General features: G+C 44.5%; 2 protein-coding genes across 3 annotated transcripts in view; one reads left to right on the forward strand and one right to left on the reverse strand.

Annotated features, from left to right (window-relative positions):
* The first annotated feature begins 26,648 nt into the window (after nt 1-26,648).
* LOC144269920 (H(+)/Cl(-) exchange transporter 5) lies at nt 26,649-118,728 on the forward strand. 2 transcript variants are annotated; one of them, XM_077825988.1, is made up of 13 exons: nt 26,649-26,769; nt 66,985-67,137; nt 94,530-94,681; nt 97,034-97,133; nt 99,816-100,003; nt 101,207-101,329; nt 101,904-102,110; nt 103,465-103,545; nt 105,067-105,609; nt 108,414-108,600; nt 110,502-110,900; nt 113,389-113,605; nt 114,314-118,728. In XM_077825988.1, exons 2-13 carry the CDS (start codon nt 67,002-67,004, stop codon nt 114,402-114,404), a joined length of 2,424 nt encoding a protein of 807 aa, XP_077682114.1. In that variant the 5' UTR covers nt 26,649-26,769; nt 66,985-67,001; the 3' UTR covers nt 114,405-118,728. The 2 variants fall into 2 exon arrangements, with proteins under 2 accessions (XP_077682114.1, XP_077682113.1); XM_077825987.1 differs by having other exon boundaries at nt 26,657-26,838.
* A 17,491-nt stretch (nt 118,729-136,219) lies between these two features.
* The window catches only part of LOC144270666 (tumor necrosis factor ligand superfamily member 10-like), a 14,412-nt gene continuing 6,452 nt past the window's right edge, over nt 136,220-144,179 (reverse strand). The window contains exons 2-5 of the mRNA XM_077827301.1: nt 141,305-141,451; nt 140,386-140,422; nt 137,642-137,749; nt 136,220-136,662 (exon numbers count right to left, since the gene is read on the reverse strand). Of these exons, the coding sequence (XP_077683427.1) occupies nt 136,220-136,662; nt 137,642-137,749; nt 140,386-140,422; nt 141,305-141,451 (735 nt within the window). The remainder of the gene's footprint in view (nt 136,663-137,641; nt 137,750-140,385; nt 140,423-141,304; nt 141,452-144,179) is intronic.

Raw genomic sequence — 144,179 nt, forward strand, 5'->3', positions numbered from 1 at the left:
ATTTTTTGGGAAAAGTCTTTTTTTTGCCATTTGTCCCAACCAACTGGTTGACGTTTTTCAAATTTGGATGAAAATTCTCCTTGAAATTTCAGAGAAAACAGCCAAAACTTCAAATAAAATAAAAGAAAAAGCCAATGAACCAGCTCTCCCTTCCTTTAGCATCTCTAACATAAGGTGTTAAGACCTGCGCTGTCCTTCCAATGTAGGGCACCAGCAGCAGGTATGACATCCTCTTTGCTATTGGGTCCTTTGCACTCTCTTTCTTTAGGGCATGGTCCAATGTCTTGTCTACTGAAGTCAACAGAACGACTCTCATTTCTTAACTTCAATAGGGTTTGGACAGGCGTTTATTGCCTACAATTTAGGCCCTGATCCAGCAAAGCCCAGAAGCACATGCTTAACTTTCAGCTACCGAGCAGACCCATTGATCTCCGAGATATGCAACACCTGCTGTGTGGAAAGGATGCCCCTTATCCTGCAAGAATTCTTCACCCGTGGTAAGTGAAGAGCTGTGGAGGAGCAGGGTGTACCCAAGCATGATGATAGCTTCCATTTAATTTCACAGGCCAGAGAAAATGTGGTTTTGAATATGCAGAATGGAGAGTGAGAAAAGAGTATCCCTCTCACATGTCTGTGGTGGACGTGGTGCAAAGTTTATCAGCCCTGATTGCATCCGCTTGAAAGCAGCATGTGACAGGCTGGGTGTTTGCTACTCCCTGCAAGCAACATAGTTTCCCTCACCAACCTGGTTCTTTGCTGGAGGGTGGGGGACAGCTTGTGGGACACTCCCAACAACCAAACAGCTCTGCAGAGAGAACAGAGCTATTCAGACTTTGTTTAAAACTCCACAAGGCCTCTGAGATCTCAGTTTTGACCCCAACCTGCCCCTGGATCTCAATTCCTGAACCACCTTTGGCCAAGATCTAACCCTACACCTACCTGTGACCCACGCTCCAACCACTAGGCCTGATTATCAGAGGCAGTGCCAGACATCAACGGCTTCAAAAACTATAGATTAAAATGTTCTAGATGGGCTAGGTATTGTTACTAGCCGGCTGCTGATGCCAACGGTGCACTAAGATCACTTTTAATTTCACTTCTTCTTTGGAATTAGGAGTCTTTCCTAACCGTCTCATGACCCTTGTGATCAAAATCCCCATTACCCCTTTGTGAACAAGCCAGGGAAGAAATCCCCACAGCTGTGGTTCTCTTTTTCCACATTAAGAAAAGGAGTACTTGTGGCACCTTAGAGACTAACCAATTTATTTAGTCTCTAAGGTGCCACAAGTACTCCTTTTCTTTTTGCGAATACAGACTAACACGGCTGTTACTCTGAAACCTGTCTTTTTCCACATTGCGAGGTGGGAGGAGGTAGTTACCCACTGTCCTGCTCAGACATTTCACAAAGAGACAGAGCTGTTTCCTAGCACTTTGAAATGCTGCCGTGCAGCAGGGTGTGTTGTCTTGCACACCTTCCTGCAGAAGAGGGTGAAGCAAAGGTCGTCTTCTGTAAAGCACTAAAAGGGAAGGAGCTTCCTGCTCCCTTCCGTTCCTCAAAATATCCTTGGACCAGCTCATCGTGATGTAGGGGAGTTACACCAGGGATCAGCCTGGCCCCACAGATCAACAGCCCTTGCTTGGTTCCACTCTTGTCTCTGAGCCTGAATGTTCCAGCTCCCAGGTCTACACAAGCACTCGTGCAGTGGGGTGGGGGTGCCATGCTGCAGGTGACATCACTTGGGTCTCTATATCTGTTCTTCCTGGGATGGCTGAATGGACATAAGTTGAAGTTCCCCTGGAAACCCCAATGACCTGAGCAACACCCGCTCTTGTTTAGGTCCAGGGCACAAGGGGCTAGGTATGATCTGCTGTTCAGGGCAGGGCGATTGTTGATCCAGGGTGTTTCTATCTTGTCCTGAGATCTTCAGTCTGGAGGGTCTCTGGTCCTATCCTCGAGTATTCACAATATTAGAAACTTGTGTCATTTCATCACTAGGGGGCCAGGTCAAATCCAGCCCAGTATGGTGTCCCTTGGGATAGAGAAGAGTAAAGATGCAGTAAGATGCAGTAAACCCACCAGGTATCCTGTAGTTGGGGGTGTTGCACCCACACACAGCCCCCCTGGCTCCCTGCCTGTCCCCTTGCAGACTAGGGCACACAGCTTTGTTGGGCAGTGTCGCCCCCTGGGGCCTCATCTGGATCCTGCGGTCATGAGGATTGCTGACCACAGGCTGCAATGCCCCCATATCCCTATCACCCCAGTCAGTTTCCTAAGTGATAGGGATATGGGGGCATTGCAGCCTGTGGTCAGCAATCCTCTCCGTGACCGCAGGATCCGGTCAGTTTGCAGGAGCTCATTCCCTTCTCTGGACTCTAGCGAAGAACCACCCACCTGTAGCAGTTGGTCGGCAGTCTCAGCAGAGAGGCTGAGGATTGAACAGGGCACAGAGACCTTCTGATGCCATGGAGGGCCCTCTGAGTGAGAACGGAGGGGCACAGACACATCCTTGGCAGGGCATGCTGAGTGGCGGTAGTATCGCCCTGGACCCACCGGCTCTGCAGAGACCTTTACTCCCCAGGGCTGTCAGCCCAGCGCCTCCCACCAGTGCTGAATGGGCCGTTTGACGGTAACGGACAACAGGACAGGTTGCTTGTAGCCCCGTGAGCTCCTGCAGAGGAGACAGAAGTGATGGAAACCACCTGTCAGACCAGAGCAGGCACGTGGGACTCATGAGTAGGGTGACCAGATGTCCCATTTTTAAAGGGACAGTCCCGTTTTTGAGGACTTTTTCTTACATAGGCACCTATTACCCCCCCACCCCTTGTCCCCTTTTTTCACAGTTGCTATCTGGTCACCCTACTCATGAGTCCCCTGGCACGCCTTTGAGGCTGCCTGTTTCTTTACACCACAGGGCAGGTTGCCTAGCAACTCTTGTAGTCTTGCTGCCATCTGCTTTTCTTATAAGCCATACGTCACACACGGGGCTGCCTTGAGGCAGGAAGTGGCTAACCAAGAGCCTGGCAGCAAATCACACCGACCCAGAACAACACCTGCCTTGGGAGCTCCGCTGTAAACCTGTGCTCATTACAGAGAGCTGCCCCATCTGCACCCTGCCGGGAGCCAGGGTCTGTAATATCATTTATGACCATAGGGGATCTGCTCTGCCACTGCCCACGGGCCCTGGGGAACTGACACCATGAGCCAGATCCCCTGCTTGTCCAATAGACAAGTCTCCATGTTGGGAATTGGGTGAGGTTCAGCCCCAGTCCCCATTGGTAGCACAGTTCCAGCTGGCCAGATCTGCTGAGCTCATATGTACCACAAATGTCTGAGTTTTTTTCAGGCCAGAGCTCCTGTGGTCACATTGACCAAACGTTTCCTCCTATGCAGGAGCACAGGTGCAATGCTCCGTTGGTGCTGGCGGCCTCTCTTAAGAGGTGTGAGGAAAGCATTCCCACTAAGACATAGGGACTGACCTCCTCCCTCACATTTCAGAATCTCCCCAGTCCACACCCACATAGGAAACTCCCGTGACATTGCTATTGGGCACAGCACTGAGGTCTGTCAGAACCCTTGAGAGATGGAATTCGTGGCCCGGTGAAGTAGCAGCTTCAGCAGCAGCTGGGTCGCCCCTCCCCCATAAAACACCCACAGCGCACAGTCATCCTTTGCGATAAGGGTGCTGCTACTCACAGTGTGAATGCTTTGGCCACTAAGCGAAAGCACCATGGCAAAGGCAGTGCCCTGGGGAAAGGCGCGCCCAAAGCGCATGATGCTTACAAAGCCGTGAAGCTGTTAACCACAGATCTCCAGAGACTGGGGCCATATTCCCTCACGCTTATCCTGCTCTTCATTTAAATGGAACTAGTGGGCTGTAGCTCATGAAAGCTTATGCTCAAATAAATTGGTTAGTCTCTAAGGTGCCACAAGTCCTCCTCTTCTTTTTATGTGCTCTAAGGGACTGTTCCTTGTCCTGGTGTTGCTAGCAGGGGGCTCCACTGACTCCAGTAGCATTGGAGCCTAAATTTGCCACATCACTCAGGCTCCCATTTATATTTAGACTTCTAGCTGTTGTAGAAGGAAACGCTTTTTGGACGATTAACCTAGTTCTCTTCTAAAACTTCCCCCCCGGCATGTGGTGTTGTAGCCATGTAGGTCCCAAGATATTAGTGAGACAAGGTGGGGGATGTAATATATGTTATAGGGCCAATTTCTGATGGTGAGAGAGACGAGCTTTCAAGCTTACACAGAGCTCTTCCTCAGGTCTGGTCTACTCTACAGACTTACATCGGTATCACTACATCACCCAGGGGTATGAAAAATCCACACTCCTGAGCGACATAGTTATACCAACCTAAACCCTAGGGTAGACAGTGCGAAGTTGGTGTGAGAGCTTTTCCTGTCAGCATAGACAGCACCTCTCATGATTAACTGCGCTGACAGGAGAGCTCTCTCCTGTACACATAGAGCATCTTCATTAAAGTGCTTCAGCAGTGCAGCTGTTTAGCTGCCCTCTGAGAGTCACAGCTACATTCAAGGTACAACAGATTGTTTAGCATAAGTAGTTAATGCATACTTCAAGGGACTATTCAAAGTGAAGTGGCCCATTAACTTTCCTCTAGTTATATGGGGGGAAAGGAAGTGTGTGTGTGTGGCAGGGAAGCAGCTGGGGGGGGGAGGGGGAGAGATTGTTAGTGGGTTTCAGATTGCTGTAATAAGCCATAAATCCAGTGTCTCTGTTCAGTCCATGATTTTTAGTTTCCAGCAAAGTTATGAATTTAAACTCCCAGGCTCATCTTTTGAAATTGTTGTACAGGTTTCCTTCGAGGATAAGTACCGAGAGGTCAGATATAGAGTGATCACTTTGTGAAAAGTGTTCACCCACAGGTGATGTGGTGTTTTTGTCTTTTATCGTTTTCCTATGTGAGCTCATTTGAGAGTGCAGTGATTGCCTGGTTTCACCCACATAGTTGTTATTGGGGCATTTAGCGCACTGGATGAGGTATACCACTTATTGTGATAGGTATGCGTAGGACCCATGGATCTTGAAAAGTTTGTTGTGGAGGGTGTTGATCATTGTAGGAATGGAGATATGTCTGCGGGTTTTGCATCTGTTGTTCTGGCAGGGTCTGGTGCTGCTTTGAGTTGATGGGTTCTGGTCTGTGGGGATCTTGCTTCTCATGATGCCATTGGAGAGGTTGGAGGGTTGTTTGAAGCGCAGAAGAGGGGGTTCAGGAAAGATTTCTTTCAGGGTGGGCTCCCCATCGAGTATTTGTTGTAGCTGTTGATACCTTGTATGTGTCCCAGTGTGGGAGGGTGGGTGACTGCTAAGAGTGTGTAATCAGAGGGGATTTTACTTCTGTATTGAAGCAAGTTATCTCAGGGTATTTGGGTGCCAATTCCATGATGTGATCTACTTCTCTGGTGGAGTCTCTTTGTTTGGTGAAGGCAGTTTTGAGTGTGTTAATGTGTATATCCTGGACGTTCTCCTTGGAGCATATTCTGTGGTATCTGAGCGCCTGGCTATAGAAAACAGATTTCTTGGTGGTTACTGGATCTGTGAAGGTAGGTGTGATCCGTGGGTTTCCTGTATATAGTTGTCTGCTGGGTTCCATTGTTGAAGCTGATCCTGGTGTCCAGGAAGTTGATGCTGATGTGGCAGTGTTCCAGAGAGAGTTTAATGGATCAGTGGTGGTTGTTGAAGTAGTGGTGGAAATCTCACTGACTCAGATGTGGATATAGGGGCAGCTTCAGGCCACCAGAGGCAGGCTAAGGATATGATTGCTACCCTCAGCCCGCAAAGAAACTGTGGGATCATCAGCTGCATTTCCATACTTCAGACCTTCATTGAGTCTGGTGGACCCTTGGAGTTGAGCTCCTGAAGAGCAGGTGAGCAGGAGTCATCCTCTCTGACGCTGAGGCAAAGCAGTTGGTTTCCTTGCTGGATGTGAATTAATCAGGGCAGAAGAGATTCATTATCTAATCAAGAGCGCATAGAAAGGGTGGGAAGAGAAAGGTTCTGAGAGAGACAGCCTGACCAGGATTTATCCCTGGTCCTTATGTACCCCATACTAAAGCACTGTGGTTCTTTGTCTCCCTTTAGTGGTTGGAACAAGAATAGAGGTTGATGAGTCTACTGTTGCATCCAAGATGAGGAGCTTTGCCTTTAGTTCAGGCAGGAGAGGCTCATATCTTCAGAGCCAAAAGTCCCGGGTTCAATCCTCTAGCAGGGATGTTATTACACATACAATTGCACAACCATGTAGCTTCTGTATTAACTGTTTGCTGGGCACCCAGAAGCTGAGGGTGACCATAGGAATGGAAGATGCTGATGTTATTTGAGTGGAACCACAGCAGTGAATGTGTCCCCTGCCTCTGCAGAAAGTTTGTTTTCCTGTGTGAGAAACGCTCCCATGTGGTTTGTGGGGGAAGTTCCAGGGTTAATGGGGGCTGCAGAGGAGGCACTAGCCTCTGTGCACTACTTTGTTTCTATTTGAAGAGCATGTTTTCTAGAACGTACTCTGGCAGAGAGTGAGGAAGCGTTTGAGTGCAGGGAGTGGATCGATTTGTACTGCATTTATTCCCCCCCCACACACACATGCCCCAAAGAGTGTTGAATCTGTTCCTACCTCTCAAGATCCAATTCTATCTGGAGATGGTTTTGTTACTTTGGTCCCAGTTTCATTTGGTTCCATGGTTAAGCTGAACAGTTTAAGGGCAGGGTGGCACGCAGACAGCAGACCTGTTCTGTGGAGTCTAGGGCAGCCAGAGATTCTTAGATAGTGAGACCTCTATGATCATTTAGTCTGATCTCCTGTGTAACACAGGCCAGTGATTTCACCCAGCGATTCCCTGGACAGCTCCCTCCAAACACTAGTGTTATTAAATGTCTAGTAATGCAGAACAAGCCCCGTAGACATCGAAATAGTTTAATTCTTGATGAGTTGGAGAATTTAAGTCAAAGTGTCCCTGAAAGATTTAGCAGAAGCACCAGGGCAGATTGGAAACCAGTCCTGCATTCTTGACACAGGGAACAGGGCCAGAATAAAACAGGAGCTGAGGTACAGAGCCTATCTCCTCTAGATCATTGGTCCCACTGCAGGTAGATGGTAACTGAAAGCTGGCTGTTTGGGAGCCTTTGTGAAGTGCAGTGTTGGGTGTCAGGCTAGTTTCTAGAGACTGGTCTCCACAATCTATTCAGCCCTTGACCTCCCTGCTGAGAGAATCGGTTATGGTGGGGTTTTGGGGGTGTGAACACCAAACGGCGCTCTCACCCCGAGGGGTGGTCCCTTCATTGGTAGGCCAGGGTAGTGGACTTTTGTACTACCATGGCCAGTGCAGCACTTGTTCTAGGGACTTGAGTCTCCAGCATTATCGATCTGGCACCTTTCATCAGTGCTGCATGCACCAACACCTACGCTAGAGTGTATGGGCTCAAGGAAAGCGTCTTTGTTGCGCCTCAAGAGAGTCTCACTTGGCATGCAGTGAGAGAAATGAGAACATGCTGGAGACTGGAGTGGGTACTTCATCCTGAAACTACCCAGTGTGAGTAATTTCCTGTGTGGAGCTGGGAAAGCAAAGTGCTCGTATGGCCACACGTCCTCCAGCTCTGTGCTTTCACTATGTCACCATCACAGCTTTCCTCGGTGGAAGTGGCAGACCTCAGCAGCATCCAGGGAAGAATCATAGACTCATAGACTACCAGGGTTGGAAGGGACCTTGGGAGGTCATCTAGTCCAACCCCCTGCTCAAATCCCCAATTTTTGCCCTAGATCCCTAAATGGCCACCTCAAGGATTGAACTCACAACCCTGGGTTTAGCAGGCCAATGCTCAAACCACTGAGCTATCCCTCCCCCCCCAACGGGAAGGGAAGGGAAGCCCCTGCGGGAATGAGCTTTCAGGGGTGTTGAGATTTTATATGGAAAGTAGTACACAGTATGATTTGTCCTATTAAGCATGCAGCAGTCTGGGTGATCTTGTAATTCACATGGGGAGACAGCATTCACTGAGAATCAACTATACATACAATATAATGAGGGCTAATTTAGCTACAGCTAATCAGGAGAAAGATCTTGGAGCGATCGTGGATAGTTCTCTGCAGACGTCTGTCCACGCAGTGTGCAGCGGCAGTCAAAAAAGCAAACGGGATGTTAGGAATCATTAAAAAAGGGATAGAGAATAAGAAGGAAAATATCTTATTGCCCTTATATAAATCCATGGTACGCCCACATCTTGAATACTGCATACAGATGTGGTCCCCTCATCTCAAAAAAGATCTACTGGCATTACAAAAGGTTCAGAAAAGGGCGACTAAAATGATTAGGGGTTTGGAACGGGTCCCATATGAGGGGAGATTAAAGAGGCTAGGACTTTTCAGCTTGGAAAAGAGGAGACTAAGGGGGGATATGGTAGAGGTATATAAAATCATGAGTGGTGTGGAGAAAGTGAACAAGGAAAAGTTATTTACTTGTTCCCATAATATAAGAACTAGGGGCCACCAAATGAAATGAATGGGTAGCAGGTTTAAAACAAAGAAAAGGAAGTTCTTCTTCACTCAGCGCACAGTGAACCTGTGGAACTCCTTGCCTGAGGAGGTTGTGAAAGCTAGGACTATAACAGGGTTTAAAAGAGAACTGGATAAATTCATGGAGGTTAAGTCCATTAATGGCTATTAGCCAGGATGGGTAAGGAATGGTGTCCCTAGCCTCTGTTTGTCAGAGGGTGGAGATGGATGGCAGGAGAGAGATCACTAGATCATTACCTGTTAAGTTCTCTTCCTCTGGAGCACCTGGCATTGGCCACTGTTGGTAGACAGGATACTTGGCTGGATGGACCTTTAGTCTGACCCAGTATAGCCATTCTTATGTTCTTATGTTCTGATGCTGGCATGTCTGAGACTGGCTAGACAGTGCATAGATTCAGCCATTAGGGCATGGCTTGTCAGGGAAGGGGGCCCTCAGGGGCCACTTGTGAATGGCGCAGATCTTCAGAGGGTGTCATTCTAGCAGGGCCTGGGGTCAGGCTTCTTGGGTGGGGCTGCATGGAAATCTGCTCTAGCCAGAGGCGAGCAGCAGTGGGAGAAGGGGACGGAGAGAGACACTTGGACACTAAGGCCAAAAGAGAGGACAGCAAAGAGAGAGGAAAAGGCAATGTGATTTGAAGGCTGCATATGGAACAGCGACCTGGAACCATGGAGCTGGGTGATAACGGTCCCTATCTATAGGGCTGTGATGCCTCGTTCTCTGGAACACTGAGTTCAGTTCTGGATTCCTCAGGACCGGAAAGATGTCACAAAAAATGGAAGCAATTCAGAGAAGAACAAAAGTAATGAACATAAGAATGGTTATTCTGGGTCAGACCAATGGTCCATCTAGCCCAATATCCTGTCTTCCGACAGTGGCCAGGGCCAGATGCTTCAGAGGGAATGAACAGAACAAGGCAATTTATCAAATGATCCATCCCCTAACATCTAGTCCCAGCTTCTGGCAGTCAGAGGCTAGGGACACCCAGAGCAGGGGTTGCATTCCTTGACCATCTTAACTAGTAGCCATGGATGGACCTATCCTCCATGAACTTATCTAATTCTTTTTTGAACCCTGTTATTGTCTTGGCCTTCACAACATCCCCTGGCAATGAGTTCCACTGGTCAACTGTGTGTTGTGTAAGAAGTACTTCCTTATGTTTGGTTTCAGAGTAACAGCCGTGTTAGTCTGTATTCGCAAAAAGAAAAGGAGTACTTGTGGCACCTTAGAGACTAACCAATTTATTTGAGCATAAGCTTTCGTGAGCTACAGCTCACTTCATCGGATGCATACTGTGGAAAGTATAGAAGATCTTTTTATACACACAAAGCATGAAAAAATGGGTGTTTACCACGACAAAAGGTTTTCTCTCCCCCACTCCACTCTCCTGCTGGTAATAGCTTATCTAAAGTGATCGCTCTCCTTACAATGTGTATGATAATCAAGTTGGGCCATTTCCAGCACAAATCCAGGTTTTCTTCTCCCCCCTCCACCCCCCCCGCACAAACCCACTCTCCTGTTGGTAATAGCTTATCTAAAGTGATCACTCTCCTTGCAATGTGTATGATAATCCAGGATTTGTGCTGGAAATGGCCCACCTTGATTATCACATACATTGCAAGGAGAGTGATCACTTTAGATAAGCTATTACCAGCAGGAGAGTGGGGTGGGGGGAGAGAAAACCTTTTGTCGTGGTAAACACCCATTTTTTTCATGCTTTGTTTGTATAAAAAGATCTTCTATACTTTCCACAGTATGCATCCAATGAAGTGAGCTGTAGCTCACGAAAACTTATGCTCAAATAAATTGGTTAGTCTCTAAGGTGCCACAAGTACTCCTTTTCTTTTTCCTTATGTTTGTTTTAATTCTGCTGCCTATTAATTTCACTGGGTGACCTCTGGTTCGTGTGCTATGTGAAGGGGTAAATAACACTTCCTTGTTCACTTTCTCCAGACCAGTCATGATTTTATAGACCTCCATCGTATTCCCTCCTTAGTCGTCTCTTTTCCAAGCTGAACAGTCCCAGGCTTTTTAATCTCTCCTATGGAAGCTGTTTTGTGCCCCTCATCATTTTTCCTGCCCTTCTCTGCACCTTTTCCAATGCTAACATATCCCTTTGAAGCTGGGGAGAGCAGATCTGCACCGAGTGTTCAAGGTGTGGGCGTACCATGGAAGAAGAGGGCAGGAAAGCATGAGTTTCATGAGGAAGGGTCACATGGACTGAACAGCTGATTCGGGACCGCAGTGATGAGTCAGGCCCTAGACATGTGCAGTTTGGCTGGGGATGTGCTAACCATCCACAAGCATCTGAAGAGGGTGACCCTTCACGGCTGGAGCTGGATTGTTTAGGGCGGTCCAGGGAGTGAGGGTAACTGGGAGCAATGGGATGAAACTGAGCAGAGGAAACCTCTGTGGAATCATCTGCCAAGGGAAATGACGGCAGCCCCATTGCTTGGGACGTTTCGGCCTGGCATATTAGTTGGGGATATACCGAAGGGAACAATTCTGCAGTGCCCAGGAGGGAAGTGGCAGGCTGGATGGTTTCTCCTCATGGCATCCCATGGGAGTTGTGATCACCAGGCACTCGAGCTAACAGTGCTGGGACCGCCAGGAGGGACTGAAACCTGGGACCTCTCTGCATCTGCACCAGCTCCATCCCCAAACTGAGCAGGTACCCAGAACAACCTTGCCCTTTGGTGTGAGGCTGTGCCCGAGACAGCCCGGCCTGTGGGAGCTTCAATGCGGCTGTGCAGGGACTGGTTATAAATTACAGCAGGGGCTCTGAAGCTTGCGGTAGCCCCACAGTGCGTGGGAGTGTTTGGGACTGGAACCAAGACTGTATGGTGCAGCACCCAGAAGGAGAGCACTGGAAAGGGCGTGAGTGGGTGTGAGCTATACTCTGCTCCAGAAAGAGAAGTGGTCACGGCCACTTGCTCCACCCTGGCTCTGTCCCACGGCAGTTCCTTTGGCTGTCCCGAATGTGCCACACTCTCCTGCAATGTGTCTCAGTGTCCTGATCCCCCAGATGATCCTGTGACAGTCACTGCTGCTGCTGACTCACTTGCCATAGCCTCCTCCCTGGCGCTCTCTCCAGCCGGAGGGGGTTTGGACGGAGCCGTGCTCTCCCCACAGCTTGGCTGTGACCCTGCCGTGCTGAGCAGTCCCCTGATCAGGAGAGAGGAGGAACATTGCTCAGCCAGGCGAGTCACAGCTGTCACTTGGACTCAATGTTTCTATTGCTAATGGGGAGAGATGAGTTGTAAGCTGGGTGTGGCCACCCCTTCTCCCCACTTTCCGGCGCTTACAGCGAGCCACTTTAACAGAGGAGGGGTTGGGGCAGAGGATGTAAAGAGAGGTTGCTGCGGGGTGGGGTGGAGATGGTTACATCTCACACGTACACATCCCAGCTGCTAATCTACCCCTCCTATCCCATCCCTTCCCCAAAGCCACGCCCTTCAGTCACATAACAGCATCTTCCTCTGGCATCTCACCCCTTCTCCTCGGTGCCAGTCCCCAGGCACCCTCTTTCCTTTCTGGAGAGATGTGATGCCAACAGCCTGGATTTGGGCTCAGCTATGGCACGGCAGCTGGTTTACACAGCCTAGAGATAAACAATGCCTTAAATAGTAGGGAAGATGCTGAACACTGGGCCACTGGTATCACAGACCGACTCCCACAGTCCAGGTATTGCTGCTGTGTTACGTCACGCACGCTGATTTCAGTCACCAGGCCCTAAGGTAAAAGTAGATGCAGCCCTATCTCCCCATCCCATGCCATCCTCCGGAGAGCCTAGGATTGCAATAGGAAGGGGTCTATAGTAAGCCTCGGTGTACTAGAGGAAGAGGATGAAGGGTTTTCAAAGGGTACTTCAGGCAAATGGCCTCTGAGCAGAGTGGGTTTGATATGCAGCTGCCCTGCCTGGCCAGGAGGATCCACATTTCACACCATTCCTCTGAGCTCCCAGGTGGGGCTGGGAGTTCTCCCAAACAGGTGTGGTATTGCGCCTTCATCGCATCCCACCAAAAAGACACAGGAACACATGTGCTGACTTTTATTTTCCTTGGTGGGCGCTCTACCCCTGCTTCTTCCCAAGGCCCCGCCCTCACTCTGTCTCTTCCCGCCCCCGCTCTGCCCCTTCCCCCAAGCGCCTCCCGCCAGATGCTAAACAGCTGTGGCTGGTGGGTGCTGAGCACCCACTCTTTTTTCCCGGTGGGTGCTCCAGTCCCAGAGCTTCTCAAGTGACAGGAGTTTGCTCAGTGCACAGGGCTAACCCAATCACCACCGCTCAGGGGCGAATGCATTTCCCACTGGGGTGTGCTGGAGTGGATTGTGGGCAGGGGGAGAGGATTACTTGATTTTGGAGCACGGGGCATGGATCATCCGTTAGGGGGAGTATCCTATATAAATGATTTCCCATGATCACAGCAGAGGAAGGGGTATTTGTGGCCCTTGATCCTTCCGGCCTTCTCCCTTCCCCCTTCAGCTCCCCTCTTACTAGCAAGGCTGGAGTCTGACTTCATCCGTGAGGAATCCAAAGGCACAATGCAGCCTGCGGTGCTGCTGAGCGGTATCCTGTCCCCTCTCCTTGCTGGGTCATTTCCACAGATTGTTTTACTTTGATTCTGCGGGGCCCGGATGTCGTGAGTCCCCCCTGGGAACTGTGGTGATGCGTGATGCACACTGCATGGTATGACGGTAGTTCACTCAGACTCGGCGCGCACTGCTTACCCCGGAGCCTAGGACAATAGAGTGGAAAGGCCGTTCAGCCACTCCTGGTCTCTTTCCCACCTGGCTTTCCGCTGCCACTTTTACTCCTACCTTTTCCTGCTTAAAGGGACCTTAGGCCCAGATCCTCCAAGGTGTGCAGGTGCCTAACTCGCACTGATTTAGGAGCCTAAATCCCACTGAGGTTGTAGTGCTGGTGAAAGCTGCTGGCTTGGCCACCCTGGGACTGGACTTCTGCAGTCACAGCAGGCGGGCAGAAAGGGCAGCAGTGGTGCAAGCGGCCCTCACAGGGAGGGAGGTCAATTCCCATTCCGCCCTGGGCCTCTCTGCTGAGACTGCCTTGAAGGGACCAGTCGGTGCCAGTTTGGATGATGTGCGCTGGGAGCCCAGCTCATTTCCTATTGGCCACTGAACAGCCATGAGCTAGGAACAGCTTTTGTCCTCTGCTGATCTAGGCTGGACTGAGATCAGTGACGGAGAGGTTGACACTGCACTACTGCAGCGATAGGTGCTGTATGAAAGCGTAAGGTAGATAAAGAGGCAGTAGGTTCTACATCCTCTTTGCTGCCCTGTTCTCGGGCTCCCATGCTCATCCAGGAGAAAAGAAGAAGAACTGCTCCTGTGACGCTAATGAACGTGAGCTCTTCTTTGACTGTCCAACGCCCTCTTAGATTGGACCCAAACTCAGCTCTGCTTTACTACTTCTTGTACATTCCTAGGTACACATCAGAGCTCTCTGTCATGGTGCTGGGTATAAGAGGCCAGGGGAGGCTAAGCCTCCCTAAACAGCTGGCCCACTACGTTTGGTGCGCACTGCTGCTGAAAGGGTGCCAGGGCCATGGCCCTGCCCACGCTCCGCCCCAAGGCCCCACTCCCGCTCGGCCTCTTCCCTCAGAGGCCCTGCCCTTGCTTCACCTCTCCTGGTCCCTGCTCTTCCCACATGGGAGTCTTGGGGAGGGGGTGAAGAGGCATGTGTAAGCAGTGAGGGGCCGGCTGGCTGGCTGGCTGCCCAGTCAGCAGGCAGGCGGGTGGGGTGGAGGGCCTCGGGGGAAGAGGTGTGAGAGGCAGGTGAGGGGAACCTCAGGGAAAAGGGCAGTTGGGGGGTCGGAGTGGGGGCTGGCCTTGGGGCGGGGCCACAGCCTGCAAAAGGAGGAGTCACGTGCCACCCATACTTTCTGTCCATAAATAGTGACCTTGTGGAGCACAGGGGACTGGTTATTTCTTTTTCCAGGGTCCTCCACGGAGAATATTCCAGTTTACCCTCCCCCCAGCACACACTTAAACTTCCCATCAAGGTTGTGAATCACAGGGAATTCCCTTCGGCCAGACAGGGGGCTGGATCGGCAATGCCAACCTATACCAGCCAGCAGCAACAGGAGGCTCTCCATTGCCTATAGCTCAGGGTGCTGTTTCATCAGTCCCAACCTCTGCTGGCGGATTAGTGATTTAGATTCTTGACTCAGATTTGGCTCAGAATGGAGGGGAGTAGCCGCAGAGCCCCCAGCACCATGGATGGACAACTCAGCTGGGCAGAATGTTCTACAGTGCAAACGCCATGGGGGAGGGGAGATTTGCAGGGTTTTTGACAAGTTTGCAAAGCGGTGACATCAGTGTGACAAGGCCAAGCGCTTACTATGAGTGCGTGGGGCTGGGTCTGTAATCAATGGGCACAGCGCTCCAGCATCCACAGTAGCTCTTCTCTCTGCACACCAGCATCGAGCCGCACACTTCCGGTCTCCTGCTATTTCAGTGCTTCCCTTTTACAATAAGCGGTTTCCTAGCACACTGGAGGCAGAAGGGGTGGCAGTCGGGCAGAGGTTGCCGTCACATGATTTAGTTCTATCTTTAATGTTGAGCCAAGGGAATTTTTCTCTTAAAACAATGCCCAGTCCTTGGATAGGAAAATGCAGTGAGAAAGTTGCCTTTGACTTCCCATCCTCAATACAGCCTCACTGTCCACAGACCACAGAGATGAGGCAAGGAGACCCAGGGCTTCTGTTAAAGCTCCCACATGTAGCTGTATAAGACCTTTGGTGAAATGTATATCTCATCCGAGTAGGGAGGGATGGAACTAGTGTAATTCCTGGAGCTGTTTGGAAAATGGCAGTTTTTTCCTCCCAGGGAAAATTTCAATGAAAATGAAACTTTTTTGTGTGGTTTCATTGAAGTTTTGGACATTTTGTTGGAAAACTGAAAACCCAACAATCCAAAATGTTTGGCTGCAATTTCAAACATTTCCGGTTGCCAGGTTTGGGGTTTTCAATGAAATCCAAATTTTGGGGGGCAATCAGGCACTTTCCACACATTTCCATTTAAAAAACAAATTAGCAGCAAATGTCCAGCCAGCCCCAACAATTCCAGCTCCCCCCACCATGCACACAGAACACAATTGCATGACAAATATTGACACTGATCATTGTCCATTTCTATGCCTTTTTCTCTGGGTGCCTATTGTTCTTGAAAAGCAAATGACGAAGAGCTGCCCCCTGTTTAAGGGTGAACGGTATTAATGCTCACACACACTGCCGGTTATTTGCTTCAGATGATCTGACCACTGCCCCAACAGCTTTTGGGAGTGGATGCCTGTCACAGCATGGCCTTGCCCTTTAAGGGAAGTTGGGCTCATCCTCACCTGTGCCTAGGTGTCTGCCTCCCAGGTGATGGGTTTGGGACTGGGCTGGGGGTTGGGTCAGGTGACCAGGCATCATGTGATGGTAGCCCCAAAGTGGGGCTTCCTATATGAGGAGAAGAAAAGGGGAGATCCAACACTAGGGAAGGTCTAGCTTGAGAGTCTTCTGGTGGAGCTGGTAGAATGCATCTGCTTAGATCTGAGAGTGAGACGGGACCTGATTCAAGGGTAAAGAGGGGAGAGACCTAGAGGAGATGCAAGTTCAAATTATCCCAGGGCAGAAACTCTTCTTATCACAGAAAGGTAAAGGCTAGGCTAGAGCTACCTGGAGGGAGGGGTTGGAGGAAATCCCTTAAGAGGGCATTAGGAGACTGGTGAGCCTGGAGAAGAAGACTGGGCATGTCTACTGAGTTAAACTTTTTGCATGTTAGTAAATTAGTCCCCAGAAGGGGAGAGTAATGACAAAGTACCAGCTGTGGTGGTTTTGTTTGGCTCTGACAGTGAGGCAACTGAGGCAGCAGCAGGGCGTTACCTCTGATGAGGTAAGGCCTTGTCATGCTGCCACTTGTGAATGTGTTATTCAGGGCGTTGGTGAATGCAAAGCTAATTTTGTGTGCTATGGAGGTGGGTGGAGGCCAGGACTGACCTCTGACATATTGCCTTTCGCTGGAGATTAGGAATGTTGTGGTGGTGATACGGTCTTGAGCTAGGAAACTCTGGCTCCTGTAACATTCTCCACTGGCATGTCCACGCTGGCTGCAATGATGACTTCAGTATTCTAGGAAGATCCTCTCCATGTTCCTGATGAAGACTTCAAAACCATCAAATAGAAATGTGTCCCAAACAATTGCAGGAAACCCAGCGTATGCTGCACCATTGAGGATGTCTATTCTAGGCAGACTCCAGAGGAGCTGGATGGATTCAGTAGAGCTGCCAGATCTCAGAAGTGAATGCTGGGTGTGGGCTGTCAGCAACAGAGCTGTGCAGACAAAGGTATTTCCGGTTTGTGGAGGATTTAGATATTTTGACATTGGTTTCAGAAGAAATTCAAAATTTTCCACCAGAGGGACAGCCCACGGGTCCCAGACTCAGTGGCAGTCTACATGGAGGAGCTTCCTTGGGGTCCGCAGCCCACTCCATATGGCTTGCTCCAAACCCTGGAAAATCAGGACTGGTGAAGGGCCGGGCAAGCTGGCAGGAAACCAGGCAGGTTTTGAAAGCTGCCTGACAGGCAGGGTTCCACTGGTTCCCTGTCTGGTTTCTGGAGGAATGTTGTCAAAATCAAACCCTCCCTGCAGAACCTTTCAATTCCAACAAAACCGTTTCATTGGAATTTTTCCAACCAGTTCGGGGGGCAGCGTTGCTCACTGCACCCTCCAAGGTAACGGCAAATCCCCCCCGGTAGCTGCTGGGGCAAGAGACGAAAGACCTCTCAAAAGGCAACTTTATTTTAGCATTGCATTTTAAGAGTGGGGCCTGATATGAGGGACACAGGAGACAATGGGAGTTGAGGATGCTCACTGTATGGCAGGATCAGGCCCTTAGAACAGAGGGCTGGCACGTTGATATAGGCTGCATGATGCCATCTTACACCTCATTTCTCCCCAGTGATATCCCTACTCCCTCTTCTACTGCAACAGTACACTACTATGTCTATTTCCTCCTTCTCCAGTGGTGAACCTGGTGAAAGCTGATGGGCTGACTCACCCACCAGTGCAAGAGATAAAGCTCCCAAAGGAGGCTGAACTTCAATCTCTTTCTTCAGGGATGGGTTTATTTCTCAGACACCACAACAGCTCCTTTCCCGGGATCCAGGGACTCCTGAAGGCCTGTCTCAATGGGGTTGCTTTTTGGCCTTTCATCTAAGAACCAGGACCTAGGTCCTCAAAGGTATTTAGGTGCTTCACTTCCATTGAAATCAAAGGCTTTGACTGATCCCTGGCCTCCCAGGTGGGACAAGGCTCTTAAAGGGCTAGTGGCCCTGTAACAGGAAGCTTGTTAAAGTCAGTTTGGGGGAGAGAATGGATCTGAAAAGTAACCCCCTCCCACCACCCACTGTCCAGATCCCTCACCCCAGCGATAGCTCGCCAATCATTTCTGTACAGCAAAAGTAAGTTTTGAAGGGAGGGTGTTGACACTGAGTCCCTTAAGCTCATGGTTCAGAAGTGGGCTGGGATCCAAAGTGTTATTCAGGCCAGAACTAACCAAGCAGCTTCTGAGGATCACATTGTTATGAAGTAATCCAGTTCTGCCCCCAGTGCCTGGGAGAAGTCACCTGCTTCCCTGTAATGAGTGTCAGCGGCATCAGGGCTGCACTGTGGGAAGTTACAAAACAGGATCTCAGCAGAAGTCTGCAGCGTGTCTCACTTCTCTACATGTTCCTCCCACAAAGCGCCTGGAATTTCCACTGAGGGGAGACAACAACTAGGGTAAGTAAAGAAACTGAATGGGCCTGCGGGTCACTTGGTTACTGAAATGGAAACCAGAGCAGAAGAGACCCACTGATTCTAACCAGGGCTTGATTGTTTGGGCCAAATTCATCGTGGGTGTGAATTCCTTGGTGTTCTTTGTCCCCCACAGATCCTGGGATACCTGTCTCTCCTGCAGCCAAGCTGTATGCACCACATTTTGGGAGGGTCTTTAAGCCATCCTTCTGTGCTCTTGAGTCTTTGGTCCTGCAGGGCAAGCCGGAGGGCTACTCTAACTTGTGCCAGTTGCCAACAGCCTGGAGGGACCATGATGGCAGATGGGAATAACCAGGGTGGCCCATTTAACCCAGTATCCTGTCTCTGACAGTGGCCAGCACTGAAGGTTTTAGCAGAAGGTGTAAGAATGCTATGACAGGTAGATATGGGATCATCTGCTCCTGCATTAGTTCACCTCCTAATCTCTGATTGCCGGAGGTTGGTTTAAGCCCCGCAGCATGAGGTTTAGTATCCCTTCCAAAATGGTTGTTGGCAAGAACTATTATAATTTTGCATATTGCATGTGCATAAGTGTTCAATTCCATCTTGAATTTTGCCAGGTGTTTTGCCTCGACAATTTCCTGTGGCCATAAACTCCAGAGTTGAATTAAGTGTTGTGTGAAAAAGTGGTGCTCTACTCACAAGTTCAAGCTCTCAGCAAATTCCAGAAAAACTGAATGTTTCTGCTAAAATCATTGGCAGTCAAATAGCTCACAAGTATTTAAATGATCATCATTAGGTTTCAGGGTTAACACTCCACTCCAGGGATTGGGGCAGTTTACATCTCTGAGCTATTGTTTCAGGCAGGGTTGCAGGGAGGTTAGTTGTCAGTCCTTCTAGGTCAGGAATTAGCCCTAATGAGTTGAAGACAGGGATTTCCTAGACAGAAGAATGGCCCTTTTGTGACAGTACAAGGTTACAGAAACAGTCCATGTTAGCCTCCTCACCCAGCATTCCTCATACTCCCAGGTCCCTAGCTGGGTACCTGTGCAACTTGAAAGGAATTCCTGGCTAGCACAAAACAGGGACTGCTAGGATAGATGGCATGGAAACCAGTTGTACACGGGGCCTGGGAAGGGCTATGGAACCTTTCTAGGGTTGCCACCTTTCTAATTGCTGGTAACTGGACCCCTAAGACCCTGTCCCTGCTCCGCCTCTTTCCGAGAGGCCCCACCCTTGCTCTGCCTCTTCCCTCAAGGTGCTGCTCCCTGTCATTCATTCCTCTCCCTCCTTCTGCCTGTCACTTGCTGGATTATCTCAAGGAGCCTGCCTGCAGATAGGAGGTGGCCCTGCTTAGGCAGGGGTTGTACGGGTTAAAGACCTGGCGCCTCCCCACACCCTGTGGTAATGAGACTTTTGGTTTGGGTGCCATTTAGGGTTGCCAGGTCCCCTTTTCAACCAGACTTTCTGGTTTAAAAAAAAAAAAAAAAAGAGGCACCTGGCAACCCTATGGCACCTGGACACAGAAGCCAAAAACCGGACTATCAGGGTAAAATCTGGACAGATGCAACCCTAAATCTTTCACCCTTAAGGCACCAGATCAAACCCAGCTCAGTTTAGTAGGCCCAGTTGTTATCAGCTGACTGCCTGGCAGTCTCTGTGAAATGAGTGGGGTGAGTGTGCATGTCTGTCTATTTCCTGGTGGATAGGTGTCCCCATTACAAACATCACCGTTCCAGCTGAGTATCATTGATAGCAGCACGCAGGCCAAGGGCTGAATGGGTTATGGTGGCTACTGAGTCCTCTCTCCCTCTTAAGCGTGGGCCTTCTAGCTCAGGGCTGAGCGTGCCTTGCTGCTGTTTAGGGGGTAGCTGTTGTGGAGATGACTCACCCCCATCAGTCTGCCAGGGCTATCAGTCCGGCATCTCTTGCCCACACAGATTCACTGTCAATCAGTTTTGCCGGAATGACTGCGTTAGTACGTAGCATCTATCTGGGGGGAATTCACACCAGAAGTGGAATCAGCTCAACAGAGAGAGATCAGAACAGGGGGTTGTACACTCTGTTGCATTATTACATGGCAGCCCAAGATCATGCAGGGGGGAATGCAAGTAATGTGCACTGGAAACCAGCAAGTTGGTGTCAGGCTGGCTGTTTCTAAGAAAAGTGTTCTGGAGTGGAAGCAAAGAACAGGTGTTGTTTATTTCCTGACACTCACCATTCACCACTCCTCCCCATTCAGGGGAATCCAGCTAGGGAATGAACTTCCAGTGGAGAAGAGGCAAATCCAGAGTGTGACTATATTTAGTAAATGTGGCAAAACTCTCCTCTTTGAAAAGGCCTTTCCACAGCATTGACACCCCCTTCTGCCCCCAAATCCCAACCACCTAAACCCTAGCACAAGCAGAGTTCTGACCCTCTAAAGAGAACTGAGCCAGAGACTCCATGAAATCCACTAGGGACTTATTGCTATTTATCATACATGAAAGGTGCTCAGATGCTATGGTAATGAGCAGTAGGTTAAGACCCTTACATTCTGAACCTTGGGGCTTTTCAAAGTCACATGGCATTGGAGCAGAAACCGTTGAACCCTAGGACCAGCATGTCATTCTCTCGCAGGAGCAATTATGCTATTGAGGTGACCTGGGGGACCAATGCGGGTCTCCAAAAAGACTGCAGCAAGCTGGGTCTGATTGCACAGAGAGAAAAGAAAGCAGCAGATAAGATAGGTGCCCTGACCCAATTCTGTCTCAGTCAACGCACACAACCACGGCACCATGCACACACAAGTTATCCCTGTAGGGAGAAACACAGCTTTAAGAGAAAAAGACCTGACTTTTTTCCAGTTCATGCTAGGGATGTAAATACCGTTTCAAAAGTTAACCATTTAAACAATTAAAAAATATTTTGTTTAAACAGTTAACAGGCTGGGGCTGATCCGGATGACTGGTGTTGCTGGGGCCGCTCTGGCTGGTGCGGGGCCGGCCAGACGGCCTGGGGGGTTAACAGTTAACAGTTAAGGCGGGTTAACCGGTTAACATTTTACATCCCTAGCTCATGGTTCGTCAACTGACTGAATTCTAATTGCTTATTTTTATTATGACTGATGCTGTAAAGGGCAGAACCCACTGGATTTTCAGTCCCCAGGAAGAGTAAGAAAAAACTCTTTGACTTGTAAATAAAAATCATTTCCTCTGGAATCACTGAGGGGGGAGGATAAAGACTGAGCCCCTTGATGACCTATATACAGAGTCATTTTTTTGACTGTCCTTTACCACTCCTGCTTAGTTATACAACATGCTGTGACCTCTGCAGCTGGTAGGCAGCCAGAGTTTAAAGGTATTTTCCTCTGATCTCTCTCTGGGGACAAGCTGTAAGTTCAGACAAGTGCTAGCTCCAATAAAAGGGAAACTGTCCAAGCCTCAACTGCAGCAAACCAGATCTTGTGTTGAAAGCCGTGTTGCTCACCAGACTGCCCCAGAGAGAGCTTTGTATCTGTGAAAAGAAAAGGAGGACTTGTGGCACCTTATAGACTAACCAATTTATTTGAGCATAAGCTTTTGTGAGCCACAGCTCACTTCATCGGATGCATAATTGGTTAGTCTCTAAGGTGCCACAAGTCCTCCTTTTCTTTTTGCGAATACAGACTAACATGGCTGTTACTCTGAAACCTTTGTATCGGTGTTACAGCTGCCCTCTAGTGCCAGGAAAATATATTTGGGTTAGTGCTGCCCTCTCCTGCCAGGAGATTTGGAGGATGAGCTGTGCCGATTGGGAACTCCTACAAATGCGCTTCCCATCATGCCCACAATAAAAGTCTGCTGGAGCCCAAAGCTTGGCAGCAAGAAGCATCTGAACTGTATTATGATGAAAAAATAATGAGGAGTCCTTGTGGCACCTTAGAGACTAACACTTTTATTTGGGCATAAGTATACAAATACAGGGAAATTTAATAGCAATCGAACCAGCACAGGATAAATTGTGGATAAATTGGAGAGAGTCCAGCGAAGGGCAACAAAAATGATTAGGGGTCCAGAACACATGACTTATGAGGAGAGGCTGAGGGAGCTGGGATTGTTTAGCCTGCAGAAGAGAAGAATGAGGGGGGATTTGATAGCTGCTTTCAACTACCTGAAAGGGGGTTCCAAAGAGGATGGCTCTAGACTGTTCTCAGTGGTACCAGATGACAGAACGAGGAGTAATGGTCTCAAGTTGCAGTGGGGGAGGTTTAGATTGGATATTAGGAAAAACTTTTTCACTAAGAGGGTGGTGAAACACTGGAATGCGTTACCTAGGGAGGTGGTAGAATCTCCTTCCTTAGAGGTTTTTAAGGTCAGGCTTGACAAAGCCCTGGCTGGGATGATTTAACTGGGAATTGGTCCTGCTTCGAGCAGGGGGTTGGACTAGATGACCTTCAGGGGTCCCTTCCAACCCTGATATTCTATGAGGAGCTACTGTGCTGCTTGTGGATTCATTTATTGGGGGGGAAGGGGGAGGGATAGCTCAGTGGTTTGAGCATTGGCCTGCTAAACCCAGGTTGTGAGTTCAATCCTTGAGGGGGCCATTTAGAAATCTGGGCAAAAATTGGGAATTGGTCCTGCTTTGGGAAGGGGGTTGGACTAGATGACCTCCTGAGGTCCCTTCCAACCCTGATATTCTATGATTCTATGATTGCCCTGTCCATACAAACCTTCACTGGCTTCTGTAAAGCTCCTGCAGGATTTCCAGTCTGTTGTGCTAGAGAAATCACAGAGCTTGCTACAGAATTTAGATCCAGCTTGCTAAATAGTCCACAAGGCCCTGGATCTAAGGGTCCTGCAGAAAGCACCTGGGAGGGCTACTGCTTCATGGCATTCCAGTCACTGAGACTAACTTAATAATTATAAGGAAAAGAACACCAGCAACACAGATGGGAAGAGGATATTTGGGAAAGTCATGGAGGCCGGAGAATGTACTGTGCTGCTTGGAAACCCACCTCCTCAGCCACCGACCTGGAGAAGCTGAGGAACTGGAGAGAAATTTCTCGAAATCAGAGGAAATGAAGAGAAATCCACCTGCTTCTGTTGCTTCCAGTATGAAGTCCTGTAACTGCAGCTCATTCAACTCATTCACACAAGGCCTGTGTAGACCAGGCAGCTGGGAGCTTCCATTCAGTTCCTGCTGGAAAGAGGAACTCGCCATCAGAGTTGATCACCATGTTTCATCATCACAGAGACAAAAAATTTCAAAGCTATTCAACCAAGTGTGGAGTCACTCTCTAGTGGCTAAATGCTACTATGCACATTATAGTACAGTCCTGCTCCCGTGTGTGTGTGTGTGTGTGTGAACTTTAATACATGACACCCAATTTTCTGACAATCTGGCCCTATGAAAGCTGAAGTTAATTACATATTAGCCTCTGCATAACCCTCTTTGTTGCCTTTACCTCACTGTATTGACAACTATCCATTCCATTCCAATAGCCTCTCCACATTCAGTGTCATTGAGTTAAAGAGAAAATCTGTGTAGCTTGTATGTGCTGCAACATTATTTAATCACAAACACATCTGTCCAAATCAGGGTTCCAGTTTTAAAGTCTTCTATTATCAGACACCCCAACATCTCCTAGCAGCCCGTTACAAGAAGAAACATGCACTAATTTGCAGCACTTTACAGGGGCTTATTGTATACCCTAAGCTTACTATAAAGCATCTGACTGGTTGCTCTAAGTTGCCTGCTTATTCTCAGACAGTATAGTAATTCTGACCCAAATCCACATTCAGTGATGTTAGGAAAAACCTGACCCAGAAGATTATTATATTTCCCTCCTCCTTTCTTTACAATATTTTTTTCTTTGATCCTTTCACCTGCCTCCCAATGTGCTCATAAAACGGAGAAACAGCATTTGAAAGAAACAGGTAAGCTCTTTGCAAGTCACCATGCACAGTTCTGCCAGTTTCCCTCCATTGTGTTCTGCAGCCGTCCTCTGCTATTCCAGCTTGGGGTTCCCCACACACTGTTCTCCTGATACCCCTCAAACTCAAACTGTAGCCCACCCTGCTATCCAGCCCTTAGCTTCTCCCCTAACCCACAGCTCTGCCAGTGCACCTCAGTCCTGACCTGATGCATCTCCTGCTATTCCAAGAACACGTTTGGTCTTCCAGGACAAATCTTCAAAAGGCAACACCCGATGCAGAGTACACAATGGCTGATCACTCTGTGAACAGTCCCAGTACTTGAAGAATTTCACATCTGGCAAATGCTTTAGGATGTCAGAAATATGAAAGGTAATTCTGTTCTATTCTGTGGGACAAACAAGACCATTTGGAACCTTCCATTGGATCAGTATATAAATTTTAATGCGTATACCAATATTTTGCTCTTCTCTAGCATCTTTCCTACAGGCATCTCAGAACACTGTACATGCATTAATTAATTTACTCCCACTCCCTCTTGGGTATTATAATCCCCATTTAACAGATTGGGAAACTGAGGCACAGAATGGGTACCCACATTCTTATAGCAAGCCAGAGTTAGGGATGGAATCTAGCTTTCATGACTCCTAGGCCTGTGCCTTAAACATAAGATCATCCTTCTTCCATTTAAATTTTCTGGCCCAAACTAAGCAGTGTGATCTAGTGAATAAGGCACTAGACAGGTGGACGCAAGTAGAGCCTGACAAAATTTTTGCACTGTAACTTTTCTCGCGTGAAAATAGCATATTTGGTGCCCCCAAAACATTTAGCAAATTTGGGTCAATTTCACCAAATTGTTTCATTTAAAAATTAAAAAAAGCTCCTAATACAAAAAGCTCCACGAAATCAGTGTTTCATTTTGACACTTTCAAAATGAAATGTTTTGATTTTTTTAATTTGAGATGACTTTTTGTTGCAAAATTTCCTTTACTTTTATTCTTTGTAATATGAAAACATGCTCAAAATGGAAATGAAATGTTTTCTTTCACCCCAAGCAAATTTTTTAGCTTTTTGATATGCCAAATACTTTGAAAAAGATGGTTTTCAAGTTTGACCCATTTCCCCCCCAATTTTTTGAAATTGCTAGTAAACCAAAAAATCTATTATTTGCCCAGCTGTAGTCAGGGCACCTAAGCATGCAGGCCAGAGCCATAAGCTGCTTCTAGCTGGGCAAAGGAAGCTCAGATAGAGGGTCCACAGAGAAGGCATAGGATGGGAACTGTGAGAATATGTGCAAATTTATATTATTATAGTGACACCTAGAGGCCTCCGCTGAGATCAGGGCCTCATTGTGCTGGGCGCTTGCACACATGTAGTACTAGGCAGTCCTTGCCCGCAACAGCTTGCTGCCAGAGACAGTAACATCTGCAGTGGGGCTTAGGTCTACCTAACTACTGTCCACGGAGTATGAATAGTTGCCTGACAAGTTGTGACAGGTGTTGGTCTGGCACACCTGCTCACTGTGTAATGAGCATGGCAGGGCAGTGCACCAAGCATGCAAAGGAGGATGGGTGGCAGTGAATCTCAGAGGCCTGGTGAGTAGTTATTACAATGCCAGAGCACTCTGAGTGATGTAAAGAAACTCTGAGAGAGTTCAGGTGTCTGGGAAGAAGCTCTGGAGACAGTGGGACTTCTCTGGAAACGGGTGAATGCATAAGTGCTGGAACTAGCGGTGCTGGGGTGCTGCCGCACCCTCTGCTTGAAGTAGTTTCCATTATATACAGGGTACATAGTTTATAGTTTGGTTCATTGGCTCTCAGAACCCCCACTTTACAAATTGTTGCAGCACCCCTGGGTGTATGGTCTCTACCTCTGACAGAGTGACTGATTTTTAACCATTCCAGGGCAGGGTGAGGCTGGGGATATATGGACAAGTGGGACTGTGGGCGAGCTGTACAGTGTCTCATTTAAGCTGGAGACGGATCCATGCTGCATCAGCAGAATGCAGATGCTGGGGGGGTGAGAATCTGGATTTGGCTCTTTATAAAGCTAGAATCCAGCTGTGAAATTTGGCAGAGATGTGGCTTCCACCCATCCCGCCCTGTGCTAGGCCTGATGAGAGACAGTTTGGTCCCTGAGAGCTCATGTAAGCTGCTCCCCCCGCCATTTCACTTTATTTTCACACATTATGTTTGGGGAGCACCCTGAGCTCGGGCCCCAGTACAATTATCCCCCCTTTGCCTGTGCCCATAACACCCACAAACTCCTGTCCGCCTAACCCTCTCTACCCCATGATTGAGGAGAGGATGGGATGAGAGATCAGACGCTGATTCCTCTGCTATACACCAGGCAGGCTGCAGAAGGTGCCTGAGCATGGTGCCTCCCTGCCAACACCAAAGATGGCGGAACAGCGGCTTCACGGGGCGCACTGCTGCTGCGCCAGCGCGCCTCCCTTCCCCAGCCGGGAGCTGGCGGCAGCGCGCTGGTTTCCTGAGAAGGGAAGGTGGGTGGTAGCGCCCGGGATGGAAGCGCCTGCGACGGTCACTTGAGCCGCTTCCCACCCCCGCCGCGAATGGAGTCTCCCTCCTGCAGGTACAGCGCTGCGGGGAGCCGGGCGGCCCGCTGAGACACGCCTTCCCGGGGCCGCTGGCCCCCCGAGAGGTGAGCGACCCGCTGCGCCCGGCCTCCGAGCAGCCCCTGGGGAGACCCCCAGCCGGCCGCTGGCCCGGGCAGGGTGCTGGGCATTGCGGAAAGGAGGGGGAGGGGCCCCGGGGCAGGCGATTGCGGGCGGGGGGAAGCTGGAGGGGCCCCGGGGCAGGCGATTGCGGGCGGGGGGAAGCTGGAGGGGCCCCGGGGCAGGCGATTGCGGGCGGGGGGAAGCTGGAGGGGCCCCGGGGCAGGCGATTGCGGGCGGGGGGAAGCTGGAGGGGCCCCGGGGCAGGCGATTGCGGGCGGGGGGAAGCTGGAGGGGCCCCGGGGCAGGCGATTGCGGGCGGGGGGAAGCTGGAGGGGCCCCGGGGCAGGCGATTGCGGGCGGGGGGAAGCTGGAGGGGCCCCGGGGCAGGCGATTGCGGGCGGGGGGAAGCTGGAGGGGCCCCGGGGCAGGCGATTGCGGGCGGGGGGAAGCTGGAGGGGGCCTGAGGTATTGGAGACCCCCTTCCCCTCTGGCCAGTGCCGCCTCTTCAGTGACCGTGCTGGCATGCGGGGTGTCAGCGGTGCAGGTTCCCTTCTCCCTAGCAGAGGGCAGCAGGGTCCAGGCGTGTGCTGGGCAGGTTAGGCGGCAGTACGCTCTTCGAGCTGCGCGTTATCTTGAAGCTAGCCAAATCCCTCTGCAGATGCTGTCTCAGCAGCGAGCCCCTGTCCCTGATAAACGGCCCAGGTCGATCACCTGGTATCGTGTCCTTCCAGATGTGTCACAGAGCTGGACTGGGATCTTCAGTGGTGCTTTGTGCAGGGGGGTGGCTTAGGCTGCTGCAGGTGGGGTGCTTGGGGCAAAACCAGAGTGGCCTGTTGAAAATTGTCTTGTCACATGGTGCTGGCTGTTTATTTGACACCCTTTCATGAACAGCTATGGATGCATCACTCCCCTGATGTTCTTTTCCAGTGTAAGCAGCCATTGTAGTTGCCACAGTGTTGTCATGGGATCGCATATGGGCAAGTAGGTTATTTTGCAGACCAGCTACCTGCTTATTCACAATCATATTGGCAATCCCTTAAAGTGGTCCCCATCACTGAAAAGTTTGGGGCCCATTTGCTTTATACATACTTTGAAGTCCTCTTAAAAATATAAGACCTGCAGCAGCTTTCTGGTTTGCCTGGTCATAGGGAACATTTTGCATTTACAGTTCAGACTCCATATAGTGTGTCAGAAAGGGTGTGGCTCTTGTGTGAATTCTTACAGGAACCAAGTAACTGCTTCTAGGATGGAAAGTTTTAGCTGTAAATGGGACTCTGGAGTCTTGTGATAGGTTCCTAAGTTCCTTGGTCAGGTGTTGAGCAAAGCGGCAAAAAGGTCATTTATGAAACCTTTTTTCATTTATCTCAAGGTGTAATATAGTATCTTTCATTTAACATATGCCTAGACCTATATGGTAGGGATATGTACTGCCTACTCTTGTAATAACTGTGTACTTGCTATATGAAACTGATCATCAGTAGTGAACATCCTTGTAAAATTCATGGGTACTTTGCCTCACCGTGTTCTCAGGACACACAAAGCTCAGTTTGTGGTGGGCTGTACTTTTTAAAAAAAAAAAAAAAAAAAAGTTATGACAGTTATGAATGTTGTGGTGGTGGAGAGCTTTACCAAATAGGAAACACTGCAAAACCTTCCTAAAGGTAGTCAGACTCATTTAATCTCCTCTGGAAGCTCATTTCACAACTGAATCCCTTCAGCTGAGTTCTTTGTCCCCAGCTGCCTCAAGATGCTTTCAAGGCTTTGTGGTCTGCAACTATCTGGTTCATATATGGAACTGTGGTCTCTAACAGGGTCCCAATACATTAATTTCTTTGAAGGTTAGCACTGAGGCTGTAGACTAGCATCAGAGGCAGGGTGGGAGCCCTGTGGAGGCACTGAGGCACAGGCTTGAGGTGTTTACAGCCTAAATCCTGGAGAAGGCTGACAGCTGCAATTTGCACGAGCTTGAGCCTTCACACTGTTTTCATGTTCAGATTCAGATGTGGTGAATTGCAATAATTCAATTTAGAGATGACACATACATATGTAGCTGTGACTGGTTCCTCATCTGGAAGGAAAGGGCAGAGTTCGCTAGCAAACTAAAAGAACGTTTTCGTCACTTATGCTGCCTGGTTGTCCAACTTTTATAAAAGAAGAACTCTAAACCAGTGATATGCTTCAGGAAGTCTTTGGTAATCAATAGCTGCAACTCTGAAAACTCAGGGGTTCAACGTCTCGTAGTGATGCTTGCACTTGGAAGTGCTGTGAACTGGTATTTGCAAGTGCTGCTGCTGCTGCTACATCAAAGAAGCGTGGTTTGCTAATACAAGTGAAAGCATCACTATTACTTACACGTGCAACTATCACCAAGGGACAGCTCTTATAGCCTCTGGCAAATCGTTCATGGAATTTAAGTGGAGTTATACTTTAAGCACTGTGGTATTGGATCCGGAGTGAGTTTGAAGTACAGTGTGTTGAGATTCAATTAAGATTTATTGAGAGCTAAATATGTAGCCACATTTTTTGTTCTCATTTTGACAAGGTAGATTTGCTTGTATGGTAAGCAAAAGTTTACACTGAATGTAAATTAGTTCATAAATATAATGAAGATGCAGTGATGTTTAACAATAGCTTCTTTAACAATGTTTCTTTCAAAACAATGTGATGAATTTGTAACCTAGACACAAGTTACATTCGTCTATGCATCTTTAACTCCGGGAAAATAAAACAACCAGTCAGTGTAATTAGGTAACCGAGAGGCAGTGGTAGAGAAGACTACCATATTCCTTGGTGCTTAGAACAATGATAGCAATACAGCAGGAGATCCTGGGTTTTGTATGAAACATTGGAAACAGCTTTTCAATTGATGCTTCTTTTTAAAGCAATCCAATTTCCTTATTTTTCTGCACCCCGAAGAGTGTGTAAGTCTTCTGCAGAGGTGGCATTATCAGAGGAAACTGAAGTGACTTAGGTAAGGAATATCATAAAGACTTTACGTTTATGTATGGCTGGCAGCAGAATGTACTCTTATTGCTATGAAAATGCAATTTGAGCCGTTAAACCCTTCATGGGTTTACAAATGAGTTTCTAGGTCACACTTTTCCTTTGCAATTAAATATTTCACCATTTGCCTCTCCTGGGCTGTGGGATGACAGATTGTAGCAAGAAAGGATTTAAAACTTTCTCCTTTTAGCTTCTTGTCTAAGCATTGGCTTCACAATAAGTGGTGTGAAAATTGCATATTTCCTTTCCTTCACCCCCAGACAAGTACGTAAAGTTATTGTAGAACTTTAGGTAGTGAAGCTGTTTCTAGGCCAGGCTTTATTTAGGGAGTGAGGTCTAATAAAGACTTCATCGTACATAACAGAGTGAAGAGCTAAGTTTAAACTAAACAATAATATGTTGACTCATCAGTTAAAGTTTTGACAGAGCTTCCCTTAAAAGATTTTTTTAAACACATACACTCCTCTTTGGGACAGGTCACTTTCTGTATAGAAATTCTCACATTCAGTCTTTTCCCAGAAGAAATTTTGTTAAAAAAAAAAAGGGGGGGGGGTGAGGAAAATCTGGATTTGTGCTGGAAATGGCCCACCTTGATTATCATACACATTGTAAAGAGAGTGGTCACTTTGGATGGGCTATTACCAGCAGGAGAGTGAGTTTGTGTGGGGGGGGGGCAGAGGGTGAGAAAACCTGGATTTGTGCTGGAAATGGCCCACCTTGATTATCATACACATTGTAAAGAGAGTGGTCACTTTGGATGGGCTGTTACCAGCAGGAGAGTGAGTTTGTGTGGGGGGGGGGGGGGCAGAGGGTGAGAAAACCTGGATTTGTGCTGGAAATGGCCCACCTTGATTGTCATACACATTGTAAAGAGAGTGATCACTTTAGATAGCTGTTACCAGCAGGAGAGTGGGGTGGGAGGAGGTATTGTTTCATGGTCTCTGTGTATATAATGTCTTCTGCAGTTTCCACAGTATGCATCCGATGAAGTGAGCTGTAGCTCACGAAAGCCTATGCTCAAATAAATTGGTTAGTCTCTAAGGTGCCACAAGTACTCCTTTTCTTTTTGCAAATACAGACTAACACGGCTGTTACTCTGAAACCTGTTAAAAGTTGGTCAATCAGATCAGGAGTCTGTTATGGGACTTTGAATAAGTATGTGTTGTATTCTATAAGTTTAAAAACCTCTTGTCCTCTGATAATTCAGGCTGCTTGATATCAACACTTCACACTTGCTTTATGCACTTTACCACAATTGGAACTAACAAACAGGATATTTTTTGCCCTGTTGAAATATGAACCGTTTTAATTTATTACAAGTTGACTTTTCTATAGTCTCCACATTTTAAATTTCAGTTGGAAGCCTGGCAAATATCACCCACTTAGGGCTTATCTACATGGTGGGGGAGTGCATACTATGGGGTGTGATTTCTAAAGCACACTAACCTTTTTACATAGACCAATTAATAGACCTTTCTGGTGTGCATTACAGGTTCCCTAGTGCACTTTCACATAGCGCTGTTTGAAATGCATCTGATGAAGTGAGCTGTAGCTCACGAAAGCTCATGCTCAAATAAATTGGTTAGTCTCTAAGGTGCCACAAGTACTCCTTTTCTTTTTGCGAATACAGACTAACACGGCTGTTACTCTGAAACTTGTGCTATGTGAAAGTGCACTCTGGAACCTTTAGTGCACACCAGAATGGTCTACGTGAACCAATTAGAATCATAGAATATCAGGGTTGGAAGGGACCTCGGGAGGTCATCTAGTCCAACCCCCTGCTCAAAGCAGGACCAATCCCCAACTAAATCATCCCAGCCAGGGCTTTATCAAGCCTGACCTTGAAAACTTCTAAGGAAGGAGATTCCACCACCTCCCTAGGTAACACATTCCAGTGCTTCACCACCCTCCTAGTGAAAAAGTTTTTCCTAATATTCAACCTAAACCTCCCCCACTGCAACTTGAGACCATTACTCCTCGTTCTGTCATCTGCCACCACTAATAACAGTCTAGATCCATCCTCTTTGGAACCCCCTTTCAGGTAGTTGAAAGCAGCTATCAAATCCCCCCTCATTCTTCTCTTCTGCAGACTAAACAATCCCAGTTCCCTCAACCTCTCCTCATAAGTCATGTGCTCCAGCACCCTAATCATTTTTGTTGCCCTCCGCTGGACATTTTCCAATTTATCCACATCCTTCTTGTAGTGTGGGGCCCAAAACTGGACACAGTACTCCAGATGAGGCCTCAACAATGTCAAATAGAGGGGAATGATCACGTCCCTCGATCTGCTGGCAGTGCCCCTATTTATACAGCTCAAAATGCTGTTAGTCTTCTTGGCAGTAAGGGCACACTGTTAACTCATATCCAGCTTATTGTCCACTGTAACCCCTAAGTCCTTTTCTGCAGAACTGCTGCCTAGCCATTCGGTCCCTAGTCTGTAGCGGTGCATGGGGATTCTTCCGTCCTAAGTACAGGACTCTGCACCTGTCCTTGTTGAACTTCATCAGATTTCTTTTGGCCCAATCCTCTAATTTGTCTAGGTCCATCTGTATCCTATCGCTACCCTCCAGCGTATTTACCACTCCTCCTAGTTTAGTGTCATTTGCAAACTTGCTGAGGGTGCAGTTCATGCCATCTTCCAGATCATTAATGAAGATATTGAACAAAACCGGCCCCAGGACCAACCTGTGGGGCTCTCCGCTTGATATCGGCTGTCAACTAGACATTTAATAATTAACAGGCAAAATGTCAGTATGCTTTAGAATTCACACCTTTGCAGTGCATACCCCCCACAGAGGAATTACCCCATTGTATAGCCTGACTCTTAATCTCAGTGTTAAGTGTCAGTACCTCTACATGATGAAATAGTTTTCAAAATATAAACTGATCGTTAGGTTTGGACCATAAACCTGACGGTGATTTTTTTTCCCCCTCTCCCAGAGAATATACACTGATTAATCTTGCTTATTTTTCCTAAAATAAAATCAATCACCTCCAGAACTGTGGTTTCAGTGTCAGAATCTTCACTGCCCTACCTGGGGAAAAATGGTGACCAAAGAGCTTAAGGGAAAAACATAGCATCATAGTATTCCCTGAATACCAGGACAAGCAGCTGTCTTTTGAGCTACTGCCACACTGTGTTGTCATCTCTCCTGCCCCACATTGTGCATCATGTCTGACTTGGAGGGGCCATATGTGGGGATGACCTTACCAGCAATGTAGCAAATTTTGATGTAGAGTCTTGGCCTAAGGCTGGTTCCTGAGTGATATCAAGTCATTCACAAAGATGATCAACCAGCCTTCAAAAGGTAATGATTTTCACTTAATGACTTGGGTTGTATTTCATGTAGTGACCTAGAGGTGATAGACTTTGTATCCCATAACTAGGGCTTTTGTTTTTCAGGGTATATTTAATTTTGTGGGGCAAGGGTGGTTATTTTTAGCAATTTTTGAGTTCTAGGTAGATGTCCAAAACTTTGGTGTTTTTTTTTTGTGGGAGGTGGGCTTTCTCTTTGTATATTCTGTAATGAGTAACTGCTTTAATTTGCCTGATTGCTCTTTAATGTAGTTCTGTTTCATCATCAGGGTCTGTGTGGAACAGTTAATATGCAAAATGTTGGTGCAGTCAGAAATCACACCCCATAGTGCGCATTACTGTCGGTGTAGACAAGCCCTTAGATACAAGTAACCATTTCTGATGTTTTTCCTGGCATTTATTAGATAAATGTCAGTTTCTTTTTTTGTATTGTGGGTCTTTTATTGGTGTTACCGGTTAAAACCAAAAAACAGATGCCTTACCCAAAACCCATCCCTGAAGCTGTTCAGTTTCCCTTGTTCTCTTCTAAGCAAGTTCACTTTTATTTTTATGCTACACTGATAGCATAAGAATGAAAGGAGAATTCACTGAACCTGTGGAGGGGAATCTGAAGCAAATGAAGTATGGTAAATGCCCCCCTTTTAACACATTAACCTCTCTTCAGTATAAATGTTCCAGGTGAACACTGGCTATCAGACTAGAAAACTTGGAGTAACAATTAGATCAAACAGCCCCCTGTAATGTGGACTTTCAGAGTAAACATACATCTGATCCTGCACTGCAAATCAGTGTCAGAGTGCATCTCAGCAGCAGAGAAGAACATTCTGTTCTCAGTTTCTCTGATCCTGTTGGATGTGCAATAATGGTAGTGCTGGTGGTCTTGTAAGATCAGCTGTCTGAAGAGAAAATCCCTCTGAAAAGGGAGCACGTAGGTTTACTTAGCAATATTTGGGGTATGGGTGAGTAAGGTTCACCCATTAAACTTTGGATATTGTCACTGTCCCATTAAAGGCTATAACACTTCTTTCATGGCAGACTGACTAATCTCAAAGCACATAATTCAAGTCTCTCAAGTTTACTTCTGTTGCAAGCACTCAGGGACAAAATTCAAATGCTCTGGGACCAAGTACCAAAAAATCAGGGGTAATCTCTTGTGTGGGGACTGGGGACACTCTAAAAGCCCTTAAGTGTGCTTATTTAAGGAGGTCGTTTTAAAAGGAAGTGAAACTGATACTGTATTTTGTGCTGTTGAAGTTCCTATCTTTAAAACCTTCCTTAATGTGATGTTGACCCAAGAATTATTTTTGCAAGATCAGGGACTTTCCTGACATCTCTTTTTAGCGAACAGTAAATTACAATTGTAATTTAATATGTGAAGTAGAAAATCAGATTTCTTGGATTTTATCAGGACTGTTGCTATATCAAATGAATAAAGCATTTCACCTAATACTCTAATGCAAAATATGATCACCAAGCTGTGCTCCAAAATTGTAATACAGGTAGCACCTACAATACAGTTGATTGTCTGTCTATTCTTTTGTATAGCTCCCAATGTCCAAGGAAAAGCAGGGAATAGATATCAACAGGGAATCTTAATGTACCCAGTGTGGTGATGCACTATTTTGGAACCCAGAAAACTATCTTTTAAGAGGGCTACAAAGAAATTGGCCCATCTGTAAATACCAGGCCAGGTTTCTAATTACACAATTTTCCACTGAGTTTTCTCTTTGTAGTTTATTTGTGTTTCTGTACGTAACTTATTGTCTGTAACAGCATCATATGTCTTCACCTACATATGGAAGAAATGCTTGTGGGTATAACAGGTTTCAGAGTTTTCCTGAGTCTGCACACAGCTCTGGTGCTGCTGCTCCTCATAGATTTGCCAAGTAGAGTGAAATTAACAAAACTCCAGTCTATTTTACTGTTACTTCTCAGAACCTTTTTGGCAGAAGTGAAACATCCTGCTGATTCTGGTTCTCTTTGAGAAACCTCTGAACAACAGCATCAGAAGGAGGTGCTGGAATTATTCACAGTAGAAAGAGGACCCAAAACCAGACTAGGATGGGGTAGCGTAGCAGAGACCTCTTTTCCTCCCACTTTCATCCTTGCAGCAACCATTCTTTGCAGATGAGACGGCTTTATCTGTAACTGGCCCATGCCTGAAACGTTCACCTGGAAGTTATTAGAATCACCACAAATCTCACCACCTTTTGAAATATAAACTGTATATCTTTGACCTTACCGTCACAAAGTAGCAAAATAAACTGATCTGGGAGTAGAGGATGAAGAGTAGACTGATCCTTTTGTTTACTGACGGAATGTGTACATGCATTTAGGTGAGAGTGGTAGAAGTTTGTGGCTAGGACCTTCCCTTCAAAGTGGGTAGGGGCTCTTGGTGGGGTGAAAGAGGCACAAAGCTCTTTCTCCTTTTCAGTACTGAAAGAGGGGTGAAACTTCAATCTGATAAATGTCTACTAGCTAGATGCTGCTACAGCTCCCAAGCAGATCTCGGGTTATCTCTGCACTAGAATTCCCAGCAGCTGTTGTCAAGGTGCCTGTACCTCACTGTAGCATGGCCCTTTCCCTAATCTTCTGTATCTGCATTTGGGCTAGTAGGTCCTTTTTCTAGGAAGTGCCTGGCAAATTTTTCAAGCCATGGTTATAACATTGTCCTGCACTATTGCCGGGTAGGTTGGGCATAAAATTACTGTGCTTTCTGTGGCCACTTAACTTAGTGAAGTGAGCACTGAAAGTAAAGTTTACGTATCTTCTGTTTGTAAATAAATGTAATAAATATTCTTATTGCTTGAACAATAGTTGAGTTAAAAAATAATCACTATATCTTAGCCACCACATCACACTCATGATGAATTGCTTATCCACTGTGACCCTAAGTCCACTTCATAATCTCAGCTTTCCAAAACACTCTCCACTAAGTGTGACCTATGTTCCTGGCTTCTAGCTGTACAACGTACATCTGGATGTGTTGAAACATGGTGTTCAGAAGAGTCCAGTTTTCCAAGCAATTTTGATTGCTCCGTAGAACTGTATCACTTGCAAACTTCAGCAGCAATGATTTTGTAGTTTTATTTCCAGATAATTGATAGAGCTGGAATAGCACTGAACCAAGAACAGTTCTCTGGGCAGCTTTAATAATAAAAACACTTACTGGGTGATGTAGTTGTAAATGGGGAATTTTTCCCCCCATGCCACTGAGTGGTGTGCTTATTTCCTATAACAAAAAGTAGTGGAATTAAAAAAGTTAGTAAACGACCATTGTCTCTCCATTACCAAACTTGATTTCTGTTGTCTCATATTGGAAGTACTACTTGTAGCAAGTTATTGGGAGGTTGTACTTCACTGTCATGCTGGGTTTTTCCTTTTTCCTTACATAACAGCGTTGGTTATTCCTTCTATTAAAATAGAAGTTATTTTGCTAACTCAACTGCATTTCAAAACCGGAGTCATTACATTTTTGGCTCAAATTATGAGGCAGTGTTTTTGATCTAAATAAATACCTTGAGTAATTCCCTAGCCTCACTCTCCCTGATTCAGATTTGATTCAGTTTTATTGATTTGTGCAAAAAATAAGGTTGTGTATAGCTAAGGGGCAAGGCTGCAGCCCTGGTATTTCAGAAAGTGGTAGTGCTTTCTGGTAGTATAGCTATAATACTGACATGTCACTGGCTTTGATCTTTGCTAGCATTTTCAGCTGTGAGGCACTCCTGCAGTTGTTGCATTGCAACCTACAGTTAGGAAATTGGGTCTCTCTCTTACTGGATAAACAGTTGCTGTTCATGTACAACTTGTTTAAATACAATGAATGGAATGCATTTATTTGCAAGATTTAAAGATGGGGAGGAGGGTCTAAAACATTGGTTGATCAGATTGCATAACTGAAAAGATTTTTTTTTTAAACACTTGGTAGCTAACCTTTCATTTACTGGACTAACAGTTGAGGTTAAGGACTCCAGGAGCTTGATGTCAGATGGGTCATCGCCTTTGTCTGGCTTTTCCATTGTTGTACCTGAAGTGTTAGCAGTGGGCATCACCCAAGGGGCATAGTTGAAATACCGATACCTAGTCAATATTCCTTACTTCAGATACAGAAATGATACATGCATACAAATTGGATAATCACATTCAGTAAATTATAATCTTTTCAATGATATTTTACAAGACCTCGCTTGCATAAAGTACATCTGTTACGTCATATTCATATCATAAGCATATTTTAATAAAGAATAAGGAGTGAAACATCACAACGTACCGTATTAAGGCTGTAGAACAGGGATACAATTAATATGCGTAACTTAATATATACACATCCCATATACCCAGCTGCCCCTCTACCGAGCCATTACTATTTGGGCAGCTTCTTGCGGGTGTCTTGGAAGAAGTGAGTCTTGAAGGAATGGGTAAAGTAAATTCTAACTTTTCATTTAAAAATCCATCTTTGCAAGAGGCTGTGTTCTCTCGTTATGCTTTTCTTTGTATGTATTCAGTCTGGAATGCAAGCAAAAGTTTTATAGCAGCTGATGTTCCCATCAGGCTGGTTTTAAAACTAATCCAGCTGGTTTCTTTCTCCCTCAAAACCACCAATAAACCAGGTGCCAGACTACAGCAGAAGCCAAACTTTTTAGCTCCAGCTAGCAGTCTTGCTTATTCCCAAACATCATATGCCAAACCACCCACTCTTCTTAATACCTCTTTGTAATCTCCTATTTTGCATTCAGCAATGTCTGAGATGTGGGTCAATGTATGGGAGTGTGACGGAGACAGCAAGAATTTATATTTGCAAGGTCAGAGTGGCAGTACATTGGATTAAGTAGTAACAGGCCACTGGTAGAGTAGAAGGTGGCACCTTTGGGGACAGACTTATCAACAGTTGGTAGTTAGATTTCAGTGTCTAATGGCAAGTCTTGGGATGGGATACACAAAGTGTGTATAATAAGTATTTTGCATCATGCTCTTAATTATTCACATTTGAAATGTTGATTGGCACACCTTTCATAATGCAGAGTGGGTTCATATGCACAGCTATTGCAACTGTGCTTCTAAAGTACTACAAATCCTGGTTTTGGAAGATTAGATTTTGAATGTCTCTCCTGAGGATGGGACTACAGGCGGTTTTTCAATTTCTCAAATGTAGTTTGGAAAGTGATCAAAGACAAAACAGATGAGGCAGTTCCTAGAAAGACCCCTGTGAGTATACTACTTGATACAAACTAATCACAATAAGGTAAACTTGGGCATTTGGCATGTAAGGTTAATACAGGGAATTGGAAATCTCATAATCTGTTTTACTCAAATATATTATGGGCCCATTATTATCACGGTGCAGAAGTTTGTACAGTTCTTAAACAGTTCTGTAGGCAAAACCTCTTACAAGTGTCAAACAGAACTAAAACAAATTAAGATCTTAAGCATTAATACTACTCGGTGTTTGCTGTAGTGGGGTTGGCAGTACCTAAACACCATCAATCATCGCAAGTAATTTGAGATTTTTCTTTGAAATGTCTGGTTTGATTTTGAACACCTGGTTATTTGTGACATTGGGGTGTGTGTGTGGAAACAGAAGGGTCTTAATGATCTTCATAGCTTCTTGCCTCCCACCCTTAAACCTTCAAAGATCCATATCAGTGGTGGGTAACCTGCAGCCCATCAGGGTAATCTGATTGCGGGCCGCGAGACATTTTGCTGACGTTGACTGTCTGCAGGCATGGCCCCCCGCAGCTCCCAGTGGCTGTGGTTCACCGTTCCTGGCCAATGGGAGCTGTGGGAAGCGGCGGCCAGCACATCCCTGCAGTCAACGTCAGCAAAATGTCTCATGGCCCACAATCAGATTACCTGATGGACCACATGCGGCCCATGGGCTCCATATAGCAGCCTCTGGTCTTCTGACCAAGGACTGGATGCCTCTGTATTTGGCTTTAGGGAGGGAGGTGTACTAAAGAGCAAGATGAAGCAATGCCTTCCTTTCTTCCCCAAGGCTTCCACAGCATTTCTGCTTTTAATACTTTGTATCCTTGTTCTATAGAGCTTACTTTGTCAGTGCCAGAAGTCCAGTTTTAGAAGCCAATTGACAAGATTTAATTCACTTGCACAAGAGTGGCACAGTATTTCCATTGCAGTCAAAAGAAGGGTGCCATCGATTGCACCCACATACTATAGCGATGGGAGCCATTTGGGGTACATCTACACTGCAGTGGAGAGCGAGATTCCCAGCCTGGGTAGCACTCATGCTAGCTTAGCTTGAGCTAGTGCGGTAAAAATAGTCATGTTGATGTTGCCATCTGGGCAGCTGCTGGGGCTCTGAAGTCCACCTGACTGAGTCTCCACCAGAGCCGCAATGTCCACACTGCTATGTTTAGCATGCTAGCTGGAGCCCTGCTTGTGCAGGTCTATGTACCTGGACTGAGAGGCTCACTCCCTGCTGCAGTGTAAAGATACCCTTACATACCTAGATCTACATCTGGGTGGTTGGAAATAGGCAACTTCCTGTATTGCTACATTTGAAGGGTTTTATTCAGTCCATGTTCCTTGATTCAGGTTCTTACTACAGCTGTGTTTAGTCCAGTTTTCTCTTTATTGGTTTCTTAAGCTTTAGTAGCAAGCTCTTTAAGAGAAGTAAGCATAGTAAATGAATCACATGCAGTGTTCACAGCTTAGTCCTATGGTGCGAAAAATGGGCAAGTCTTTTCTGGATTAATGCAGCGCTTTGGGCAGTTTCAGGCAGCCTAGAACTGCATCCAGAAATACCTGTTTACAGTAGATTTCAGATGAGGTGAGACTGTTGGTGGGGTCAATAGATCAATAGGCTTTTCTGTGACAGAAAAGGGTGAGAATGTGATGTTGGTGAAGGGAAAATCCTTTGTTTGTTTGTTTGTTTGTTTTTAAACAGCATTATGGTCTGTGTAGTGCTTTTTAGTCAAAAAGGACTGTTCCCCACCCCACCCCACCGAGCTTGCATTTAAACTGGACATAATTCAGTGAGGAACAACAGATAAGGATTACCATAGCGCAGCAGTGAAACATTATGAAATGTGATTTCTACTGAGTATGCATCTTATTGATCCCCTTTTAAGATTTGGAATTACTTTTAATACAGTGGAACCACATTTATCCAATTTAATTGGGACTGGGGTCAAATCAAAATGATTAAAAATCTGGATGATCTGGAGAATGGGCAAAGAGCTTCAGCCCTGGGTGGTGGGGCTTGGGCTGCCTGCCGCAGGCAGCAAGGGCTCAGGGTTCAGCTGAAACTGGAGCCCTGCTGTCCAGGGCTGTCTGCCGGAGCCCCGGTTCGGTTAATATGGAGAGCTGGATAATGGAGGCTGTGATGGTATGGACCCCTTGGGAAGTCACCTGATGTACTGAGATACCACTGAGTCTATCTGTTCTGCCTGTGATGACCCCGTTTAACCTGTCTTGCTGAGCCAGGCTCTTGAAACCTCCTCTAACACAGTGGTTTTCAAACTGAGGGTGGCGACCCAGTGCTGGGTCGCGGAATGGAAGGCACTGGGTCGTAGCGGCTCTGGTCAGCGCCACCAACTGGGTCGTTAAAAGTGCCATGGACGGTGCTGCACAGCTAAGACAGGCTAGTTCCTACGTGTTCCAGCACCGTGTTGCACCCCAAAAGCGGCCAGCAGCAGGTCTGGCTCCTAGGTGGGGGGATCACGCGGCTCCTCATGCTGCTCCCACCCTGAGCACCAGCTCCGCACTCCCATTGGCTGGTTCAGATTGTGCATCTAAAAATCTATGCAAGGCTTTTTTTAGAGATGTGATTTTTATAATCTTCAGCAACATACTAATAAAATATTTTTAAAGCAAATTTTAAACTAAGGTCCTGTAGACTAACATGTTCTGAGTAAATATTACAGTAATGCACTCCTGTTTTTGTCACTAAAGTCAGAAACTGACGGTATATACCTAGGGGTTGGAAAATGCCTGTGAAATGGCTTCATTACCACTTAAATGGCTCTTTAACAGTTTCAATCTTATGCTAATAGGTCTGGCAGGCTAGAAGGCTTTTTCACTTTTAAAAAGAAAAGGAGTACTTGTGGCACCTTAGAGACTAACAAATTTATTAGAGCATAAGCTTTCGTGAGCTTCAGCTCACTTCATCGGATGCATACGGAGGAAGATATAGTGGGGAGATTTTATATACACAGAGAACATGAAACAATGTTACTAGATTCCCTCCAGAGGAAGACTCACTAGGCTGCAGCAGCTAGCTGTGGGAGCCTGCAGGAAGGGTCAGAACAGGGATAGGAAGAGGCGGTAGGGTGGACGCTAAGACGCCAGGTACCCCAAATTTTCGGGTGCCCTGTGCAGCCGCGTATGCCTAAGGATGGCCCTGCCTGTGGGCGAGAGCTGCGCAGAGCCGCCTGTGCTCCATTTCTGGGGTGCAGCGTATTCCGCGGTGCCAGGACAGACTGGAAGCCTGACTCTGCACCCCGGCTGCACTGCTGACCAGGAGCTGCCAGAGGTAAGCTCGCATTCTAACCCCACGCCCCAAACGCCTACCTCATCCCTGAGCCCCACTCAAATCCAGAGCCCCCTTCTGCACCCCAAACCCCCCAGCCCAGAGCCCCCCCTGAACCTCTCATTCCTAGCCCCAGCCCACACCCCAGACTCCTCGTCCCCAACTCCATTGGGTCACGGGCATCAACAATTTTCTTCAACTGGGTCGCCAGAAAAAGTTTGAAAACCACTCCTTAACAAAGTGGTTCCCAAACTAGGGGCATCACTTGTTCAGGGAAAGCCCCTGGCAGGCCGGGCCGGTTTGTTTACCTGCCGCGTCCGCAGGTTCGGCTGTGGTTCGCTTTTCTCGGCCAATGGGGGCTGCGGGAAGTGGCATGGGCCGCTAGCCGCCTTTCCCGCATCCCCCACTGGCCTGGAGCGGTGAACTGCAGCCAGTGGGAGGTGCGATCGGCTGAACCTGCGGATGCGGCAGGTAAACAAACTGTTCCGGCCTGCCAGGGGCTTTCCCTGAACAAGTGATGCTCCTAGTTTGGGAACCACTGCTCTAACACACACACAGGCAGGGCCACACCCAGCTGCAGATCAGCTCTGGGAAGACTCAGTTTAAGGGACTTGCTCCAGCACTCAGATGTCCACCTCCCTTGGAGTATAGACCCAAAGAGATATTATATTCACCTCTTTCCTCAGTGTGGAAGAGGGTATGCACAATTTCTTACTCCCCCACAGTTAGAAATCACATAAACTGGGTTATGTCATAAACCAGAAATAAATTTATTAACTATAACAGGTGTATTTTAAGTAGTTAAGGAGGTAGCAGCCAGAACAAAGCAGATTACTAAGAAAATAAAACAGAGCATGCAAACTAAGTTTAATACACGAAAACAACTGGTTACATGTGAGTTCTCACCCTAAATATGGTTCTAATAATCTTTTTCACAGGCCAGATGCCCTTCCAGTCTGGGCCCAGTTTTTTCCCCTCCTGTTCAGTCTTAGCTGTTTCCAGTAGTCATCTTGGATGGGGGTAGCAGGAGAGAGCTGATGACCTGGATTACCTCAGTCCCCACCTTAAATAGGATTTGCATAAGGCAGGAGTCCTTTGTTTCCTAGTTTGATCCCTCTTCCCTTACAGTGGAAAGTTACAAGAAGTCCCAGGTAATGTTTTAGTATCAGGTGACAAGACCACCTGATTCTGTAAGGCCCTTGTAGCCGTTCTTCACAGGCTGACCCACACGTTGACAGGAAGACTAAGGGCACGTCTTCACTGGCAACGTTAAGCGCTGCCGTGGGGTAAAGCGTGGCTTGTGTAGTTGTGGCATAGCGCTGGGAGAGAGCTCTCCCAGCCTGCTAAAAAACCCACTTCCACGAGGCAAATAGCTCCCGGCGCTGGTGCACTGTCTAGACTGGCACTTTGTAACGCTGAAACTTGCAGTGCTTGGGAGTGTTTTTTCACACCCCTGAACGAGAAAGTTGCAGCGCTGTAAAGCGCCAGTGTAGAGAAGCCCTGAGCTCTTTTACAATCCATTGTCCTTGTGGATGGGCCATCCACCCTGTCTGGCTTTTCTGTTGTGGTACCTGAAGTGTTAGCAATGGGCATCACCCAAAGTAGCATAGTTGAAAAACAGATACATAGTCAATATTCCTAATTTCAGGTACAGAAATGATACGTGCATACAAACAGGATAATCGCATTCAGTGAATCATAACCTTTCCAGTGATCTCACATGAGCCATCTTGCATAAAGTATATCTCGGTTATGTCCTATTCATATCATAAGCATATTTTCATAAAGAATATGGAATGACATGTCATACCTCTCCTCTGAGATTACTGCCAGAGGGTTGGTCACTGACCAATACAGAGGCAGTAGGCCTAAAATCCCTTTTTGGCTTTGGATATACAACCTCCAAGTGTTACCAAACATTGTAATGTCATTCACAGGTGTTCTTGCAAAGTTCTGGGTATCTGTTCCCAGGGTGCCAGAAAACATTGTGGTGCTTAGCATTGTGTACATAATGTAGATGTCACTATCTTTTAAAGTGTAGGTGTCTTGGCATTTAGCTACAATGTCATGAGGTGGTGTGCCTCAGTTTCCCCTTCCCACAGCATTCTAGATTGGTTATGCTTTCTCTGCTCTGCCAAGCTTTAAGGATTTTCTTGTTACCGCTCCTAAACTATACCAAAGATTTTTCCAAAAATCATGCATGTTACCACTAGTATCAAATTCTTTGTCTTAACCCACAGTGTGTGTAGTAAGAGACATAAAGTTACCAGCAAATTCATGACAGAGAGGCACTTTGAATCATGATTAGACCCATTAAATTGACATCCTCTGCATCAGTTGCAGCAGCATCAGTCTCCCAGTAGTGAAGACAAGCCCTTAGTCTCTTACTGCACTATACCCCTTCCCCTTCCTCGCTGCTCCCTTACCATAGCATGCTCTTCCATTTCTGGTCTGCTGAACCACTGTCCTCTTCTCATTCAAATTCCTCTTAAAACTCTCTTCTTGTCCTGTAATAATGGTTAAGGATGGTTCGTGGGCGCAGATGAAACAGACATGCTTCCTAGGGGTACCCAGGGTTATGAGACACTATGCTACTCCCTGCCCTTAGCATGAGGCATCCTTGTCTGTGCCTGCTGGGGTCACTTCCCAACTCCAGTGGCTACAGGCAATGCAAGCCCGCCCCGCCAGACCTCACAGGCCCTGCTGTCATTCTACAGGTGAACGATAGGCACACTCTGACCCTTAGGTCCTCCTTCCATCCTTTGTTTCCAAACTAGGAAACAAAGGACTCCCGCCTTACGCAAATGCCCAACCCCTGCTCACTGGACAGTTGCAGTATTCGTGGAGCCACCGCTTCCAAAGAAGCGGAATACCCCAGTTGACCCGTTTCATCTCAGAGCACTGCTCTGCCAAACTCATAGCGCTTAGATTGACTTAGTGTGAAATCAGAAGTTTATTTAACAAATTACAGAGATTCAAGTAGCTGCAAGTACACATATTGGAAACAAATGATTACATATAAAATAAAATCATAACATACATTCTTGAGCCTACACTAATTAACAAGATACTCTCATGTCTAATACTCTCAAAATCCCTGCAGCACTTTACAGCCAGGCAGGTTGTGAACCCTTCTTTCATGAGAGAAGCATGCTGTTACTTTGCCTCCTAGGTGAAGGATTCAGTCTGTTTGCACTCCAAGATCTGCCAGACCATTTTGCAATTTCTCAATACACATCTGGCTCAGTATCAAATAAACATACAGTGTGAGGTGTATAATACACCATACCCAAATGGACAGACAAGGAGATGGGTGTCCATTACCTTCTGCTCAAAAGGAACATCTCTGAGGTATGTCACCTCCTGGTGACCTGTCCTAACTCCAGGATCTTAAGAGCATAATTTTCAGTATAGACACAAAACTCCTTAAATATTGTCTATACAGACATTTCACAGTGATTATGGTGACCAGTGGGCTACTGGCTGTTCGCAGAGACCTCCCGTGCCATCCTTTGAATTATTATGCAGCTGTCCAACCCAGAGGATTCATGTACGACCATATGCATCCCCTGTGCCATTTCCCAGTTGGCATCAAGGGGTCCCTGGGTCACAGTCTAGACATGTTAAGCCAAGTGAATGACTCAAAAGACATACAGCGGGCACAGCATGACAGACTGCAGTACAGGTTTCTCTAGGCACATGAAGGTGCATAACTGGATGTGTGTAAAGAAGAGAGCTTGGTTAGAGGATAAAACAGGCACATCTAAGTAACCTGAAAAGTATAATTGGTACAAGTGAATGAAGAGAGGATGATATCTATGTACTAGAATACAGAAAGTCGGTCTCAGATACCTGGTCTGGGATAACAGGTGGTGGAGAATGTGTGCTTTAAGGGTGTAAGATGTAGACTGGTCAGATTGCAGAGTTTAAAACTGTGTTACCTTTACAGCATGTTTTGATTTAATCGTCTCACTATTCTTAATCTCGTTTGCATACAAAGTGTTCTTTCCCATAATATATGCTCTGGTGAGGGCTGGAGACCTCTGGTTGCATGGGAAACCCCTAATGTCTGTGGGCAAGAACAGTGTTTATGATGTGCTCTGGAAGTAACCTATTTGTGAGGAGGCAGTGCAGAGCTGAATGTTTTAATTTTGTGGGAGAAAAGTATCTTCTACCATGAAATCCGCTGGTTTGCTGAAGGTGTGACTGATCTGACGTATTTCAGGATGCCTTTAGCAAACCAAGTAGTCCCAAATGGATTTCAGAGTGAGGAAAACATTTTAATTAGGGCTGTCAATAGCCGTTAACTCACGCGATTAACTCAAAAAAATTAGTTGTGATTAAAAAAATTTATCACAATTAATCGTACTGTTAAACAATAGAATACCAATGGAAATTTATTAAATATTTTTGAATGTTTTTCTACATTTTCAAATATATCAATTTCAGTTACATCACAGAATACAAAGTGTACAGTGCTCACTTAATTATTTTTTATTACAAATATTTGCACTGTTAAAATGATAAAAAGAAATAGTATTTTTCAATTCACCTCATACAAGTACTGTTGTGCAATCTCTTTATCATGAAAGTGCAATTTACAAATGTAATTTTTGTTTTGTTACATAACTGCACTCAAAACAAAGTAAAACTTTAGCGCATACAAGTCCACTCAGTCCTACTTCTTGTTCAGCCAATCGCAAAGAGAAACAAGTTTGTTTACATTTACGGGAGGTAATGCTGCCCACTTCTTATTTACAGTGTCACCGGAAAGTGAGAACAGGCGTTCGCATGACACTGTTTTAGCTGGCGTCACAAGATATTTACATGCCAGTTGCCCTAAAGATTCGTATGCCTCTTCGTGCTTCGGTCATCATTCCAGAGGACATGCTTCCATGCTGATGGCACTCATTAAATAACGCGTTAATTAAATTTGTGACTGAACTTCTTGGGGGAGAATTGTATGTCTCCTGCTCTGTTTTACCATCATTCTGCCATATATTTCATGTTATAGTAGTCTCGGCTGATGACCAGCGCATGTTGTTTGTTTTAAGAGCATGTTCACTGCAGATTTCACAAAACGCAAGAAGATACCAATGTGAAATTTCTAAAGATAGCTACAGCACTTGACCCAAGATTTAAGAATCTGAAGTGCCTTCCAAAAATCTAAGAGGGACAAGGTGTAGAGCATGCTTTCAGAAGTCTTAAAAGACTTCAACACTCCAATGCGGAAACTACAGAACACTAACCACCAAAAAAGAAAATCAACCTTCTGCAGGTAACATCTGATTCAGATTCTGAAAATGAACGTGAGTTGGATGGTTATCGAGCAGAACCCGTCATCAGCATGGACTATGTCCTCTGGAATGGTGGTTGAATGGAATGGTCCTCTGGAATGGTGGTTGAAGCATTAAGGGACATAATCTTTAGCGCATCTGGCATGTAAATATCTTGCGGCGCCGGCTACAACTGTGCCATGCAAATGTCTATGCTCACTTTCAGGTGATGCTGTAAACAAGAGGCAGGCAGCATTATCTTCTGCAAATGTAAACAAAACTGTTTGTCTGAGCGATTGGCTGAACAAGAAATAGGACTGAGTGGACTTGCAGGCTCTAAATTTTGACATTGTAGAAAACATCCAAAAATTTAAATAAATGGTATTCTATTATTATTTAATAGCACGATTAATTGCGATAAACTTTTTTAATCGCTGACATCCCTAATTTTAATGTTGTATTTTGCAGAGAACACTCCCAGAGCCTGGTTAGTTAGCAACTTTCAGCAAAAATCTGTATTTAATTTTCATTTCACCTTGGCAGTTTTCCTTAAAATAGTTAGTCACCCCATCCGTGTGAGAGAAATTCTATTAATACTCACTGGTTCTTGCCAACCATCTGGAAATCTCCCCCTTCAACGATATTTCTAATTGCAAAAGAACAAATTGGAATTCAGCACCCGGTTCCTATTGACAATTCTATGGGAATTGGATGCCTAATTTCCCTTTGTGCCTTTGAAAATCTCTCTTAAATTCTCTCCCAGCCCATATTGCATTAACAAGTGCTTGCTGACTGCAAGCCAAAGGGCATGTTTACAGTCTTCTAAGGGTTAAAAGGCCTCATTGAGCCTGCTGTATATGTTGTCTGTGATCATTATGAATTTCAAAATATGCTGGTCATGTGAAGAATCCAGAGGATGATCTTAATGGTTATTTTACTGGAGCAGATAGTTCACCCAGAGCTAGATAAATACATAAAATGATTTGCCTACAGGCTGATATTTTGTACGAAATTAAGACCAGGTGGTATTTTATGGTACTGACCTAAACTTCTAAGATATTCATGGAAGTCCTGGAAACTCTCAGCTCCAGCAGGCCAAGTGTACCTGCCCCTTTCCACTGCCAACAGAATAATTTAATGCAGCAAATTTAATGCAACCAATTTAATGCAACATTTAAGATATTTAATTATGCAACCTTAAGTCAGATAATTCAAAAGTTAAGGTTCCTGCAGCAGTTAACTCTGTCTCGTTGCACTTCCAGTATATTTTGTGGTATACTTCTTTACTAACCGGAAGAGAGTCAGAATCGCATCTGAACAGAGAAATATACATGTGCAATACATCTGAGTTAACATGGCTGTAGTAGCTTTGCATTTCTTGACTTTAAAGCTTTGACTATGGAATCATAATTATTTTAATCTCCTTGTTTTTGAAGAGGGAAAAATGTTGTCTCTTAGGCTTGCAAGTCATCCTTCATCTTTGGGGCACGGACCCTAACATATAACTTTTTACAGTTTACGGTACAATGGAGCTCCATCCCAATCCTGATTGGAGTTCATGGGAGATGCTGTAAAACAAATATTCAAGTAGTAATCTTCAACCTTGCTGCTCCTAGTGCTTGGCTGGAAACAGTTCTCTTCAAGACTGAATTTGCAAAGCAGCAGCATGTCAATTTACAGTGCAGTGATGTATTTTGGAAATGGGAAACCTTCTATAACTAGAATCCCAAGGTTCTTTAAATTTAAGAAGAGGTTTTTTAAAAGTATGTTTATTTAAACATACATAGTGAGCCTTGAAACCTGAACCCTGAAGCTTAGATTTCAACAGAGCTAATAAAAATACTTAAAGGGCATTTTCAGACAGCAGTAAACCTGAAAAAAAATAACTTGTACGGAAAGCGTACTTGACCAATATTGTTTTTCTTCGTTTTTGCTGCTTGAAGACTGTTCAGTTTTAAGAGCTTCCTCTCCTGCATCCCAAGATTCCTTCTATTTATAGAAAACCCATCATCACCTGTTTATAATCTCAGTATGCTGTGATAGACATTATTGTGACAAACCCCTGCTGGGACGTCAGAGTTGAATGTATCAAGTGAAAGTGGGTTGTGGAGGAGGGAGTAAGCTTTGATTTTAAAATGCACATTGCTATGATAATTAGTGAACCTGGTAGTGGTTTTATGGTAAAATGGAATGAATATTTTTGAGCAATTAAATAAAACAGGAACATTTTTATTCTCATTGATTTATTTCATAGTGACTCATCTGTTTAATGCAATACACAGGAGTGGCATGTTAATTTCAGTTCGGGCCAAATTGACTGCAGAGTTGCAAACTCCTGAAATTTAGTTGTCATAGACACACTGATATAACCTTAGCTGTTCAACCTTGACTACAGCGTCGTTGTGGAGCCGTGATACTTTACTATGTGCCATTCTGATAGAGAAAGCAACTTACTTCCAAGAAATATTATCTTGGTCTGTAGGGTTCTCTTGGTTCCTTGAGCTCTTCTACTAGGGCATTTAAGTAATGCATCCACTAGTGCAATTTCAGTTCAGAGCTACTTTAATAAACTTTGCCTTCAGAAGTAGAAAGAGGCAATTTTGAGGCCTTCTTCCAAGACTTTGATGTTGTAAAGATGAATAAGTTTGTCTCTGATCTTGTCTTAGTATATCAATGCTGATGCAATTATTTTAATGAAAAATGACTTTTTTTTTTTCTGGCATGTGAACTGGAGGGAAATAACCAGTCTTCAGAAACTATTACTCCTTTTGCATAGGAGTTAAATGAACAGCAGGATAAATTCAAGGAAATATGGTCTCATCTTCCCTGGAAACTTGATAAACAAACTACTAATCTTGCTGTATTGTGGAGTTTTGAGGTATCATTGGTAAAGTTGTTTCAAAACTGTTAGCTTCTTCTGCATGTGAACATTATAAACAGTCGTAGTGATTGTCAGGAGTGACTTTCATGATTGTTATCACTGCCTCCGTGAGGGAGGGAGGCTATTGGTTGTGTCCTTTAGAATGGAAATTTCATTACAAACAAGAGGATTTAGCCAGAAAAATACAAAAACTATCAAGGCTTGTAAAAATTTGTTTCAGATTAAAGTATTTGGCAGCCAGTTACTCCATTAGAATCATTTTTGGAATTGTCCAGCAAACTGGATTTTTTATTTTATTTTTTTATTTTTTTTTTTTGCATGTCATTAGCAGCCTAGAAGGTGGGTTTGAAGTGGGAGTAAAAGCATTTAGACATGGGAGACAGATATTGTCAGTGTAGCAATGAAGTTGTAGGGCCAGGAAAGAGTTGAGTGGGATGCTGCCCCAGACTGATTACATTTTTTTTTTTGGTTTGGCAGACTTATTCAGTTTCAACCATACAAATTTTCTAGCTCCAGCCATCTACTTCCTGGCCTAGCTTAAAAAAATAGTTAGTTTTTATATATATATCATTCTCATAAGAGACCAGAGTCTCTTATGTTACTTAGCTTTGTCGGCTGGGAACAAAGTAATCAGTGTCTTCCTTCCAAAAACGCCCACAAAACTGAGTTGCTCTGGCCTCACAAGATTGGCTAATTCACTCAAGATCAGGTGCCAGATCTTAAGGTCTTCAGTGTATGTTGCATGTGGGAGAAGTATTTTCAGTTTGGGTGGTGGGTGGAAGGAAGCTATGTGGGAGAGTCTGCCTGTGGTCACCTCGGGACTGTCTTAGGGGCCATTGTCTTTCAGTGCCTGCTTTCAGTGTATTTTTCAGCTTGATGAGGAATGCCATTCACATCCTATCAGTCTGTGCTGATGACATTCAGTTCATGGAAAATAATCTGTTAATTTTTTGCTGTGACCCAGTTTGAGCAGCGTAGGTGCCTGCCCGTCACTGAAGACAAAAAGTTGATGTCTTCAAATGGAGAGTGTGACTATGAGTAACAGCTCTGAAAAACACTTGAGAAATCTCATTGATTTCTACCGTGTTTGACTATAGAGGAGGAGGAGCCAGTTCATCAGTCCACATTGCTGGAACCAGGTCACAAGAATTATATTTTGGCTGCCTGGGGCTATTGGACAAGAGAACCTCCCCTAGGCGGTGAGGAATGCTCCAGGTCAGGAGTGGCCAACCTGTGGCTCCGGAGCCACATGTGGCTCTTTGTAGAGGCACCGACTCCAGGGCTGGAGCTAGAGGCACCAACTTTCCAATGTGCCGGGGGGTGCTCACTGCTCAACCCCTGGCTCTACCACAGGCCCTGCCCCCACTCCACCCCTCCCCACCCCCTCCCCTGAGCCTGCCGTGCCCTATTTCCTCCCTCCCCCAGAGCCTCCTACACACCATGAAACAGCTGATCAGGAGGTGTGGGGAGGTAGGGGAGGCACGGGGCTGCCGGTGCAGTGCGTGGGAGGCGTGGGGAGGGGTGAGGGAGCTGATGGGTGGGGCTGCTGATGTATTACTGCGGCTCTTTGGCAATGTACATTGGTAAATTCTGGCTCCTTCTCAGGCTCAGGTTGGTCACCCCGGCTCCAGGTGAATGTTTGAAGCTGGAAGTTTCACTTAAATCAATACTATTGTGGCCAAATGAATCCCAGGTGTGAGTGGCAATGTTTAAGAAATGTCACCTAGCAACTCTGTTCTACCTTGTTAGGTGTGAGGCCTGAAATAAGTTACATTGGATCTTTATTGTTTAGACTAGTAAAGGCTGGCATTTTGAAACTCCTGTAGGTCCTTGTCACTTGGTCTTTAATGTCAGTGATTTACTTGGGTTGGTGAAATAAAACTTTGACACACCAAAAGCACATTGGCAACTCATCAGGAAACTGATGTCAGATCTAATCTGCATATGCATCTGCTAAATACAAATAAATCTTGCCAAATGACGTTGGCTATTAGTGCAAAGAAGGTGAATCTCCAGGAAAAAACTTTGTGGTGGTATGTTTGAAATTTTAGGTGCAGAAAATATTTTAATGCTCAGAGACCGACTTAAATTCACAGTGGAAATTTCACTATTAAACTCGCTTTACCTTTTCTCCTCCTTTCCCATTGACCTTAGCTCTTGCAAGAGGTCTGATTTGTACATGTACCTTATGAGCTGCAATACTTGATCAGACAGGGGTTGCAGAGCCTGTGCTCTCAAACAATCCCAAAATGTTTTGCAAACTACTTATTTACAACAGCCGTGTAATGCTCTAGGCTTGTAGCTAACCTGGATGTGTGAGCAAAATATTAATTCTTTCATCATCACTGTGGTGAGCAAATTTTGTGCCTGCACTTGCCAATATTCATGATTTTAGAAGGCTGTTGAATGGTATGATGTAATAAATATGGAGGGCAGTATCCAGCTACAATGCAGAACAATGCACAGTGTTGCAGGCAGAAGAAACTTTAGCTGGATCACTGGGACAAAATCCTCTATAACGGGATCTTTTTTGACCATGAGAACAAACAGGACCTCCGCTTTTAAATTTCATAAAATGGGGGAGGGGAGTATTTAAATTGATTTTAAGATACGGTAACTTCCAGTTATCCAGTGTTCTCAATTACAGTATTAGCAGAGAAGCTTGGTCATTGTTTACACAATACTTGCTAACGAAACAAAAGGTCCATTGATCATAGTTCTGCCTGGCAGTAAGGGAAGTGACAAAAGAAAATTAAACATGAAGGGGGAAAAAAAGAAATGACATGTTTTGTAGATTTCAGAGTAATGAAGTCTATTACATCCGATGAAGTGAGCTGTAGCTCAGGAAAGCTTATGCTCAGATAAATTGGTTATGTTTGGTAGAGTAGACTCTTGCTTAATATTAAATATTTACTTCAGCTTGAAACTTAACATCTAAACATTAAATCCAGCAAACTTTCTGTGACATGATAGAGAAAATGTGGGTCAGGATTCAGATCAGGGCTGGGGAAAGCAGTTGTAATCTACCAAGCGCTTCCAGTAAACCAAACATTAGTGATTTGAAATGGCCCTCCCAGTAGATTCTGCAGACCATCACAATATGGTCATCCCTCTTCTTATTTGGTATGTGCTTCAGGCAGTGATATCAGCTAACTGTTGTGTCTCTGCCTTTTGTGTTTTGGTCAGCAGTGAAATAGTTAATGATGTTGGCAAGTAAATCATTAGGCTTCAGAATTAACAACCAAATGAGATGAACAGAGGTGTTTTCCATCTTTGTACTCTTTTAGGCTGGCTGGCTGGCTATGGAGTTGAATATCAGTTTGCAATCTGTTCCTAATTTGAAGGTTCTCTTCACAGCCATGGATTTGTCTAGTTCTTGGTTGTATTGCAGCTCCACTGAATTAAAATTCAAGTTACAGCAAGACTAAAACCTGTAGTTTAGATGAATCCCATAAGAGTTATGGATTTAACTTTTTTTTTTTTTTTTTTTACAGTGAATGCTCAGATTCTAGAGCTCAGGGTGGTAGCCCCCCCCCCCCCCCCCCCCAGAAATTCAAACCAAACAGCAACAAAAAAACATGTTCAGAGCCAGCAGAAACCAGCATAATTTGACCCCTGATCTGGCTAAGTCAAGAAGCAAATACAGTCTTCTGTTTATCACAGTCTGATGATGTGTCTGCTGTAGCCAGGAAGCTTTCTTCTATGTGGATATAAAGCAAAACATGATCAACTATTAATCCCCAATAGGGCCAGCCCACAACATTTTGGCACCTGAGGCGGGGAGCTCAAATGATGCCCCCTTGCTTGGGCCAAAACTTTAAAACTCTGGATCCGAGTGGCAGCCCCCGCCCCCATAGTCTGGCACCTGAGGCAGCCGCCTCAGTTCACCTCATGGTAAGACCAGCCCTGGTCCCCAAAGATTCATTAGAGTAGGTTTTCTGCCTTTCTGAAGTAAGAGTTACAGAACTTGCCAGGGAGGTTGGTGAACTAGAAAGCTTCCTTGATTTTTAATTGGCTAGAAAAGTATATTTCCAAGTTCCAATCAGTAAACAGGAAGTGGCCTAAGAAAATCATCTACAAGATCCTATCTTTCTCAGAGGTTACTAAACATGAGAGAAAGTGGATAGTGAGGAAAAAATGAAAGCATTGTGAAATGTTCCTAAGTACAGTAAAAGCTTTAGGCTCTCTCTGTGCCAGCACCCTGAATCAATGTTGTTATGGCTAATGTTTCTGCAGTTTGTTTTATTAGCCAGACTAGGAATTCATAGTACAAGTTCTGTTTGTTCATCTTCTTGAGGATTTTTTTTTGTAGGAGGTACTTAAGAGTGATTTGGAGGAGAAAAAGATATAACCTAGAGCCTATAACTTCTAACTTCAGTTAAAAATAGTGTATACACAATCTCTTTCAAACAAAAAGATTAAATTCAAAATATGGGCAGCTAAATCTAGCCATTTGAAAATTGGGCCACTTTTATTTAGAGGGGTTTAGCACCCAGCATCTCAGTGGGTGCTCTGCACCTCTACAAAGTAGAACATTTTTATATGGATGAGGAGTACTTGTGGCACCTTAGAGACTAACAAATTTATTTGAGCATAAGCTTTTGTGAGCTACAGCCTAACTGTTAGCTACAGACTAACACGGCTGCTACTCTGAAACCTGTTTATATGGATGCTTAGCTTTAAGAACCAAAGAGTAAAAAAATTTGAACTAAATTTCCAACAGATACACAAATTGTAAGTAAAGTGGGTATAAATGTACACCGCAAAAAAGGATTGCTATGAATGTTGGTAGTTCACAGCTCTCAATTTGATGTTTCACGTGTTGTATGTTTGCGTATCAACATGTAGCTGTAAGAACCTTTGCTTTTTAACTTGTAAGAATTGGAGCTATTGGCATAGTAGTTAGAAAGATGCCATCAATTTGAACTCTAGTCAATGTAAAAAAAAAAAAAAAAAAAGTTATTTTAGGGACTGCCTTTCCTTGAATCTCCCTTTCAGTTTTTGTGCTTTTTTTTTAAAAAATTCCTACTTGGGGTGTGTTTTCCCCATGCATATATGAAAGGCCCACCTAGAGCTCACCTTTGCAAGAAAATTCGATCCTGTTGGAATACAACACAGTCAGGAGGAGTCACCTTAACTAACATGATGTTAAACATGACATTGCAGCCAGTGAAAATTGGGACCATTGTTTAACAATTTGCCAGTAGAATTGACCCATATTCTGGTCATGTGTTAAACATGATAGTCCCTGTCTTCATTGACTGCAATTCATATTTAATATTGTTTTAACACACCTTCTTAAAATCAGGCTCCAATGTGACTTTTCTTTCTAGTGAAGGTAAAATGCAGGGCAGGAGGATGAGTGACTGTATAGGGGAAATGATGTAACTGACTAGGCACAAAGTAAATAAAATGGGTGGTGGTGGGGAGGAAAGATGGGTATTCTAATCTCAGGTGTACTAATGGTTTTAATCTGAAGAATAATAGGTACATTTTAGACAAAACGTGACTAAGCTGAATATTCCTTTTAGCCATTCACTTCTAGAGGGGTCAGCTCAGATCCTTAATGAGATCAGAAGCTCAATGACCTTTGCCTCATTTCTGTGTCTAGAGATTACTTGTATATATTGCAAAATTTCGTTGCTTGTCAGAATTATTACTTTTAGAGCCTTGCTTGTGGTGCGAACCTATCCCAGTGTAGAAATCCTCCCCAGTTCCTGGAGGGGGAGTGCAGCTACAGCAAACGGGTGTGGAAAGCACTCTGATTTAACACGGAATACCCGAATTGGTGAAACAATTCATTTTAGTATGGTCAGGATGGTCTCTTTAATACCAATGTGTAGTTTAAAAACAACTCGTCCTTGGCACTTGTGTGTGAAGCAATAAGCATTTATCCCCATTTTATCCATGGAGAAACTGAGATGGAGAAATTATTAATTGCCCAAAGCCACAAAAGGAGTAATTTTCACAGCTAGGAATAGAATTCTAGAGTGCTGGCTTCTAGTGCCAAATTGTCTACACTCTGCTGACAGTGCTGCCTTAATTTTCCTAATCTTTCTGTTCTACTGTAGATCCTGAATGAGGTAATGGCACATTTCACACAATAGCAAATGTCTTTGCTTTCATTACAACTTTAATGTGGGAGTATACAAGAGAGACTAGTAACAAGTTTTTTGAAGTGCCTCTTTCATAGAAACAACTCTAGTCCCTGATGATAAATTTTCCTGAAAACTCTGATCCTGCTAGAATCCACAGGGCTCCAGGTGAATCTTGATTTGCTTTTAACTGTGGTCGGTGGGTAAAGGATCTCCATAAGATAATCACTTCTTGGTGTATTTTTAGGGGAACCATCAAGCACTGATATTTATTTGTCCTTTCCCCTCATTCTTCCATCTGAAAAACAGATGTTTCTGTGATCCCCAACCCTTTCTGTTCTCTCTGTTTGTTTTTCTTTAAGCACTCGATTTCTGTGTAAATGTGCTCATACTTGGGGATTAAAAGCAGCCCACGTAAAGTAGCTGTGGTTGGGAAAATTGCCAGAACTTTTCTTAAAGGTATTGGATAGCTTACTAAACTGATATTCTTATCATTGAGGCAAAAACTGCAGCTGGTGGATTGTTGGAAAACTGCTTGTGTGTGTTGTCCACATTTAAAAAAAAAAAAAAGTCCAGTAATGTGGTGTGTATGTTAGGTGGGGTTGGGGATGTCAGTTTTTGAGAGAGGTGCAGTGGAGCAACTCCCGCACTACTTAGAGTCCTCAGATTTCCCCAACCCACTCTAGGTAATTGTTTTTGGCTCGTGTACAAGACTGCAACTACTTTCGTCAGTGTCTGATCGTCTAGGAACTTGGGGCCCTGGTCCCTTGTAGGCACTATGCTAATACAGATAATAGGTAGGTGTCTATATAGATGTAAAAATGATCAGTCAGCAGCTTTTGATACCACTGACTTGTGAGGTTTAGTGTGGATATAAAGAAAAGGAGTACTTGTGGCACCTTAGAGACTAACCAATTTATTTGAGCATGAGATGAGATACATCTGATGAAGTGAGCTGTAGCTCACGAAAGCTCATGCTCAAATAAATTGGTTAGTCTCTAAGGTGCCACAAGTACTCCTTTTCTTTTTGCGAATACAGACTAACACGGCTGTTACTCTGAAACCTGTCAGTGTGGATATAGTTAATGTGGAGTGTAGTTGCTGTGGAGTGGCTCTACTCTTTATGAGAAGCAGATTTTGGGCAACTGCTCTTCTTCTTTTCTCCTTCTCCCTGTTTCCTCCAGACTAGAGTGCTCTCCTGCAAAGTAGCTTAAGGTCTATTTTGGCCCTTCAATGTATCTTCTAATTACCTCTTTTAGTCATTGAACTGTATGGGTGACATGAGTTGTGGAAATTCCTGGCAGGGCAGTTGGATTTTCTCTCTCCCCCCCTCCCGCCCCCATTTCTGTGTGTTTTTACTCTGTACTGCACCTGGGGAATTGGTATGGTGTCTTATTAAATTACAATTAAAAAAAAGACACCCAGATGTGTTGCTGCCAAAGATCCACTCTTCTGTCCTATTTAATGAGTAACAAATACCTGATAAAACAAAGGGGATTTATTCAAAAATACAAATAATAGGCTGAAGCCAGGCATTGTTAAACAAGAGTGAGGCTGAAAACCGCTCTCATGGCAATAGTTTCTCAAGTGTGCTACTACAGGGGCTGAATGGCACAAGGCTGTGAGAAGCAGTGACGAATTATTCGAGAAGAGCTGAAACTAGTATGCAAATAGAGAAATGACTGTCCATCACATGTGCAGTAGAATTTGTCCTATTTATTAATGTCCCTGGGATGATGCATACTCAAGTATCCGATCATTATATAGTACGTAATTAAAATCTTGCACATTAGGTTAGCCACGCAGAGGTAAAGCTGTCCCAAATGCCGTAGAACCAAGGGGATCAGCCGTCTTGCATACACACGTATCACTTTGTAGCATTGATCAGGAAAGCACAGAGGGGTGTGTTGTCTTGATGGGACAAAGCCACATCTCACAACATGACCTGGGGTATCCCAGTGTAATTACAGTTAATCTTTGCATATGTTTGAAAGTGCAACAGTTTGTAATGATTTGCACTGAACCTGTTCAAATGCAAAACAAAATTGAATTTTTTACCTTCATTTTGGTTACATAACTGATACTTGCCTTTTGTAGCCATTTCTCCACTATCTGTCTGACCGCTCTGGGCAGCCCCCAGGGTTGCTAAATCAGCTGCCTTGTGGAAAGTGCACTACAACGCTTGAAGGCACTTGGAGATGTAGATTGGTGGCCTCACATTTCAGACTTGACTTACCCACCATTCGGAGCCCTGTCAGTCAGGTCTTCATAGTATCTGAGCCCAGGCCGAGAGCTTCCTTTCCCCCCATTGACAGAGCTGAACCAGGAGAGGCCATCAAACTCCATTTCGCTCGTCTGAATTTGAAAGTAAGCAACCTTAATTTCCCAACAGAGAGAAGGAAGGGATGAGATGGACAGACTTGTTACAGTAGTAGATGAAGGGGTGTTTCTGCTTTCTGGAACAGGAAAAGCTGGGTGGCTAATGGGTGGCAGGTTAAATGCCTCTTGTAATTATGAACTTAAAATACAATAGAAGAGAAACATGTATGGTGCCAATGTTGAACAAACCACTAAACCGCCATGGTCAATTAGTTTATTCTGAAAGAAACTGAATCCGTTGCAACACATTTTATGTATTAAAGGAGCAGTTTTGTTTTAAAAATCACTTCAGATTTTTTTGCTTATACTATAATTAGAAGTAACCTGTCTCTTTTCAGTTTCTTTCTGTCCAGCAACCTTCCCTGTTCCCTCTGTATAGTCAGTTTCCTCTATGTTCAGAGCAGTGGTGGGGAGGTGAAAAAAACACTTTCCAGCTCTGGATAATGTGATTATAAAACCATGAAGGTCTAGTATTTGAAATGACTTTTACTTGTACTTTGAAACTGGTTAGATTTCAAGTTGACAGGGTCCCTTTAAGAATTTTTCATACTATGTTATCCCTCTAGTATACAGTATCTTCATGTTTTTGCTACACCAGAAGATATTTGTAGTACAATTCCTCTTGGCTGAGGAGGTGTATGTCTGAGGGTGGTAGATAAGCTTCACAAAGAGTAGTCTTATTTCTGGGAAACTCGGGTGTCTATCCTGTCACAAGAATTTGCTGTTGCGATCTGTTCTACTTTTCTAATGATCAGAGTAGTAGCAAAAGAGAGCACTTGTCCCAGTCCAACGGCTAAGAGCCTTTTATTTGACTTGGCAGTGATACAGTACATAAAGCTCTTTAGTCTGAATCTTGTTACAAAACTAGTCTGGCAGTGTCTATATGCTGCAGGGTGTAACCCACATTATTTTAAGACACTCAACTAGATCAGTATCTGTTGAAATTATATTTGTACTCGGTGCTTTAATTTAGATAGTATCAATTAAATTACAGTGAGGCACTGTTCTCCGGTTACTGCTTGATGCAACCTGTATGTACAGGGTTTAATTGATTAGTGCTTTGGGAAGAGTTAACTATATATCAAGTAAAGGGATCATGAAGTAGTTTAGGAGTAATTTAGGGTGCTTTAAGAATTTTTTAAAACGTGTCACTGAATTTGAAGAAATCCATCTTTTTGCCTGTTGTCATTCCCCTCAGCATGGTTGCCAATATACATAGAACAGCTTCATCCTATTCAGAACCAGGGAGCGAATCAGCCTATAAACAGAACGGGCCTCATCCAGCGCCCACTTATGCCAGCGGGAAGGCTCCCATTGAATTGTATAAGCTTTGGATTGGCCCCAATATAAGTGACTAGTCTAGATTCACTGTCCAAACTGAGCCAATGTATCATAATCAGTGACAACTATGTAGAGCTACCAGGTTGCTGTGATCACAGGTATGGCTAATTTATTTTAATTTTTTTTATATCTACCTTTAAATTTTGTTGTGGGTCATTACTTCTTTGTCAAATTTCATTTTTTAAATCAAAAGCAATATCTAAACTAAGGTTGCATATAAGGATCTGAAACTAATGTGCGGTTTTTCTCCCCTGTTATATGAGAGTCCAAAATAACTTACTTTGATGAACTAGCTCATTCTTTGGGGTCCTTTTGTAACGAGTTAAGTTTTCGGCTCCGAAAATAAGCATTTTATGTTTGAAATCACAGCACAAGTGTAAGTAGCAGTGTGACTGTGTTGCTATAAATCTTTGCTCTGCTGGCTTCAGGCCGGGGACTGTAAGTACTGGCACAACAATCCAGTGATGGTATTGTACTTTTTTCTAACTGTTTGCAGTTAGAACAGATTTCTGTATTGTTGATATTTTCCTTCTTAGTGTTTGCACAGGGTTTTCAAGTAATTTTCCCAACTATTTGTGGTACAATATACATATCCACTTTAAGAGGCGGTGTGAGCTTTGAGATGAGGGAGCAAGAGGAGAACACAGGATTCAGGGATGAGCCAAACTGAGGGGTGTAGGGGGGGGCGAATCAGGAATTCCTTGTTAGGTGCTCTGATGGCTGATTGGTTTGGAAACTTACATTTGAATTGTCTTGGACTATAAGAAAAGTACTGTCTCTCTAATTATCCGGATTTTCAAGTGAAGAGAACCGCAGGTGGTGAACTGTCACTCCTTTCCCCACCAGAAGAATGTCTCATGAAAGCAGCTGATCAGGATTAGAATTGTTCAGTTCTCTTGAAAAACATTTATCTTCTCTGGCATAATTTCTGTGTACTAGCTCTGGAGCCAAAGTCAAACCTTCTATCAGATGGAGGAAATGTGTGTTGGGAGCTGCGTTTGAAATGTTCGTAGTCAGTAGAACTGTTTCAACATATTCCTTTGTTTAGAGCATTGGCCCTTTAAGGTTGGCTTTACAGAAGTGGATTGACCGGTGTGAGCTTGAATTGGCAGTTACTTCACTCAACCATATCAAACAGCTCTGTTGGGATTCTGGTACAGAAATAAAAGGAGTACCAGTCCTCAGACTGAGGTGGCAGCTGGAGTAAAACAGTTGAGTAGGGATGGGAAACAAATTCATTTCAGCGCTTGGCACATGACTAAGTATGAAATGGGAAGGAGAAAGAGATTGGGAGCCCCGGGAATTGTTTTTGATTTAACCACGTCCCTTTGAGTACTTTTAACATCACAATGAAGACAGAAAAGGACTAGAACATCATTCTGGAAGTGCAAATTCCTATTGGGCAGTACTCAGTCTAGCTTTGTTATTATGGTTCCTATCTTCTGAGTCACTTCCAGCCACCAGAAGGGCGGATCTGCTTGGGTTTTTAATCCAGAGCTTCAGTACTGTGGTTGATCGAGATGGAGAAAATGGCATCTGGTGGCTGAAAGAGGTGGAAGAGGCTGATTGGAGAGTCTCTAGGAAGATGGCTTCTCCTTGGCTAGGCCAGCAATCTTTTGGTATGTATGTCCACCATGGGGCATGAGGGAAAGCCAAGTTGTATCTCTTCCAGTGATTTTTTTCTACCTTCTGCCATAAAGGAGCTATAACTTTTATGTTTGGGGTGTATGGATTTGTGGAGGGGGGAAGGAGGAGCAGCTCTCATGTCTGGTCACAAGGTCATTATGTAGGGACAAAGCATATGAACACACTTCTTTTGTGCACAGTAGGGCCCAGGAAGCTTAGTTTGGAAACTTAGGGTTTGTCTACACTGCAATTAAAAACCCACAGCTGGCCCCTGCCAGATGACTTGGGCTAAGAGGCTGTTTAATTGCGGTGTCGATGTTCAGGTTTGGGCTTCAGCCTGAGCTCTAGGGCCCTGCGAGGGGGGAGAGTCCCAGAGCTTGGGCTGCAGCCCAGGCCCAAATATCTACAACATAATTAAACAGCCCCTTAGCCCGAGCCTGAGTCAGCTGGCACGGGTCAGCTGTGGGTGTCTTTTGCAGTGTAGACATAGCCTTATTGCTCACCTGTGAGGGAGTAGTCTCTCAAAATAAGGCAAAAAACAAGCATGGTTGTTTAGTTTCAACAACCTTCTGCTGTATTTTCTGTAACTGGGGACTTGAAGATCCATCACTGAAAGAAGAGTTCAATTGTATTTTATAGTAAATGTTAAGTCAGCTGCTTGCTTCTATACAGAACTGCTGAGCACGCACAGTGGCTGTTGCGCAGCATTTATTATTGGACTATCAGGAAGTTTTCTTATGCAGTGTCAGTGAATGGGAGCAATTCAGCTATGAGCCACATGTACACATCTAAAGACAGGATAGTTCATATCCAAGTCTCTTATAGCATGAGTTCAATAGCTGTTCAAAAGGTACGAGTAAGTTCTTGTGGCTCCAGGGATTGATGTTCGACAGCTAAAATTCTAAATAACAAGAATGATGATAGAGAAGAGGAGCAATCCATAGGCTGCAGCCGTTGGTTGAAAGATCGGTACCAGTCCACTCAAAGCTATTCTCAGAGCTATCAGAAGAACAAGGAGTGTACATTTTCTAGTGTAATATTCTGGGAGGTGTATTTAATTAGCATAAATTACATGGTCTGAATTTCAGACAAAATTGTCGAACAATAGGAATTTTTGTGTGTTATGTGGTGGAACACAGAAACATACATGGCTGCTCTTGGAGGCATCTGGCCTTTTGATTTCATCCTTAGACACAGGGCGAGTTGCTTTGTGTTCGGGAAGCACAAGGCTTTCTGTAAACATTGAGATTACATTTGATAGCTAGAAGCTTGGGATAGAGTCATAGAAGTGTAGGACTGGAAGAGACCTCAGTAGGTCTTCTAGTCCAGTCCCCTGCACTCAAGGCAGGACTATGTAATAACTAGACCATTCCTGATGTTTGTCTGGTGTTTGTCTAAACTGTTCTTAAAAACCTCCAATGACAGATTGCACAACCTCCCTAGACAATTTGTTCAAGTGCTTAACCACCTTGACAGTTAAGAAATTTTTCCTACTGTCCAACCTAAACGTCCCTTGCTGCAGTTTAAGCCCATTCCTTCTTGTCCTATCCTTAGAGGTTAAGGAGAACAATTTTCCACCCTTCTCCTTGTAACAAACAACCTTCTATGTACTTGAAAACTGTTATCATGTACACCCCCCCCCCGTCTTCTCCAGATTTAAACAAACCCAGTTTTTTTCAATCTTCCCTCACAGGTCATGTTTTTTAGACCTTTATTCCTTTCTGTTGCTTCATCTGGACTTTCTCCACTTTGTCCGCATCTTTCCTAAAATGTAGCACCCAGAGCTGGGGACACTCCTCCAGTTCAGGCCTTAGCAGTGCAGAATAGAGTGGAAGAATTATTTCTTGTGTCTTGCTTACAACACTTCTGCCTTCTAAAGCACTTGCAACCCTTTCCAGCTTGGTATCATCCGCAAACTTAAGTGTATTTTTTATGCCATTGTCTAAATCATTGATGCAGATATTGAATAGAACTGGACCCAGGACTGATCCCTGCAGAACCCCTCTCAATATGTCCTTCCAGCTTGACTGTGAACCACTGATAACTAAGCTCTGGGAACAATTTTACAACCATTTGGGATACTCATTTTTCATACTTATAAGTCACTTAACAGAAGTTAAAAATAATACTTCTCCAAAAAACATATGTACAAGAAATGAAAATCTCATTAAATGGGGACCTGGATAGTTAGAAGAATGAGTCTTTGACCTCAAGGTTATTTGGCTGTCTCCCAGGGCAGTTGATAGACATTTCTCTATCTCAGCTGTCAGATGGCCTGTTTGAAACAAGTTGATATTTCATAGTCCATTTCATGGTGGCTAGATAGCCACATAATACAGCCATCACTAGAGTTGTCCCCTTGCCAGCAGGCTTATTAGAGACCTATGCAGACTGCAATGTTCTCCCCACGGGGTGGTTCCTGCAGATCAGAAATGAATCTCACTGGCAGAGATTAGTGTCGGGACATCTACGCTCCAGTCTGTGCTGTACCTTTTCTTTGAGTACATAGGACCTCAGCTTTCAGAAGGCTATTAGTTCAGCACCTTTACCACCAAGAAATTAATGTCTTTTTTTTTTTATAAAGTTCTTCACATTTACATCATCCTAGTTGAGGCTCTTGATGTCTTGCTTCTAAGAAGTAAGGGACATACATACAGGGTTTGCTTCGCTTATCCCATGTATGCAGCCTCTACTGGCTTCAAACATGTCAGCTCTTAAAGAACAACAACAGTGCAGATCCTATTTGGTCAGGAAATAGAGTTCCGTATCTGTTGGAAAATAATATATCCAAAAAGTATTTCTGAAGTAAACACTGTGCCACAAGAGGATTCCACTTGATTAACATTAGACTTTATTTTACTGTGTTGTAAATCTTTTGGCCAGAGGGAATACGCAACAGGCCACAAATCTTCAACAAGTAACTTTCAGTTACTTAGATAAAATAAACCTTAAAGCCAACCTCCACTATGCGCTTATATAAAGTACTGGAAGTTGTTCCATCTGAGGGCTTTCAGAGGGCTATGAATATGAAGGCACTCTGTGCATTAGGTTAGGGTTAGAGTACAGCTGCTTACTTTCTGTACTGAACATTGGGTTCAGCTAAAGTGAATGTACCCATAGCATTTTCTTTTCTCTTTTGCACTCTGCATCAGCTTAATGTGTTTAAAGTTTAAACACAGTTTAAAGGCTAACCAATGTACTGTGTTTTTAGGGGTATTTTTCTGAGAGAAGTTGTTTGTCATCTTATTGTGCAACGCCAGGATTGTTTTCCTTAATGGTAGGAAATTATTTTGCAGAACATAATTCATGCTGTTTGGGAGTGCTGTTTTTCTAAAACAAGGCTGAGCTGCATATCTGGTGATGTGGCCGACAGGCCTCGGGGACAGGCGAACTCAACATAGGGGTGCAGTAGTGCCATTCTGCCAGCATTTGCAATGGGAATCGCCTTCTAGTATGTACTCCCTTGGGAGCCATTTCTGCTGGGCTTACAGCACCTTTATGCAGTTGGAGCAGCATGAAGGATTCACAATGGAAGAAAGAATCCAGCTTTGTAAATGCAAACTCTGGAGAGAAGAAAAGCCCAACATCTATTTTTCATGTTAGAGCGGTTAATGAGCAACATGTTGCATTGTTCTCCTTTTACAAAAAGATTACCATCTAGGGAGGTGAAGGTAGAGTTTATTCAGGAAAATTACTGGCAAATGAGTTATTTTGCTGTCTTCCCTGTCCGGAAATACCAGGCTGAGGAACCCACTATCTTTCACCTGCTGATAACAGTACTGGTTTGTTAACCCCTCTTTGCGTGGGAATGTTCAGCAGCCATGTGCGGCTTCTGAGTTACAGTGCAAATGTTCCTTGTTATCCTAGCCAGAACTTTGAAAATGAAATACACTGTGTATTAACTTCTCCTGCTGAGCTTTCTGATTCAGACGAAGTGATGGGTTTAGGATTCTGTAAATGATTATGGGCAATACAGAAATTCTAGAGCTAGTTCAAAGACATTTGGCTGTTTCAAAAAATTTTTTTTGCCGTATATCAGCTCTGTAGCCTTGATTAAAAACCTTTCTGACATGACTGCTTACCAGGCTTTTTAAAATCCTTTTCTGATCTGTTGTGTACTTCATGCATTACCTTTTAAATCCCACTACATGACTATATGTGGATTTTAACCCCACCTACTTCAGGATTTGAACTCATGATTTTAGGGGAATTTAATATTTAATTTTGATATGTAGAGCGCTGGGTGGCTGCAGTTTCTTGAATTAGGTGGATGTGTGTAATATCTTGATTTTTGTTGTTGAAGTTGGTTCCCTCTGAGTTTGGAGAGGGGGTGTGATGTTTTCAAAATCAATTTTAAAAACATGAGCATTTTAGTATTACACTTTCATGGCATCTCTACAAGTAACCAGGGTGGATTGATTTAAATTAGCAATTGATTTTAATCTTGTTTTGCATTTGTGCTATTTTGTTGGTTTTCGAAAGAGAGGCTTAGTCTCTTTGGTTAAAACATGTTGACATATAAGCAAATATAGACTTTACACTAAATTTGGTTCTTTTTCCTAACTAGGAGGGTATATGATATCTATGCACATTTATTTAAAGCTGTATAATAGCTTAACATACATTTATTCAGATTCTTAATTTCTTCATTTTTTGGTTAGAAAATGAATGATGCATCACAACATTACTAAATGATTTTTTTTACTCATCATTTGTCATGCTACATTTGGATGGTAACTGAAATTCAATTCAAAATGCATAATAACAGCATTTTCAAACTGTTTTTAATAGCTAAAATAAAACTACCTCAAATGTACTGGATACAGAAACATGTTTCTATCAACATGTTTTGTATTTAAAACCGATTGATTAAACACAAGTATTAATGGTTAGTGAATTGAACTGATTGTTTATAGACACTGTGTCCTTTAAAATTTTAGAATGAGTAGGTCTCATCTATTCGCATCTCATTTTTCTTTGTAGGGTGGAAAAGGAAAACAAGCTTTTCTGCTTTTTCAGTTCCCAGTCTGTTTCTCAACTTTGAGAACCAGTCATTGGACTGAACGAGTGAAACTAAAATGAAGAGAATATTGTCTCTGCACCTGCACAAAGGGCTATTGCTGTTGAGAGTTGGTTTAGCACTTTACAAAACTCTGGTTCATAGCCAGTGACTTCCACCAGTTCAGTGATTTGACTTTCTTTTGAACTTTGGCAGCAGACTTGTAGTGCTTGAATATTGCTTTTAATTTAATTTATTTAACAGATGATAGTAAGTTTAGGCTTTAATAGGTTGTTATAATTTCAAATTTTATATTAAATAATTCATTTGTAAAGAGATTTAAATCCACTGATTTTTATGCACCTTGCAGATAACTCTTTGAAATGCTGTCCTCTTATTTTATGTAACTAAATCACTGTTTATGGCCCATATGATAGCATGGAATATATCACAGGAACAACAGCTTGTAAATGTGGAAAATCCAGTCAGGTCCCTGGGCTAGAACAAGGAGCTGTCATACTTCATGTAGGCTTGCCATACTGAAAAAATAAATCTGTTACCTCCCTTCCTGTGTGTAGGATACTAGGTCTACCATTTTATTCCATTCAGCTAGTCAGACTGGATTAGCACATAGTCAAACATCAATTACTGTGGCATGTAGGTGTACACATTGGTGTCTTCAACCTTATACTATAGAAACTATCTTTGTTTTCCCTTCCATTCTAGGTTCAGAGGCTGTAGCCATGAATAATAAAGGCTTTCGGCGAGGGAGTTTCCAGAGCAGCACCAGTGATGAAGACATGGTGGAGATAGCAGGAGGAGCTCTGGATTTCTCCATCACAGATGATGATCCCCCGCTGGATAGAGAGATGTTGGGAGGTAATGCTCATGTTGCCATCTCCATTAAATTCTTCATCACTACAATCTTTATGTAGATTTCAGGTTAATGTGTACTACTTCGTTTGACTGTCGCAAGAGCCGGTTTCTTGATGGAGTGGCCAGGTTGTTGTGTAAGGGCCATATGCTTTGCTGTCACACTCCTATTGTGACCTCAGCACAATTCTCTACACTGCAGTATTTTCATCTGGGTGGCTTTCTGTACAGGCTGCTGGAGTACCATATAGCAGCCAAGTGTGCACTCACCTGCTTCCATTGGCTTCTGTCACTATAAGTAAACAGTGATTGAATTAGGACTTAGGTGCAGCACAAAGTAGAAGTAGCCGAGTGTTTCTTTAAAAGAGAAGGTAAGATAGACTACAGAAGGTAGACTAGTGACTATTTGTGGGAAAGAAGCCAGGGCATCTCCCCATCACAGTAAATGATCTAATCCTGGCTGTGCACATGTAGTAAATTGTCATACAGGGGAAAGGTTTCAGAGTAACAGCCGTGTTAGTCTGTATTTGCAAAAAGAAAAGGAGTCCTTGTGGCACCTTAGAGTGGATGCATCCGATGAAGTGAGCTGTAGCTCACGAAAGCTTATGCTCAAATAAATTGGTTAGTCACTAAGGTGCCACAAGTCCTCCTTTTCTTTTTGCGAATACAGCGGAAAGTATTTTCTCTTCTCAATATATTTTTCTGTTTGCATGATTGTTTCGTATATACAATAAATTAGCCTGCACTCTTTTTCTGTGTCTTCAAGGACTTGTTGCCTCCCCACAGTCCTTTATAGGCACTTCGCATGTTACCAGGGCAAGCAAGCAATTAATCGGTGGCTTGAGGCAGCCTGGTGTATGAATAAAAGCAAACATGATCCTTGGGACAGTTATGGCCCGGAAGCTCTATTACTCATAATTGTTCAGCCCCCATTCAAAGATCTTGGCAGCCCTTCTTTAAAATGCAGCTAATATTTGAGGCACTCTTCAATATCAGCAAAGCCATCTGCTTTGGTTTACTGTTCTGTATATGTTGAAAATTGGGAAGTTCCCATCTATCTTGTTCAACTGATAAGTACAATGTACCTTTCACCCAAGGTGAAGTGACTCTTTGAAAGAGTTTGCATGTAGTCTGCATTGCTACAGTGCAGCCACTTCTGTAAATAGATAAAGGTGTTTTGAGGTTCATCGATTTATAGAATGTGGAATAATGATCAAGGAGAAGAGGGATCCTGTCTATAGGGGACTTGTTAGAGAGAGCACTTAAAATCCTCTTGGGACCTCCATACCAAAAAGATGTGCACAAATTAGAGGGGAATTAGAGAAGAGCCACAAAAATGATAAAGTGGATGAAGAGACTTGAAAGATCAAATTCAATATATCTTGACTGATCAAAAGCTAAAGGAAATGGGGTATAATGGCCTATAAGTATTTAAAGGGGCAAAATGGTAGGGAGGGAGAGGAATTGTTAAGGATAGTTGACTGGGATGTAAGTAAGAGTAGGGAGCCTGAGCCAAGGAAAATTTAAGTTCTTCAGAAAATATCTGAACAGGGAAATCTATTAGCTTGTACAATCCCCGTTCCTGATATCTTTTAAAACTGGGCTGAACAAAGGACTCGAATACAACTGTAGGGACCATACTGATACTGACTAGAGGGATTGTCTAGATCAGTGACTTCCAAACTTTTCCAGTCATGTCTTCCTTTTAGACCATAAATATTTTCCATTACCTCCTTCCACGGGGACATAAGATTGGCCATACTAGATTAGATCCAGGGACTGTCTAGCCAGTACCTTATGTCCGACAGTGGCCAGCATCAGATGTTTCAGGGGAAGGTTTAAAAATCCCACAGTAGGCAGATGTAGCGTAATCTGCCCTATGAAGATTTCAAAATCATTCCTAACACACTTAAACTCTGAAGCATGAGATGTTACATTCCTTCCAAAACTTGTATTATCTATAACTCTGGATACTCTTGTTTCCCATGTAAATATTTAGTCCATCTTTTAATCTTGCTAAATTCTTTGTCTCTAACACACAGTGGCAATGAGTTCTATAGTCCATGCATTGTGTGAAAAAGTATTCCATTTTATGTTTTGAATTTGCCACCTTTAATTTAATTGAATGGCCCCTTCATTTTTGTTGCAAGACTGGAAGAATAGAAAGTGTTTGATGCACCACCTCTGTACCGTCCATTATTTTATTTACTTTTATCATGGCTCCTCTTATCTCCTTACTAAGGTAAACAATGCCATTTCTTTCAAGCACTCTTCATATAAATATTTCAATGTCTCTAATCATTCTTGTCACTTCTCTGAATCTTTCCTAATTCTGCCATATCCTTGGAATTATCAGAATAGAATTCCAGGAGAAGGTGTACTATTAATTTATATGATGGCATTATATTTTCCATATTCTCAATCTTGTTCTGTAATCTTCAATCCCCAGTTCCTTACCCCACAAATAAATACCTAGCTCTTATATCACACTCTTCATCAGTAGATCTCAGTGTTTTACAGTGGTTCCTTCTGATCTTAGGGTTTGTCTACATTACCTGCTGGATCGATGGGCAGCGATAAATCCAGCGGGGGTTGATTTATTGCATATAGTCTACACCTGATAAATTGAGCGCTCTCCCATCGACTCCGGTACTCCACCGGGGTGAGAGGCGCAGGCAGAGTCGACAGGAGAGCGTCAGCTGTCGACTTACCGCAGTGAAGTAACAGCATGTTACTGTCCTTCAAGGTGGATATGCACATTTATCATGCAGCATAGACTTCATCTCACCCACTGGTGTAGAACTATAATATCTCACTATACAGTAACTTTGTCTTTTATTTTTGAGAGTCAGACTACCAGACATGTCAGTTTTCAAAAGCATCAAAAATGACGTGGAATAAAAACTCAGGCTATCAAATTTGCTTTAAGGACTATATTAGATGCACTTTTGGTAATGTGTACAGAATTTTAAAATATAAAATTTTCTACCAAGGTTGGCTGTGGATTTATAGGTACCTTTAACTGATTACTAACATTTACAGACCAGCATATTTTGCCAATGGACTTGTAAACACTGCTTCTTTCTTATATCTGGGGTGCTGTTCCATCTATGGCAATACTTGGATTTCAGCAGATTTCAAAAATGAGTAACTCTTTTTAACTACCTCTTGAAGAGCTAATTGAATGCCTCTCAATTATATTCTGTCCAGTTAGGTCCAATTCAGAAAAAAGAAGGTAGCAGGAATAAAAATATTTTAATGCTTGAGATGCATTAATATTCTGAGCGGCTTTTTTCCCCTTTGCTTTCCTGCACACAGACAGAGATGGTCAGCTGTAACTACTGGTTTTTTTTTTTTTTTCCCACTTAAAGGAGTTGGCTTTTACACAAACCACAACTGGGTGGAAAACCACACAAGAGATCCATAGATGGTTAATGGAAACACTTTAAAGAGGGTGTCACTGAGATGTACATTTGCTTAGAGCTTGGGATTAACTTTAAAATGTCCTTTAATGTTCCCAAAATGTTTTTCTTAGCGAGCCTTTTCCTCTCCTTCCATGTGTCCCAGATTGAGCAGTATCTGGTGTTTTCGCTGTGTGCTGATACTTTCCTCAACTCATTTTGTCCGTTGTGCATCTCCCATGTACCAATGTATGGCAGCACAGGGGGAAGTGGATAAATTGTGTTCTCTTCTTCGATCTCTTAATAAATAAACAAAAACAAAAAAAACCAAAGAAAGCCAGTTCATGGAGCAGCTGTCTGGGTACCCAAACAGCAGTATGGCCAAATTCCTTGGGATTTTTCCTGGCTAATGTCCCTTCTAGAACTGGGCAGGAAACCACATTAAAGTATGCTATGAAACTTTTAATGCAAGACAGAATGGTCCATGTGGACACTTAGTGCATGGCAGGCTAATGTGAGGTGGATTTAAATCCTGGCCTGCTGCAAACTAAGTGGTGTTGTTTTTGTGTAGACAGGTCCAAAGGGTGTGGTGAGAAATCTTATGATATTTTGATAACCGTACATAAAAGTAAACTGCATAGTAGATACAGGAAAGATATTTAGTAACAGGGCCATCTTCAGGCAGCAGCAGAAGTACCTCCCCTTGTTCTGCTTTTTGTTACATCTGTCAGATAATCTAGACCTTGATTTCCTCACTCTTCCCACTGTCGGGCACTTCTTCCCTATTAAATAAATAAGCATTTTTTTAATTCATGGAATCCAGTCTGCACTGACCTCATGTTTGATGGTAGCCAAATTCTTCAGAATGATAAAATTGTATTGTTGTTAACTCTTACCATTTTACTGAGAGTCTTATAATTGGAAGAACATAAGAGCTGCCATATTGGACCAGATCATATATTCTTGCCCGGTATCCTGTCTCTGGCAGTGACTGGTACCAGAGCTTCATGGGGAGTGTGCTGAATAGGGCAAGTCTAGAATGATCCACCTGTGTCTTCCCTTCCCAGCTTCTGGTAGAGAGGTTTAGGGTCTCCCCATGAGTGGGGTTGCGTCCCTGACCATCTTGGCTAATAGCCATTGATGGATCTATCCTCCATGAACTTCTGTAGTTCTTTTTTGAACCCAGTTATGCTTTTGGCCTTCACAACATCCCGTGGCAATGAGTTCCACAGGTTAGTTGTACGTAGTGTTGTTCATCTTCATCTTGTTCGTATTAAATCTGCTGCCTATTGATTTCATTGGGTGACCCCTGGTTTTTGTATTGTGTGAAAGGGTAAATAGCACTTCCCTATCACTTTTTCCACACCATTCATTATTCTAGACCTCTCATATCTGCCTTTAATCAACTGCTTTCAGATGAACAGCCCTCATCTTTTTAGTCTCTCCTTCTTTGATAGTCCTTGTTGCCCTTCTCTGAACCTTTTGTATTTCTTCTACATTTTTTTTGAGCTGGGGCGACCAGATCTGGCCACAGTATTCAAGATGTGAGTGTACCATGGATTTATATAGTGGAATTACAATATTTTCTGTCTCAATTGCTATCCCTTTCCTAATAGTTGCTAACATCCTGTTAGCCTTTTAGAATGCTGCCGCCCGTTGAGCAGTTGTTTTCAGAGAACTATCTGTGCTGATTCCCAAGATCTCTTTCTTGCGTGATTACTGCTAATTTAAACCCTTTGTATATGTATAGTTGGGATTGTTTTTCCTGTTTGCATTTCTTTGCACTTATCAATGTTGAATTTCATCTGCCAGTTTTGTTGCTCATTGAGGAGGAGTTGTAGCCATGTCAGTCCCAGGATATTAGAGAGACAAGGTGGGTGAGGCAGTATCTTTGATTGAACCACCTTCTGCTGGTGAGAGAGACAAGCTTTCGAGCTCCTCGGAGCTCTTCTTCAGGTCTGGGAAAGGTACTCAGAGTGTCGCAGCTAAATACAAGATTGAACAGATAGTTTAGCATAAGTAGTTAAGGGACCATTCAAGGTGAAGTGGCCAGTTAACACACCCTAGTCATAGCACAAAAAGGGGGGTTTGTGGGTTAAAGATCGTTGTAATAACCCATAAATCCAGTGTCTTTATTAAGACCATGATTTTTAGTGTCTAACAAAGTTATAGCCTTGTGTCTCATTTTGTTGCCCAGTCACCTGGTTCTGTGAGATCCCTCTGTAGGTCCCTCAGTCTCCTTTGGACTTAACTGTCTTTAATTATTTCGTATGGTGACAAGTATTGGGGGTAGCTGTGTTAGCCTGTATCCACAAAAACAACAAGGAGTCTGGTGGCACCTTAAAGACTAACAGATTTATTTGAGCATAAGCTTTTGTGCATCTGAAGAAGTGGGGTTTTTACCCATGAAAGCTTATGCTTAAATAAATCTGTTAGTCTTTAAGGTGCCACCAGAATCCTTAGAAAGAAAAGGAGTACTTGTGGCACCTTAGAGACTAAGCAATTTATTTGAGCATAAGCTTTCGTGAGCTACAGCTCACTTCATCGGATGCATACTGTGGAAACTGCAGAAGACATTATATACACAGAGACCATGAAACAATACCTCCTTCCACCCCACTCTCCTGCTGGTAATAGCTTATCTAAAGTGATCACTCTCCTTACAATGTGTATGATAATCAAGGTGGGCCATTTCCAACACAAATCCAGGTTTTCTCACCCCCCCGCCCCTTCCAAAAACCACACACACAAACTCACTCTCCTGCTGGTAATAGCTTATCCAAAGTGACCACTCTCCCTACAATGTGCATGATAATCAAGGTGGGCCATTTCCAGCAGAAATCCAGGTCTTCTCACCCCCCCCCTCCCCCCCCCACACACAAACTCACTCTCCTGCTGGTAATAGCTCATCCAAACTGACCACTCTCCTTACAATGTGTATGATAATCAAGGTGGGCCATTTCTAGCATAAATCCAAGTTTAACCAGAACGTCTGTGGGGGGGGGGGGGTAGGAAAAAACAAGGGGAAATAGGCTACCTTGCGTAATGACTTAGCCACTTCCAGTCTCTATTTAAGCCTAAATTAATAGTATCCAATTTGCAAATGAATTCCAATTCAGCAGTTTCTCGCTGGAGTCTAGATTTGAAGTTTTTTTGTTGTAAGATAGTGATCTTCATGTCTGTAATTGCGTGACCTGAGTGATTGAAGTGTTCTCTGACTGGTTTATGAATGTTATAATTCTTGACATCTGATTTGTGTCCATTTATTCTTTTACGTAGAGACTGTCCAGTTTGACCAATGTACATGGCAGAGGGGCATTGCTGGCACATGATGACATATATCACATTGGTGGATGTGCAGGTGAACGAGCCTCTGATAGTGTAGCTGATGTTATTAGGCCCTGTGATGGTGTCCCCTGAATAGATATGTGGGCACAGTTGGCAACGGGCTTTGTTGCAAGGATAAGTTCCTGGGTTAGTGGTTCTGTTGTGTGGTATGTGGTTGTTGGTGAGTATTTGCTTCAGGTTGGGGGGCTGTCTGTAGGCAAGGACTGGCCTGTCTCCCAAGATTTGTGAGAGTGTTGGGTCATCCTTCAGGATAGGTTGTAGATCCTTAATAATGCGTTGGAGGGTTTTAGTTGGGGGCTGAAGGTGACAGCTAGTGGCGTTCTGTTGTTTTAATTATTTTGTATTACCTGCAAACTTTGCCACTTCACTGTTCACTCCCTCTTTCAGATCATTAATAATTACGTTGAACAGTACTGATCTCTGTGGGGGCTTTGCTGTTCACTTCTCTCCATTGTGAAAACTGATAATTTATTCCTACCTTTTGTTTTCTATCTTTCAATCGGTTACTGATCCATGAGAGGAACTTCCCTCTTATCCCAGGGCTACGTAATTTTCTTAAGAGCTTTTGATGAGGGACCTTGTCGAAGGCTTTCTGAAAATCCAAGTACACTATATTGACTGGATCACTCTCATCCACATGCTTATTGACTCCCTCAAAGAATTGTAATAGACTGATGTGGCATGACTTCCTTTACAAAAGCTGTGTTGACTCTTCCTGGACATAAAGAAGAGGAGTACTTGTGGCACCTTAGAGACTAACCAATTTATTTGAGCATAAGCTTTCGTGAGCTACAGATCACTTCATTGGATACATTCAGTGGAAAATACTTCTGTTCTTTACAATAGTTTCTTCCAGTTTGTCTGGTACTGAAGTTAAGCTTATCGGCCTGTAGTTTCCAGGATCGCCTGTGGAGCCCTTTTTAAAAATTAGCATTACATTAACTACCTTTCAGTCATCTAGTACAGAGACTGTTTTCAGTAACATAGGTTACATGCCACAGTTAGTAGTTATGCAGTTTCGAATATGAGTTTCTTCAGAACTCTTGGGTGAATAGCATCTGGTCCTGGTGAGCTGTTATTGTTCAGTTTAATCAGTTGTTCTAAAACCCTCTTCTTATTGACACATATATTTGGGACAGTACTTCGGATTTGTCGCCTAAATAGAATAGCTCTGATGTGGCATGCTCTGCACTGAAGATCAATGTGAAGAGCTCAGTTAGCTTCTTTGCAATGGCCTTGTCTTCCTTGAGTGTTGCTTTAGCACCTTTTGTCAGTTAGTGGCTTCTCTTTCACCAGCAGAAGTTGGTCCAATAAAAAGATATTACATCACCCACCTTGTTTCTCTAATATTCTGGGACCAACACAGGTATGATGACGCTGCAAACAACAATGAAACAGAACAGAAAGGCAGTTACGTTGCTGTGAAAAGGCAGAACTGAAATGGAATGTTTCTTTCCCACAGGTTTCAAAGGGAGGAAACATTCAATACTGAGTTGTTTCTGCAGCAAGATTCAGCAAGTATTTAATATTTATGGAGGAGAAAGTGGGTAAATGCAGTTTTGTTCTCAGTTGGTCCTTGTACGGAGTTAATGGGGATGGTAAAAGTAATTGTCTAAGTTTATGCAAATATTTGCAATTTGCCTGGAAGGGTACTCAGTTGTCCTCTTCCCTATTTAATTAATAAGAAAATTTACTTTCCATCTGTTTCATCGTTTTATGGGAACATGGCTGCTTCTATGAGGAAAGCTCAATGGGATCAATCACTTACAGTGAAATATTGAAGCTTCCATAGGTATATCTTTAATATTAGTTTTGGATGTGTATATATAACATGAAAATATAGGACACTTAATGTGGTATAAATGCGGTGTTAGCACTCATTTGGCATGACCTGACTGGAGCATTGAATGACTTTTAACTGCTTATTTTCTAGCATTTTGTAGCTTGTGTAGATGGAATGAGGAGTTTAGCAACTTTAACTCTAGGCCAGGATAGCACATACAATACATCTGTGCATAGAAACTATGTGCATTTATTTATATATTCCACCAATAATATATCAATATAATTATTTGGGGAAACATATAACTAATAAATGCATGTGGTTTTCATGAAACTACCTAGGTTCTTGTATAACCATTGCTACAGGAAATCAGGTGCTAAGATACCAATAAGAATTCTTAAATATGGACTGTGTTGTTAACATGGAAAGAAATAAAGCAGTCACCAAGAGGGGATTTTAAATATTTTGGTGATTGTTAACCTTACTAGCTTGTCCACTGAATTCAGGATTTTTTTTGTTTGGGAATACAGTAAGATGTTTGGGCACCAGGTATATAACCTACCCTCTAAAACTGCAACAGCAGCACATACCTCTGTGAGCTAGGAGTCTTAATAATTGAAACTCTCTCTTAGCAAACAACCACTTGCAGATCGTGGAGAATGCGGCAACGTGCTCGGAATCGAGCAGTGGTGATTATAATATACTTACCCTGAACTCTGTGCTGGCTGCCTGTAAAGCGATGAACTGTTGTGTTTTAAAGCTTCTTAATTTAGAATCTAACTGGTGTATCTTCTCTGATACTACATGTCTTTTTAGGGGTCTACTATTGCAAATTACATTGGCAAGTAATGAGATTTTTTGCTATGGCAGTTCCTATGGTGAAGAACTTATCCCAAATATCTGCTTTAGGTCATCCTTCCCCTTTCTTTTATACATATAAAAACACTGGAATCACCTTTCTCTCTCCCCCCCACCCCCCCGAGGCGTTTTAGTTATATGTAGGACCTACACTAAGTATCACATTTATTATTTAATTTGCAATACTGAATTGGAACAAGGCATTTCTAGCAGTTTTTAAAGGCAAGTTTACATCTGAGGCCTAAACATCTTGATGAAAAAAACAAAACAACTTGAGTTCAAAATGTTTCAGAAGTAGAATACTGTTATGAGCTGGTCAAAACCTTGTTATGGGTTGCGTTAAACCTCTTTAAGCAGATGTGTGAATGAGACCTCCATTTAAATCCATCGTAAGAGGCAGGGGCCACACCTAAAACAAAGTCTAATAATCTGCCCCAAACTAGCACCAGGTGGGCAAACTGTTTGCCTGGGTATAGTGACCAGATGGGTAGGTGTGAGAGAACACACACACACTGAGAACAGGCTGGGAGAGAGAGCCTGGAGGAACAGCTGAAAGCATGTGGCTGCTCTGGAAGAAACTGAGGGAGTTTTTTGGGTTGGGATGTAGGCTGAAAAGACATAAGGCTGCTTATGTCGACTTAATTATGTCAGTGTCTACACTACAGCCTTCCTCCCGCGGATGTAAGTGCCCTACTACACCGACATAATAACTACTTCTCCACGAGAAGTGTAAGGCTTATCTTAGTGTAGTTAGGGCAACACAGTGTCTGTGTAGACCCTGCATCCCTTACCTTGGCTTTTAGCTGTCTTGTCCATTTCACAGCAGGAGCTGCTGTGAAATTGACAAGAAAGCCTGGCTGCTAGAGAACCAGCTCCCCTGGAGAGCTGGGCGGCTGGACCCCTCTCCCTGGTGGCTTCCCCCAGCAGCCCTGCCTGGGAGCTGGGGCCAGAAGCCCCAGCCCCTTCAGTGAACTGTGAAATTGACAAGGCTGCCCAGCTCCCAGCAGGGAGCGGGCGCTGGGGCTGAGAAGCAGGGGCAGCTGGACCCTAATCCCCAGGGGTGAGAAGCTTTGGGTGGCTTCCCTTGGCTCCTGGTGGGGAGCAGGGGTGGGGGCAGCCAAATGGGAGCCCCAGAGCCTGTGTGGCAGCCGGGCTCCCAGCAGGGAGTTGCCAGTGGAGCTGAGAGACCAGGCTCTCCGCTCCCCCACATGGCCCTTCTTAGGTCGGTGGAAGCGCTCCTGGTGAGGACGCGTACCACTGATCCAAGGAGGAGAGCATGGACCTGCACCACTGCAGTAATTACTGCGGTGGCTGCAAGTCGACTTAATGTAGGTCTACTTACATTTCTAGTGTCAACATACCCAAAGCTGTTTCCTGCTCCTAAGTTCCATCTGTGTTCAGAGAGTCAGGACTTTGCATGTTCTTTTGTAAACAAGCAAAACTGCATCAGCGAAATACCTGGCAATCACCAATTTCCACTCCCACCCACAAAGCCCCAAACTTTGACTAACCACTCAGGTTGCAAAAGGGCAGAAAATCTGTTACTTTGTCCTATTTAAGGTTTCTAATGCTGCACTAGCTATGTCACCAAGAAGTGATTCAGTGATTATATATTTACTCTGACTGCAGTTCTGTGACCTGAGTGAATCCTGTAACTTCCAATTTGGACTTTTGCCCAGGACTAAAGAGAAATGAGCCACATTCTCCTTGATTACCCACTCTGACAGTGAAGTTATGCCTGAACTGTAACTTCTACATTTGTTCTTCAGAAGAACCCACAGACACATTCATCCAGTTGTGCCAAATTCTAACAGCGTTTCTCACACCATGTGGCAAGTCTAATTAATCTAAGCTGTTGTTCGCACCCTGGCAGCTGTGCTAACCTGGCATGGAGAGGGTTAGATTTGGAATGCTACATATTTCTGTCTGCCTCTAATACTCCATTCGTCTTGCCTCCCTAAGTGCTGGATGAATCCAGAAGACAGCAACGTGGATTTTAATCTTAACCCTTTGGCTAATGGTGATTGTTGCAGCCTCCTGGGACAGGGCAGTAGAATGCAGCTTTTCTTTGATGTCTTCCAAGGGGATGCACTGACAGTGTTATGCTCTGTTTATCGGTACATGAGTCAGCATGAGGTTGCCCATGCCAGATGTGAAACTAGATCTAGTAGCTTTGGTTTGATTCATTAGTTTGCATGTGAAACGCCAGCAGCTCTCTGTCGCTGTACACTAGTCTATTGGCTCTGTTCTCATAAGCTTGTTGGAATAGTGATTCAATCATGCTGTGTTTGAGTAGGAAATCTGAGGATGTGACATGAGTGCACTTGGGACACAGACATGCCTGTTCACTTAAAAAAACAAAAACAAATAAACAAAAAACCCTACTGCCTTGATGGTCTGTATTAGGTTGCTGAGGAGGAAAGGTGGGATTTTTCCATGGTTTGTAGGGTTGCTCGCTTTTCAGTGGGAGAAAATTGGTCTTTAAGGTGGGCTGCTGTTAAATTTTGAGCCCCCCAAGAGTTTCGGAGAGATGCTTATATGGATAACAAGAATTTCCAGAATGATAATAGCAAGGAATTCTGAAAGGGATATAAGTCCTGCTGCAGGTAATAAGTTCCAAATACTAATGGGGGTTAGGAAGAAATTTCCCCTGCAAGCAGATTATTTCATCAATGGCCTTTCGCAAGTCTTCTTGCACTTTCCTCTGAAGCAACTGGTGCTAGCTGTTGCTGGAAACAGGGCACTGGACTAGATGGATCTCTGGTCTGATTCAGTATCTAAGGGTGAAATCCTGACCCCTTAGACATCAGTGGCAAAACTCCCATCGACTACAGTAGGGCCAGGATTTCACCCTGAGTTTCTTCAGTGGTTTGGGGAATATAACTACAGTACCTTCCTGAAATAGAATGTATCCAACTGTGTGCAGATATGGTCGCCCCATCTCAAAAAAGATATATTAGAATTGGAAAAGGTTCAGAAAAGGGCAACAAAAATGATTAGGGACATGGAACAGCTTCCGTATTAGGAGAGAGACTGGGACTTTTTAGCTTGGAAAAGAGATGACTAAGGGTATGTCTACACTACGAAATTAGGTCGAATTTATAGAAGTCAGTTTTTTAGAAATTGTTTTTAAATAGTCGATTGTGTGTGTCCCCACACAAAATGCTCTAAGTGGATTAAGTGCATTAACTCGGCGGAGTGCTTCCACAGTACCGAGGCTAGCGTCGACTTCCGGAGTGTTGCACTGTGGGTAGCTATCCCACAGTTCCCGCAGTCTCCGCTGCCCATTGGAATTCTGGGTTGAGATCCCAATGCCTGATGGGGCAAAAAACTTTGTCGCGGGTGGTTCTGGGTACATGTCAGCAGGCCCCCGTTCCTTCCCTCCCTCCCTCTGTGAAAGCAAGGGCAGACAATCGTTTCGCGCCTTTTTTCCTGAGTTACCTGTGCAGACGCCATGCCACGGCAAGCATGGAGCCCGCTCAGCTCACTGTCACCGTATGTCTCCTGGGTGCTGGCAGACATGGTACTGCATTGCTACACGGCAGCAGCAACCCATTGCCTTGTGGCAGCAGACGGTGCAATAGGACTGGTAGCCGTCACCGTCATGTCCAAGGTGCTCCTGGCCGCGTTGGTCAGGAGCGCCTGGGCAGACATGGGTGCAGGGGCTACATTAGGAGTGACTCGACCAGGTCACTCTCTTTAGTCCTGCAGGGAGTCCTATTGTACCATCTTCTGCCGAGCAGCCAGGAGATGAGGATGGCTAGCAGTCCTTCTGCCCTGTCTGCTGCCAGCCAAAGATCTAAAAGATAGATGGAGTGGATCAAAACAAGAAATAGACCAGATTTGTTTTGTATTCATTTGCTCCCCCCTCCCTCCCTCTCTCCGTGAAGTCCTGCCTGAAATGCGAGAGGGAGGGATAGCTTAGTGGGTTGAGCATTGGCCTGCTAAACCTAGGGTTTTGAGTTCAGTCCTTGAGGAGGCCATTCTGTGTGACAGTTGTTTTTGTTTCTCCTTGATGTAAAGACACCCCCTTTGTTGATTTTAATTCCCTGTAAGCCAACCCTGTAAGCCATGTCGTCAGTCGCCCCTCCCTCCGTCAGGGCAACGGTAGACAATCGTTCCACGCCTTTTTTCTGTGCAGACGCCATACCACGGCAAGCATGGAGCCCGCTCAGATCACTTTGGCAATTAGGAGCACATTAAACACCACACGCATTATCCAGTAGTATATGCAGCACCAGAACCTGGCAAAGCGAAACCGGGCGAGTAGGCGACGTCAGCGCAGTGATGAGAGTGATGAAGACATGGACACAGACGTCTCTCAAAGCACGGGCCCTGGCAATGTGGGCATCATGGTGCTAATGGGGCAAGTTCATGCCGTGGAACGCAGATTCTGGGCCCGGGAAACAAACACGGAGTGGTGGGACCGCATAGTGTTGCACGTCTGGGACGATTCCCAGTGGCTGTGAAACTTTCTCATGCGTAAGGGCACTTTCATGGAACTTCGTGACTTGCTTTCCCCTGCCCTGAAGCGCATGAATATCAAGATGAGAGCAGCCCTCGCAGTTGAGAAGCAAGTGGCAATAGCCCTGTGGAAGCTTGCAACGCCAGACAGCTACCGGTCAGTCGGGAATCAATTTGGAGTGGGCAAATCTACTGTGGGGGCTGCTGTGATGCAAGTAGCCCATGCAATCAAAGATCTGCTGATATCAAGGGTAGTGACCCTGGGAAATGTGCAGGTCATAGTGGATGGCTTTGCTGCCGTGGGATTCCCTAAGTGGGGTGGGGCCATAGATGGAACCCATATCTCTATCTTGGCACCCGAGCACCAAGCCAGCGAGTACATAAACCGCAAGGGGTACTTTTCAATAGTGCTGCCAAGCACTGATGGATCACAAAGGACGTTTCACCAGCATCAACGTGGGATGGCCGGGAAAGGTACATGACACTCGCATCTTCAGGAGCTCTGGTCTGTTTCAAAAGCTGCAGGAAGGGACTTTATTCCCAGACCAGAAAATAACTTTTGGGGATGTTGAAATGCCTATAGTTACTCTTGGGGACCCAGCCTACCCCTTAATGTCATGGCTCATGAAGCCATACACAGGCAGCCTGGACAGTAGTCAGGAGCTGTTCAACTACAGGCTGAGCAAGTGCAGAATGGTGGTAGAATGTGCATTTGGACATTTAGCATCAAAAAGGGTACCATTAGGTTACAGGATCATAAGGCCATACTTTCTGTGTCAGTGGACTGATTGTCTGTTGGTACACCATTACATCTCTGAATGTGAGTATAACTGCAGTACCTGTGTAAATGGTAACTGTGTGTTTGCTTAACTAATCATCTTTCTTTTAAATAAAGTTTGGTTCTATCATTTGAAGAATTATCCAGGGTCATCTGCTAAACTAAATAGTCTGTAACCTACGTAGAGGTTTGGCCCTGAGAACTAAGTTTGGTTTATTGCACTCTTAGTTTTAATGATTTAATGCTGATTGGGAACATTTAAAAGTCCAGGTTACAGTGTACAGATACTATGTCAGGAGTTATGTATACTGAAAATGTTAACTTTTGTATCTCATTTGAGGTGGGGAAACAGACAAGATATTTATTCATCTGTCTTTGTTGAGGTGTTAATTAAGCATTGTAAGCTAATGAAATGGATGTCAATGTACATATTAGGTCAACAGGGGGATGTGAAGTCAACAGGGAATAGTTCACAGGAGAAAAAGCCTTGGGAGTTTCTGAATACAGATGCACAAGTAACTTTGGGGACATTAAGAGAAGTCACCCCCTATTCCTGCATCTAGGAAATAAACAGGCAGTGTGTTTACATTCCTGAAAACGGGATCTGAGTCCTCTTTGATTGAAGATGCTGCAGAAAAGGTTTTATTTGAGAGAAGGTTTGTTAGTTAAGTTTATTCTGTAGAAAACATGTTATGATTTTGTTTTATATGTAACCTTTTGTTTCCAATGTTCTTATTCACTATCACTTAAATCTTGAATCTTTTGATAAGTTTATTGTTTTTCACTATGAATATATCTCAGTGCTGTGGTATTAAGCAAGGTGCTGATCCTGGGTTGAACCATACAAGCTGGTGTGTGCACTGTTGCCTTGGGGACAGCAGACTTGGTATTTCTGGGAGTGTTCAGTGGATAAGGGGCTGGATGCTACAGCGAGAGGCTTAAAAGGGACTGGCATGCACCTACTGTTAACCAGCAGGGCAAAGTAAGGACTGGAACGGCACAGAGGTGGCTGACAGGCTGGTGGTGTCAGAGAGCTGACACCCAGTTAAGCACAAAGAAGTCTCCTTCACACCGGAGGCTGGGGATAATGGAGTGACTCGCAGTCCTGGATACCCCAAGAACCATCACAGGCCTCCACTCATTGCAGATTTTAAGTGCAGCAGAAAACTACAGGCTTGGCTTCATTCCTGGCTAAATACCAATCTTTGTTTGACCAGGCATCACAATCAGTTATGTCACTGTATGGCAATGGATTTTGGTTAGCCTGACATCTTGTCAAACCCTGCTGTTTGCAAAGCATGCTTTTTTAGTTTGGGGTCAGTGAGAACAGGGTGCCCCACAGAGCCTGGAACCAGCATGGTATCACACAAGACCAAAGTTTATATTCACCAGGGTGTAATGGTTCAGTGCCATAGAGCAAGGCTGAAATGACACAGGTTATCACTAGCATCTCGGAGCTAGAGAAACGTTATTACTTTCTGTGCATATCTTATGGCAAGCTAAGATCACCCATGAGGTTCTGCAAAGAGGTTGCAAAAAGAATTGAAGCAATGCTTATAGTAGTGCAGCTTTACTGGGCTGGGTACTGTCTCTGTGTGGAATGTCAGGTACCCAAGGAGTGTTGCCTTAACTCTCTTAATGGGCAAAACATCAACTGGTAGACAGGAAAAGAGAGAGGTCCTGAAAAGCATGTAATTGTGAAATAGATATTAACCTGTGGGAAAACTTCAGTGGCAAACAAATCCCGTTCGCTAAGCCAAAGTTAGCCATGGTACAGACAGCTTAAAAGCAAGGTATGTTGGTCAAGAAGAGGATACTTCGTAAGCCAGCATAGTAGGAATGAGATGCAACTACCCTGCTGTGTCTAACATGTGGAAAGGCCTGTAAATTAGATAATGGACTCCTTAGCAGTCAGTACTTCAGTATAAGCTCTTGTTAAAATGGCCATCTCTGACCCAAAGGATAATGGATGATGACATTAATTGGAAGAGGGGTGTGGATTCCTAGGACTGGAATAGCAGGGATGTTGGGAATTAGAATTAAGGGGCACAGAAGTGTAGGAAGTTTGCCTTAAGTATGCAGCGTGTACTTGGCACTAGCTGCCACAATTAATCAATCGTTTTCATAAGCATGAGCTTGCTCTCAGTTTAAAACCAACGAACAGTCTCTTCAGCTGTTTGGGAGATGGGGTTGACAGTGAAATGTGCAGGCAGGCTTTTTAGTAATGGAAGATCTAATGTCTAGAGGAAAGGAATGAAATCACCTGCTAGCTCTTCTGTGCCCCCGTTCTTCTCCCCTAAAACAAAGTTTTGTTTCTACTGTAGCTTTATAAAGAGAAGGAGTACTTGTGGCACCTTAGAGACTGAGAAGTTTATTAGAGCATAAGCTTTCGTGAGCTACAGCTCACTTCATCATGAAAGCGTATGCTCTAATAAACTTCTTAGTCTCTAAGGTGCCACAAGTACTCCTTTTCTTTTTACGGATACAGACTAACACGGCTGCTACTCTGAAACCTTACTGTAGCTTTAGTTGCAGCTTCCTTCTGGAGGCTGTTTCCAATGACTGGAAGTTAAATTCTCTAGATGCCAGCTTCGTTTTGTCATTCCTAGTTTGCCCATCGTGAAGGAAGGAATACTGCATCTTTAACCTTCTTCTGTTCAGCTAAAATCCTCCCTCTTCAAAGGAGGTCCAAGAGTCCGCTCATGTGACTGTCAGCTGGTGACGACATGCTCAGTGCAGAGAGCCCAGCAGTGCTGGAAAGGGAGGAGAATGCAGCAAGTGCCACTGTAAAGGAAGTTACCCCACAGTTCTTTTTACCAGTCTCCTGGAGCCAAATGGCCATGAGACAGGCTTCAAAAGGTGTTTCTGTGGAGAGGAAAAAATCCAGTGAGGGTAAGGAGGCTGTTGAAGGGAGTGCATGTCTTGGCTAATTGTATCAACACACTGCAGCAGCTGTTAGGGAGCAATGGGTAAACTGCTGGTCATCGTGCTAAAGCTGCAGGTCTGATTTCTCTGCTCCTAAGAAAGGAGGGTGTTTGCAAAGGGCTGAGTGAATATTGGATTTCTGACCTCTAATGGTGTCATACAAATTGCTGTAAACAAGTGATTCCTTTCCTTTATGCAAAGCAGTTCTATTACCAGATTCCCTCTAACAGAGGAAGGTTGGGGCATTCTGGAGAGAATTGTCCCTCCCAAGTGCTGTAACCTTTTTATTGCCACATTAATCGTGCTGTGGACACTGAATGATGCACTGTGTAGGTGCACATGCTGCTTTATTTTAAATTAGACTTGTCAGTATTGTTCACAGATTGTCTGAAAGAGATTTTAAACCAAGGAAAATCTAAAACTGGAGCACTGACCTATTTTTTGGCGGGTGGGGAGAGGGGGAAAACATGCTAAAATATCTCTTAAAATGCCTAACTTCTGGCTATAGGGAGTCTTCCTGTTCTCATGTCAGCTGGTGTATTTGGCTGCAGTCTCAAGTACTAATTGCTGATCTAACTGTGCAAATTAGAGAAAGGGAAAACGTATTCGGTCAACTGTGCTCCTCCAGTCTTATGGCCTCTCCTTTCTTTTTGGGATCTGTCTGTAATTAGCGTAGTGTTTTGATCTGTGAGGAACAGGGACAGGAAATGCAGCCCTGGTAAATATTTATTACTACCAGCCATCTTATAGTTCAATATTGCTATTGGAAATGTAAGGATGTTTCTTTTTTATATTGTGTTTAAAGGTGAATGTGTCCATTTTCATGTTCTTGCTGTGCTTTGTCAGGACTCTTGGATCCTATTTTCCAATGCAAAAATTATTTAATTCTCTTAAAGATGCTCGAGTGATGCTCTGGTGAATGAAATTTTCTATCCGTGAAACAGGTGCTGCCTGGAGAGCCGTGCTATGCGCCCGCATCCCTGACCCGGACAGGCTAGTTCTAGGGGTCCAGATGCAATGGACTATGAAGAGTGAATTTCCTGCTTGGCCTTTTAACTGAGACTTCCAACACCCATTGTGGTGGTGGTGATAGTGCCTGTGATACACAAGATATCTGCTTGTCTACACAGCAAGTTACTGTGTTGCACGCCGAGGTGTGAATCTCCAGCACGCCAGCTTGCTGCGTAATGACACCCTGTGTGCACGTTGCTACAGCACATGTGGCTTAGTACGCTAGGCCGTGCTCCTGGATTTTCACTGCAGAGTAGCAGCATCCACGTGGAATGTTACTGTGCAGAGAGCTGGTGCCTTGTAGGGTCCCACCCCGGCTTGCTGCACAGTAACTTGCCCTGTAGGCGAAACCTTTATAACTTACCCATGATGCATAGGTATCCCAGGAGTCTCCAAAGAGCAGATGACTTAATCATAACTGAAGTATGCTTACCTAAGGTTTCCTGCAGTGCGTTCAGGCTGCATATCATGCTCTGCTGTGTGTGTTCTTTGTGCTATTGTATTCTGGCTGCTTTGCGGTGATCCTCAGCTGGGAGAAGATTCCGTGGCAGTTAGGAGCTGGGGCATATCGCAGGAGAGTGAATCTGATTGTGTCTTGGAGGGATGTAGGCTGAACAATAATAGCATTTTATAGATCCTTTTCAGTCACCCTTCGGCACTGGGAAGGGCTTTATGTTAAGTCAAAATACTGTGGTTTAATAGATGAGCTTTCCCAAGGGCCATTGCACTGCTTTTGAAACTGTGGCTCACTTTTATTGAGCAAGAATTAATCCTTTACTTGCAGTCTTAAATTTTAATTAGCAGAGTTTCCATGAGATTTTAATTTATCTGACTCTCTGGTATCCCCCTAGGATGGCATAGTTAGTTCTCTGTTCACTATTGCTGAACATAGTGACCCCATAAAACTCATACCAAAGTGTGTACATCAGGGCGCTTCCTAGCACCTACCTAAATCTATCTCATTGCTTTGCTCTTAAAACTGTGATCTGAAGCTGTTTCATTCTTTGAGTCAATAATAGAGCAAAATAACTGCTTACTCCATTACCTGGGGGACATAGCAAGAACAGTTTTCTGGTGCTCCACAGATGGTGTCTAGTCACATAGGGTATGTCTACACTGAGATGAAAAAACCTATGGCACTGAATCACAGAGCCTAGCTCAGCTGACTGAGGCTGCAGAGCTACAAATACCAGTGTATACATTTGGGCTTGGGCTGGAGCCAGGGCTCTGAGACTCTTCCCCCTCATGGGATCTCAAAGTCCAGGCTCCAGCCTGAGTCTGAACATCTACACTACAATATTATAGCTCCAGGAGCTTGAGTCAGCTGACCCGGGACAGCTGCAGCTGTGCTGCGGGTCTTTTATTGCAGTGTAGACATACCCTTAGTTCAGGTTGTCCTCTGTTCTAGTAGTTAAATAGTATTTAAAGCTAGTAATACATTTTCCTAACATTACTTTTCCAGCAAAGCAATTGCTGTAGTTGCCAGAGGGATATTACGCAGTTACATGAGGGGAGATTGTCTCCTTGAGACAGTCTTTCTATTAAGATTTAGCCCATGCTATTAAAATTTGGGAAACCTTGAACTCGAATATTTAAGAGCTTGCACTAGTTTTATTCCTTGTTGTTTTGAAGCTGCTACTGTGACTGGAAGGATAGCCATTTGCATCAGTCACCTAAGTTGCATTATTTTACCTTTTTTGCTTCCTCCGTGTTTGTTTTAGTGCCCTGAGAGGGACGAGGGAGAAGTACTCTTTGGCATATATTATAGGTGGGATTTCTTTTTTGTGGTATAAGTATACTTGGGTCATACCGACTGCAGGTAGCTGCATACTTATTGAATGTTATCTGAAGGTTATGGCCTGTAGCAGTTGTGTATCAGCTCCAAATGTTAACAGTTTTTGTCCTTTATTTTCCAGGAGAGGGTAGTGCTTGGGATTTTTGTGGGGGTTATTTAAACAGCAAAGGCTATGAAGGCTGAAACCAGTTTACCCACTCTATTTTTAAGCGGCTGTCTGTCAAGTGTAAAGACACTGTCACAGATCACAGACAAAGCTAAATCTTTCTTGAATGCTTCCAGTGGAAACCAGGTGTGCTCAGCACCTTTGCAGATTGGGCACAGGGGTTTCACAGCGAGCTTACAAAATCTGTGAACATTTCCGGAAAATCTGGCTTTAAAATAGTCAATTTTGTATCAAATGAAAGGAACCAAACGTGTTTGATAAACACGCTATTCTGCCGTGTGCTGGACAGGCATGCTACAAGACTCACCTGGTGGTCTTTTTACTGGGGAGGAGGATAGTGATTGTGGGGCTGTCTTGAGAACTTATGGAAAGTGTGTTTGGGAAAATACTGTAGGTTAGTCTGGTTTGCGGATCATGCTTTTCCTTAAAGTACTCTGTGTAAACAGCCATGCAGTCTGATAAGTACAGTAAACGCATTTGAATGCTTATTTCAACTGTTGTAATTATCTCCCTCTTTTCCTCTCCTTCCCGCTCCCCTAAGTTTAAAAAAAAATCTGATTTATGATTGTCCAGGAAAAGTGGCTGAACTGACTTCTGAAACCATGGCTTGGTCTATTGATGCACACACATTGATGGAAGATTGAGTGAATTTTCTCCTACTGCTACCCTTGCTGAACAGAATTAACCAAGGAAAGGAAGGACAAAAAGAGAAGAAATTCTTTAATTGCCTATACTCTAATGCTCAGGGTAACAGACAAGAGGAATTGAAATTGCTCATTTATGAACATAAATTCTATCTAGCTGGTATTACTGAAACCTGGTGGGATGATTCGCGTGATTGGAATGTTAAAATCAATGGTTATATAACCCATTGAAGAAGGATCGAGTGGTGGTGGGAGATGGGGAGGGTAATGGCACTCTGTCAAAAACGGCATTACTTGTTTCCGAGTTACTGATAACTTTGAAGAAAGTTATCCTGAATGCTTATGGATCAATGTCATAACAGATAAAAGCACAGTGTTGGCTACAGACCCCACTAGGGAATAGGACGACCACCTCCTTATGCACCTATCTGTAATGTGTAAGGAAAAAACCTTTATGATCGTGGGGGACTTCAATTTGAGTGACATGCTGGAGGTCTCATGCCATCAGTACTGAAACATCCTTGGAATTTCTAAACCTCCTCGATGATGATTTCCTAACTTAAAAGGTGTTGCAGCCAACATGGGAATTCTGAATTCTGGAACTGATCACAGAACTAAAAGTAATCGTAGCTTAGGTACAAGTGATCATGACTCGATCAGTTATAATGTGCAGGAAGAATAAAGTCCAGAACAGTGAGATAGATATAGATCGATATACTTGGTGCTTTAATAGGGCCAATTTCACAAAGCTGAAAACAATTCTGAGCCAAATTAGCTGGGAGGAAGAATTTAATAAGAAAAATGTGAATGATGATAATTGGGAATAATTTGAGAACACGTTACTAGGTGCCCCAAAAGCCCCAATCTGAGGAAGAAGGCTGTGCTGGTTAAAAAAACAACTTGCTTTAGGGAAAAAGTGAAGGTTGCTGTAAAATATAAAAGTAAAATAACAAATGGAAGAAAGGGGAAGTTGATAGTAACAAATATTAATCAGAAGTTAGGAATTGTAGAAAATTGATAAGGGAAATGTAGGGACGCAAGAAGAAATTGATGACCAGCAGAGTTAAGGACAATAAGGAGTTTTTAAAATATGTTAGAAACAGAAAGAATCTTGACAATGGCACTGGTCCATTACTAGATAGAAATGGTAGAATTAGAAATAACGTAGAAAAGGCAGATGTGTTCAATAAATATTTCTGTTCAGTATTTGGGGAAAAAGCAGATGATTTAGTTTTCTCATATGATGACGATATATTTTTCCATTCCACTAGTATCTCTAGAAGATGTTAAACAAAAGCTACTAAAGTTAAACATTTTAAAATCAGCCGGTCCGGATAACTTGCATCCAAGAGTTTTGAAAGAGTTGGCTGACAAACTTGTTGGAGCATTAATGCTGATTTTCAATAAGTCTTAGATCACTGGGGAAATTCCAGAAGACCGGATGATAGCTAATGTGCCAGTTTTTACAAAGGTTAAACGGGATGACTTGGGTAATTATAGGCCTATCAGCTTAATATTGATGCTGGGGAAGATAATGGAGTGGCTGAAACAGGACTCAATAAATAAAAAATTAAAGGAGGGTAATGTAATAGAAATCAACATGAGTTCATGGGAAAATACATCCTGTCAGACTAACTTGTTACCTATTTTTGATGAGATTACAAGTTTGGTTGATAAAGGTAATAGTGTTGATGTAATATGCTTTAAACTTCTGTAAGGCTTTTGACCTGGTACCACGTGACATTTTGATAAACTCGAATGATATAAAATTAATATAGCACACACTAAGTGGATTAAAAATTGGCTGGTAGGTCTCAAAATATAACTAAATGATGAATTATGAAGTGGGTGTTTCCCCTTTGGGGTCCAGCAAGGATTGGTTCTTGACCCTACACTATTCAACATTTTTTATCGATGACTTGGAAGAAAACAAAACCATCACTTGTTTGTGGATGACACAAATCTTGTAGGAGTGGTAAATAATGAAGAGGACAGGTCACTGATTCAGCACAACATAGTTCACTTGGTAAACTGGGCACAAGCTAACAATATGCATGTTATAACTGCTAAATGTAAATGTGTACATCTAGGAACAAAGAAAGTAGGCCATACTTACAGGTTGGAGAACTCTGTCCTGGGAAGCAGTGGTGGATAATCTACTGAATATGAACTCCTAATGTGATGCTACGTCCAAAAGAGCTAATGCGATCCTGGGATGCATAAGCAGGGGCATCTCGAGTAGGAGCAGACAGGTTATTTTACCACTGGATTTGGCACTGGTGCAACTGCTTCTGGAATCCTGTCTGGTTCTGGTGCCCACAGTTCTAAAAGGATGTTGATAAATTGGACAGGGGTCAGAGAAGAGCCACGAGAATGATTAAAGGATTAGAAAACATGCCTTAGAATGATACTCAAAGATCTATTTACCATAACAAATAGAAGATTAAGGGGTGACTTTATTACAGTCTATATGAGTACCAACATGTGGAACAAGTATTTAATAGTGGGCTCTTCAATCTAGCAGAGAAAGGCATAACACGATACAGTGACTGGAAGTTGAAGCTAGACAAACTCAGACTGGAAGTGAGGCATACGTTTTAAATGATGAGTGTGCTTACCCATTGGAATAACTTGCCAAGGGCTGTGGTAGATATTTCACTACCAGCTTTTAAATCCAGATTGGACGTTCTTCTACAAGATCTACTCTAGGAATTATTTTGGGGCAGGTCTCTGGCCTGTGTTATACAGGAGGTCAGACTAGATGATCACAGTGGTCCTTTTTGTTTAGAATCTCTGAATTCCTTATATCATAGCGCAGTACACCCTCTTTGGATAGCTCTTTAAGGGAGCTGTATCACAGCAGTGTGCTTGTGCTGGGTGAGCATATCCTGGATTTACCAGCTGCTGAGCCTGTGTTCTGAGGACTGCATGGGATGGCACTTGCTTTGTTACATGCTTCAGAGTTTTGGGGAATTCTGGGTGTTGATGGGCTGCTAAAGAGCAATTTGTATTACGTATTTTTAAGGGATCTCCAGATTCTGTGGTCCAGTGTCTGTTTCGGAGACTAATTTGTGAAACTGCCTGCTGCTTTACAATACGTTTATATGTGTGGCTGAAATCTGTGCCCTGACTCTCCAAATCTGGTAACACACTCACTGCACTCTAATCTACTCCCCACATCCCCCCATACCTGGGCCAAAACACAAAGGGGCAGAGTTGCAGAGAAGTGTAAAGCTGGAGTGCCATCATTGGCATTCAGCACAGCTTTTTAAAAAATCCCTAATGCCCCTGCCTTGCCCATTCCGTCCAGAGTCCGCATGTTGGACATTCCACTGCATGAGATGCCTCCTTTTAGCGAAGGTGTTGGAATATTCTTCCATACAACCTGTCTGAGAATCTTTGGGTGCTTCTGTAAGTTACAAATCTTGCTGGATGTTCTTGTAAGGACTGTAAAAGAAAATCAAGGGGTTGTAACACCTTAAGGGTACTCTTACAGCCAACAGAGGTGCTCCAGAATGTGTGGTTCATAAAGTAATTTCTGTAAGTCACGGTTTTAAGGTAGTTTCTTTGGAAACAGTTTCTCTCCTATAATAAGTGATCTTCAGAGGGCAGAGGAAAATGCTCTATACTCATTTATGAGCTTAATCTAGCAATCAATAAAACTAGATCAGCATGTATGAAGTCATCTTATAGGGCTTCCTGATGCCCACCATTCAGCGGCAATCGTTAGCTGGTAACAGTTCTTCCAAGCAACCCTTCCAAGAGCACTTTTTATTGTGCTTTTTGTCTTTAGTTTGGGATTAGATTTTTCATTTCATTCATGATTAAAAGCTAGTACCCAAGGCCTCAGTAAGAATTGGGAAGCCTTGAATTATTTTGTCTGTAGAGAGAACTTATGAGAGGGAATGCCTGTAACATGAAAGCTTTCTTAAAGGAGGCAAAACTGGCTGCAAAACAATTATTCATGGGTGAAACCTCCATTAACTAACTTAATTCTCATTGTAACCTGAGGAGTCCTTGCTGCTAGAACATCTATGGGCTTTAGAAGAAAAATATATATGGAGTAAATATTAAAGGAATCCACTGTTATTGACCAGGATCAAAGGTTTGTGCCTGCATACACAAAGGAATGAAGGCTTGGTCTGATTTACACAGGAAGAATTTGTTCCACATATATTAATCTGTCAAAAAGCTGCTTGATTTCCTTGGATGGGTTTAAAAGACCTTTGTTTTTCTTCCTCCTCCCCCCCCCCCGCCCTTTATTCTAGCCCCTTCATATCTTCAAATCATGTGAAAAAGCACTTTAAGAAGCACATTTCAAAGGGGCAGAGAACAAATGTTAGGTGATGTGTTTTAAGGCTCTTTTTAGATTAAAGGGGGCTTACATTTTCTCTAAAACAGAATATTAATGCCGCAATGGATTAATGAACATTTTGCAGGTGGAGAAGAGTTCAATTTTTATCACATAAAAATACGTTTCATACTCATCACAAAGTTATAAGGGACACACTTTTCTCTTTGCTTCATGTTCAGTGGCTTTATTCTTGGGAGAGAACATGGGGAGGCCACTGGACCGAGAGTCAGGAGATCTGGGTTCTGTTCTCATCTCTGTCACCTTGGGAAAATAGTTTTACTTCCCCTCTGTGCCTGTTTTCCTTCCCACCCTTTGTCTTACCTTGTCTACCTAAGTTGTCTGCTCCTAGGGGCATGAACTCTTAGTATGTGTGTATACATTGGCTGTTACAGCAAGGTCCCAGTCTCAGTTGAGACCTCTTTGCTGTGCTCTAATACAATTAATACACAGCAGTATCTCTTGTTGGTTTTGTTTTTTCTAGCATTATGTTGCTTGCTGTTATTGTCATCTTCATTATAGGGCTGTTTTTCTTTCCCTACTTGCCTCCTGTTTTTGGCATGCATTTTCTTAAATGCCACTCTGTATAGGTCAGTGATACTGACTGTTGAAGATGTCTAACACCAGGACTCAAAAAATCCAGCTTTCACTTCCTCTCTCCCCACACCCTCCTAAAAAAAAATTCTAGTCTTTACATTTGGAAGTGGGGGAATTCTCTTCCAAATGCAAGCGAAGCATAACCCAGTGCTGCTTCTCGGGGTCAGCTGCTCTAGGCGCTGCTGTTAGCAGACAAGTGCCCTGGGAGGAAGGGTGGGCTGAGGTGGGGTTGCAGAGCGCGATGCAGGGATCCATCCACTGGAGCAGAAGGCTCTTAGACTTGCAGGGAGGAGGGAAGATATACCATAAATGGATTTATTGCAAGGAAGGGGCTGCACAACACTGATTTGTGTGGGGAGTTGCTATAAATATATCTTGAGGTGAGGGGCAGTTTTAACTTGATTTATTAGGAGCTGCTGCTTTTTGTGATGGGATGCAGCATTAATAGATTTAGTTGTGTTGGGAGGGATTGCTTTATCTGGGAGATTAGGGTTCAGTTGGTTGCAGACCAGGATCTTCCATTCTGACCTGCAGGAGATTGGACAGGAAACAAAGTGGCTTGGGGCACCCCAGTGTATATCAGCCTGTTGAGGAGCCTTAGGTTAGCGGTTTGTAGGGTGAATTTTTCAAGCCTTTTGACTAATGCTTTTTTTGTGTGTGTGTGCTTCCTATGCCTCCTGCATCTCTCTAATCTGTCAGAGTAGCTACCAAATGCACGCCTCACTCAGGACTTGCTCCCAGGGCTGCTCATCCTCTGCTCTGCCAGCTGCAACACTTTGATTTTTGATTTTTTTTTTAAATATTTGCTGTAGTTTTAAATAGGACTAAGTCCCTCTCCACTCTCCCAAGAGAGAAAAGTATAGTTAGGAATCCCTGCAGGGGGTATTGTCGGTCATACTCATGAAAGCCAGGGACTAATAACAGTAGTTATTGCCAGACATTAATGCCACCCCCCTCCACTCTGTACTGTTCCTTGGTCAACCTTGGACAGACAATTGTAGTTTTGTCACAATACAGGGTGGTTTCATGATGTGAACCTCTGTTCACTATGGTCTGGGATGAGAACATGAGTGTATCTAATGCATGGGTATGTTGCGCCACTTAGTCATTGGTAGACTGACTTCTTTTCTCAACAAATCTGTGTGCTCAAGGAGTGATTGAATAACTACCTACCTTTACCTAGGACTGCATTCATCACCTCTATTGGCATCCTAAGAGGTGGGGAATGTTGGAATTAATGCAGATGCTCATACCTTTCATTCGTTCTGTTTTTTCAGGGTTCTCCTTATATAATGGAGGAGGGATGAATGGCACAAGCCAGATGATGGATTTTCTGGAGGAACCTCTGCCTGGTGTGGGTACCTATGAAGATTTCAATACTATCGACTGGGTGAGAGAGAAGTCCAGAGACCGGGACAGACACAGAGAGGTAAGTTTTGTTTCTTGCTGCTTTGCTTTTCGCTGGTCGTGCAAAGCAGAATTGTCTGCATATAAACTTTATCTCCTTGTCTCTGAATACTTTAATCTGGGGACACTTATAGGAGTATCTGAGGGTGGAGGGGTTGCTCCCAGTGAGTGACCCGAGCACTTTTCCACAGGTGATCTTTTAGTCGAAGGAAACTTAGGTACAAACTTTTACCCGTCATCAAAATGTACCAGCTGCCCTGCATCTCTGTGCAAGGATTGTTAGACTCTCTGAATGGAACGTGGGATTGAAGAATTGGGATAAATTTTAGTTGGCTCATCTTTTCCTGAGTTTCTCTGCATCCAGGATATGGGAGGTTTCTGGGAACTGCATTACTATTATTTGGGGATAATATTTGAACTGGGGAAGATAGTGAACACACTATGTACATAGTTTTGTTTGTAAGGAAGAGCAAGATTTCTTTTTGATCACATAATGGCTATTATCAAACAATAAAAACATAGCCATTCATTTTCAGCCTTGAAAACACGTTCTCTGTTGGAGAAGACTAAAGAGAAGTAACTCATGAATTCCTTCCCCAGCGCTTTCTGGCGTTGTGCGGTGAAGGAATTGGATTAGAATGGCAGAGCGTGCCTTAAATGGGAAATTAAGCTCACTGCCTCCTGTATCATAAGACATGTGTTGGCAGGCTTTTTATAGGGCAGTGACTGGCCTAAGCATATTAAATGTAACTCTGTTTGCCAAAGTATTCTTTTGAAAGTTACACTGAGCATGACAGTGGCCTCTGTCTTAACAAGTGAGGAGTCCCCAGATCTAAGACTGCCTGTCAGCACAGGAAGTGTGCCAATCTTGTGTGATGCCTGGACTATCCCAAAGAGGAACAAGTGCTCAAAGACCCTGTAAATGGCTGTGTAGATGCTACAAGCATGATTCCTCCCACCCCCACAGCTCCTTCATCGCTGTCTATGGTGGGAACTAAACCAAAGGGATTGCATAGAAAAGAAAATGGAAAATATGGTGATTGACATGAATAGCCTAGTTGAGAAATGCCCAGACATGCGGCTAATAATGCTACCTCCTCTGTACAAACAAATTCAGACCAGGTCAAACCAAAAATTACTAACTGGCCAAAAAGATCAGTTTGCAACCGTAAAAAGAAACCTACGGCAGATAATTTATCCTTTCCAAAAACTCCCTCCCCCAGCCTCACGAGGTCAGTAGTAGCTATGCTCATAAACAATCTGGCTGTTGCTGCTGAAAGGCAAAATCTAAAGAAACAAGTAATTAAAATCCTTCAGCCAGAAAGATATCTGCTCACCTTATTTATTCCAGTTAAAGGGGATTTGTTGTTTGGCCATTGGGTCTTTTACCCAGGAGAAATAATGGACTGTGTACTGGGACTTGCACCAGAATTGTTAGTGCGCTCAATAGCCCACGTTTGATCCTTTCATTCAGCCTTCAAGAGCAGTAAGATGAACAAACTTAAAATATTATCAAATGTTAGGTAAATTTTATAGGGCAGAGCCTTAGAAGAAGTTATCAGCTTTGATCTTGAGACTCAGAACTGTGTCTAAGCCTTAAGAGGCCTCCTCGGAACAGTTCAATACCTCTGAACCAAAATGTCTGGCCTAAAAAGCTGTTTTGAAATAACGTTTCCATTAATGGGGATTTACACACACAAACTCAATTCCTGAGATTGTCAAGACCTTGCATATCACAGATAAGAGTCTACCTGAGTGCTCAAAGTAATGCCCAGCCTTTGTCATTCCTCCCATGGTCAAAGGACTAGATTGAACACACTAAGCATTTGCACCTTGCTGAAAAATGTGTATCTATCTAGGAATTCGTATACTAATTGAGGGTACGTGGCATGACAGGTGGACATGAAATGCTCTGAAGGTAGTTCTGTTTCCACAAACTGCTCAGGACAACAGTCCTATTACTAAAAATGCTGGGTTTGAGAGAACTAAAGAATAATATGCAAGTTTGTGTGTTTAAATGGGAAAAGACATTTAAGGTGAATGTTTGATTTAATCTTTTCTTTGATTTTCCCGGTTTGGGGAAGCTTAATTGTCCTTGAATCATGTTTTTGTACCTACTCTATGTAATGCGTTGCTTGCAATACTGGATGTTTTGATTTTGGAAACCCTGCATTTCCTGGGTACAATCACGTGAATAAAGGATAGAATTTGAACCTTTACTCTGATTTTTCTGTATTGGTGGGAGACACTCAGACCCTGATGTTACTATTAGTATTTTTTCAGCATTAATTAAAAATATATGCTTCTAAAATAGATCTGTCTGTGTGTCTGCTAAAGAATGTCTAATGTCTGCCTTGTTAAACCTTTCCTCCAGATTGCTAGTAAAAGTAAAGAGTCAACATGGGCCCTGATTCACAGCGTGAGCGATGCCTTTTCTGGTTGGCTGTTGATGCTCTTCATAGGGCTGTTAGCAGGTGAGAGGACAATACAGTTTTAAAAATGAATTCCCAGTCCTGCACTATAGTGTCTGCATTGATTCCTCCTAACCAAAACTCTTGTGTGACCAGAGCCTGTGACTTTCTGGCCCAGAGATGAGTGCTCCCAGTTCTGCTTACATGGTTTTGCAGTGGAATATGAAATTATATTTAAGCACTTACTGCCATAGTGTGGGAGTGTCATGACACAAAAATCAAACCAGCTAGAATTACCCTTCCTGGGCATACTAAATCTGCTGTTACCACTGCAAATAGAAGACTCAGCCCAACAAGGAGAAATCAAACAGAAACATCTCATCTTCATCATACCCTGTCGGTCACCAAAGAATGGCTCTGGCCAGCAGCCAAAGGGAGCAAGTTCCAAAGTTTGGGACCCCACACTCTCCTGTCAGTACTGGAGAGGCCAACTCCAGGGACTAACAGCAGGAGATTTTTTGCTCATTTTTAATTGCTGCAATGGGATAAAGGTGAGGGGGAGGGGCTGTCAGGTGGCCAGTTCCCAGACAATTCAGAGAGACAGATTTGCAGATACCTTTAAACTGTATCAGAAAGAACTGGAGCCAGTGGAGCAGTGATAAATCAACAGGAAGCAGCTAAACTCTTACAATAAACAATGCGGATATATTCATATTTACATAGACAATTTGCCTACTGACACACGGAAATTACACTTTGTTGTGGCCCTTTTTCATTAATGTGCATTGGAAGAGTATTGCTAAACAGCTGGCATGACCTCTGGAATATACTATACACAGACTTACTGATATAAATCAGGCTGACTCCATTCATGGTCACCTTGTTAAACATGTGAAGTTTCCTGCAGTGTTGGAAGTTGGGGACAACTCATCTGAAGGCATCTATTCTAAGGATGTTAGGGATCATGGGAATATCACACCAAAAACATAGACCTTGTTTCCTTACCAACTTTCTCCTACTTCCATTTGGCACATACCTGTAATTTTCTTGGTTTCTAATGGCTATTGGAAATGGCTTCTTTCGAGTCCTACATTGCTCGTGCACCAGAGTCAATGTTGTTAGTAGAACTGTAGATTTAGTGCTTAAGTTCTGTAGAGAGCACAAGACCTTTTTTGTTTAGGCACTCCATAAATGTGATCTCTTACCCCTTCTGCACCTCAAAAATTATCTGTCACACCATATTTATATTGGAAAAACTTACCTGCTAACCAAAATGAATTATGTTCTGATGCCTGGGGTGGGACTTTGTGCAATTTTTTCTGTCAAATGTTGAAATATTGGGGCACTTCTCTCCCACACACATTTAAAAACATCCATTAGTGAATCTTACCTTTAGCTCTTCAAAGAACAAACATAAATTTTATGTGTGACGGGTTGGATCACAGAAACCCCCTGGAGGTTGCCAGCTGATGTGCCAAGACTACTTCTGCCCCTGCTTTCTCTGCCAGCTTGGGACTCCAGCGCCCTGTCTTGCTGAGCCAGACATGCCAGTCTGCTCCAACACAGACCCAAGGTCTGAACCACGGGCCCCAAAGCTGCAGACCTAACTGAAAGCAATTTAAGAAGTGTTCCTGCCTTTAACACTCAGATGCCCAACTCCCAATGGGGTCCAAACTCCAGATAAATCTGTTTTACCCTGTATAAAGCTTATACAGGGTAAACTCATAAATTGTTCGCCCTCTAGAACACTGATAGAGAGATATGCACAGCTGTTTCTCCCCCCTGCCCCCCAGGTATCAATACATACTCTGGATTAATTAATAAGTAAAAAGTTATTTTATTAAATACAGAAAGTAGGATTTAAGTGGTTCCAAGTAGTAACAGACAGAACAAAGTGAATTACCAAGCAAAATAAAATAAAACACGCAAATCTAAGCCTAATACAGTAATAAAACTGAATACAGATAAAATCTCACCCTCAGAGATGTGTTTCAATAAGTTTCTTTCACAGACTGGACACCTTTCTAGTCTGGGCACAATCCTTCCCCTGGTACAGCCCTTGTTCCAGCTCACGTGGTAGCTAGGGGATTTCTCAGGATGTCTGCCTCCCTTTGTTCTGTTCCACCCACTTATATATCTTTTGCATGAGGCGGGAATCCTTTGCCCCTCTCTGGGATCCCACACCCTCCTTCTCAATGGAAAAGCACCAAATTAAAGATGGATTCCAGTTCAGGTGACATGATCGCATGTCACTGTAAGACTTCATTACCCACTTGCCAGCACACATGTATACAGGAAGACATACAAGTGAAACAGCACCATCTACAGACAGTTGTCCTGGTTAATAGGAGCCATCAAGATTCCAAACCAGCATTAATGGCCCACATTTTGCATAATTAGAGTAGGCCTTCAGAGTTGTGTTTTATATTTCTAGTTTCAGATACAAGAGTGATACATTTATACAACTAGGATGACCACACTCAGTAGATTATAAGCTTTGTAATGATACCTTACAAGAGACCTTTTGCATGAAGCATATTCCAGTTACGTTATATTCACACTCATTAGCATATTTTTATAAAATCATATAGAGTGCCTCACAGTATGTACATAAGTAAATACTGCAAGGGTTGTGTTTGTCCCTACGGTAAATGTACCAGAATGCCACAGGAGATGTAATGTTCAGGAGATCCCAGCAGTCTGTGAGAGATCATTCCTAACTTTTTATCTTTGTTTTCACGTTAGGTTCTCTAGCTGGTCTGATAGACATCTCTGCTCATTGGATGACCGATTTGAAAGAAGGACTGTGTATGTCAGGCTTCTGGTTTAACCATGAACACTGCTGCTGGAATTCCAATGAGGCAACCTTTGAGGATAGGGATAAGTGCCCAGAGTGGGAGAGCTGGTCGCAGCTTATAATTGGCCATGGAGAGGTGAGATGTAAAAAGAATTGATTCTGTTGCTGGTCTATTTTTTGCACATTTACTTAGTCACAGGGTTCATTGTGGCAGGGCAAGCATACTTCAAGCCTGAAGTGTCCATCAGTCTTAATACCAAATGCTGGCATCTTTCAGTTGTATGAATAAAAATAACTCCACTGCTTTATGTTTAGGCTTAGCAAATTCAATTTTTTAATTGTTTTATAATTTTGACTGATACTATCAGTGTTCATTTTTAAGCATTTTTTTAAAATTTTCACCGTTGCATAAAATTGTGGGGTGTGTCAGACAATCTGATGTCAGACAATTATTTCGTGACAGACACAGAGATTCAAAACTTAAAGTTCGCTAATTGTTGAGACGCAAATTTTCAAAATCACATGGCCAAATATATGAAGTAAATATCCTCAGATCAAACCCTAAGTTCTCAAGTAGTATTTCTCTTTGCCTATCTGTACATTCTGATTATTTATTGATAGAAATATATTTTGTCAGTTTGGTGCAAATAGTGAAATTGATGTTTACCGACATTAACCAATAAAAATCAAATTCTTCCAAGCTTAGTTATGTTTATGTTCTATCCAGTGAGGGCAGCTGAAAGCTTATTACATTGTGTAAAGGTATTAGTGTGCTAACACACATGTGAGTTCTTGGCCTTCCAAAGTGTTCTATGCACAGTTTTTAAATCTTTTTCGGGCAATGCAGAATTTGCTGGTTTTTTGTTTTTGGTTTTTTTGAGAACAGGATTTAAGAGCTTGTTCAGTACCAGTGTGTCCAATAAGTAGGACGTTCATATTTGTTCAGATGGTGGTGTATATCTTTATCCTCTAAGTTAAGCCTGTCCTAAAAACCACATGGTCCACTTTATTAGCCAATGTACTCTACGCTCACAAGATATCCCACTTAGAGTGACCAGATGTCCCGATTTTATAGGGACAGTCCCGATTTTTGGGTCTTTTTCTTATATAGGCTCCTATTACCCCCACATCCCCTGTCCCGATTTTTCACATTTGCTGTCTGATCACCCTAATCCCACTGCTTCTGTATTGGCTTGCCATGTACTACGTGGTCACTGCATAAAACACAAATTCTACATGCTTCCCTCCCTCCCTGTCAATCTCTTTAAGTATTTCATAGACAATGTGATTTTGATTGAGGATGACAGTCTTAATCAAGCAATTTTTTTCTCCATTTCAGGGGGCATTTGCATACATTCTCAATTACTTCATGTATGTTCTCTGGGCCCTGGTATTCTCTCTCCTTGCAGTGTTGCTGGTCAGGGGATTTGCACCTTATGCTTGTGGCTCAGGAATCCCAGAGGTGAGTCGGTCTGTCACTTTCCTCAAACAAAGCCGTCTGAAATATTTTCCATCATTTGGCTAAAGGTTGTTTCTGGGATTGAGGAGGGATGTAATTGTTCATCAAAAGATGACAATACCATGGAAATTTAAGGAAAATTGCACTTTTAAAAAATGTAGACTAGAAAAGAATCAGAATGGTCTAACTTTTTGCTTCATTTCAAATTGCAGTGTTAAAATATAACTAGTCTCCCATGTCTCTAAGTAGTGACTGCAAAAATATTTTAAAAAACACCTTCCCCATCAGCATGTCATCATAGAAGTTTAAACAAACAGTACTGTTTGTATAGCACTTAGAGAGTGTGCTAGCCAGCAGCTTGGCAGAGATTAGCTGGCGTCGTGAACAAACAGTTAACTTTGTTTACTTTCAGTGAAAATATGAAAGAAATTAACTGTTTAGCAACTATAAAGTGTTTAATAAAACTGTAAAACAAAGTCCTTGACAGCATAGTGGGCCTCTGATAAAATAGAGATCTAGCCAATTAGCAGACCAAATATTTGAATGAAAGGCTATAAAACTTTGCTTTGACTTTCAGATCAAAACTATCTTGAGTGGTTTCATCATTAGAGGCTATTTGGGCAAGTGGACCCTGATAATCAAAACTGTTACCTTGGTGTTGGCAGTATCGTCTGGCTTGAGTTTGGGGAAAGAGGGCCCCTTGGTGCATGTAGCTTGCTGTTGTGGAAACATCTTGTGTCACCTTTTCACCAAATACAGGAAAAATGAGGCCAAACGCAGAGAGGTAAAACAAAGATACTGTAACATTGTTTTATACTGCAGGGGAAGATTTGTGGGCTTCGCACTAGATGCTGAATGGCTTACTACTATTTCTAGTCCAATTTGGAATATAAGTAGCCAATTTTTAAAAAATTTAGAGTGGTGGTTCTGCAGATCATTGAGTAAAACAACTTATCTTTAGTATACAGTATGCAAACATACTAGTGTGAAGACTAGTCTGTGCCTGTGTAATGTGTTGAGTATAATATTGCTGTTTATATATATATATATATATATACACACACTGTCTGATAGGTAAGGAATCTAGCACCAACTTCTTAAACTTAATCAAATGCAACACTTATTTGGAACAAAAAATATTTGTGTTTGACTTCCCCTGTGAAAATATTTCTACCAGGAAATGATACTTTCCCACAATGTACACAGGGTAGGGATTTTTGCTGGTTTGTGAGATAAATATTAGCAAGTGATATAAACTTGCTTTGAGCGCAATTCTGCAGCCCTTGAGTTCTCGGACTTGCACAAGTAGTGCTTTGTGGACTTGGATAGGAGTAAGCACTACTCAGCCTGAGTACAGGCTGAGGAATTGGGTCATCTGACACTCAAATACCATGGAGATGGGTGCATTAGAAGAACCTAACTAGTTCAGGAGAGAATTCTAACATCTGAATTGATTTAAAATACGACCAAAGTAAACAGGTGAAATGACCTAAATAAATTGGAGATCTATTCCATAAGTTACTACAAAATATTATCATAACATCCTATGACATTTTATGGTAAATCTTGGAAAGTGATGACTGAGATATGTAGTATCACCTTGTCTGTATTATCATCTGGCAACCATAAATACAACACTATTTTAAGACACAATTTAAGTATCATGAATGATTCCACGCAGTCTCTTGTTTAGAATTTCATGAATTAATTATTTCTAGGAAACTGGATAAAAGGTGTAAGGAGTACAGATAGCCATGTGATTGTTGATTGTAGAATTAACAAGAAAATACCTTTTTGTGTTTTATGCTATTGATATTGTGACTTTTTTGTACTTAACTTTTTTCCAAGACACAGATAGAACATGAAATCTGAGGAAGGAGGTAATTGTAAGCACATTGATACTACCAAGTTTGGGAATAGAGAATGTTAAATGTTAATGGTAACATTTTGTAGTAAATTATGGAATATATCTCCAGTTTATTTAGGTCATTTCACCTGTTTACTGTGGTCATATTTTAAATCAATTCAGATGTTAGGTGAGCTATACAATAGACATCTGAGCTGTACAAAATGTACCTACTTGAACAAAGGAGTAATATAACTATTGTCCGTGTCTGACTTCTAACCTCTTGATTTAGGTTTTGTCAGCTGCTGCAGCTGCTGGCGTGTCCGTAGCTTTTGGTGCACCAATTGGAGGGGTATTGTTTAGTCTGGAAGAGGTAATCTGAACTTTGTATTTACTCCTGGCAAGTTATTTTATTGCACACATACTAACTGCTCCTGCTCTTTTACCATACGGCACTTCAATGCCCTCCGTGGCTGTTTTCATGCAGAGGAAGCATACACAGTTAAATATCATTTGGAGTATTTATAAGTGTTAGCTAAGCAACACGAATGCTTGTGTGAGTCAGCTGAATGCTTTGGTTTTGAAAGGTTTACTTCTGAATTAGTGTCTTTCTTTTTGCAGCAGTACTGATAATTCCCCCACACAGCTGTGCCATTGCATGTGACCTGTGACCCCCCAGTTTTCATAGTCTTGTTTCCCGAACTCTATCTCGCACTACTCCCCCCAACCCCCCCAAAAAACGCTGATGGTGTACCTCAATCCTAATCTGTATCCACCTTGATAATCCAGTCTTGGTTCTCTCCAAGGAGACTTCTAATTTAGTTGAGTTTTGGGGGGGGCCACAAGCCACACAGATAGAATAGATCATTGCTACCCTTTTAAGAATTTAATGTTATGATTAGCAACCCTCTCATTCCTGTTCTGAGTGGCAAGATCGTGATAGCCACTGTAGCAACTGCCTTACAGCTCAGCTCTGATGCATCATGCCAAACTAATCAGTGATATGTAACCAGGCATTCAGCTCCAGCGGTCAGCCGTTTGTATCACAACATTCTCAAAGTAATATTCACTTACCCTGCGGGGGATGGCTTTCTGTGTAGCCAATGCCCACAAATGATCAGATTGACCACAAAACTTATCTTCCATGCGACCAATCAAGAATGGAACTCAAGATCAGGCCCGGGTACCTGGTATAAGACATAGGTATTAATCGGTGAGGCCATCTAGATGCCCCTTTCCCCCTTACTAAATAAAAAGCATTGCCACCTTTATATTTTCAAGCCCAGAACCTTATACCATGTTTTGAAAAAAATTCTACATTCTGTCTAGTATCACTATCGATTGCACCTCTGAAATAACCTTTCATAAACATGTGTTCATTGTAAATATGGCTTGGAAATCATCTGACTTAATCCCAGATTGTGGAAGTAGTCTGAAGTCTCCAATGGATAGTATACGTAGGGTACACACATGGTGCGCTCAGGGCTACTATGCCATTCATGTGTCACTTCACTATATAAAGGGGTGTTCCTTTTGAATGAAGCAGTAGCTTGACTGGTCCATGGCTTACTACTATTTCTAGGCCAATTTGGTATTTTAAGTAGCCAATGTTTTTAAGTTTTATAATGCTTGGTGGTTCACTGAGTAAAACAATTTATCTGTAGCGTACGGTATTTAAACACACTAGTATAAAGGCTACTCTATGCATGTGTGTAATGTGTTGAGTATAATATTGCTGTTTATATATACAGTACTGTGTGATAGGTAAGGAATCTCGCACCAGCCTTCTACGTTAGAGTCCTTAACCCTACTTTATGCAAGGGTAGCTCTTACTGGACAGTAATTAATGTCAGTTTATAATAAATGACTGAATCTGCCTTTCCCCCCTTTTTAGGTGAGTTATTATTTTCCCCTCAAGACACTGTGGAGATCTTTCTTTGCCGCCCTGGTAGCAGCGTTCACTCTGCGCTCCATCAACCCGTTTGGAAACAGTCGTCTGGTTCTGTTTTACGTGGAGTTTCACACACCGTGGCATCTTCTAGAGCTCGTGCCATTCATACTTTTGGGAATCTTTGGTGGTCTTTGGGGATCTTTCTTTATTCGCAGCAACATTGCCTGGTGCAGAAGACGTAAGACAACCAAACTTGGCAAGTATCCTGTGCTGGAAGTGCTTATTGTGACTGCCATCACAGCTGTTCTGGCTTTCCCCAATGAGTATACCCGTATGAGCACCAGTGAGCTGATTTCTGAGCTGTTCAATGACTGTGGGCTCCTGGATTTCTCCAAGCTCTGTGAGTACGTGAATGACTTCAACAGCACCAAAGGGGATAATCTGCCGGACCGAGCCGCTGGCCCAGGAGTCTACACAGCTATGTGGCAGCTGGCTTTGGCCCTTATCCTGAAAGTCTTCATTACCATATTCACTTTTGGCATGAAGGTGAGAATGACAAGTAAAATGGTATGCAGATAGAAAGATTGAAATCCATGTCTTTTGTAAAGAATTGGCAGAAAGTGAAACTCAGTTGTTCTAAATGTTAAGGATCAAGTGTAGTAATTTTCAAATGAGCCTTAATCACTTAATAGCCTACATCCCATGGACTTCCAATGGGGCTGATCTCATGCAAAGCGACTAGTATGCTCTTGCAAATTTTACCTCCATTCTGAACTCTTCTAACTGTGCCTAGTTATTGGTAGTTAGCAGTGTTACTGTTAGCCGTGTTTTGCAACACTCCACTGTCACAATCACTGGGCTAAGTGCACCTCTGACCCCTATTGGTTTCTTTGAGTGCACCCCTCTCAGGCTGTGAGCCATCACCTGTCTTTGGAAGGATCATGTGATTCTCTCAAACCAGGCCTCACCTGCAGTCCCCTATGATAATCACAGCAGGCCTGACTTATCTTCAGTGCCTGTGGATCTCTTTCCCCCAGGAGCAAGTGGTAACCAGTACCCAGGCAGCCTTCTCAAAGCAAAGGCATTTCAGAGAAAACAGATCTCAAAAGCAATAACCCAGTGTATATGCATGCCAGCCTTTCCCTGTGGCTTACCGATTCCCTGGATCTGGGGGGAAGGCCTTAATGCCTTCAGACCCCCCTGCAGGATCTTTCCCTGTGCCAGCCTCTCTTCTTGACAGCTGACCCATTTTCTCCTGAAAAGGCTTTCACTGATTAATATCTTTTTGACCTGTAGTCTCCCAGACTGGCAAAATACTTCACCCTAGAAGTATGCCAGTGTCTTGTAATTGCCCTCAGCGTTTGCTGGGAGGCTGCTTACCTAGATCCATTGGGTTGCTTTCCTACTTGTTTTATCCGTAGCCTCTATTAAGCTTGTAAGTCTTATAACTCAGTGTACAACAATCTCACCGACCAGGCAACATAGTATTCACAGGGCATCTCCATCTCTGCCACACCCACTTCTTGAGATTACTTAAAAATGGAGCAACAAGCACAGTTCTGAATTGTCTTGCTTTTGGAGGCTTAGACTAGAACTTGACAGTGAAGTTGCGTGTATAAAACATTAAGTTCATTGTATGCAACTTAATTGCAACTTAATTTCTCACATCCTTCCAGCTTCTGCATTTTTTGCAGGCAGAATCAAAGTGCACTCATAAAAATGTAGCCCCTGGGAGTCTTTTTCAGCTTGATTTATTTTAAATGGTCATTTCTTAAGATAGTTAATTGGAAATACCCTCCTTTGGACATGATTTGCTTTGACAGTGGTTGTGAGCTATTTTCATTTTAAAAAAAAAAAAACGTATAGTATCCTAGAGTATCAGATGCAAGACCCTTTCATGCTTATTCAGTGGCAACCTTTTGAGCAACTAAGGTTATTATGCACTTGGAGGCTTCCTCATAAGAAACTGATGGGGGCAGGGGGGAATTTGAGATGCTGGCTGTAGACTGCAAACTAAGGATCTTTTTCCCAGTATTTGAAAAGTGACTGATCATCTAATTCCACTAAAGGCAAACTTATGAATCACTAAATATATGCAAAACAACTTCCCCTTTCATGTTACAGTGAAGTGGTCCATTGCTACAATGGACAGTGCTCAAATGTATGAGAAAAGGATGTGATGCTTTCAGCTAGTCTGACAGTTTGACTGAAAGCACTTTTTACTTTATAAGCCAAATTATGTCAGAGTAAATTATGTGAATATGGCTGTGAGAATTATTAATGGTCCCTGTAAGACCTAATTCTGGGGACCACTGTGGCAAGGCTCAGTTTGAATTTTTTCAGTCTGGGGAGAGGGATTTTTCTATTTTTAGCGATGGAATTTTCACTCCATTCGGGTGTTTCACATATATGACCACACACAGCAATTGTCCAGCTGGAAAGGCATAGGGGAACACTAATATATTGCGTGTGTAGCTATTTTGTTATATTCTCATAGGATGATGGCTTATTAGAAACTTATTAAACAGAACAACAGTAACCAGGTATGTATGGGAACAAATCCTGGGTGTAGGGGGGTACTATATGTATGCAGGTATAATCCACCATAGTGTAAGTAAACACCAATAAAGAAATGAAGATGGGCTCTGGAACACCCTACTCACAATAAGACCTCCTTTTCAATCTGCGATTGTGTTTTGGTGCTGTCACCATAGAGTTATCACAAACAATGTACATGGCTTAAGATTTGAGCCTAGTATACAAGTTTTCATTGGAAACTAATGGTGGAAGCATAAGACAGGAAAGGAGGCAGTGTGTGGTACCTAAACCTTCCTCTGGGATGTCGAATGCCCCCATGTCTTTCCTTTAAATGGGGTGGGGGCTGGGGGTGATATTGTAAAGCATGGTGTCTGTCTCATTCAGTTCTTCTGTGTTTCTGAAATGATCAGTTGTCGGCTCCTCAGGCTAAAGCCACGTTCTTTATAGCAGAGTTCTTCTCACAAACCTTGCACTGTTTTAGGTGTGAGTGACAGGTAAGTACCGTTGATTACGTAGGGAACTGAGAATGAATGTTACAGTAAGGGCTGTGTTATCCAGGCAGGCACCGTACACATTGTATTTTACCTGTTCATTCCGGATGTCCTAGCGCTGTCAGGACAGTATGTATCCTTCCTTCTGCAGGGAGCAGATCAGTACATAGTTTAATGATTATCGCCAACAAGCATAGTTGATGATGACTGCCAAACTGATTCTGTGTTCAACTTCTAAGTCTGTTACCCCTCCGTGTATGTTGACTTACTGTTGCAAACGTGCCTTTACCTTACACTAATGTGTTTGGATTTTTTTGGTAGGTCCCTTCGGGTCTCTTCATTCCCAGCATGGCAGTTGGTGCCATAGTAGGCAGACTGCTAGGTGTAGGAATGGAGCAGCTGGCTTACTATCACCATGACTGGACTATTTTCAGTGGCTGGTGCAGTCAAGGGGCTGATTGCATCACTCCTGGCCTTTATGCAATGGTTGGTGCTGCAGCATGTCTAGGTAAGCAATAAATATTTGCTGCTAGTTTAAAGGCAAAACTTAGTGTGATACTTTGTCAGTTATCTACAGAGCTGCCTTCGGAGTTGCAGAGAAATGATTTTGTGTGAAATGCTACTAGTTTTGCGGACTTTGAAACTGCTTTTATCTGGAGAGAGGAAACTTTGAAACTGTTCTTCGTAATGCGTTGATCATATTTCTGCCTGCTCTAGTTTACACCATGATGTCCTTGGAAATGAGATGAAACACTTCAGTGGGAATTTCCTGAGTAAATACTTAAATCCCTGGTCAACCTAATTGATTTTAAGTCTTTCTCTAGGCTTTTAGTCCTTCTGTCAGCCTTTCTGCTTCATGGTACAATTCTTGTTTCATGTACTCTGTTGGGGGTTTTTGGGAGCATTTAATCCATTTAACAAAAATCCCTTTTTGTGAAGTAGAAGCATATCTGACTGGGTTCCACCCTGAGACACAATTCCCAACCTAATAGACTGCAATGTGCCTTATGCTTTCCAAAGATCTGTTTTGCCTTTGGTTTTCATCACAAGTCACACCAACTTCAGTGTGACAAAGCTCTGTCCTTGTTTCCGGGGGTCCTGCGTTTCCTGGCGGATTTCACTAGCCTCAGGGGCTCACTGTGACCCTCCACATAGCCCTTCTCTCTCTAGAGGCAAGGATCACAGCTTATTGAGCCATTTTCATCATAAGCCAGCAAGGGAGGTGAGGAGAAGCTATCCTCCTTCGCACAGTCTCTGTTGTCTCCCAGTCTCAGTGATTAATCGCGGAAGGGATGGGAAAGCCCTCTACTCCAGGCTCCAGCCCAGGGACCCTAATAGTAGCAGCTATGGTAGCTGACTTTTTGGAAATAGGACATGTACACTTCCCTGGGCCACTTCCCCAGAGCAGCCCCTACTCAATGTCTCCTTCACCTTTACCTCAGGACCTCCTTCCTTGCGCCTGATAGGGATTTGTACTGCTTAGTTCCTCCAACAGCGCAGCTTCCTCCTACAGCTCCTGACACGCGCACCTCACTGACTAACTGGGAGGCTTTTAACTAGTTCCAGCCAGCCCTTGATTGGCTTCAGGTGTCCCAATCAACCTAGCTATCTCCACTGCTTTCTAGAGGGATCTTAATTGGCCCCAGGTGTCTTGATGAACCTGGAGCAACTGCCATTAGGTTACCATGGTACCAGAGATTTGTTAGCCTGGGGCTAACAAACCTTTTCCTCACTACTTTACTATAGCCATCTGGCCTTGCCCTGTAACAGTAGTTACATGTATATTTATTACTAACTAATGGTTCTCAGTTCCTGCTTGCTGGGAAATTAATAAATAATGTAAATCTAAACTGTCAAAGGAAATAACATACTAACCAATGTAGATATCAGACACATTTCAGAGGTTCTGTTAGTTCCTCGTGGTAGCAGACCCACTGAATTTCATGATTCTGTCCACGAAAACATGAGGCAACAGTCCAGATCGGAAGTATGCCCAACCAGCTGATATGAATGTGTGGTTCCTTGGGGCTGCTTCTGTGTACTATGGGAGAGTCGAGGAACAACTCTGGCTTCATGGAATTTAAGTGACACTGAGAACCAGATCTATCCGAAACAAACTTAATGACTCCTATAATCCAGACTAAAATGTATAACCAATCTGCTGTAAAGCATGGACATTTTGTAATTAAGTAACATTTACCTATATTCACATTTGTTTTCCAGTGTAACCTTGAAAACGTCCTGTCTATACATAGAATGTGAAGACTAGGGATGTCCATCTGCTACATCTCAGGATGGCAGAGCTGACTTTAGTGTAGTATGCCTACATTGCACATCAGAAACAAGGGAGCTCTTGTTGGGAGTCCCTAGGAGTGTGTCAAACTCTGAGACTTTTGTTCTGCTTTGCAGGTGGAGTAACCCGTATGACTGTGTCGCTGGTAGTCATTATGTTTGAGCTTACTGGTGGACTGGAATACATTGTTCCTCTAATGGCTGCAGCCATGACTAGCAAGTGGGTGGCAGATGCGATTGGACGGGAGGGCATCTATGATGCCCATATTCGTCTCAATGGCTACCCCTTCCTAGAAGCCAAGGAGGAGTTCTCGCATAAGACTCTCGCCATGGACGTAATGAGGCCCCGGCGGAATGACCCTGTTCTGACTGTCATCACACAGGACAGCATGATGGTAGAGGATGTAGAGGCCATAATCAATGAAACCACTTACAGCGGCTATCCAGTGGTGGTGTCCCGGGAGTCCCAGAGGCTGGTCGGATTTGTCCTCCGGCGAGATCTCATCATTTCAATTGGTAAGAGAAGTAAGGCAGAATGCAATGTGGATAAAAATTTTGCAGTCAGAGACCAGTTACAACTTGTTAAATAGAGTGCAGTAGATATAGGCTTCAGTGAGCGTTGCCATTATACAACGCCTGTGATCAGGGCATGTAACTTCCATCACCCTGAGCCTTGGTGTGCAAAGTGCCACTCAGCATGTGTTTGACTAAATCAATGCAACAAGAGCACTGCCATGGAGAATAAGGCTTTGACCCAGCAGCAACTAAAAATATTCTGTTTTATCGGCTGGCTTATTTTTGAAAGACACTTTCTGCAGCTAAGCTTCAATGTGGTTGGAGTTTTGTTGGTTCCATGCATTTAAAAACAAAGCTTGAAAAGCACTTGAAAGAGTGTGTCTGGCTATTGCCTTATAGCGACTTGTCAGTGTTTCGGCCACACCCAGGGCCATTTGAGACTGTGCTGCCAATCCTGCAGATGGAGGGATCAAAGTCACAGGGTTCCCACCAACCTCCACTCCACCAGGGACAGGTTGAAAGGCTAGTGTGCTATTTGCTAGTCATGCTTCGGTGCCATTTGGTGGGGAGTGTGAGCAACTTTGTGTTGACCCAGAGCTTGAGAAATAAGGATTACTCCTCTTTCATCACAGCACTGTCTTGGGCATGTTGCAAATTCTCCTTACCCTCTTGCTTATCAGGAACTCTCCAATTAATTTGCAAGCTGGACACCATCAGATTAGGCCTGAATAAAGACTGGGAATGCTTGGGTCATTACAAAACCTAAACCTAATTTCCCCAATACTAATTTCCCCATTGTTTCTCACACCTTCTTGTCAACTGTCTGAAATGGGCCACTCTTATTACCACTTCAGAAGTTATTTTTCCTCCGTTGGTATCCTGCTGTCAATTGAATTGTCTCGTTAGACTGACCTCACACTTGGTAAGGCAAGTCACATCTTTTCATGTATATATACCGGCTCCTGTGTTTTCCACTCCATGCATCTGACAGAGTGGGTACTAGCCCACAAAAGTTTATGCCCAGATAAATTTGTTAGTCTCTAAGGTGCCACAAGGACTCGTCTTTGTTTTTTCAAGGACACAAGCACTGTCTCTGGGCATGCTACCTGTTGGTGCCCTCCGTGGGATGGAATCCTTTTGCCTGGCGTGGCAGAGGAGTTTGCGCAGGCAGAGCAAACACATTCTCTTGAGCCCCCTAATGTAGCTTGTAAGGGGGGACCCAGATCTGTGTGAACCAGCCCTGTCCATGCTCGTGTTAGTGAGAGACTCTGTAGTGCACAAAAAACACCTGTTGATTTTGGTGGGAATCTGCAGGCTACATGCAGTACAGACTTCACTCACTGGCTCTCCGTATGGGAATGCTTGTGCTTGATACGTATCTCACTAAATATTTCAGCCATTGACAATGGGAGGGAAGGAAATGCAGGAAAGGTACATTACAGCTTAATGATTTCCTTCCTTGGGCCTGACCGCACTGGGGTACAACGTGGTCCCATTTAGTCAGGACTGCAGAGATTTTCCTGTGTAGTAGTTCCTGCTTGCTGAAGATGCACAAAGAAGAATTCATTCCCAGTGGTCAGCCTGATCTGATTGGTGAATGTCTAAGCTGGACCCATTCTGAATTCAGACTTCTGGAAGTCAGGCCAGCTGCTCTCCTTGTTGTTGTAGGCAATAATGATCATTAAATGGTCTCCAGACACTGTGGCTACTATCAGATTGGCCTATTGTGGTTGGGAGGTGAAGTCTGCTACTCTCATTAAAGTAAACTTTCCAAAGCTGAAGAGTACCTTACCTGAGCCATGTCTTCAATGACTGGGGGGAATCTTCTTTCTAATCAAGTGTACATAGTGATCCTTATCTATTAAATTGCTATAAAATATTCTTCTGTACTATATATGAAAGGGACCCGATTCAGTAGCTGGATAAGGGCATTGAACATGTTGCATACCCCTGTGTGCCTCAGTTTGCCCATCTTAAAAAGTTCTGTATAGATGGGTAGATTGAAGGTCCTTTTATGGCTAGTGCTATGTAAAGGCAAACTATTATCCCTCTCTCACTTCTCCTGAGCAGCAGATCTGTGCCCAGCACTGTCCTCTAGTCATCTCCAGAAATGCTCTTCTATAGGTGGGTTTCTTGGCAGCAACAAGGTGATGCAACTGGTCTGGCAGCACCAAAAAGTTAATCCAAACTCTGTTGTGAATGTTGAGCTGTATGTAATGTGCTGAGCTGAAGTAGCATTCAGGAGTGGGATGATTATGGTGCCCCAGGGCCTGGGATATCTTCAGCTGAGAAAAGGAAGTTGGTGTCCAGTGTCGTCACCCCGCCCCCTCAGGTGGCTGGAGAGATGACTTGAGAGAGAGCCTCTGCTGCTCCTTTGCTTGAGTAGATGAAGGAAGGGTTCTTTAAAGCTCTGTGAATGGGAACAGAGGGAGCAAAAACCTGTGCTTTAAATGTCTTCCCTTTATAACCCACAATGTCTCTCACTCAGAAAATGCCCGGAAGAAGCAGGATGGAATTGTGAGCACTTCAATTATTTATTTCACTGACCACTCTCCTCCGCTGCCTCCGAGTTCCCCATCCATGCTCAAACTCAGGAGCATCCTGGACCTCAGTCCATTCACGGTGACAGACCAAACGCCCATGGAGATAGTTGTGGATATATTCCGCAAGCTGGGACTGCGCCAGTGCCTCGTCACTCACAATGGGTGAGAACGCCGCACGGAGGAATTTGGGCTGAGAATCTAACAGGGTAGCGCTGAATGCAAAGCATTAAAAATTGCTTGTTGAGCTCAGGAAGTCAAATTCTTCCCTCCTTTTCAACTGGTGTAAATCCTGAGTAACCCCATTGATTTAGTTGGAGTCATTCTAGTTTTACATCTGTATAATAGAGAACTCAAAGCATAGAAAAAGTAAAAAGCAGGGGTAGCTCACCATCAAATTGCATTAAAACAATAGACCTTGCTGGTAAAGGCAGCAAACAGTTTGGGAGGGGTTAAAGCCATTAGGCACAGCACCATGTCAGATAACCGCACCTGAGACACACAGTCCTCTTCCACTTGAGCTGTGTGGAGGAAGGGCAGAGGGCGTGCGCGTGTGTGTGAGTACATTGGTTTTAGAAAAACCTGTGGAAGATGGGTGTGGGGGAAGAATTAAAATAAATGGTTGACTAATATTTGTAGATCTGCTTGTTTAGATAAGGATATCCAAAGTGGATTGACCAGTGGTCTGATCAGACATGTAAATTCCACACTTTTCATAGAGTCTTAGCATTCTGAGCCATGGAAACATTTGATGGTCATCATGGATTAGAACTGCCATCAGAGAGGCCATGGTCATAAAGAGAGAGAGTCATTGTGGGAGGAAAATCAGGGAAAGGAGCTCATATGCTAACAATCTGTTAATTAACTTTTCAGGAAACTACTTGGGATCATTACCAAAAAGGATGTATTAAAGCACATTGCGCAGATGGCTAATCAAGACCCAGATTCCATACTCTTCAATTAAAAACAGACTAATAAGTATTGGTGTTTAACACAAAAATGAAACTTTATAAAAGACCGTGGATTTTCTCTTCTATTTTTATTAAGAAACTGGAGCTATCTTCAGAGTTTTCCTGTATGGAGCTGAAGATCATCATGTTTTTTCTACAAAATAACCAATTGCACTACGTAATCTGTGGAAATTAATTTTCTCTTTAGAAGAAAAGACTTTATTATAATGCTTTTGTGAAGTTGCATTGGAAAGATTCCATGAAGGAGTAAAAGCAAAATGCTACAGAATTAAATCTGTTCCCTTATTTTATTTGAACTTTGATAACTAATGTTGGGAGGGGAAGAAAAGACTATCTAGTTTTAAGTCTTCAAAAGCCATGGAGGAGAAGGATGACTTTTGCACACAGCACTAAGATGCCTGAGAACGAGATTATCATAACTAAGGGCCACAATTCCCAGACAGCTGCTTGGTGAAAACACAAATTTGATCCTTCTTTTTTTAGGTTTCTAAAAGCAATCAGCAAAATGTAAAGGGGGCTTTTTGAGTTTTATATTTGAACCCAAGGTGAATCTACATATTCCTGCATTCAGTGTCCAGCTAAATGAGGACTTGTTTTGGAAGCTCTGCTTCTAATCAGAATGAAGCTTCATTTTAGTCTTCTCTGAATGTATTAAGTTACCCTCGTTAAAAGTACCCAAAGGGAGAGCAGAAGGGCTCACTGGTTATATTCTTGCAACTCTCCCCTTGTTGGCTAAGACCAAGGATTTCTCCTTCTCTATAATGAGCAATTGAAAGGGTTAAGACAGAGTGCCAAGTTATTGCCCAAGTTTTACTGCACTCCTTCCAAATGATCCCTGATCATGTTACAGATATTGCACAACTGACTTCTTTCTTAATCAGCAGTGTCTTTATGTTGAAGGGTATATCTATTTTATTGTAGTTTCCCAGATCCATATTGTTTACATGTATGCATATTCTGTTCCCTTCTTCCATGCCCTTTACTGTGCCGAACTCAGGATGGAATCCTGTCTCTGGGAATGAGTAACACTGCCACTTTATGCATATTCTCCATCTGCTGTCTGTTTTATTACCACCAACTATGCAATAAAAAACCCTTCCTGTTCACTCCAGCAGGATAATTTATAACCTGGATGGTCCTTCCCAATTCTGTTTGTCCCAGATTCTAGCAGATTGAATTGGTGTCAATTAATGAGATCACTTGACCATTTACTGATGCTTTCCAAGTACTGAAATACAATCAGAAACCAGCCTATTCATTTTAGCACCCACCCCAGATCAATTTATAGACATGGCTAAGGATTAGCAATGGAATGCAGAGCTGCCATTCACCTCTTACTCACCAATTTGAATTCAGGGAAGTGGCCAAAAGTTGACAGAGCGCCAAATACTTGGCCAGTGCTTTTGGCAGTTCAACTATCAAGCTGCCTATGAGAAATGAGTAGTGTTCTTAGTCTAGTTCCTGAGGGGCAATTATTGGGCCATTAAAACAGGCATTACATGTAGCACAAGTTGGCCATTTTTTTTTGGCAGTCTTGGCTGGGGAGCTGGCGGACTGAACTCCCCCCATCCTTAGACGAGGTCCATTCAGAGTAGCAGGCAACGTGGGAAGTTTACACCATCTAGGTTGCCTTTGATAAACCTGTTCTATGGGTAAATCGGACTTCCATGAGCACTAAAAGTTCACTCCAGTGTAAATGAACTAGTTTCTGTTTTAAGCACAAAACAAATGTTTTCAAAGCCTCTCCAGCAGTGGGCAGCTGTCACTGTTGCTTCATCATCCTAACAAACAAGACAACAGCAGCTGCTACTTGAATCATATTGAATAGGAGAAGTCAAGTCACCCGACCAGAATGTTATCACCACATCAGTATCTTCTGCTTGGAAAATAAAAGCCTTGACTTTGTCTTCAGCATTTCCTGTTCAGCAGGAGACAGCTCTTTGTTCCCTTTTTTACAGGAGGAGCGGAAAATGTTTTCAATTCAGAACAAGTAGGTTTTAAATTGTTATCCTCAGCTCTATCAATGGGTTGCCCTTGAAGTCTTGGTTTACCCTTGAAAAAACTGTTTTGTCCTGTTTTCCAAGTGCTGTCGCTGATTCCTCAACAGACTAATGTTTTATGTGCCCAGTGTTTGTAAGGAACACCATGAAAAGCTATTTTTGGCTAAATTATAATCAAGCCTGCACCCAACAAACAAATCTATCCCAGCTGGGGAACAAATGTCATTTTGTGTACTCAATGCCGTGTTCCGAACACAGAACTTTGCTCCCTTTTCACACTTCAGTTCCAGGAAGAGACAAATGGCTTTAAGTTCACATTTCTTGTAGTTGCCTTAGGTGTGGAAGACTCAGGCTCTCAAATATACACACCCCTTCGTCCTAATTTAGTCTCTTTGAGAGATGTTATCGTTTGGACCACCATATTCAGAGGGGGTTTAAAATGGCTTGTCAGATTGCCCAGTCCTGTCAGTATGTTGCATTCAAATGGATTCTCATGTTAGGTTCCCGTGTCACATGGGGAAAGGAACTGCTGTTCAAGCACACTGTGGGCCAGGGGGAGGAGATGGAAGACAAAAACAGCAGCTTTGAACATTGCAGTGGGCTAGTCCAGTGTCACCCATGGCCTTGGCCCATGTTCCAAGGAGAAGGGGAACAGAGAGAATCTGATGCCCAAACTGCCATAAGCCATAGGCATATATACCTGTTAGTAATGAAAACAAACCAGGATAAGTTATGGAGAGGAAAGGGTTTTCCTGGAATGCTGCTCACTAAATAAAATTTACTGCACTGAAAGGCTCTTGGGCTTAACAGCAGGAAATATCTGCCTGGCATCTATACAAGAACGAGGTGTGAGCCGACAGATTGTTAGAATCTTGCAGCGTTTCAACCACCTTATGTGAGTTTACTTTGGATTTCAGACTGCACCAGCTGGTGTCCAAAGGGAAGTTTGCTCACTGCATTACGCAGTAGATTCCTCTTGGTTCCTAAAGGCTGATGTGGTCTCCCAGTGCGAGTGGCACAGCCTGCCGTGCAGCTCTCTGCTGGATTCTCAGTTCTGGGAGCCCTTGCTTGATAAATGTTCTGCTGCTAGAGCTGGGTGGTGGACGGTCTGCAGCATCGCAAAAGGAATGGGAAAGAACTGGTTCTGTTGGCCTTAGATGAAGTTTGGTATTCCTCCCAAAATTCATGGGTCAGGGTATTTAGAGAGAGTAAATTATTTAGGAAGGTGGTGGTAGGATGGACTTAAAGACAACTTGTGAAGAAAAGGAAAGTGTGCCCTTTCTTTGCTGTTCTTTGATATAAAAAGACCTGAAAGATCTTTTTTCAATAAAGAGGGTGTGTTCGTTTTATCAATTTCCCTGTTTTGTGGGAGGACTCCGGCGAGGGCTGGAGAACTGGTAAGAGACTAGAAATGAGTGAAGCATTAACAATTGAGAGGGGAAGGTTGTTCTTCAAAAATGTTTAACACCTCTGTCACACACGTTCCTGTCAAGCACTGGGATGAAAAGTTCTTTATGCAAAGGGCAGTCCCTCTGCCCCTTTAATGGAAGGCTGAGAGAGCTCTAGTCCTCCAAAAATCCACTACCAAAAACAGGGAAGGAGGAAAAGACTTCTTATATTTCTAAGGTTAAAAAAAATCACCAGAAACAATTTCTTAACTTTCCGGGCCTTCTCTCTCCCTTATGAGGAAGCAAGAAGAAGGCGGGGTCTGGAGAGGCAACATGAGCTTTTTGCAGGATATCTTCAAGATCAACTGTGATGACTGAAACATGGATAGTTCTTCTCCAACACAGTTGTTTTCTAGTCAGATGAGCTTCTGGCATACAGTAGAGCAGCAAAAGGAACCTCAGTAACTGCCAGCAGATGAGAACGCCTGTAAATCATGTCTTAGTAGTTATGAATGAAAGAACAGGATCTCATGGGTAGTGATCAGTTTCTCAAAGGTTGCCTCCCTCTCTTGCCAAATATGCCACAGACATGGTCAAGGAGACCATGGATTAGTACCAACTTTGTCTATAAATGATGAGCTGCAGCTAAAAGGGCACTGAATAAACAATCGCCAACCAGAGAGTTGAGCCGTGTCTGCACAATGAAGCTGTACTCACTTAACTAAAGCCATGTCAAAATTAATTTAGGGCCATTCTTCCTGGTGAAACTCACCAGCAGAATTGTACTGGTATGCCAGTATAATGCTGCTGATAAAATTCACCATGTAGACTAGCCCACTATATCTGCCTGGGTGAACACTTATTCTAGAAAGTGGCCATCGTGGAGTTATGCCAGTTTAAATATAGTCACATAACTATACAGGTATAGTTCCGCCAATAAATTTCTCTTGCAAAATGCAGCAGTCTTGTGTTCTGTGATTGGTGTTAAAAGGAGTAAGAAGGATGCACTAATGGATAGGGCATTGGGGAGCTCTATTCCCATCTCAGGCAAGTCCCTTAATCAGCTTTAGGCCTCAATTCGCCAACTGCAGTGCTGGTGTGTGAGGAAAACATAATACTCCATTAATGAGGGTGAGGTGCTCAGATACTATCATGATGAGCAGCATTTTAAAAGCACCATTGACCAATCGCGGGGTGTTCATAACCCTTGTATACATTGGTGCCCAGCCCACCACACCCATGCTGCCTACTCAAGAGGAGGTGGCTGCCCTACTTCTGTACATATCCTGGATCCAGTCTGGCAAGAGGGGCTCATGTCAGACCTATCAGTGTGGGACTTGTATAAGTGGAAATTGTAAATATTGGCCATGGTGTTAATATATTCTTAATATTAATTCTCAATGCTCAGGATAAAGACAAATGAAATGTCCCTTGAATGTAATTCTCTAGCATGGGGTTTACAGCTTACTTTGGTAACATGGGTACTATGACTTTATAGGCTGCTTCCTAGTCCAGCTTTGCACTTTTTAGATCTGTGCTCTTCACGACAGGATATTGTCATCATCTGTGTCTGTCCACCTTACTCTGAGCATTACCCCAATAGAAATCCTATATGCTGCCCTGGATTTGTCTGAATGAAACATTGCAGCATGATGAAATACCACTGCTCTCCTACCCAAGTTCCCCGTCTTTGAATTCTGTAGGGCTGTGCTCAGAACCTAAGGCAGGAAACTGATCAAGCTGCAGTGCTGAGGGAAGGCTGAGTTGTAGAACGCTGCTTTGAGGCTGGGGAGCTCTGGTTTGTAGAGTTTAGGGGAAAGATCAGCAACTGTTTTTTCTTGCCTCTGGAAGAGCTCACCCTGGAGGCCTCATGTTTGTGGCATCTTAAAGACACTCCCCTAGTACAGTAGCAGGTTTGGGGATTTTTTAGGTGGTAAGTGATAAGGATTGTGCGGATTTTGTTCCGGAAGAGGATAGAATGTGCTCTCATTGGGGATTTTTTGCAGGCCAGATTAAATGAAACTGGGAAGAGAGAGGGGTAGATGAAAGGGGCAGCACGGAGGGAACCAAGTCTTCAGTGGTGTTGGTTGTTGTCCTTCCTGTACCGATGAAGGGAACATGCGGGGCCTGTGCTGTAATGAGCAAGTGACTGGAACTGACCCTTGCTTTATATTAGGTTGTAGCATCTCTCCCCCATGGAACTGGAAGGGGAAACACTGGCCAATTAGTTGAGATGATGTTTGCCTTCTGAGTGGAGGTGCTAGGCTGGATTTAACCTGCTTCTGTGTTATCTCCTATCTGCACTACTTTTTTATTGCTCCCTGTGGGACAGGAAGTATTTGGAAAGCCGGCAGCAGCAGCCCACGTGGAGTATGATGCTGACCACCAGATGGCAGTGCAGCCTGTGAAATGGGTATGCACTAGGCATAGAAATGAGAGGAAGAAGCAAGGGACGTTGTTTATAGTGGGAAGATTGAGACTCACAGCAGCAGATAAAAAGGGCAATTTGCGCTTCGAACTGCTGCAGTATTGTGAGGGCACTGAAGCATCTGCAATCCATTCCTGCATCTGAACATGCCAGTGAACATCTAAATTAACAGGGGTGGAGAGCTCGCTGCAGCTGCCCCAATACGAGGGGTGTTGGGAGGGTGTCGTTGAGTCTCTCGAGGAGCGCGCACAATACCATACCATCCCTGATTTCCTGGACACCAAGCAGGAGAGCATGGACCTCCTAGGGTTGCACTGTCAGATGCTCCACAGGATGAACCCGGAACATGAGCTCTGCTGAGCTCTTAGGGATAGGGTGACCAGATAGCAACTGTGAAAACACAGAACAGGAGGTGGGGGGTAATAAGCGCCTATATAAGAAAAAGTCCCCAAAAATGGGACTGTCCCTTTAAAAACGGGACATCTAGTCACCCTACTTAAGGTGAGATTCCACCCTATACACTGCTTTACACAGGCCCTGGCATAGGGAGCATGTGCAGGACAGGAGGGGACAGTCCTAGGAGACATTCTGGTTTGTGCTGCATGCTGGAGGCTGCTGTAACTTAGAGCATCTGTTTGAAGCTGCTCAGTAGCTTAGAATGTTTTGAATAAGCCCCGAGTAGTCTGGGTTAGTGGGCAGAGTGCAAGGTGCAAGATTCAGTCCAATTTACCTGCCTATCACCACATGTGTGTGGATGCCTCAAATTTTAAGTGCCCAACATGAGACCCCTTTTAAGGGGTCTGACTCCAGATGGCAGTTTCAGGCCTCTTTACAGTGTCTAGAGTTAGGCACTCGAAATCCCTAATCTCACATTTACAAATCTTGCCCATAAAATACATACATACACGGTTAAACTGCTTTATCTCTAACATCCCTCGCAAAAAAACATTGTTGAGCCCATGGCAAGCATGCAAAGTTTAATAGCCAATTTTTGTGAAAAATTGTGACCTCGTTATGAGCAACTGACCATCCCAGTCCATAACATGGCTGGTACCAACAGTATATTATGTTATCACAGTCCAAGCCTTTACCAGTTATGAAGGAATGCATGAGCAAGGCCACAAGATCCTATGCATCTCCGCCAAACCACTAAATCTCCCTGAGGATACAGACTGCACAATAACTGCACTTTGGCTGACAGTGGCCATTAATCATTAACTTTTGGCCAGAGGAATAGATACATTTTTGTGTTTGTTTTTTCACCCTGGACTGCAGAGTTGGTAATGGCAGATGCAGCAGAAAACTAAAAGTTTTATAAGCAATATAAGCAGTCATGAACTGAAAATATGCTAGCATCGAATACATTTGAGAAGGGGCCAAATCATGCACAGGGTGACTGTATGAGATCTCTCCTCTGGTGCTTTAAATAATAACTAGAACTTCTCTGGTAAAGTCACAACCCCAGCAGCCTCAAATGGGACAATGCTTTCTGTAAGGTTTATTTACTGCTCCAAGAAATTTCCTGAAGTGTTGATGTGTTTTGCATGTGGATTTCCTCCTTATCTGAGTGAGCTTGCTTCATGTTTGGGACCTAACCCAGGTCAGTTTGGAAGGGAACTAAACAAAAAAAAGATCTGGCTGTTGAGATAATTGGTTAGAAAAATCACAAAAGGGGGAAGGCTTTACCTTGAGTATTTTTTTTTCTAGATAAAGCGCAAGCTGGGCTGCAGTGGCAGTTTGCCAGACAGCTAAGGTTGTTTGCCTGAGCTGCATATGTGCTTACACACCGTGATTTCCAAGTCAACAGAATCCCAAGGCAATGAAGATAAGACACTGTATTAGCAACAGTAAAAGGGAAGGGGCTTGTTGAATGGGTTAAACGTTATGGGACCACAAGGATTAAAGTTAATCTGAATTTTTTCATCAGAGTCCACAGTTGAACCTCACCCGAGTTTCGTTTTATTAAAAAAAAAAAAAGTCTTCTCCCAAAATGTCTTATGAGTGCCTTCTGACACCTGGGGAATTGGTTGTTCTAAGTTCAGGGCATATAAAATGAGACCAAATTAGAGAACTGAGAGGTTTCTGCTTTTGGAAGAACACTGTTTTAGGATTTTTGCTTACTTTGAATATCTCTGACACTGCAAGTTTGTGCAATCCGGTTGCTCCCAGTGAATTCTTCATGCTGTTGGCTGAATGGCTGAATTTAGAATAATTTGCAAAGAACTCCTGAGCCTGTAAAATCTGTCTGGTTCTGGCAGAGATTAGAAATGTCTGTTTAAACTTTTTGGAGATCAGTGATCATCTCAGCTTTCACTTCAAACGGAAGGTACATTTCTAGCCCTTTCCATTTCTGAGAGACCTTTGAAATTAGGGGCTAGTGCTGTGGATCTATCACCAACCCAGTTTGCTGAAATTCACAGGCTATTCGTGGGCCTCCCATCTCTTCCCAAGCCCAGCTGTGCTGTTTTCTCTGCTGTCCAGAACTGTAGACAGGAAATCATTTTTAGTGCACAACTTTATTAACCCTACAAACATGAATAACACAGCACACCGCACGGCGTGCGTGTGTGTATACTAACTATAACCACATGCATACAGATACTGCTTTTCGTATACACCTCTTGTAACATCTACTCCAGCTGGTGCCTTGGACTGAACAAATACTCAGTTAAATATACATAGAAATACAACAGTCACGTTTATTGGGGCGACGGGAAACCTGATCAAAACTTTGTTTTTAATAAAGCTTAAATGGTAGGATCCAATTTTAAATTGTGACCCTTTAAATTCCCATTCAGCCTTGTTAGCCCACTGGATTATCTTCTAAGAAATGCAGAATTGCAGCATGGATGGAAATTAGACTGCCATTTGCACTTTTCCTGTGCAGCAATGGCTGGGACTCAGATAACCATCTAGCTGCTGGGTCTATCTAAATTTTATTTAAATTCAGTATAAAGCGTTGCCAATTCTCACAGTATTTCACGTTTTTACTTAAGGCCCCAGCATGTGGTTAAGGGACAATCTCAGCTTTCTTTCTTTTTTTTTTTTTTTTTAATAAAAGGTTAATAGATTTCTTGGTTACAGTGAAAAGCCTGAAAACATGACCAATTAATTTCATGACTCAAATGAAAAACCAGATGGTTGCCAATAAGACTACCTTGTATATAATGCTTTTCATATGTAGTTCTCAAAGCATTCTACAAAGAAGATTGGTATAATTATCTCCATTTTATAGATGGGGAAACTGAGGCCACTCTAAATTTGGCTACAAAATCCTAAGATTTTAAAAATTACATGATTTGGGGGGGTTTTCACTCATGATCTTTGAAGACTTGGGGTTGGCAATCCTGAATATATAATATCCATGCTGTAATATCACTTTGACTATAAGCTTGCTCAAAGAGCTGGGTTTTTTGTTTTGTGTTTTGTTTTTTTTTTAACAAAGCTTAAACATTGGAGGTAAGTTTTAAATTACAACCCTTTAAATTCCCATTCAGCCTTGTTGGAGAACTGTATTATATATTAACAAACCAGAAATGCAGCATGGAAGGAAATGAAAGTTAAACCTTTAGCAAGTGGGGTCAGATGTGTGATGAGCTGCAACACGGTGGGTGCTGCTTGGCTGTTGGTGCCCTTTCTGTTGTGTTGCAAAGTATAAGCTTGTCTGAGTTTGCTTTTAAGGTAGTGTTGTTAAAAAGTTCACCTGATTATACTGAAAAGTGGAAGTGACTGCCATCAAGCGGATCTTTGATCCAAAGACAATCACACACCTACCTAAAGTGAATGGGTATGCAAAGCACGCTTCTTTCAGGCTAAATGGAAGAAGCAACTAACCCCATTTTACATAGTGATAACTGGAAATAATAGAAGCCACTGCCCAAGGCTTGGGGATGCCAGATAAAGCCTGAGCAAGAACTAATCCAGGGAGACTGAGGGAATTCCTGGAGACTAGCTTCAAACACAGTAGCTAAGGAATTGTTTGGCAAGCTGTGTGTATGAGAGAAGCAGAAAGCCGGCAGACAGTGAGAAGCAGTTGTGAGCATGGTCCTGAGAGGGAGCAGCAAGAGAGCTCCTGGGGACACAGGACTGGCTCAAGGGGCAGACTTGGAAATTGTGAGCAAGGAAACTGCCTGCTATGTTTCCTACTGTGTTCAGGGAAACAGAACTTCGTGCACAGTCTTTGCAAATAAACAGCGCCTAGCAGAATGAAGGCCTGGTGCATGAGCAGGTATCCTAAGGGCTATGGGGCAGGTCTTCTGGAATTTCCAGTTCATTTCTGTAGCTCTTCAGTTGGTTCACAGCTATGACAATCCAGAAGAGCCCCATCAGCTAAGATTTGTCTCTGTGGAAAGTGGAACCAAAATAACCACACACACCTTTAGTTATCCCAGCGCAAGTCTGTGTGTAGGCATTTATTGCAGAGCAAGAGTGTCCCGTGATTTACTGTAGTAAAAAAATCCCTGTAAACTACCTCAAAATAATCTTATCTAGCACTTTTCATCAGTAGATCTCAAAGCCCTTCACAAAGGTCACATGTTTCACCATCTGACATGGGATGTCTACACCGCAATCAGAGGTGTGATTGCAACCCAAGATAGCTTTGATGTAGCTAGATCAAAGCTAGCTCAAGTAACAAGAGCAGCATAGCCCTGACCACTATAGAGATTTGGTCTCCTGAGTACAGCCCCGCCCAGGATCATGGGTACATACTAGAGTGCAGATAGGGATGATGAGTTTACTTTTAATAGGGAAGTTTTATAGCAGCGGTGAAATCCTGGGGGCAGCTGGCTGAATAGCTCTCAGGAAAGGATGACTGAGGTAAGGCAGCCTCCAGCCAAGAAAGAGCTTTGTGGAGTAATCCTCCAAGCTTAACAAATCAGTCCAAATGTAGGACAAACCCATGTGGTGTTCCAAGGGGATGTTGTGATCCAGGGCATTGCTGCACTGGGGATGGGTGGAGGCAGCATTGGCAGGTGCGTGTGATACATGTTGGGCAGTCTTGATGCAGCCAAGGAAGAGGAGCAGACTTTGGGTGATGGAGAACTGAGGCAGTCCAGCTCCGCCCAAGGAGAGGCTGTGTGGGTAGAGACGTGGGAAAGCCATGTCACAGCGTTGCAGGAGCAAGGCGGAAGCTGAGACAAGGCTAGGGAATCCGTTAACATGGATGTAAATCCAGGCTGGAGTCTGCCGACTGCAGTTCTGTAGCTTGTCAGCTCTCTGGGGCAGGGACTGCCTGTGTGTGTATGCCGCGCAGTGGAGCCTCTCTGCACTGCCCCATACAAATAATAATAACCCAAACGTTGCAGATTTAGGTTTAGCAGCATTGTTCCATGCACTGCAAACCTCATCCTGCTATTGTGCCAGCCCAGGGCTTCTGCCCTCCCGTGGCAGCCATTGGCAGAGCGTGGGAAGTATAGGCCCAGTCATTTTCCTGTGCAGCAAGACCTATCCTTTCCCCCCTGCTCCTGGGTTGAACTTTTGCAGCGCAGGCTCTATGCTGGGATCATGGATGTAGGTGAGGACTCGGCTGGAGTTTACTGAATGCAGTGATCCAGTGTAAGCAAATCACCTGCACCTAGTAATATTTCCTGGGAGTCATTCATGCCCATAACACAGCTCCCAGATCCTTCTGGCACTGCTGTTTATCCCTTCTTTATATACACGCACCCTCTCCATTTTCAAGCCATGTATCACAGCCACCTTCCCTTTAAGCACGCAGGACAGGACAGGAGGCCTTTAGCAGCCTAATGTAGTTCTTCCTGCTTCAATCCCGAAGGTGACTGCTCAGTGATATATTGTGATTCCTTTGCTGCTCTCCTCCCAATGGCTTTGCTTCTGCAGTATCCCCAGACCACCTTTGCGCAGAGCAAGGGCTCAGGACTGGGATCTGAACCCGTAGCCTTCCCCATACCAATGAAATGGTCTATATACACTCATTCAGAATCAGTCTTGCTTTATACATTTTGACAGGGTTGGGCTATAGGAGAGTAATAGAAGGCAAATATATTAGCCCCAGGCTAAGTAGGTCCCTTTTCCCTGGGTAAGGTAACAGGGAAGGTTCCAGAACAATCAGGAACCTTCTGGAGACAATTAAGACAGGCTGATTAGAACACCTGCAGCCAATCAAGAAGCTGCTAGAATCAATTAAGGCAGGCTAATCAGGGCACCTGGGTTTTAAAAAGGAGCTCTCTTCAGTTTGTGGTGTGTGTGTGTGAGGAGCTGGGAGCAAGAGGCACTAGGAGCTGAGCGTGAGAACGTGGACTGTTGGAGGACTGAGGTGTACAAGCATTATCAGATACCAGGAGGAAGGTCCTATGGTGAGGATAAAGAAGGTGTTGGGAGGAGGCCATGGGGAAGTAGCCCAGGGAGTTGTAGCTGTCGCACAGCTGTTCCAGGAGGACTCTAGACAGCTGCATTCCACAGGGCCCTGGGCTGGAACCCGGAGTAGAGGGCAGGCCCGGGCCTGGGTTCCCCCCAGATCCTCCCAATTCCTGGTCAGACACAGGAGTCGTCAACCTGGACTGTGAATTCAGAAAAACGGCCAAGCTGAGAGCTGCCATGAAGCTCCAAGGTGAGCAAATCCTCCAATAAGCGCAAGACCCACCAAGGTAGAGCAGGAATTTTGCCACAACATGTACGGGAGACCTCCAGAGAAGGTCACAGGAAGTGGCGTGGAGGGTTCTGTAGCAGTCAGGTTTTCAGGATCAGTATTAAACATATACCCCAGGCTCGATGCTGGGTGGCACTCTGCTGCCAAACCCACTGTGAGACTTAGAACAGAGGCTCCGACCACTAGTGGTCATTAAAAGACCTCATGGTACTTCTGGTAAGAAAAAAGGGCTTATCTGCGTGCTCTGGTCAATTCTAGTTTGAGTGGGGGTGATCTGCTTCCCCAAATTCCTATGCAGTCTTGATGAGCTGCCATATTCCTTTCTTCCATTCTTAAAGCATTGTGTTGATGTTCATGGTGAAAACGGCAGCCGCCTTCCACCCCAGAGGCAGCTGCAGTCCTGTCTTTTCTTTCATGGCTGTTTTGTTTTTTTTTTTTTTAGTCCGAGACTTCCAAGCTTTTTGTGTTTCCTTTCTCGCCAGTGGTGCTCTGTTTGGAATGAAACGTGTTTCCTGTGTTGCGAACAGAGCCAGCTGGTTCCCAGCTGGGGTTCACTGGCTGAAGCTAATAATGGTTGTGCGTGGCTGACATTCAGAGTCCGTGGTGGGTTGACACGGAATTTCTCTGCTCCCGGGGTTTGTCTTGCTACCAGTCTCCCGCCTGGCAGCTGGATATCAGCGCCTTACACTGATGAGACGTCTGGAAATGGCCCTACCGCCGTTTGGTGCCTTGTTTTACCCTGCGGTGCCCAGGCCTCTTAGCACAGCACCACTGACCCTGCTTCACTGCTCCACCAAACACCACTGTGAACCCCAGAGCCGGGGAGACTTGGCCGTTGACGAGCCAATGACAGCAGAGCTGAGTGAGCTGGGGAGTGACTCGATTTATGGAGAGCCCCAGGCCGGGGATGTGTAGGGGAGGGACAGCGTGGTGGGCATCCCCACCTTTTTGGCTTTGCAGGAGAGCCTGACTTCATCCTATGTGACACCAGTTGCTCTCTCCTCTAACACACGGTGTGTTGCTCAGTAAGGTTTGAACTGCACCCGCCTGTAACTGTAGTCACACTGCACTACTGCTAGTTTGCCTTGTATTTCTACAGCTCCGTTTGTCCCCGGGAGTCCATCCACTAGGCACAGAAATCACTTTTCCTACCACTGAAGTGCTAGCCACCCGTTACCCAAACTGGAGTTTGGCCAGGGCTAACCCTCAGACTCTTGCACAAAAGTGCCTTGGGGTCTTTGACCCGGGCTCCTGGGTGGCCTGGGAGCTGGCAGGCAGCACCTCCTGCAGTGTAGCCCTTTCTACCAGCGTGCTGGGGCAATGCTTTAATATGTCCTGGGGGAGAAGTGTACCCCCCCGTCGTAGGTGCCGACTTCTAGTTTTCCCCGGGAGGGCTCCACCCTCCCTCCATTCTGAGGCCCCGCCCTGCCCTCAAGACTCTGCCCTCACTCCGCCTCTTCTCACCCCCTCCCCAAAGCCCTGCTAGCCCGCTGCTCACGGCTCTCCGCCCTCTCCCGGGCCCATCCCCGAGCCTCCAAACAACAGTGGCTGGTCGGTGCTGAGCACCCCCTATTTTTTTCTGTGGGTGCTTCAGCCTCAGAGCACCCACAAAGTTGGTGCCTATGCCCACTATGAATCACTAGGTCTACTTCCTACAGCACCTCGATGTCTTTGGAGGTCTCTGATCCAGCACTGGGTAGCCCTGACCCTGCCTAGCTCGTGAGACCTGCTGTGATCACAGCCTGAGGAAGCATAGCAGCCAGCTGCTAAGGGACCCGAAAAGGTTGAATCACTGGAGGAGTGGGGGGCAGGAGAACAATTTGCCTGGGGGATTATGGGTAAAACTCTCAAAAACATCTTAGTGACTCAGGAGCTGAAGTCGCAGTGAAAGTCACTTAGGTACTTTTGGAAAAAGCCTGGGGAAAAGTGAGTCTAAGCAGGGGTAGTGTATAGAACAGTGGTCCCCAAACCTTTCATGTGGGGAGTGGGGTGCAGACAAGAGTAAGGGGGCTGAGGCTGGGGGCAGGGTTGGGACCAGGGCCAAGGCTGGGGGCGGGGCTGTGTCCAGGGCTGGGTGCAGATTCGTCGCTGGGAGCCAGGACCACGGCTAAGGGCAGAGCCGGGACAGGGTGCAGCTGGGTGGCCCCACCCAAATGTTCCTCTGTGCCTCCCCCCCGACCCCAGTTTGGGGACCACTTGTATAAAGCTATTTCAAGTACCCCGTTCGTGCACGAGTCCTCTTGTAAAAAGAAAAGGAGGACTTGTGGCACCTTAGAGACTAAACCAATTTATTTGAGCATGAGCTTTCGTGAGCTACAGCTCACTTCCTCGGATGCATACTGTGGAATATACAGTGGGGAGATTTATATATATAGAGAACATGAAACAATGGGTGTTGCCGTACACACTGTAACGAGAGTGATCACTTAAGGTGAGCTATTACCAGCAGGGGGGGTGGGGGGGAACCTTTTGTAGTGATAATCAAGGTGAGCCATTTCCAGCAGTTGACAAGTTGACAAGAATGTGTGAGGAACAGTAAGGGGGGGGAGGGTAATAAACATGGGGAAATAGTTTTACTTTGTTCTCTTGTGGTGCCCACCAGAAACCACCCCAAGCAGCAGTGTGAGCGTAGCTAGGCCTGGCAGGGAGTGAGTCTATTTCCTAAACACAACTGTCAATCAACCCGGCGGTGCCCATGGGCCTTCCTTCACGTTGTTTGTGCAAAGAGCAACAGATGCGCCCATTGGCAACAAGAATGGGCTCCTAACCCAGGCACGCCGGCATGGCCAGTAAGCGTAGAGGCCCTCGTGAAATGGGCAAGGGCAGTGCAGCTGCAGCGCTGGGTGTGTGAGTGAGCTCCTTGTCTGGCGGTGAAAGGGGTGACAGATGTCTGGGTGTCTGAGGCAAATGGAGCTGTCTCATAGCGCAGGAGAGTGGTGGCCCAGCGATATCAATAGATGACGCTGAAGGTCTTGCCTGGGCTTGTTAAAGCCCAATCTGCAGAGGCACGAATGGGCACAGTCCCCAGTGCCCGCTCTCTTTTCATGGAGAAGAACGAGTTGGAAGAAACCACAGAGAATACGCAGGCCCAGAATAGAAATATAGGCCATTTGGGCTCCGTACAGCACTGATGGGAGAGAGCCAGGGCCGAAGGGGCAGCCATTGTCCACTATAGGAGCAGAGGGAATGAAAGGGAGGGATCCCTGTCCCTGGGCTCATTGGTTCCTAAAAGGTCTGAATCATGCACTTAACAAATCTCTGCAGGAGGCGGTTGGCACCCTGTAGGCAGGTCCAGGCGGCCCCTCCCTGCACTCTTCCCCCAGCCACAAGCAGCCCTGGGACAAGCTCCCAAACAACAAACTGACTTTGCTGAGACAGGAAAATCTCCCAATGAGAACAAACGAGCAGCTCCTGAATCCCTCAGGGCAACAGGAGTAGGGAGCCAGGCTGTGTTCCCTTGTTGGGGCAGAGAGCATCCTCCTCCTTCCACCTCCTGAGCCCTGTGTGTGGGATCTGGTAGAAGGGATTTCCCATGGCAGACTCTCACCTTGGCACCTGGGCTGTTCTCGTCCCCAGTCGGAGGGAGGTGCAGGTCCTGCTCTGCCTGGGATCGTTAGATAAGTCTAATTCAGTGGTTTTTCTATCCTTTGGACCTATCCTGTTGATGCACACACCCAATGCATGCATTCGCCTAAAGCAATTGACAAGGCTCCAAGAAGAGGAACCTGTTTGCTGAGCAGGAGCTGAGGACTTTTCAGGCTGGATGGAGGCTCTGAGAGAGGGGCTCTGGGTCTTGGTTTGGGGCTGTGTCAGATCATCACAAACTATAAATGCTTTCGACAAGGGTGTTAGAAACAAGCTCTTCACCTTTGCGGGTGCCACTGGAATTGGAGGCAGAGCAAATACTGAGGAACTGCAGAAGCAGATTCCCAGGGTTGCTGAGTGGACAGCAGATACCAAGTGGTGGTCACTGCAGGGGGCAGAGGTGAGAGAATTAGCCTGGGAGTAAGAACCACTCTGGGGAATGCAGATTTAAGTGGTTCAGCCCAAGGATCAGGAGTGCGAGGTTAAGGTCCGAAAGCCCTCGGCCCAGAGTACAGCTGGATTGGAACAGGCAAGCTAGAGCTGGAGTCCTGTTAGCAGAGGGATCAAATACAGAACAAGAGTCATCTGGTTACTGCAGGCGCCTTTTAAAATCCATCTGCAAAAATTAATCCTAATCAGTTGCTCCGATGCCATGCAGATGAGCACAGCATGACCCCTTAGCTAGAATACTGTGTCTAGTGGAGGGCTGGAGTGGGAGACCACAGACTGATGGCATGTTTCCTCTACTCAGTCACCCTAACCCTACCTTCTCCCCGTTCCCAGCGGTGGTGAGACATTGGAGTGTGGCATCCCTCTTACACTGCAGGAGGATCTGCTCTCAACCTATAAAAACAGGGAGGCTGGTTTAGTGTGTGAAAATCTTGAAGGGCCAGGTACATTTGCAAGCTGGGTAAGTGCGGGGGAGGCAGCTGAAATGGCCAGTGCCACCCTGTAGGATTCTGCAGCTGATCCAGGCGTTAGCACACCTGGACTGCCCAGGTTTGGAAATACCCAGACCTGGACTTGTATCCTGTGAAGCATCACTGATTCTTAATGTATGGTTTGTCATGGTAGTTTGTACTATGTGCTTTCCAAACAGACAACTAGGAATGAGCCCACCCCAAGGACCGTGCAATCTAAGGACAGACACACACCAGTAGGGAGAATGAGAAACATCAGCTAGTGTCTAGCCAAGATTTGGGCCCCATTACGCATGGGTGCACACAGTGCCTGGCACATGCTGAGAGACAATCCTTGCCCCCCAGAGCTTGCAATCTAAATGGACAAGAGAGACGAAGAGTGGGAGAAAGGAAGTGCTATTAGTGCCCTTTACCAAGGTGAAACTGAGGCACAGAGCGATTCAGGGGCCTGCCCAACATAACCCAGGGAGCCTGTGAACGCAGATCTCCTGTGTCACAAACCAGCACCTTAACCACCAGACCAGACTTCCTACCTCACCTCACCACACCCCTCAAGAACAAGATTCCCTGTAAGCCCCACGGCCCAAGTGGCTCTTAACTGAGGGCAGGGGAGCGTGTACCAGGCCTAGGGCTGCATGAAGGAAGGCATCGGGCTGCTCATGTGACTGAGTTCTCCCCACGCATCCTTTCAGCCACAAGGGTCTCGGGTTGAGATTCAGAGAACAGCACGACAAGCCAGAACAAACTCCAAGTCTCCCCAGGACCAACACATGCACTGAACCTGCTCAGCTCCCTCCTTAAAGATGGCAGGGAATTTTGGAGAGTAGAGGCGCTCGCCCTGGTCTCTGGCCCGCCGTGCATGGATTGATTCTGTACGCGTCTGCGTTCCCAGGGTGCTATATGCATCCGGTTTGCCTTGGGCTGTGGAATTCTTTGTCAGGAGAGGTGGTCTTGAAGTGGGAAATACTCTTATTCGCCACACCAAATGCTGGCCCTATTGAAGTCACAGGGAACTTTCCCATTGACTCCAGTGCAGCTAGGTTTTTCACCCTCTGACTTCAATGGACTTGGGATCAGGGCCCTTGTCTTGAGTTCCATGGCTACAAGTCCTGCTCTAGAGTGGCTTCAGCCTGTGGCATTCCCACCCTCCCTTATGGGTGTGTTGGCTGGCCTGAGAGCACGACGTAGCACCAAATCCAGATTTTCAAATAACTTCCCCTTTACTGAACTAATGAAAAGCAGCCTAGAGGCACAGCAAGAAGCACTGGAGTACTGTGTCCAGTTTTGGGCCCCACACTACAAGAAGGATGTGGAAAAATTGGAAAGCGTCCAGCGGAGGGCAACAAAAATGATTAGGGGACTGGAGCACATGACTTATGAGGAGAGGCTGAGGGAACTGGGATTGTTTAGTCTGCGGAAGAGAAGAGTGAGGGGGGATTTGATAGCTGCTTTCAACTACCTGAAAGGGGGTTCCAAAGAGGATGGATCTAGACTGTTATTAGTGGTGGCAGATGACAGAACAAGGAGTAATGGTCTCAAGTTTCAGTGGGGGAGGTTTAGGTTGAATATTAGGAAAAACTTTTTCATTTGGAGGGTGGTGAAGCACTGGAATGGGTTATCCAGGGAGGTGGTGGAATCTCCTTCCTTAGAGATTATCAAGGTCAGGCTTGACAAAGCCCTGGCTGGGATGGTTAGTTGAGGATTGGTCCTGCTTTGAGCAGGGGATTGGACGAAATGATCTCCTCAGGTCCCTTCCAACACTGATATCCTATGATTCTAAGCAGTCCGTTACTAAGCATGAGGTTCAGTGATCATTCGGGCCCAGGTCCTCACGGGTATTTAGGCACCCAACTCCCATTGATTTTGGTGGCAATTGGACATCAAAGTAACTTTGAGTATCTGAGCCTCCGTGGGGCCATGTAAGGTGTTTGCAAGAGCTCTGCTTTATCCTGAGTCCGGTGGGATGCCTGCTACCAACAGGCTGGGCATAACACGAGTGCCACAGTGCCCCACCCAGACTCTGCGCCCGACCAGTCTGGGAAGCTCAGCCCTTAAAGGCACAATGCCCACTCTAAATGCCTGATGAGCCTGAACTGGCTTTGGTGGGTTGGACGTCACACAGCAGCGACTCATAGATGATCGGTGGAGCGACCTTGCTCCGTATAAACAGCTGCAAACTCCGTGATTGAATACAAGTTTTATTGAACAAACACAGAAGTCTCATATCAAAAATCCACCCAGCTGGGCAGCGCATACTCACACCCTTCACTGGAGATGATCCTGCATTTCAGCCTGTCTGTACCTACCAACAGTCTTGGTGCTATTATGATACACAGAATATACAAGTTTCAGAGTAGCAGCCGTGTTAGTCTGTATTCGCAAAAAGAAAAGAAGTACTTGTGGCACCTTAGAGACTAACAAATTTATTTGAGCATAAGCTTTCGTGAGCTACAGCTCAATTCATCGGATGCATTCAGTATACAAGTAATTACACAGATGGAAGTTGGGTCTCTAGCCTGCCTGCCCAGAATCTACAAGTATCTTACACCTAACATGGGATGAGCCAGTGAGCCTTGATTCAGTGCTAGAGGTTCAAAATCTGCATTCAGTTACACCTGTGCAACCCCACAGCCTTCAAGGTGTAATTGGGGGCAGAAATGGGCTATGCAATTGAGATCTAAGCCTTGGCTATGGTGGGATTTTAGCCACCAGAGCATGTGTACCAGTGTAGACCCCTAGTGTAAGGCATGATGTGCAGCTGAAACAGCCTTTGTACTGGGGCAACAAACCGCAAGACAAACCCCACTGGTGTAAATTGTGTCTACACCAGAGGTTTTGCATAACTGCAGCTCTACTGCTGGCTGAAATCCCAGCGCAGACAAGGCCTTTGTTAACAACACTGGTCTTAGTGATGCATAAACCAGGAAGGAATCCAGCTTGCACACTCTCAGATTCGGTGACTCAGCATGGTTGATAGGAATGAAGCATATTTTGTTTCTGAAGCTCTGACTGAGCCAGATGGCAGGTGGATCTGCAAGTCAGAAGATGCTGTTTCCACTGAGTCACTTTCAGCCAGGGAAAGTCAGCTGTTAAGTGTTTCTGGGGAGAAACAGTCATTGAAAACTGTCTCCTGCAAACGCTTTTGTTCGGCACAGGCTCTGTATCCTCTCCATCCCCTTCCACGAAACCTACAGCTTGGCCCTAACAACTTTTTCTTTCCCTTTAAAAACCAACCCCACCTCGAATGGCATCTAAAACCAGCATTTCTTCTTTCCTGTCCATTAGCAACCAGCTATGCCAGCTCTGAGCTGGATCACCAGAGCAGCAAACACTGAGGAGCGGATGTTAACCCAGAATCCTGGTAGCATCAAGCCCTTTCTGACAGGTGTGGTGTAAACCGTGCGTCAGTGAAGAGGAGAGGTGTGTGCAGAATTGGATGGGTGTGAGAGGCCCTCGCAGGGTTGCTTTGGGCTTGTCTATATGGCTCGTGCACCCATTTAACTAAGCTGATTTAGAAGCTAATTTAGTTCCATCGGTGCCACACACACACACCCCGCCTTAGACACTCAAGTCTGTTTCAGAGGGTCTCAAACCAGTTTCATTTAAGTAGACTACAAACCGACTTCAGCTAACAGAGTTAAGACCCTCTTACACAGATTTACTGGAGGCGTCCGCAGAGTTGTATTGGATTAAAATCCCACCTTCTGTGAAAGCAGAATGTGTCTGTGCGTGGCTCAGGCCCAGCTCTAAATACCTGCAGGCTGTCTCAGACCTACCTGTGGAGTGGGGCAGGAAGAGCAAAGAAAGGCGAACCTGATCCACTGACCTACATTCCCCTCCTGCGGTGAGCACCCTCTGCTGCCAGCACACTCCCTGGTCTCTTTTCCTCCCTCTGGCTCTGTGTTGAGACAGCATGCAGCTTGCTGTACTGCACAGAGGCGGATGCCCTGGACCCAGGTGACCTAGTGGGAGAAGGACCTGGATTCAGACCCACACTGGACTGTCACATCCTGGCTACGGGGACACCAAGGTGGTGTGGCACAGCCCCGTGTGCAGATTTGATGCACTGTGGCACATTCCCCTCACACCGCTATGATGTGGCTATGCGTGTGTCACATCATCTCAAGGCGTCGTCGTCGTCATGTGTTTTGTGATGGCCTGCTCCAAAGCTGGTGCTGCCTGGATCAGACACAATCTGCTCAGTCCTAACAGGGCAGACCCATGTTCCCTGGCCCAGCTCCTTCCCCCGAGTAGGAGGCTGAATGCAGCATGCTGACTGCTGAGTCCTTTCCACGTGTGGGGTGGCTGTGCGGGGGGAGAGAAATGACTCCTCTGACTGCTCCCCCCAGGCTTTACCCCCTCCAGGATCTGATGGGTGAGTTTCACAGCATGTAAGGGCCTCTTCCTACCCCCACCCCTGAGGAAGGCACCAGCATGCTGAAGATGGGGTGGGGAGCCCCGTTCTGCTCTCTCTGGAGACCTCCGCACAGTTTGCTGCCTCCTCCTATGGCTCTGACTCCATGATGGGGTGGGGGGTGCATTGGAGGTGCCCCCCGGGCTCTTCCACCCCACAGGGGACGATGACTGTTGTGCAGCTACGGGGGCAGCCCTCCAAAGGCAAAACCCAATGGGAACGGAATCAGGGCATCGCCCCGTAAGTCAAGGAGAGCAGTTGTCCTGGCCACCATCCACAGGCCTGGCAGCCATCACAGCACCCATAACCTGCTGAGACTGGTGGGTTTGCAAGGCAGGAACAGCGATGGGATCAAAGCCTCGACCGGGTTTGTTGTAGCTGGGCCGTGCAGGGCAGTGACATCAAGACAGTCTGCAATAGGATCATCCAATGGGAGGAGGGTTTAAACACAGGCCTCTCCCCCTCACAGTTCAAGCCGGAAGGCCCCAAAGTAACTGGCCGCTGTATCATCGTAATCAATGGCCAGGGACGAGACGGAGACAAAAAGCTCGTCACCGGCCTTGAGCTCGAAGAGGCCGCCCTGGTAGAGGGCGTGCAGGCCATAGTCTGCCTCGGGTGCCCAGCACTTAGTGCCGACGCCCTTCAGCAGCAGGATGGGCTGCCCATAGGAGGTCTCGCGGTTGATGCACTGCACCAGCTGGTGCCCCGAGACGTGGGCTGCGATGCCCTCGCTGGGGTAGCGGAAGTAGATCTGTGAGTAGATGTAGTACTTGCCCGCCTGGCTCACCCGCAGCTTGCCGTCCCGGTAGGTGATGTTCTGGAGGTGCGAGTGCATGGTCTTGTCCTCCCACCTGGTGATGGGGTGTCGGCAGGACTGGGAGAGCTCCCCAAAGTGTGCTGAGCTTCCTAGGGGAGAACGCAGGCAGAGGTCACTGCGGGGCCAATGGGAGCAAATAGCATCCTATGCTTGGGCATCAACCTAGCTGATGGGCATCAGGTATAGATAATAAACAGAGATTGAACGTAACATAAGAACATAAAAATGGCTCTACTGGGTCGGACCAAAGGTCCGTCTAGCCCAGTATCCTGTCTTCCGACAGTGGCCAATGCCAGGTGCCCCAGAGGGAATGAACAGAACAGGTAATCATCAAGTGATCCATCCCTGTCGCCCATTTCCAGCTTCTGGCAAACAGAGGCTAGGGACACCATCCCTGCCAATCCTGGCTAATAGCCATTGATGGACCTGTCCTCCATGAATGTATCTTGTTCTTTTTTGAACCTTGTTATGGTCTTGGCCTTCACAGCATCCTCTGGCAAAGAGTTCCACAGGTTGACTGTGCGTTGTGTGAAGAAATACTTCCTTTTATTTGTTTTAAACCTGCTGCCTGTTAATTTCATTTGGTGACCCCTAGTTCTTGTGTTATGAGAAGCAGTAAACAACACTTCCTTCTCTACTTTCTCTACACCAGTCATGATTTTATAGACCTCAATCATATCTCCCCTTAGCCATCTCTTTTCCAAGCTGAAAAGTCCCAGTCTTATTAATCTCTCCTCATACGGAAGCCATTCCAGGCCCCTAATCATTTTTGTTGCCCTTTTGTGAACCTTTTCCAATTCCAATGGCCTGAGACAGAAACAAAGTCAGGATCCAACCCAGATCAGGGGGTGGGGGGATGAGGGACTGCCCAAAACCTGAAGCTCCACAGCGGATGTGGCGTTGCCAACAAAATTTTCTACATCCCTTCCCTCACTGCCAAAATCCACAAGCCTGTCTTCTAATATCAGCCACCAGGCTAAGGCTTCCCCATTCCTGTGCCCTCCCTCTTGCCCCCAGGCTCCCATGGCTCTGGGCACCACTGGCATCCCATTGGGAACCCAGACTCACCGTCCTGGGAAGGGGTCTGCTGCCGGAGGGTGAGGTGGGCAGAGGGCTTGCCAGGTGCTCTTGTAGCCAGCTGCCCACTGGAGCTGTTGAAATAGCTCCTCGTGGCTTCTGTGGTGAAAGGAAAGGAACAAGGATCTGCAAAGGCTGTAAAGTGTGTGTGTGTGTGTCTCTCTCTCACAGACACTCATACACACCATGGCAATGCTCAGCACCTCAGTGCTGTGAAGCCAGCATGGTGAGACTTGCTCTTACTAGTAGGCATTTACGGGGAAGTGAAAGGCATTTGTGAGCCCTGAGTTCAGAATTCCATGTTCCTCCTGCCACAGATCCCTCAGCCCTAAAGGAGAGGAAGGAATGCAGCCCTGGCCGTGTGTGTGTTGGGGGGCACGCTGTCGGGGCCATTTAAACCCAAGAATGAAGGCTTGTGTTTGGAATGGAGCCTCAGGGAGTTGGCCACCCACCCTCCTTTGCAATTTCCTGGCATTTAAACACCAAACTCTGTCTGCACCTTTGACAAGCCCACCCTGGTTTTTGCAAAAAGAATGTTTCTATAAGAACATAAGAACAGCCATACTGGGTCAGACCAATGGTCCATCTAGCCCAGTGTCCTGTCTTCCCACAGTGGCCAATGCCAGGTGCTTCAGAGGGAATGAACAGAACAGGCAATCACCAAGTGATCCATCCCCTGTCGCCCATTCCCAGCTTCTGGCAAACAGAGGCTAGGGACACAGAGCATGGGATCACATTCCCGGTCATCTTGGCTAATAGTGATTGATGGACCTATCCTCCATGAACTTATCTATTCTTTTTTTGTTCACTTTTTTGACTGCAGCTGCACATTGGGCTGATGTTTTCAGAGAACGACCCACAATGACTCCAAAATCTCTTTCTTGAATGGTAACAGCTAATTTAGACCCCAGCATTGTATCTGTATAGTTTTGGCCTTCCCAACGTCCCCTGGGAACGAGTTCCACACTGTGCATTGTGTGAAGTACTTCTTCTTTTTGTTTGTTTTTAAACCCACTGCCTATTCATTTCATTGGGTGACCCCTGGTTCTTGTGTTATGGGAAGGAGTAAATAACACTCCCTTATTCACTATCTCCACGCTGCTCATGATTTTATAGACCTCGATCACGTCTCCTTTCCAAGCTGAAAAGTCCCAGGCTTTTTAATCGCTCCTCATACGGCAGCTGTTCCATCACCCTCATCATTTTTGTTGCCCCTCTCTGTACCTTTTCTAATTCTAATATATCCTTTTTGAGATGGGGCAATCAGAACTGCACGCAGTATTCAAGGTGTGGGCGTACCATGGATTTATATTATACATTATGATATTTTCTGTCTTATCGATCCCTTTCGTAATGGTTCCTGGCATTCTGTTCGCTTTTTTGACTGCTGCTGCACATTGAGTAGATGTTTTCAGAGAACGACCCGCAATGACTCCAGGATCTCTTTCTTGAGTGGTAACAGCTAATTTAGACCCCATCATTTTGTATGTATAATTGGAATTATGTTTTCCATGTGCATTACTTTATCAACACTGAATTTCATCTGCCATTTTGTACCCAGTCACCCAGTTTTGTGAGATCTCTCGGTAATTCTTCACAGCCTGCTTTGTATACAACTATCTTGAGTAATTTTGCATCGTCTGCAAATTTTGTCACCTCATTGTTTACCCCTTTTTCCAGATCATGTATGAATATGTTGAACAGCACTGGTCCAGTACAGACCCCTGGGGGACATCCCTATTTACCTCTCTCCATTCTGAAAAGTGACCATTTATTCCTACCCTTGCTACTCTGAAACCTGTCTTTTAACTGGTTACTGATCCAGGAGAGGACCTTCCCTCTTATCCCATTACCTCCTACTTTCCTTAAGAGCTTTTGGAGAGGGACCTTCAAACACTTTCTGAAAGTCCAAGTATACCATGCGCACTGGATCACCCTTGTTCACATGTTTGTTGACCCGACCCCCACAAAGAATTCTAATAGATTGCTGAGGCATGATTTCCTTTTACAAAAGCCATGTTGACTCTTCCCCAACAAATTGTGTTCATCTACGTGTCTGATAATTCTATTCTTTACTACAGTTTCAACCAATTTGCCTGGTTCTGAAGTTGGGCTTGCCGGCCTGTAATTGCCAGGATTGCCTCTGGTGCCTTTTTTTAAAAATTGGTGTCACATTAGCTATTCTCCAGTCACCTGGTACAGAAGCTGATTTAAGTGATAGGTTATATACCACAATTAGTAGTCCTGCAATTTCATATTTGAGTTCCTTCAGAACTCTTGGGTGAATAGCATCTCGTCCTGGTGACTTAACACAACAGCCCCAATTCTCCTCTTCCTAACACTGCTTTCATCCTGCTGTGATAGCAGTGGAGATGCTGCTGCTGGTTTGCTTTGTGGTGAGCCAGCACAGCTCTATGCCAATGCACCCCCACCAGAAAGTGAAACTGACCAACCCCCCGACCAGTCTAGTTTCACTATCCTCTGGCTGTGTGTATAAATCCAAACGTTACACGCACAGGCAGGTGGACGTGTAAAAGGCCGTCTGCTCTGTCACAGGCTGCTTTGGAAAATCGAGCCCTTTCCATCAAATTTAACAGGGACCCAAGCTGGCCCGATGAGTGAGATCTTCCCACATTTAAAAGTAAATGTAGCCATTTAAGTGAATGTAGCCATTTCTACCCCCTGTATAGAAGGGCATTTGCTCTGCTCCCTCCTGCCAGGGGCCGGAAACTCACCCTTCAGTGCGCTCCTGCGGATAACGTTCTCTGTCACCTGGAAGGCAAGAGGTCAGGTCAGTGAGTAAACAGGAGACTTTCCCCTGCTCCCTAAGTCCTGTTGCCTCTTCCAGGCCACCCACATCTGTCATTTCTTCTAGTTATGTCATCAAGCTCAATCAGACTGTACGCCCCTCCTGGCAGGGTAAAGCACCAGGCACACCCTGCTGCCGCCTCTCTGCTTTGCTCTTCCACTGTCCACCAGGAGAGCTCAAAGACTGATAAGTGGAGCCTAAGAATCCCCCTCCCCTTGAGGTGGGTATTACAGATGGGGAAACTGAGGCACATTTGCAGCATCTGCACTAGGAAATTGACCCATTGCTGGCACTGGAATTGGCATTGGACATGGTTTGATGGCAAGTGCAGACAGGGACAGACCATGTCCAGCACCATCTCAGAAACCATGGCAGAGCCCTGTTCAGAGCAAGGTTTCTATCTGTGCCCATCCCCTTTAACCACATTCAGTTCTGGTTCGGCCACACCCTTCACTGACTCTCATTGGCAGTACCAGATAACCCTGCCAGGGCAGGCAAGGGTGGGAATGAAAGAGGGAGCTGAATTAATTCCCTGGCCTCTCTACCGAGAGGGCCAACAAAGGCGTTCCCATTGATAGAGTGGCTTCTGTGATGTCGTCCATGAGATCCTAGATGGAGACCCACCAACTCATTTCACATGGGCCACCAACAGCCACCAGATGGTACCAACTCTGAGTCCCTCCTGACCAGGGAACTGATTGGAGTTAGCAACCTACAGGGACTGGACCAAGACCTTCTGCTGGAATGTCACCCTTTGTGGTGTTCTAGGGTCTTCCTTGGCAAGTGCCTACCTCCCATTTCCCTTCCCTCCCCCCCCCCCAGTGTGTGGTTTGTCGTGGACTCACCATGGTCACATAGGATTTGATGCTGCTGGCCAGCTTGAGACAGGACTGGTTGCCAATCAGCTCCTCCAAGTCTGAGACTTCCTGCAATCTGTTGATCAGCTGCAAACACTTCAGCTCCTCTGAGCTCCCCTGCATCTGGGCTTTTAACTGGAAAATAATAAGATGAATTGAATTGATTAAATGAAGTGGCCTCTTGAGCGTACAAAGGACTGCGTGCGTGGCTGAGCTGTAGGGTGCAGAGGGAGGCCTCGGCTGATGTGATCCAGGCCTATGTAAACATGGACTGTTGCTCTTCTTTTTGATACTCATCCAGAGTAAGCCCTGTGCTGGGGTTGGATGCAGGAACTGAGAGTAAGCCTGCGCTTCTCTGATCACAGTGCTGTAGGGGCTGAGACCTTGTGATGTGAATATGATTCCCAGGTATTAACCAGCCAGTGGACGAGTCATGAGACCTGGATTCAATCCCTGAGCTCTGCCACTGACTTGCTGTGCAACCTCAGACAAGTCATATCCCCTGTCTGGGCCTCAGGACCCCTTGCTAGCTTCAGCAAAGCACTGGGAGACCTACACATGATGAATGCTATTGAAGTACAGTTCCTGGAATAGACTCCTGCACTGCTTGGTGCATTAGCGATTGATAGCTGAGCAGTGTTGCTATCTCATGCAGTTTTATTGTTAGTCTTGTGATATTTCATGTCTTGATTGAACCTCCAGCTCCTGGAGTCATGTGAAAACGTGAATCTGACAATCTGGGGAATCTGTGTACAATTTATGAATTCTAGCTTGATTTTATGAATTGTCTCTAGCCTTTTGACTGTCATCTTCTGTGTGCTGCCTCATGCTCCTTGTGCTAAGGGGAGGTGAGTGGCACCACAAATCTGTCTTTGAAAGATGTTGTTGTAGCCATGTTGGTCTCTGGATCTTAGAGACATAAGGTGGGTGAGGTAACGTCTTTTATGGGACCAACTTCTGTTGGTGAGAGAAACAGGCTTTCGCGCTTACACAGAACTCTTCAGGTCTTCTTCAGCTCTGTGCAAGCTCGAAAGCTTGTCTCTCTCACCAACAGAAGTTGGTCCGATAAATCATATTACCTCCCGCACCTTGTCTTTGAAAGACACAGTCATTCAAAGCTACCAACTAGTAAATAGATATAGCCCAGATAGAACAATGAGGCACCTGGGGGAAGCCGATTTTCTTCAACTTCTCTGCAGTGGGCTGGGGTTTGGAGTAGTGGAATTTATCCAGCAGCAGCACCAGGTGTTGGAAGTAGGACATCTAAACTCAGGGGACACAGAAACACCCAAGAAGCTGAGGCAGGAGAAAGGACATGCTTTTGTAGCAGGAGGATCTGTTTAACTCACTGCAGGACCAGCCAAAGTTAAGAGAAACTGATTTGGAGGAGAGAGAGATTCCATGATCCAGAGGAAAGGCTGTGAGCTGCAGAAGGATCCTGGACATCCCAAAGAGCTCTGCCCTGAGCCCAGAAAATGCTCAAGCATGGTGTAGAAATGGAGGCAGGGAAATGTGCATGGGTGTTTTTTATTTTGCCTGGATCTGTGTATTTTTTTGTGCTAGTTAAAGTAAAGAGTGATTGTGTTTAGAAACCCTTTTGAAACCTGTCTGTCTGCTGTCACTGCTTGTGCTCCTGAAGAGGTAGCTTTAAAGCCAGGGTCCCATAAAGGTGATGCTCAGGGAGAGAGTGTGCTTACACCCCTGGGTGTCAGTGTTGGTCCGGAGGGCCTACAGCAGACGGGTTGCATGGTTTCATTTCTGTAGAGGTAACACACCTAGACCCTGTGCCTAGGAAATGTGCCAAAGAGGCCCAGGAGAGACAGTGCTGGAGGACGGCCCAAGGGAAGGGACATGTGTCTAGTGTGGTGGGACCCAAACACAGCAACCTGGTATGTGTCCAGCTGGGGCAGCTCTACTAAGGCTGTGTGTGACCATGAGAATCTGAGCTTTCATTTGGGGAGGGGAGACACCTGCTAAGTTTCTAGCTCTCCTCATTGCGGGGAAAACATTGAAAACGTGACTCCAATGTAACCTAAAGGCTCTGGAGATAAAGATCCCCATAGCTATTGTTTTTTAAATCTGATTTTTATCCCCTCTTGTTATTGCGAGGGGATTTGATTCAGGGTTTTTGACCCCCTAGGGCTGCTGGCTTAGATACATGAGAGGGTGGGGAGAAAGAGTGGGTGTTTCTGTTAAGCTAATGGCAGAGCTGAGATTGTCAGAGGCAGTTTCATGCCGTGTTGTAGCAGTGTTGGTCCCAGGATGTCAGAGAGACAAGGTGGATGAAGTCATTGGACCAACTTCTATTGGTGAGAGGGACAAGCTTTTGAGCTTACACGGAGCTCTTCTTCAGGGGGTTTCAGTCAGGTCTCTTGCTCAGATTGCAAGCCAAATCCCAGCGATCAAACCTAGGACACCTGGCTTCTGGCTTGTCCATCAGCAAAACCCAGCCTGAAGCCCGTGATGCCTCATCCTGGGTTGGTAACCATGTACCTCTGTTACAAATGTGCGTATCAACAGTCACACAATGCTGCTAGACAAAGCTGCCTGCAGGCCATGTTACCGTGGCTGTGTGAATCTAACGGTGGTGAAAGACGCTGGTTTAATAGCCTGGGAGACCAGAGCCTTCCATCTACAGAACAGGTAGAGGACAGGTAATGACAAGGCGAGCTTCCTGCCTTCCTGCCTCATCTCTGCCCTGGAGGGATCCCTTGTGAACAGGCCTGATCAGCTGCTGGAATTAACTGTTCTCCCACAGCATTTCCCACTGTCTTGGAATCATTTTATTTCCATTCTCAGTAGGAACAGTGGCAAATGCTTTTATGCTCGGAAGACAAGCTGGGACTTGGCTCCCTGCTGGAGA

The sequence above is a fragment of the Eretmochelys imbricata genome, chromosome 9 (genome assembly GCF_965152235.1).
Source record: "Eretmochelys imbricata isolate rEreImb1 chromosome 9, rEreImb1.hap1, whole genome shotgun sequence".
NCBI classification, from domain to species: Eukaryota; Metazoa; Chordata; order Testudines; family Cheloniidae; genus Eretmochelys; species Eretmochelys imbricata.

What these genes read in the sequence shown, in the direction of transcription:
- LOC144269920 (XM_077825988.1), top strand. Translation starts at nt 67,002, where the DNA reads ATGAATAATAAAGGCTTTCGGCGAGGGAGTTTCCAGAGCAGCACCAGT. An exon ending in CTTCATAGGGCTGTTAGCAG is followed by an intron (nt 97,134 to 99,815) that starts GTGAGAGGACAA and finishes TTTTCACGTTAG; the next exon opens with GTTCTCTAGCTGGTCTGATA. An exon ending in ATGAGGCCAAACGCAGAGAG is followed by an intron (nt 102,111 to 103,464) that starts GTAAAACAAAGA and finishes CTCTTGATTTAG; the next exon opens with GTTTTGTCAGCTGCTGCAGC.